Raw genomic sequence first — 126,329 nt, forward strand, 5'->3', positions numbered from 1 at the left:
CTGATCTAGCTCAGGGCCACCCATTTCCACAGTGAGGGGAAATGGAGGGGGGCTGTGTAGTGCTCAAGGACCAGGCACAGTATTTAAGACATAGTTTAGTTAAGTTAATGCTCTGTCCCTTGGATCCATAAATAAACAAATAGACACATTCTTTTTAACATCTCAGAGAAAGGAGATCAGGGTGCTTTGGTGCAAGCATCCAGGCATCTCCTGCTCTCAGTGCAACTGCTGGAGCCTTCCCGTGGCCAAGGTGGGAAATGCACAGCCCCAAAGGGCTCATCTCAGGTCCCTACTCAAGAGAACTAGATCCAAATTCACGGCTGTTTCTCCAAAAGGTGCACATCCTTACATGCTGAGCCGAATATGCATTGCTGCCCTCCTCTCTCCCTCCATCCTAGCAGCCCTTTGGCTTTCACAGCTCCTTTTGAACTTTTTTACTCCGATTTCCTTTTCTTTAAAAATCCTTTCGGGGTGGGGGGTGGGGACAGAAAGGCAGCCACAGAAAATGCACACAACGACTTGATTCTTAACGTGTGTAAGCAACGCACATCTGGTGTATGTCTGACATCTATAATTCCCATTAGTGCTGCAGAGCAACAAGAGCTCCCTGAGGGAGTGCAGTTCCTATTGCTGCTAGCAGGCACTGCCCGTGCAAATTGTTATTCCTGATTCCCGGCTGCAGGAATTGCTGCAGGGAGGCCGCCAGTCCCTGACCTTCCCTTGGAGCCGCCTCTGACCCCACACTTTCCTCCACACTTGGGCTGTGCCTCCCGCACGCAGCTGCTCCCTTGGGTCAGGACTGGAGAACCTAACGAGACTCAGCCAGCTTAGAAAATGAGAGGCTGGAAAAGCCCCAGAGTTCTGCTTCTGAGGCTGCAGCACTCGGGACTATGAGGTTCAGGAGCATTTTTGTTTCATGCCGCAAGTGGAAAAGATCTGAGCACGGGGCAGCGAGCCCTTCGCACGCTGCCTGGTCATGTTGCTGTAAATAGCCCACCAGCCCCGGCGGGCAGCGTGGCTGCTTCCAGGTGCGCGGTGGTATAAAAACCTCTGGAGCGGGCATCGGCCTGCGGGAGCCTCCCGGCGCCTTGCACCACAACAGGTAATGGCACTGCTCCACTGCCCTAACCCTAACCCTGATGTGGCTGCTTCCTGCTGACTAACAAAGGAACTCAGCTACTGCACTCCTTGCCTGCTCTGCCCACGCACACCTAACCCGTTGGTTTCCTGCATTTGGATGCATGTACCTTGTGGGCTCAAATATCATAAGGGTGTACAGTAATGCTCTAGGCATATATATGCATACACACACACGTGCATATTAGGCAGTGTATGAGAACTTTGCACGAGTGCTCAGAAACGCTGAGTGCACACCCAGTCCTAACTCACACTGCAGTGCAACTGCGCTTCCCCTTCGAACAGATGGAAGTGGCTTTTGCCTGGTAATTCTGACTACAACCAGCAATGCAGTGTGACCTTGGTGCCAAGAAAAAGGAGAAGCCTTTCAGCAGAGCTGTGCTCACTGCTGAGGACCGAGTGATACAGTACTACTGCTCAGTAACCTACTTTTTTTATTTCGGGCCATGAGGTCAGATCCAAAAGCCCTTTCCAAGCAATGAATTTCAGAAGTCGAGGCAGAAAATTTATTAGAGGGGATAAAGCTGAATAAAGCTAAAAGCTGAATAAAGCTAAAGCTGATATAGCTAAAAGGAGGCTGAGGTGAGACCTTATTGCTCTCTTCCAGTTTCTGAAAGGTGCTTACAGCGAAAGCGGGGTAGGTCTCTTCTCACTGGTGACAGGACGAGGGGAAATGGCCTTAAGTTGTGCCAGGGTAAGTTTAGGTTGGATATCAGGAAACACTTCTTTACAGAAAGGGTTGTTAAGCACTGGAATAAGCTTCCCAGGGAGGTGGTTGAGTCACCATCCCTGGATGTGTTTAAAAACTGTTTGGATGTGGTGCTCAGGGACATGATTTAGCGGAGGGTTGTTAGAGTTAGGGTAGTATGGTTAGGTTGTGGTTGGACTCGATGATCTTTAAGGTCTTTTCCAACCTGAGTGATTTTGTGATTCTGATTCTTTAGAGTGTTACCATAAGGTTTATTGCCATCTTATAATTTAGTCTTAAGCATTTTATTACCTTTTCAGATAGATGTAATTTTGTGACTTATTCCATCTTCTTAAAATTCTGAAGAAATCAAATGTGGTGTTGCAACTTATTTTGTTGGCAACAAAGTCAAAGACCATTAGTGTAGCCCCCTTTGGAAACCACAGAATTTAGGTGATAATTCCCTTCAGAACCACTTTGCTGATAAATGAGCTGCTAACCACCACAAAGAGCCAGCAGTTTCTAAGGGAACAGATTTTGCTTGCCATAGTCTTCCCAAATTAAATGTTTATAAGAGATGTATCACTTTAGCTGAAATATGGATCAGAAAACTGTCAAAACTGTATGAAAAGTCCATTCTAGTAAGACAGCAGCAACTTGACCATCCTGCACATGATGATGCAGATACTGCCCATGTGCAACAAGAGCACCCAGTAGTGACCTGTGCCCACAGCCCTCAGGTAGAGTTGGTCATTTACAGTAATAAATGAAAGCTGTTTGTACATTAATATACTTGAATCCATACTAAATGTAGTTTGTAGCAAACAAACAAACAAACAAAACCCAAAAAAACTTCAATTTATGAATCACTAATAGCTGTGGCATTAGGATGTACGAAATAATAACTTCCTATTATGCAAAAGCGACACCTACAAAAAGATATGAATGATATTACTGTGGCATCCAGAAGCCCGGCATGATGTATCTATCACTATGAATAAATGCAGAGTGCATAATCTCTTTTCCCAGACTGCCATCTGAGAACTTGGGCACCTGAGGGACTTCAGGACCAGACCAGGCCTATGAGTGTAACTGATGGTTATTTTTCAGATCTCTTGATCCTTTTAAGAAGGGCTTTAATAAAAACAGCAAAGCACCTGTATGATTATTTAAGCCAACTTCTACTCCAGAACATAGTGGAAATGGTAAGTGATGGCCTAAACAAGTGATTGAGCACCTGGCAGGAAGGCAGGGCCAAACCAGGGGAGCTCAGCTGCATGCAATGCACCTGAGTGACTGGATAGGGTGGAGCCAGGATCCACCTCTTCCCAGATCTCATTTAAGGGTTGGCAGGGGAAGAGAGGGCACTACTTGCTGGAGATCTCTGCCTGAGATCTTCCAAAGGTAAGCAGCTCTTTTCCTTCTTTACTGTATCTGTGGCTGCTGTATTTGGGCTTGTTCTCATTTGTTGTAGCCAAAGACTCTGCCATTATCATCTTATTGTAGCATTACACAGAGGATCTCAAAGAACAAAACAGAAGCAAGCATAATGATTTTTAAGCACGACAGAACATCTCTCATTTAGTTTAGAATTCAATGTGTCTGTGCTGAATGATATCAGAGAAGCTATTTATTACAAGTGCTTAACAGTGGAGCAGCAAACACACATTTACTAAGCTGCCTCAAATATGATCTGTGGTACCCACGTGGCCAATTGTAAGTCTGAACTGCCACACTAAGATTTTTTTTTTTTTTTTTCCTCCATATCTGGAGCTGGAATGAGAGCCATTGCTGAGAACAGGCAGTGCACAATTGAAAATGTGAGGTTGGATAGAAACTGCTACTGTTCTCTGAGGGGGCACAATGCCAGAAGTGCGAGAAAAACATCCCAAATGCTAGGAACTGGCTGCTGAAGCTCCAGCATTACCTTCCATCTTCAATCTCCTATGCCTCCACTGTATTTTGAGTTATACACAAAAGGTGTGCAGCCAGAACTCGTTACCTGCCACTTCTGAGGAGGAAAAATATAAAACAAAATCTGCAGAATTCCAATTACTTAGCATCCTCCCTTTTGAATTGGCAAAAAATAAAATTGCCTGCCTTAACTGTGAACAAACACTGTGCTACAGGAGACAGCACACAAGTCTTGTGCCTGTGAATAAAGGGAGTAGTAAGAAATATATCAAGCATCAGCAGAACTGCAATGGTGTCAGTGTCGTGGGTGCAAATAAACCACCTCCGCACATCAGCAGTCATTCTGCCCTTAAAAACTACCTGCAGGCACTGCGAAGCTTCTCCCTCAGAGACCAAAGGAGATGCTTAGAGGAACCTCCAGCAGTGTGAGGCCACCCAACCCAGTCATACGAGCCTAGGCAGAGTCAGAGCAGGATGGGGAGATCCCACAGCCAGCTCTCCAATCATCTTATACAAAGGAATTGCCCTCAACTTTCTCTCTCTATATATTTCTATTTCAGTTCCACAATCTTTGCACAGCAGCTGCCATTTCCCTACACAATGCAAAGAGCAACAGACTGCCAAACAGTGGAAGGAGAAGCCTGTGAAGAGCTGTGTGACTCTGAGAACTGCACTTGCAGCTCCAACTGCTCATCAACAGCAGAATCCAACTCCGGTATAATCCTTTATAATACTGTAATTGCTGTGTCCTGCTGGTATTTCATCGCTTCATTTTTCTGTCTTTGGATAGTAAATGTCAATCTGTCACTTCTCTTCTTGAGCTCTACTTTCCCCAGTTTTTTTTCCCCTCTGTTGTAATTTATTTTTGTACCAAATCTAGGAAAAGCATTCTAACTCCATAATTGACACACATATTGTAAAAAGCCTCTGGATTTTATTTAGACATCAGAGAATTATTTCTCATGCACTGCTAGAGAGCTGATTAGAACATATATTGGTTGGGCTGGCATTACTGAAGCTGTGGCATTACAAATTTTAACACAAGCTAAACCGCTTTGCTTGAACATCTATCAAGAACTGCAGGCAGGCACTGATCAAAATCCAGAGCAAAATTGTCCTTTGCAGTTCAGTGTTGCAGCATCTATGCATATCCTGCCACTAGGCTTCCAATGGCTGCACAGTCCCTAAGGGCCCTGATTTCAGTGAGTTTGGTTGGAGCAGTTAAGCTGAGCTATCCTAAACATCCATCCTACAAGCCTATATGCTATGATGAGATACATAAGCACTACACTACAGTAGGACTGACGCTTGCTCAACAGCAGCGTGTGTTTCAACATACGCTGAAAAAGTGTTTCAGAACCCTCTTTTTGTAGAAGGGTTAAAAATTCAAGAAACCCAGCTCTTTCACTGAGTGGTAGTGTAACAGGTAAAACATAAAGGTACTCTTCTTTTTGAAACATGAAGCTTAGCATTCTGTACCTGCTGGCCATCTTCTAGCAGGCATATTAAGTTCATTAAGTATATTAATATCTAAAAAGATGCGACTATTTGGTATCTGATTTCAAGAGTCAGTAGAAAAAAAAAAACAACAGCAAGGAAAAGTACTTAAATCTCAAGCATAAGATGAGCTGCAGAAGGCAACTTCTCTGTATTTTACATTTTGGTATCTGTGAAGTGCCACGTAAACACTCAATCACAGAAAGGACTTAAAAGCTTGTCCAGTTCCAGCTTCCTGCCAGGACTGCCCCCACCAGCTCAGGCTGCCCAGGGTCCCACCCAACCAGGCCTGAGTGCCTCCAAGGATGGGGCATCCATAGGTTCTACTGGTCAGCCCGTTAAAAACACTGCTTCTGCTGCTTCTGCTCCTTCAGCAGCCAGATTGCCCACATTTGGAGAGCAGATGGTCTTGAACCCCATCACGTGACAGCTTTTCTAGTGCATGTGCTCACGTACAACATTCACAAAGTCCTTCTCATCCTTTGAAAAGCTGTGCATTAATACATGTATATAAAATACCCCTTTCGTCTTCTCTCACAGATTCACCAGTAATTCTTAAAATATTGCAGAACTGGGCTCCTACAGTTTCCCACTACTTTGACAAAGAGCATTATACTTATGCAGGCCAGCACATTGTCATCCAGGAATCTATAGAGCACTTTGGAGCAGTGGTATGGCCCGGGGTAAGTACTCAATAGGGCATCCAGGGAGTTGACGTGACTGATAAATCAGAAATGACAATGGCAGACAAACCTCAAGCTAGTATTTTTTTTTTTAATTAACACCTATTTCTTTTGAGGAACTAAGCTGTGAAATACTAGAGCAGAAAGCTCTGCCTTACACTGATTTGGTAGTTTGCACCAAAAGAAATGGGGCATGTAAGTAGCATGTAGATGGTCAATTATTTCCACTTACAGAAGTAAGAAAAAAAACCAACATGCACGCACCTACCTTCCTATTCGTCATCTGGATGAAGATACTGGGGAAATAAAAAGTTAAAATTGTTTGGAAAAAATTGGAAGAACTGTTGCTTCTTCCACATTTCCAGTCACTCTTGGGAAGCAATCAATCAGCATTACAAAAAGGAGACTAAAGAAGAAAATAGTGAAAGATTAAATAAGGTATTTTAAAATAATGAAAGTGTTTCTTTTAAAGAACAGCCTGGAACTATTCCAGTGCAGTATGGAAAACCGTACTTGCAAACAGGTCTTTTCCAATATTCATTCCTCCTGCTGCAAAAAAGAACTTTTATAGACTCAAATATGGCTCTAGAGGAAGAAAGGGTGTTTCAGAATTTTTCAGATCTACTTTCATTGGAAAAGTTCACCAACAATGTCTGACCAAAAAAAAAAAAAAAGATAAAAATGAAGTGTATGGATAAATGAAACTGTATCTTAATCTGGAATGTCAGAACATCATTTCTCAAATTAACCAGGTGTCAGAATGCAGATGGTAAAACTTTCCAAGAAAAGCACGAGGTTGTGCAAATTGGGCTGGTGATTCATGAGTTGTCAGCCTGCCCAGAGCAGGTAGACAGCATTGCATTATGAGAAAGCACAGGAGTTAAAACCCTAACACTAATCTAAAGAGGACAAACAAAAGGGCAGTTAATTTCTTTGGCATCTGTTTGTGTTATTTATCAATAGAATGGTTCCCATCTGGACACTACCTATCTTGAGCTGTGAGAGGAATCACAAAAGATTTACATGTCTGCTGCAAACTCATTATCTCACGAAACCTAAAATTAATAATAAATTAGTTTAATTGGATTGCTTGACATAAAGAACAGGACACAATGTTTCTTTCCATATTATGTTTATGTTACAGCCATCAGTGTTTTCCACTGTATAAAAAAATACAGTATAAAAACATCAACTTAATTTTTGTGCAACTTAATTGATACCATATTATGAATACGTGGTAACTATTTCAGGCACTGGCTTTGTCTCAGTATCTGGAATCAAATCAAGAACGATTCAACCTCAAAGACAAGAAAGTTTTGGAAATTGGTGCTGGAACAGGCTTGGTTTCCATCGTGGCTTCCATCTTAGGTCAGTAAACTATTTCCTTTCAGATTTCTTATGAAACACAATCTAGATCTCTGACTGCCACTTGAAAGCAATGAAGCAACAGCTGAAATTAATACATTCGTCACTGCTTTTTTAAAAAAAATGAAAGCAAGTGGAACACTTTTGTTAATAAAGATTCTAGTTATTGCTGAGGGAGAAGCAGCAATATCAAAAGTAATACCAAAAGTTTATATCTTTAACTATATACCTCTGAACTAAAACAAATCTATGTATTCCTTAGGAGCTTATGTTACAGCTACTGATTTGCCTGAAGTTCTTGAAAATCTCTCGTTTAATATTTCAAGAAATACACACAACATGAATACGCACAAACCTGAAGTGAGAAAACTGGTGTGGGGAGAGGACCTCAATGAAGACTTCCCTTTATCAACTTACCATTATGATTTTATACTGGCAAGTGATGTTGTATACCATCATACTGCTCTGGATGCCCTGCTAGCAACAATGGTACACTTCTGCCAGCCAGGGACAGTATTATTATGGGCAAATAAATTCAGATTCAGTACAGACTATGAATTTTTGGAACAACTTTGCAATATATTTGATACATCCATCCTAGCGGAATTTCCAGAATCAAATGTCAAGTTGCTTAAAGCCACGGTAAGAGAGAACTGAAGAAAAAAAAAAAAACAACTACTAATTTTGATTTCATGCCTGCATCTTGCAGTTTGGAAAGTGATGTGCAATTATGGTAAGCTCTCTGTGCATTTAAGTCTGTTAAGTTGTAGCTGTAGCTGAACTCTGCAAATTTTATTACAAGAAATCTGGCAAGACAGCAATATAGCTCATTTGTCTTGGGTTCATACTTACAACCTATTCAAACAGACCAATTTCGCTCCACTGGAGGAACAATGTCAGTAAGTAGGGGAGATGTTAACAGAAAGCATTGATCTTCTAGGCTGCACTGAACTTCTGCTGTTTGGAAGGTGTTCTCTTTCAGCAAATTTCATTTACATACTTCTGGATGAACCAATATTTTTAGCTTTATTTGTTTTTATTACTTATAAAATAATCTTTTAAAGTATCAGAGTGCACATGGTGTTTTTTGATCGTCAGCTTTGCACATTTATTCTGCTGTGTTTTACATTTTTAACATTATTAAACATATATGTATAGCTTTACAATACCTGGTCAAGATTTAACTGTCTGGCACTTTATACATGTATCAGCCTGTCCTGATACTCAGGTTCACATGGATTTTTGAGTTTGCCTGAAATCACTCCAAAATGAAGATTTACAGGAGCACCTATGCATCAGCAATTCTCAGCTGCATGTATTAACAGTTTCAGAGGTTGAATTTTTCTTTAAAAAAAAAAAAGAACAAAACCACAAATGTAAACTCTTGCAAACAATATGGATAATTATGTCCCATTACTTTTGTCTAATAAATAAGATTTTAGCTACTCCTGAAGTAGCTTTAAGGCCTTCATACAGTTGAAAATGAAATTAAGATCAAACGTGTTAAAAGTCATTTTACTGTAAAAAATACAGAGCTTTTACAGGTTTGCAGTTAAAATTAACAGTTAAGAACCTAACATGCATGCAGTAAGCTATATCAGCCTAATTCCAAATCTTTTCTGTTGGCAGTTCTGGCACATCCATTGCCAGCAATGGGATGCACAATAAGGTAACTCCCTGATGGCTGGAGTCAGGTTAACAGGTATTAAGCTGTACCCAGGTGCCTTTACTGATAAATACACACAATTTAATGATCGACATTCAGTAATGAAAACATGCGTTCCTATAAAAAAAAAAAAAAAAACAAAATCTCAAACTTATCTTTTCATATCCTGCCCTTATAGAATTACTTTAGGTTTACAATTTCCAGATTTCTAGAATACACAGTAATCAGGGGGATACATAACAGGAAGCCAGTTTTCAGAGAAAGTTGCACAGTGAGTCCATCCCAGTAACTTCATTAGCTGAAGGAAGAAAGCAAATATTAAAAAGTAAATGAGACGCTCGTGGGTCATATTCTTCAATTTAAGTCCTTCTAACACACATTGCATTGACATTAACAACTCACTAAGGTTATCTGTAATCAGAAAGATAAGTCTGGAGAACTTGAATTTTTTTAGATCTGAAAGGCTAAGTGATCTACAGCCTTTCAATTAAACACACAAATATTTGATGTGATTAAATTTCATAGGAGGTACAGTAATTCCCATTATTTCTCTACCTATATTATACTAGTACTATTTGTGATTAATAACAGTAATGATAACAGAGGATAAACAGCCACATAATGATTTAAATATGCAGAAGAGTTTTGGTAAATACTCTAGAAAAAATGAAAGAAGAAACTGCATTAAAAATGGGACCAAACATCAAAAGCTTAGATAAGGTTAACATTTTGAGTTCTACAATGTAAAATATTACAAAGATTATGCCTCCTATGTTTAAACATTTACTCAGCATTAATACAGATCATCATTTTACTAAACACACTTTACCTGAATGCAGTTTTTCAGGTTGTCTTTTGTTGGCTTTTCTTCCGCAAGTTTTGTTGCAAACTTGAGACCTCTCCCATACATTTTGTTCACCAATGCATGCTTATAGGCAAAAGTCAAAACCTACAATATGAAAACAAAACAGTTTAGATATTAAAATACTTGGCTCTTACAAGGCTTAACAAATAATAGCAGATTCTCTTCAGGAAGTAGAAGTGATTTAAAGCAAAACATTTACATGAAACAGATGGCATTTTTTTTTGCAGGAAAACAGATGATTCCTTGAAGCAGTTATAAACAAGAACATCTTAGAAACTACTTATGACTTCATGAACGTATCTGACTTTAGAACATTTTATGCAATACAGACATCATTATTCAAATTCGTTAGTCATCACATTTCTAGGTTCTTTGGATTTTCATTTGCTAGAGGCAACTGCATAGTAAAAAGCAGTTTAAACAAAATCATCAAGAACCAGGCAGACGTATCTTTGATCCACAGAAACAAAGACCCCATTAAGAGCATTGGTTTGCAAGAAATAAACTTACTGCAGAAACAAATATGAACATATATACTGAATGATATATGTGTATATACATATGTATACATACAGAGGTATGCACATAGTTATAAACAGGCAATGAAGACAGGTAAGCATGAAGACAAACCTCAGGTTTTGGTCAACTCCTCAACACTGTTAAGGATAGATTATAAGAAAACTTCCTCTTGATACTACAAACTCCAAAGATAGAGTTCACAATACCTGACAATGCTGCAACTAGCATTTGTAAATGAATGTGTTTACTTCAGAGATAATGTGAAATAAATCAGGTTCTGAACACTATAACAGTGTTCAGTGTTGCAAGGTGGTTCACACTATTTCACCCATCATTAAGAACTAGTGATGAATCAGGTCACTTTCATCTATTTCCTCTGGAATGCTCACAGTAAGGTTTTGTTTTTTGTTAAAAAAAAAAAAAAAAAAAAAAAAGGAGTGACAGCACCAAAGTGGAGAACATGACATTACTATTATTTTTAGTACAGTTTTAATGCAATCTGGTATTAAGAGTTTGCAATTCATTTTCCCCTCAGTCAATACAATGATTTTCCTTTTCTCTGATTCCTCAAATGAAAATCAGTTTTCCAACAATGTATACTTAAAATACACCTTTGAGAAGCCAACAAAAAAAATGCCTCAAGGATGTTCAGAAATAAATATTTCACATTATAAAGATTTAATGTACTTTCTAATAGTAAAATATTAAGGAATCCAATATTCCTATCTTGCAAGGACTGAAGAACCTGCCTAATTTTAGCTAACTGAACACTCCTTCTGAATGTTAACTGACATGCAATATTTTGCAGTATCTGTACCTGAAACACTGAACTAGAAAAGGAAATGGCACACCTAATTATCATGGAAGTGAAGGTACAGTTTTTGAGCTCTGAATAGCCAAGTACTTCATATGCCAAGCACTCAAGCATTGCCCATTCTTCTTCTGTCTTCCAGTATTATTTGGTTATGTTGAAGTATTCACTTAAGCTGCAATAGCTTTTGAATACAATTTGTACTAGTCAAAGCACACACACATATGCAACAATGAGCATAGAGCACCATTCACATACAAATCTTTCCAAATATCGCTATTGGAAAAGTACTTTGCATGCTGCATTCTCAATCCAAACACTTCTGAACAACTGCTCAGTGGATCCATCAGCAGACTCAGTTGATTAAACTAAACTTAAAGAAGTAAAATGAAGAAAAAAAAAAATCCTTTCTGAAAGTATGATAGAACCACAAACCAAACCAAAAGAAAACAAACCAAAATTAAGTGAGAGATGCATTGGAGCTTTCAGCAAATATAACATATTAAAGGCTAACCAGAAATAATGTCACTGCTCTATTAAGAAAGCTCTTACCTGACCCTGTAAGTTTTGAATGGTTACTGAACATCAGTGATAAAGGCAGGATGAAAGCCACTTGACAGCATTTCTTTCGTAACAGGGCTTCCTAGAGTTTTTGTGGCAAGAAAACAAAGTATTTTACGAAACACCCTTACTCTGGCCAAATAAAAGTATGGGTATTTCTAAATGAGAAAAAAAAAACAAAACTCTCAAGGACAAAAAGGTTGAAACAATGCTCCAAGACCTTTTGATAAAGGATCATTTCTAAGTGCTTGAAAAACAAACAAACAAAAAAACCTAGTCAGCTGTAAACAAGTAAAAATACTAAAAGTTCGTTAGCACTTCAGAAGTTAAGAATAATGCATGAAATGCTTAAAATCAGTATAGATTAACAAGCAAAGATTTAAGAAATAATACTTCATTACTTGTGCATATATTGATCAAATCAAGCCTTATAAATTACAGTAGTGCAAGCTTTACAGTATCACAGAACTGGAAGTCATTCCTCGATGTGTGTAAACAATAAAAATGGGAATGCTATTAAGATATAACCAACAGCTGCTATCAGATTGTATACAACAGCAAATAAACAAATCTATAGTGTACAAAAACAGCTGCTAAATGTAAGAATAGGAATGAGTTCTAAATGCTTGATATTATTTCATAATTTCAATAAATACAAGGCCAGCTTTTACAAAACAAATAATATAGATGAGAAATTGACCAAAGAACTGTATCAAGGGAAACAAAAAATAATATGCACTTTTAGGATGCTTTGGGGTTGGGAAATGAACATTAGCTCATACGTTCCCAAGCTAATGGCCTGTAATAATAAGTGTACTAAAAGCCAGACCCACAGAAATAGTTGGTAATTGCCTGCCTAACTTGCTGACAGCTACAGAGAGATGCATATACTTTGGAGGATAAGGTTCTGAAATGATCACTCAAAACATCTGCATGGCTACAGTATTTTCAAATCTGAAAATGCTCCTTAAAAACCAGCACACTTAAGGTCCACCAATACTCAACAGCTACCTAATGAAAACTTTTCTGGGATCTTAATACCAATATTTAGCAGAAAGAAAAGAGACTTGTATAATTAGTTAATTATTTAACTGTTGATTAAAATGTATCTATGTTAACAAATAATTAAAATGCTACATTACACAATACCTATAGACAACACAACTCACTGTGAGAATTATAAGCATGACAGCTTCAGTATTATCAGGGAGTGAGCTTCTTCAGGCTCAAATATAGCTATGGGAATAAACTGAGGTTTCTCAGCTTATGTTGACTCTCTGCTCAATCAAATATTACAAATAAAAGCAATATTCATACAAAAATTGACTTATCTTATTTTCAGAGAGGGAAGGGAGTTCATGGAATCAAGTGCACAGCAACAACCTTTTGGCAGTGACTGAGTATGATCTGCTGGAACAGACAGCTGCATCTGACAGTAATATGAAAAACACTCCAGGCCAAAGATGCTTAAAAGGCAGGATGGAAAGGTCTGGGTATTTTATCTGTTTACTTATTTTTAAACATGACTTTTTGCTTAACCTTTGGATTAGCTGTTGGAGATAAGGGGAGTTAAATTCTATAGATGAGTCAATGTCAGCAAGAAATAGGTAAATACTACTACTCTCCTGTAGAAGTTTTGTTTAAAACTGGTCATTTTGGCCTGCCAAGTGTACCATTATGCTCAGGTAAATAAATAAATAATAAATAAATAAATAAAACAATTTGTACTTCAATACTAAAAAAATACTAAAGCACCATCACAAATGTGCCTGCATAATCAAACAAATGCTTGCTGAACAGAGCTATCTCAACTGTTGTATATTCAAATCGCTTTTCTATATAGAATACATATTTTCTTTCATGCATCATTTAAAGTAAAACTTCAGAGAGAAGTGATCTAACTAGAGCAGAGGAAGCAGGAACAACTTACTTACTATCAACCAGTCTTCCTACACACTTGCTATAACATGACAAGCATGACACTTCAGTGGAAAATAGGCAAGTAAGGGAACTTAACACCTTGTGGTAATGCACATACTTCAACAGCAGAAGAGAGGTAGTATACAAATAGCACTTGATTTACTAGAGGGTGAGCAAAAACACACAGAAGAGATGATATTCTCAATACATCTTATACACATAGAAGAAAGCATGCTCTCTCTTGGTTTTCAGAAATTCACTTAGCCTTTAAACATTGCCATCATCTGGAAGAACTTCGACTCAACTCAAGCTTTGAGGTAAAAGCACTGTTTCTATCAATGCAGTGTTTCTATCTAAAGCTGTTAGCTTACTCGAAGCACGAGAGTACTGTACCAATTATGTTAATAACATCCATTTGTTCTCACCCTACTGCTCTACCTTTTGAGCATCAATGACACAAAGTCATGTTCACGTACAGAAAGAGCTCCACATTTTCAGTTCTAACCTCATGTTAGAATAACTTAGCTTCCTCTTGAGGATTATGAGGATGTTCAACACAAGGCCTACTCCTTCTCCTACATTACTATTCCAAACTTTACCTTTCCTCTTTCTATTCCCCAAAAAAGAAATGAGTCATCCAAGACTAGGCAATATAATCAAGCCATAACACTTCATTTTGTCAGTCCCATTTGAGTCTTTCCACAGTCACAGAAATGCATTTTTTTAGTTTGTTTGTTTACTACCAATGGGAATTTTGTCAAGCCCAAGTCACCTGTACTGAAGATTACCATCAACAGAAAAGACACTTTTGCCCTTTTTTGCAACAGTACTTGTCTGTTTCTTCCAACTTGTTTTGAAGCTTTAAATACTACTATGTCCTCAATGCTATTCTCAAACTTCCCTCCAGAAATCTTGATGGAAGATGGACAATCGGACTAGGTGATCTTGGAAGTCTTTTCCAACCTTGGTGATTCTATGACTCCTAACAGGATGTGAACTACACAAACATTAAGGTTCATCTGAGATGCTCAGAACTTCAGATTTTCCCCTACCAGTCTTTAAAACAAAATTACATGCACTAGGCACACTGTTTCTAAAGTAGTAAAATAATCCAGTAGCAAAACACTAAAACATGTATGCAACTCTGAACCAGAGACTTACAGGAAAAATTATTCTACATGGATAAAGAGTTAGAAAGGAAGAAAGCTAAACGGTAATGGTGATATTTAAAACAAGAAGATATTTGTGTTTATTCAAGCAGAAGGTTGAGAAAGTTTTAAAACACAATCCCACCTACAAAACTTGCCATGATAAAAACAGATGAATATTGATCAGTCAGCTTGAACATCAGATGCAGTTTGGTAGAAGTGAGTGGAAGGAAGGAACTGCAAATTGTTAAATTCTTTTTTTTTTTTGTAGAAAAGTAACACATGTATTGCTATTCTCACAGTATACAGCAATAGACAGTAAAACATAACTACATTTTTCCTATTTATTTTCATGTCAGACTATACTATAATACAGATCTGTAGTCTAGGACATTAATAGAGCTAAATAAACATATAATGATGATCCAATTATGCTTTATGGTTTTGAATAACCACATGCAGTGGAATTGCCAAGTTATAGCCTCAACCAATGGTTGAGCACCAGGTGAGAAGGCATAGCTAACCCAAGGAGCTCAGGTGCAAGCAATGCACCTGAGTGACCAGAAGTAGTGGAGCCTGGGTCCACACTTCTTCACCCCCATTTAAGGATTAGCAGCCAAGGGACCAGCATCTTTCCAGATAGCGATCTCTCTCCTGTTGAGCTGTTATTGTTTATCAGAAGGGATGAGCCAATTTTCCTTCTTTATTGTCTGCTATCGCTCTGTAGTGCATTTGAGGGCACTGTCATTGCCTTCATTTGTCATACAATACTCAAAGAACACTCTTTTGCTGGCTGGAAGCATAGTGCTAACAGCTCAAACAGCAGGTATGAGCTGTCAAATTGCTCACTAGTTAGTTTTCCTGGAAACTATCAGGTTGGCATGACACCTGTTAGCAATAGAAATAAGAAAATACAAACCACAGCAAACATAAAACTTCTATAGAGCAATGAAGAGAAACAGTACTGTTTTATCTTTTGAGATTAACTCCCTTAGATCTGGCCTTAGTTCTTTTCTCCAAATCTGTTAGCAAGGAAAACTATTAGAGTGCATTACTGTCTCTTTTCAAAGCAAACTAAGACCTGAACTCACACTATTTTCACTCCTCGTTCCTTTCAGAGCTTCCAGAAAGAGAAAACAGAAGTAAAAATGTGAAAAACTGTCTCAATTCCAATAATCATACATACATGATGATACTGCTTGAAGTATTCTTATTTCTTTCCCTTCAAGTTTTTTTGTTTAATCTGTAGGGGTTATAACTGCTGAACAGTACCATTGGAAAGATGAGAGTATATATCCATGATGTGGTCTTTTGAAAGGTTAAACGGATAGCAAAGTTATCACTGCATAATTGCTGACCATCCAACAAGTACGCAGAATGCAGAAAGCATGAAAGAAAAGGACCACAGAAACTGTAGCAGGCTATCTAAGCTACCTGCCAAACTGTAACTGAAACAATTCAAAGACTGAGACTTCAACACCTATCTGGGTAACTCATTCTAGTGCTGGATCACTTTTACAGCAGAAAGGCTTTTCTTTTGCTTACATACTCATTCCTATGGTTTGTGTCCACTGCCTCCTGCCCTGCCTCTGGGATCACTGTGAAGAGCCTGGATGCATCTTCTTTTTACCCCCTGCCTCCATCATGCATTATTCACAATAAGAATATCTACCTGAGCCTTCTCTCTAGTGGCTGAACAGTCTCAACATTTTCTCATATGACAGATACAACAATAATTTTTGTGGTCCTTGTAATATTATTCACATTGGTCATCACTGCTATACTGACACAGGGCAACTTGTTCAGCAGCAAGTGACTAGAGATGACAAACTGCAAATGGGCCAGGTGGGGCTGAGTGAGGATAGATATGAGTACAGGACAGAAAAAGCTTAGGACAATGACATCTCTCAGGGATTTTTAGGATGACTCAGAATTTTCAAAGCGATTAGTCTAAATACCCAGAGCATTCCACAACAGTTCTGCACTAAAAGTAGTATTCCTAATCAGTTTAGATATGCTTGACTAGTAACTCCAAGAAGGAAAGCAAACAAACACATTGAATAACCACAATGGAACTCACTTCCACATGAAATACCACAACAACGTTGGCCTTTTAGTCACTTATTTAACAATACAGAAGCATCCATTTTCAGAGCAAAACCTGAACTTGCACACAGATAGGTCCCATGCTTGGATTCAAGAGAAGTTTAGATCCCTAATCTGCCCAAATCAAACCAGAGTTGCTCAATTCCAGACCCAGAGCATTTTTCTTGATACGCTTCCAGTAGGACAGTTGTGCTGACAGTTTTTCCACTGAAAACATTAACATAATGTTTATAATCGAAAGATTAAAGTAGAACAGGGTTCATTATTACTAATATTGTAGTTACAGATAAGCAGCAAGAACATTCTGTCCTACACAGTATGATTAAAGCACAATCTGCTACCATGAGATACTACAATCGATTAAGATCAGAAGAAAAATGCTTAAAAGATGTATGTGTACGAGAATATATGCACTAAAAGAAGTGAAAGCAGCCACCATCAACCTTCTTGTTCAAACCTCCAGCAAAAGCACAAGTTCTTACTGGGAAGACTATTTATTGTCAAGAAAATTAATGAATTTTATTATTTTCTTTTGTAACTACCTGAAGCGCTTTGGCAGCTTAACTGAAATAGAAATAAATGCATTACCCACTTTTGTCTTCCAAAGCCATATGTAGCGTAACACACAGCAGCTAATTAAATAATACACAGTAACTCAACCATTAAAAAGTCGAACTCAGTGAATTAGAAGCTACACAAGTATAATGACTCATGTAATTTTTTTCTTCTGGAATAGCTGTTTCAAACAGAAACAGACAAACTTAGTTCCAGTCGTAGTAAACTTACAATAACAGGAAGTTTTCTGCTAATAAATTTTTCAGTGTAAACATTTCCAAGAATTTATTTTACTTCCATAGACATTACTGACAGCAAAACACAAAACTTCTGCTGTCTGTTTTGTAGAATAGGCAACAAAATGGAGGACTAAACAGAGTAGCTGTTTGTACTTCTGCGTACAGCTACAGCAGCTCACAAGTTAACCAAAAATATTGCCTGAAGGGTACAGAGAGGAGCAATTCAATAAAGCAAGCACCTTTTTTAAGGAAATCTGGTACACTATACCCTTCCTTTTAACCCTATATTAACATACAGAGAGATGGGCTTAGCACAGATTTGCAAAATCTCTATGGAAAAAGGTCATTAAGGAAGCACAACTTATGGGGACAGCATGAAAATGCAGAAGGGAGGAACATACACGTGCACACAGAGGTGGCGCCTAATTCCAAGAGGAGCAAAAGGAAATACAATTTGCAAAAGCAAGTCTGCTCTGCACTCTTACCTTGCTGTCAAATAGATCTGTCCATTTTGTTGTTTCCCAGAAAGTCTCTGTCAAGGCTTCTGAACAACTCTCATGATCCTCATCTTTGCCTTCAGCATCACTGGAAGCAGCCCCATCTTGGGTCTGCAGATGAAGAAGCTGGTCAGCCAGTGCACTTCCTTTTCGACAAAGTGCATCCACTAAAGTAGTCTTCTGTTTTTCCATTTCACTAGAAAAAAACAGCACGAAAAATATTAATGACTTTTCATAGACACATCATTAAGAACAGAATCAGTACTGACAATCAGCAGTTAGCACACACAGATTGAAAATAAGCACAAACATCATCTTAAAAACAGGGCTATTTACTATAAGTAAAACTAACTGAGAAAAAATATATATATTTCTGAGACATACTATACATTACAAAAACTCGATTGTTCTCCTCAGTTTGAAACATCTTTGGTGTCTTACGGCAAGGGCAGCTCAGGATTTTAAAACTGGGTAAGCCAGCATCTAGAAATAAAGCTTTACAGCTCTTGGCATTATAAACAGAGTCAGATCCAGCACTAACATGAGCAGATACAATTCTGCTGACTTCAAAGGAACTGCACCCATTTAAAGCATCATTACATCTGGTGTTTAGTTTCAGATGTTAGATTCAACCACATGATCTAATGGTTCAACTTACCAAGAAATGTTTAGAATGAAATTTATTATAGCATAACTTTGTTTTTATGTCAGTAACTATAGAATTACACACACACATTCAGGAAAGCTAGACTACTTTTACAACTGAAATCTGGTATATTAACTAACATAACAAATAAGTGTTCAACCTCCCCTTCTAAGGCCCTAATCTTCAAATCTGTAGCTCTTGTATTTGTGACTGAAACCACACCACAATAATCCAGACTAGGGTATCAATTTGAACATACTGTCTTCCTAGGGATGAATACTGATAATTCAGGGAAACATATCTAAAAGTAAAAAGAAACATAGGAAAAAAAAAAATCTCAAAAATACTCAGAAGCAGAATTATGGTCAATATATCTTAAACAAATGAGATCTTTGGCAAGCAGTTACTTCTAAGACTGCTGTCAATTTTAGCTTCTAACCCAGTTACAAAAGGTTGTAAAGTATTATGAAAAGGAAGTCAGCATTCCAAACACAAGCCTCTACATCAAGGTTCTAATGCTGCTTCTGATGTGACATTAAACTTGATATAACCTTAGTATCCCATTTTTTTCAGATTCATTTACATCCTGAAAGAACCCCTACTTTATTTATCATTTCTAGGCAACAAATTGCAGACTTCAGTGTTCCTGTATTCTTGAAATATAGTAAGGAACAAAATCCTGCAAACAAGCTTGAAATCGTCTGTGCTTAAAACAATAACACAAGCCATTCAAAACAATTATAGTCATTCCAATTCTTATATGCAGAGAAAGTACAGAGATTACAAAAGTAGGATGCAAGAAAATTATTTACTGGTTAGGTACTTTTTTATAGTAGTTGCATCAGGTCTGGGATCAGTCTTCATAGCAAAATAAACTGCTAGTGCTGTTTGATCAATATGAGATATTACAGTATTTGCGGCTTCAACAATTTCATCGAGTCTTTTCATACGTTCCTAAAAGAAGAGGAAGAAATGTATTTAGTGATATGAAATCAAGCTACTTGATTGCTGATTTTATTACCACTAGGATAATTGCAAAGACATGCAGAAATAAGATTAAGTGATTCAATATGCCCTTTTCTACACCTTCTCCAACTTCTCGCATGGAAAAACCTGATGATAAGTCTGCATTATCAAGATACTCCATGTACGTAGTACATTTCACTCAGACTGTAAAAAAAAAGTGAACACACAGATGCAGATTTTACAGGAATAAAACTGATGATCTCTCAAGGAATAATGGTAGCAGTTATTCACTTCTGACTGAAACGTAAAATCAGAATCAAACAGAAAAAAAACTACTGACATACACATGAAGGTGTCCATCTTCAAGATGAACAAAAATAACCCATGCACACAGACACTTCTGTGTAATAGTTTGTAGTTCTCATTTTTTGAGGACAATGACTGATGGTAAATATAGCTGTATTATTTCAAAGGGTTACTGTCCTCACTTTGTCTGGGCAATTCTGCTATAACATTATCAGTTCATAAGAAGAGCAAAATGGGATACGCGCTCTGCTCAGATACCATCAAAATAATACTTTGTAGCCTAAAGCAATACGTTTAACTGAACAACGAACAGATGAGAAGCCAACATACTATATGAAGGCACACCTTCTTCCATTCTATTGCAGGATTAAGTAATTCATGTTCAGTTAGCTTATATCACCATCAATCTAATCTAATCAGGAATTTCTGCTTTATTGTACTGAGTACAGCTATGGTAATCAAGGCCAAACATGTATAAGGATTCAGTTGTTTAGGCTGAATAGATGCAGTGAGACAAAGTTTTAAAACATTAAATAACCTTTTCAGAATCCAGTTGATGAAGTCTCGCAACATATAGTGGAAGATGATTAGGAAAGGCTTCTTTCAACTCATTGTATACATCAGCGGTATCCAGCCTAGAAGAGAGGAGAATATGAAAATACAGATTCTGAAGTTCAAAGCAATGTTTTTCCTAGTTTCTTTTGTATAGCTGCTTCAAGGTTCTGTAGTAACGACAGCAGACATACTTGGTCATCCATTGTATTTTTAGATCTCGTAAAGCTTCAGCAAATTCTTCTTTTACATCTTTTTCTTTTTCCTGTTCTCTTTCTTTTTCTTTGCTGCCATTTTTACTCTTGGATGGTGATGGTATCAGATGATAGTGAACTGTAAGGACATCCTGGAAGTGGGAGAAGAGGCACATACTGAGAGGGATACAAGCACTAAATAAATCACAGCAAGCAACTACTCTGCACTATATGTACACTGAATAGGAACTCCAAGAACAAAAAGTATTATTCGTTTCTAAGAACTATTTTTTTTTTTTTAAGTGACATAAAGGTGCAAATAAAATAGCACACTTGGTACAAGACTAAGCTTAAAATTGAAAAGTTGACTTTTGTGTACTCAGATAATTTTATATAATATTAATTAGGAAAACAGCAGTGGCTTTTTTGTTTTTGTTTTTAAGGAGAGCAAATAGCTTGGTTAAAAGGTAAAGAAGTCAGAGATCCTATCCTACAAATCTGACAATAAACAAGCAAATGAAGATGACTGAACTCTAGAGATACTACAATAATATACACATGAATTACATCATACAATAAACAAGTTTATTTCTCCTGAATGAGCATTCCTTCCCTTAATTAGCTACTGCACTGACAGAAGCTATGTCCTAGCTTACTGCTACAGATGTCCCAGTTTCACCTGTATTTGTGTTCAAAATAGCTGGAACTTATTTACTACTATGAAAACTCTAAACGCTGGCACTGAAATACTACAGCTTGAGCTCATGCTAGTCAACAATCAGCACAAAAAAAATCAGCTACAAGATCTTCATTCTAAAAAGCTAACTAACCTAACACCATGCTCTGAAAGCCAACCCTGAGATAACTTATCTGTAAGTTTTCAAATAAGCCAATATTAGACTTCAGTCTTTCTCTCTAAGACATTACAGCTGCTGGGGGAGGTTATTTTGTTGTTTTTATTGATGCCTTAAAAAAAAAAAAAAAAACACTAGAAACTGAACACTGCACACATACAGCTATTCTCTATTTAAAACAGTTCACAAAGAAGATTACTTCAATTTAAATACTTCAAATACACTTATCCTGTGAAAATATCACATAAACTGCTGTGTTGCCTGATCAACTGCTCTGGCTATTTAGTTATTCAAACCAATTACCTTGAAACAGAATTGTGTGAATACACAAATGAAATCAGCACTGCATAATGAAATGCAATCTTGTGCACAATATATTTCAGTCATTTAAACAGAAAGTATAGAGGTGACCACAAGAAATGACTACGCATAACTTTGGAATAATGGAGTTTAACATTACACTTCTGAATCTATTCAAGAATGCTGGGGCAGAACAATTTTATTTCAAATGACAGTTAATCAGATCAGCAGCTTGCTAAGTAACCAGGATAGTTTTCAGTATGCCTAAGACAAAATGACATTAATATTCCCTCCTGACAATTATTCCTGCTATTTATTATGCAGTTAAAGGTTGAACTACAGAAGTGACATTTACAAATAAATTTTTAAAGGTTGTTTAGACCATTAGTATACATTGTAGTTTTCATAGGAACTACCCTACACCAGTATGAAGTGCATGACCTATGTACACACATCTAAACAAGACTTCAGCAATACCTAGACCAAAGCATGACAAAACAATTCACAAAGGCAAACCTCATGCAGAAGAAGATACAGAAGTCAGGAACGAGGTATGGGGGCTGGCTACAGTAATTAGAAAGGTAGAAACTAATAATGTAGTTCATTAAGGAAAACCAAACATTTTAAGATGCCTAAGAAGTTAGTCCAGTAAGAAAATCTAAATCACTAGTTTGCAGTGTTTAGTGAGACACACTCTACTAACACTTTCCTAAAAAAGAAATCTGCTTGCCTGAAGTATTCTAATATTTCAAGATTTCCTTACATAGGGTTCTCCTCTACTGTGCTTAGCTAGAAAAGTTTGAGGCCATCTATTCAAATGCTATGGGCATTCTCAAGCCTTGTCTATATCAGAAGGCTCTTCTAGTCAGATTGAAGGTTTCAAACTAAGTATAATTACATTAGCAAAATCCTAGTTATAAGAATGAACATTTTCATTTAAGAGACTAATTCAATGTTGGTCACTCTGAAAGTAATCCCTCCTATTTATTTCCATGGAAACTACATCTGATACAAAGAACGCAATAACACTATTTGATAGAAAAATTCTCAGCTACAGAACATTATTTTTCAATGTATTCATCACCATTAGTTGAGCATTTTTGCCAGCAATGAATAAGAGCCATAACAATCTGCACCAGCAGAAATAACCCACTGTTGCCACTGCTTAAAAGCAGCAGCCACCACCTCACTGTGCTCACGTTCACTGTTTGGTCTCCATAAACATCCTGCAAGTGTTGATGAATGTCAGTGGGCACATTTTTTCCATCCTGAAGGAATACAATGACACCTCTTTTCTTCACATGCACTTCAATGTCAGACATCACTTTGTCAGAATGTCCTTCTGCTACCACTGGCTGCATGGCAACAAAATGGAATGGAATAGTGGTGGAAGATTCAGCCTCTATTACTATATCACCAACCATTTTCCTCTGACTTCATGGGCCAACATAATAAAATAGGAGACATTACTTTCAGAGCAGCCCTTGTACATAGCTGAGCTATCAAAAAGGCAGTAAAGTCACTGCTCTCTCAGCCAGCTGTTTTTGGTCTGTTGAAATTCTACAATCAGTACAAGCTATGACCACTAAAAGGAAAACAGTAGGTCTAATCTCTTGGTACCTTTTTCAAGAGTTTACAGAAAAATATGCATGCTTCTCTGCAGAAATCAAATGCATTTCGAAGGGTAAATAAGATGGTTTAATAAAACATGATAGGCATAAGACATTCTGAAAGCATCTGCATTCTATTATCTCTATTCTATGAGCAAACACTAGCATTACTCAAAGCTTTGCATCCCCCTCAAGTTACCAGAACATCCAAGAATGACAATGTTATTGCCTTTACAGAAACTCTCATTGGAGATTAAAGGAGAAAAGAAGGTAGCTCTTCATGAATCACAGGTGTTGGAAGAGACTTCAAGAGATCATAAAGAGTTCAACCCCCTGCTAAAGCAGCTTCCCTACAACAGGTCACACAAGAGCTACAAACTGAATGGCAGCAAACAAGAATATTATATATTGAAAGGATTACTTCAAGGCAACATACAAATTAATGAGAAAGCTGCCCTTTGTTTATCCTCTAAAAAACTTAAGCAGTATTAAAAACTTTGGAAGTATACATGGTATGCACTTTGGTCAGTATACTCTGTACAATTTGGTAAGCCTCAGATGGTTTACTTTTAACTTGAACTATAGCTTGTATATATACAACACGTACAATGCCCTCACAAGACCTATATTAATAGTTAACAATTATTTAAGTATTTTCATTTATACTTATGTTTCAACATCTGGAACTTTATATGGAAATTCCATAAAAAATATTATTTTCACTTCAAGGTTTTCCACAGCATAACTAAAACCTCCTTGAAGAAAATCATCTTTGGTCTTATTTTCTATTTAATAAATGCCATGCACATGCACGTCTACATACATACATTTGATGTGTCTAAGGAATTTGTATCTACTTTAAGATTCAGATAATTTGTATACCATTGTTTTTATGGCAATCATTTTGTTTAACTGAAAATGAAACTCACGAGCCAGACTTATACAAATTGGGCAGGCACACACTTCATTGTATTATTGAAAGCCTCCTGGATAGACAAGGATAATGTTTAAAGCTGAAAGGAAGTAATCTGACACATTTACTCTTACGATTCACTTAAGGATTGTATTTATAATGCTTCTACTATTATTTGTTAATAACTGCATAGGAAATAATGGCAAGCGAGGGAGAAATGCACGAATTCTCTACCTCTCAGGCAGGCAAGGAGAGGGAGATGATTGTCCCCCTCTACTCTGCCCTTGTAAGGCCCTGTCTGGAGTACTGCATCCAGGCCTGGGGATCTACAGCATAAGAGGGATGCATAGTTGTTTTTGAGTGGGTCCAAAAGAGGACCACAAATGTGATCAGAGGGCTGGAACACCTCTCCTATGAATAAAGGCCAAGGAAGCTGAGCTTGTCCAGCCTGGAGAAGAGAAAGCTCCAGGAAGACCTCACTGAGGCCTGCAGAAGAGATCAGGAAAGACTCTTTATTTGGGACTGAAATGACAGGACAAGGCATCCAGTTTTACAGTTAAATAAATAAATGGAGATATAGATCAGATGTAAGGGGGAAAAAAAAAATTGTTTCCTCAGAGAGTGGTAATGAACTGGAACAAGTTGCCCAGACAAGCTGCAGATGCCCCATCCATGGAAATGTTCAAGGTCTGGCTGGATGAGGTCCTGGCCAGCCTGATCCAGTGGGAAGAGTCCCTGGCACTTGACTTAGAATCAGATGACATTAAGCTCTCCTCCAACCCAAATCGCTTTGTACACTGCTGTTTAAAATCTGCATTATGTAAAGTAACAAAATTGTTTCTTACAAACCAGATGCTAGTGCCGCTTCCATTCTATATTAAAAACAAAAGCTGGAGACAAGTTAAAAGTCAGATTATAACCGTATAACAAAAGGTAGTTTCTGAAAGAAGGAATGTATATAAAACCAAATTTTTCATTGTTATTATTTTTTCAACATGGCTGTTTAGCATGTGCTTACACACTGCAAACCAAGGATAAATCAGCTTCAGTGCCAATGCAACATGGTTCTCTCTACTTCAATGGAAATTGAGATTTCCAAGTAAAACATCACTGAATTCTGAACTTTATGCTTATCAAGAGATCAGTAGTCAGAGAGAAAGAGAAAGGGGTTTTTTTTGTTTTTGTTTTTAAGGTCTAGATATACTGAAGACAGGAAGACATTTCATAAAAACCCATGCCTAAGGGTTTTTATTTTTGTGTTCAGATAAAATTAAGTTCCATGGCACTGCTTTTGAAGCAGAAAATTAGGGATTAGGTGAATGCTTCTGGGCTACACTTCCAGTAAGATAAAGACTCTTGCTTATACTGTGGAAAGAGCCTACTGTCTTTTTGTCCAGTTACAAAAGAATTAACTGCCTTCTCTGGAAAAGGCAGGGTGCTATTTCCTGGCACAGCCTCAAGCTGCTTTCATACAAAATAAAATAAAGACTGTTTCTGCAAGAAACAGTCATCCTGTATTACTGGCAGTGTTGAGCATACAGGGGCAAGCTAACATTGCCCTTCTCCATACCTCCTCTCTACCCAACCACTCCCCCCTCCAAAAAAAAAAAAAAAAAAACCAAACAATACACAAAGCATGCAAAAAAAAAAAATCTGTAGACTAGTCACTAGTATCAAAACAAACTTATCCATACAACTAAAACAAACACTGCTAATCCTATAAATTGGACTGGACTTACCTCTGCAAAAAATAAAATAAAAATCTACATATGCCCTTTTGACTGACCAGGCTACAAAAGAAATACAGTAACAAGTTTTTGAGCAAGGGAAAAAAAATATATATCTGCATTACATGGAGACTCAGAGTGACAGAGCAGCGTAAACATATGAAACTTGCCCAGAAGGATGTCCACAGACCTGAAAAAGCTGTTCATTAATAAAGCTATTGTGTATCAATGCAGTGAAATACAGTGAATTTCATGTATCTACTGTTAGTGTGCAGATGCATCTTGTAAATAACAGGAAGTACCCAGAAAAGGAACAGCTTTCATTTTGGCTTGGGCACATGTACTGCTCAGGTATGGACACAAATCTGTTTTAAAACAAAAGGAAAAAAAAAAAAAAAATAACGTGCAACCTTGAGTTTGTTTTGTTAAATTACATGATGATTGGAGATTAACTCCATTATTACAGATCTACTTAATAAGGATTTTATATCCTATCCACTGGAAATCATGCATTCAGAAGGATTTTTAAAACACCTTTCCAAAAAGCGATCTGCATAATTTTCAGTCAAATTATGAAAATAAAATTGCAGCAAGTTAATTAAATTAAAATCTTTCTGAAGTCTAATTACACGCAGTTATAACACCAATACCAAATTAAATTAGCAGGGCTAGTTACCAGCTCGCTTAAAGAAACCAACCAAAAAATTCCAAAACAAGCAGATTACTGCCATCAGCTGTAGTATTCACAACTCTCATGCCCTATTTCTAATAAGAATCCTAACTAATTTGGATGCTGTTCCAGAAAACAGTACCTTGAAAACAAAGGAATGAAAATAGCCTTATAGCTTCAGAAGAACAAAACAAGAAATAAAGATAATCACAACCTCTCCCCACAAACAGCAACCCTACAGAAGTAACATTAAAACAGATCTTATTTAAAAAAAAAAAAAAGACAAGTCTCAATCTCTGTCTGCTGAGAGACCACCATCGAAAGTATGAGAAAGTGTAAGACTAAACCTCACTGTTAGTCACTTGCTTTGTCCCACTCCCCAAAATGCATCTTATATGTGCTACATATTCTTCTCTCTCCCCTCAATTCCACTACCTCCTACACCACTGTATGTACTCCTGCCTATAGCAACTTATATTTGAATAACTGAATAAATATATTTGAATTAAGATACTTCTCAATCAAGGTCATCCTCACTAACAAAAGCTGCTTTTTAGGATATATATATATTTTTTTTACAACTGTAACAAAGCCCTTATAAGCAGACAGTTGTTCTGGTATGCAGCCTGGTATCCAATACTATGTAAAGTGTAGGTTTGTATTCAATTCCTTATCTGCAGGCAGAACACAATGGGTAGAAACACTTGCCACAGAAAATCTTCACTACAAACACTGAAGTTGCCTGTGTATCTCACAGAAATTTACAGACCACTAATCACATGCATTTTTATGGCACTTATTGCAGAAATATTCAGATGCTCACATGCCTCTCAGTTACAATGAGATGCATTTACAGTGCCGAAGCAAATAACCCAGGACTAAAGAGGTAGATGAGGGAGACAAATTAAAATTCAACACTGGCAGACAAATTCTTTAAGTCATATGCAAAAAGACTTATATAGATATATAGATATCTTTGTCAAAAACTAACATTCAGTACCTTTTTAAATTTTCCTTGTCGCTTTGCTGCAGACTGCCCCTGGGAGTTAGAATAACATACTGTAAGAAAACATGCACACACCACACAGGATGGAGACACCTTCTCTGTACAATTATGGTTATATTTTCAACCTACTTATTTTTAAACTGTTAGAGAGTCACATCTATGACCAAACATGCTCTTAAAGCATGCTCTTTCATTTTAAAATTAATAAAACAGTACATTGTTGTATGTAGTTCTTTATTCCTGTAAGACAAGCAAGTGTTGTTAACCACTTAGCTTACATTAATGACATTACAGAAATTCATTTTCCAAAGCATAGATTTGAGGTTTTAACTGTTTAGTGGCATTGTTCCATTTCCTAGGAAACGTACAGAAGTAAGACATTTCCCTAAAATCGCACCCCACTTGCTGAACTAGAGATAACTCCCCTGATTACTCATTTTTTTGTTTGCTATTACATACTGAAATCCACTAAAGGCAATGGAAATAAGTTGATATTATTTGATATCATCATTTCTTCAGTGAAATACAAACATTTAAGCCTTAGAACATGACACACAACAGGCCTCAGCTGGAATTTCTCTGAATGTTAAGCTCTTACGTATTCTTCACCATCAAGAAATGAAATTCAACAGGCAATACCTATTACCTCCTACTTCCCAGCCCAGAAATCCTTGCATATAATCACTTAATCTAGTTATAAAATAAGAACTAGAACCAACAGTTCAAGAAAATGCAGAATTCAGGTTGAGTCAAGTATACTACACTGTTACAATGGATTTATCATGGATTTCAAGGAAGTATGCTTGCAAATTTGTAGGAACCACAAAGATATCTAAGCCTTTGTATTTTAAAGAGCTTAGCTACTTTTTTTTTCCTACCCCTCATTCATTCATTGGCAGATATTATCCAACTTGTAGTTACACATGAGATTAATACGTGCAATTTTCTTCAGAAGTTCTACCAGCAACACATTAGATTGAATGGACTACACCTGTCTACTCAACAAGATCTAAATGTATGTGTCAACCTCCACACAGAGACTTACTTTCTTTAAAAAAAGTACTGTAGTTCTAAGTTGATCAGTCAGATTTAGCGATATATAAACATGGATTACTTCTAAATACTAACCATCAATCACCAGCACTGCTCAAAGTTTATTATTCTCTTTGCCAACTATTTAAAAATACTTGAATAGCTAAAGGAATCACAAGATACACAGACGAGTGATCTGGTCACTTGTAAGCACTGCTGCACTATAGATTCATTCAAGTTAGCAAGTAGCTTTTATAGGATACTACAACACGAGCAAAAATACCACATTGCTTTTTTTTCCCACCACAACAGAGAGATCTTATGTCATTCTGTTGGAGCATACAGTCATATTAGTGGTTGACAACATCAGTCTGCAGCAGGTAAAAATATCTGCTTAAGTATTTGAGACAACAAAACGCCTTCTCTCTAAAAATAACACGCAGGTGTTAAAGAAGGACTTAGATTTTTTTTCAGCAAACTGTATGCATGCAAGGAAGAGTATAGTTGTTTACCAGAGAACCAACATGCACAAAACACATACACATAGTTTTCATTCAAAAAATGACACCATAAGGCATTTAAACAAAGTCATTTTCATAGGCTGCCACACACACACACACAAAAAAAAAAAAGCAGTTGCCTCTAGAAATAAGGATTCAGAATCCAGGAATTAGAATTCAAGATTCAGAAGACGTAATTACACTTGAAATGTTAAGAGGATAATAAAATTAAGAAGCTACTTTGACTTTATAATGAAACAACTGCTTCAAAAATGCGTTATGTCACTAGAGGTGGTGGTCCTCACAGTACTAAAACCATAACATACAGCGTGTTTCCTTAGCATGCCATTTACCCACTTCAGAAATTTCCAAAAAAGAAGCTATCATCCATTACAGATACTCACAGCTTTCTTTCCAAGTTCTGTTTTAGACAGTGTAAGAGCTCCTGCAAGATAACATCCTGGTCCTGCTCCTTTTGGTATTCTATTCAAAGAAGGAAGACTCAGCGTTAGAACTAGGTTCAGTAACGTTCTGTTTGGACTACAATAATTTGAACAGCGTGAGAAAAATATAAGAATACCAAGCATAAACAGGTAGACGCTATCAAACAAAGCATGATTTTGTTTAGGTGTAGAGGTGGTGGTTAGACGTAACTGAGAAAACAGGACTTCAGAAACTTACTTGTCATCAGGCAGAGATGTAACAAAGAATGGCTGGCTGTGTTTTGGTGGTAATGTCAAACTGTTGGATTTCTTCTTTCCTAAGAGAGCAAGACTATGGTTTTCATAAATATCTAAGCTCAAGGTACTAGACAACCTGTGTGAAACAATAAATGGAAGGTCTTTGATGCGATCCAGCTCACTGTTCTGTTCATGACGAATTTGTAACCGAATAGTGTAATCTCCTTTTTCCAGTTTCACAGAATACTGAAAGAAAGAAGCACTTGTAAATGTCAAGATTAAATACTTCACAGTATTTAACAGCTAACCACATTTTTGATCAACTGAAAATAATTAATCATTTTAAGACCACAAAATAGGCTGACATAATTCATTCCCATTCTAACACTGATTAACTGCTCAAACAGAAATCAGACTTCTTGTTAAATGTGCAATCCAAAACCTCTGGCAGGATAGCCTTAATAAGCATTCTGTTTACTACGCAACTTCGGGTGTTCAGTGGTTAAGATCACAGTACATCTTCTACTGTTCTATCAGTTTCACACTGCAGAGTTTAAGGTTGCGCTTTAAAGAACTGGCAACTCTTTGACCTGGTTGTACAAAGCTTTCTATACCTGCCATTAGGAATAGGCGGATGACATTTATTTACAAAGCAAAGAAAAAAAACAACATTAATTTTTAGTTATGAAAATGTTCTTCAATTTTTACTAACTTAAAGAGGCACCACAAAGATATTCTGAGTAGCAGTATGGTAAGTTCGCTGTAGGATGTTTCTGGTGCTTTTGCTATAATCCAAAAAGTTAGTCCTGAGGGGGGTTAATTAAGAACTACCCTTCTCCCAGGACTCTCTTTCTTCTGGATTAGAATCATGCTTCCCATTGATATAACTACCTGGATTAGAAAATTTTGAATTGCTTTGGAATTGTTCTATGATGCAGAACATCAAAAATGCAGTGTGGTGGTGCACCAGGTGCAAATCACAGACTACTCTGGTACTTTTCAAGACACGCTTCAAAAGTTACCTTTCATATGCTTCAAGAATAATCAATCCTTCCTTTGAAACTCATTTGAAAGACAGCAACAGAAAATAACTGAGTTTTAGCATTTAGCAGGCTGCTTAAAGACAAACAGCATAGATGACAGTCTTCATGAATGAAACAGCATTGAGCTGTCAGACTATAGAAAAAAACAGTATATGCTTTTCACATAAAAGTTTATGGTATCATCTTCGTAAAACAAAGAAGAAGTCACTGAAGGCAAGAGAGCTTCAGTTCATCTCTTGAGAAGCCCCATCAAAAAAAGCAAGAGATCATGAGTTAACTGCTTTTTGTAGAAATAAAACATACCAGAGCTCTTTTCTTGTAAAAGTGAATCAAACTCACGGAAACAAATCTGTCAGTTATTATTTTTTTCATTCAAATATATTACCACTAAAAGGTATGACTATACTTTTTCCTCATCTCTTCACAAGATGACATTATGCCTATGCATCAGGATCTGTTAGGAGCTAACAGCATGCACGGAAGGGGAAAAAGTCCAAGTTTCATAGTGTGCAGTAAATAGAAGATATAATAAACATAGTACTCTGTACCTGGTGTGGATAGGCATCTCCTGACCCCATTTGTCTTTTGTTTTGGTCAAAAATAATCCACAGTTGGCTATCAAATTCAGATTCATACAGTAATTCACAGAGAAGTGGGCAGCTTGGAGTTACTTCTCCACTCTTAGGCTATTAAAAGAAAGTTCAAAACATTTCAGCCACTGTTGAATAAAGCAAGTATAATTCTTACACATGTTCAAAAAAAAAAAAAAATTGACCTGAAGCCATTTGAAAACACAGCAACTCCTAAACAGAACCAGATTAGAATTTTGAAAGTTGAGAATCTAAAACACTTGTTTCTGACAGAAAGGTAAAGTTAAAACTTGTTTTTTAAAAAACAGGCTATATTTATCAATGACTTCCAAAAAACAACAAGCATAAACTCTACCTGATGGAAGTTGTAGGTCAAAATCATCTCATACAGTTGACGGTTATTTGGTAAAATATCTCTGGATCCCAAAGGTTTTATTTTTGCACTCACTGGTCTGCAGTTAAAATGAAAACAAACAAAGAAGGCACTGCTAAGAAACACATATCTGCTGCCAAAGCTTGTATTCTTTAAGCAGAAACATACTCTGAAGCACATCTGAATACAATACTAAAATTTTCTGTTGAAATGAATGATGGTTCAAGAAGAATGTTTAGCAGTGTTACGGACACTGGCAAAACAAGAACTCAGCAAGCACATCTAAGCTCAAAACTAGAAGTCATTAAAAAAAAAAAAAAGGGGAAACAAAAGAATTTATTGTTAGGAAAAAAATTAAGTTGCCTTACTTCTCATCTGTGCTTCAACCAGCACTTTTATTCACAGACTGGTTACTGGCAATAGTAACTAGAGGGCAGACTACACAGTTGAAACTGTTCGCTATAGAAATTTATGTTAGAAGAAAATTTGTAAGAGACATTGGAGTAATACCACAAAGGAAGAATTTTAATGCATAGTGTCTATGTAAAACCCAGAAGCATAAACTCTCAGAGTCCAAGACTACCACTACACGGTCCAGAAAATGGAAAATATCAGATTATTGACCATTGTCTGGCCTAAACCTTAAAAGTACTGCTTAAAGTGTATGACATCTCTTTCCCCTCCTGGAACTACCAATGTTAGTGACTGCTGCATTGATTAGTAATTTTTTCTCCACATCAGCATGTGTCAAACAGACACAACCGACAACAGAAGAAATACAACTTCCCACACAAAACAGTACCAGATTCTACAGTAAAACATTTCCAACCAAGCAAAAGAGAGAAAATAATGTTTCCAGGCGAAAATTAGATAGGATCTGAGGCAGCTGCTTCAAAGAAAAAACAAACAAAAAAAAAAAAAGGTGGCACCAAATAACTCAGTAGAATTTATTTCTTTAGATATTAAAATGCCTTTTTACCTCTGCCTCCTTTGGAAGCACTGAGAAGTTTTTGTATTTTTTTTTTCCTCCTCTCAAATTTAGATTAAGAAAAATTTATATGGAAGAAGTCATAATAATTGTCCAATTCTGTCAAAGCTAAAAGGAACTAAAAAATAACATGCTAACAAATTTAACAGGATTTCTAAATTCACGCCTCCAAACACCCTTAAAGTTTTACAAGAATACTTCTGTTACCCTAGACTTCACTGTTCATTTGTGACCATTTTAGACACATACTAGTAGTTCTCTCACTTTTGCAATACAGCTCCTCAGAAACAGTACCTGAGAGTTTGAATCCAGCTTTTCAGGTTTATGCATGGAGCAATATCCTCATACTTCAACATGGACTGAACATCAAACCGTACAATTCCTTCTGAAGCATGCTAAAGAGAGAATACATAACAATTATGCTTCTATGCATTTGTAACATCAGACTTGGACCATCTGATTTATCCCTCATAAATGTAACAGCTATAACTATCCACACTAGAAGTAATACTGTGAGTTTCAAAGCATCACAAGCTTATCTCTATTTGAAGAAGGCAGACATACTGGGACTTGAAACAACAACAAAAAACTACAACAAAAGCAAGAAAAGTTACTGATACGGCCAGAAGTCTTATATTTATTTTTCCAAGACTATCCACTATTAACAATTTATGGAATTCGTACAGAACTCTATAAGTCACACAGGGCATATGCTTTCTATGAATATGTAATTCAATAAATGCAAGCATTTTTCATTTAGAATCTTAAATCAAGTATTTTATAGTGTTTCTGCATAGGATTGTTATTTACAGAATAGTTTATGTTAACAAAAAAGAAAACACTACACACAAAATTTAGCGATGGTTAAAGTGATTTTGGAAGTCTGCTTTTTCTAGCAGTATTTCATGACAAAGCCACGACTATATCAGCTTTATTAAAATATATTTTATTAAATTTTAAAATGTTCAAGAAAGGGTAAAAATGTATTCTCTCATTTTTAACTCCTCACTTTTCAGTTCATCTGACACCACTGGTGTGGCACTTCATTAGAGGCTGCCATGCACAACACCAACGCTTCTTCCACCTGCCTTAGTGATTCAAGACCTGGTTCCTTAGCACAACACCCTTTCCTTTTTCCCCCAGGTTAATCAACTCTTAGAGCCTGAATGCATTCAACTGCAATTTGTTGTGGCTTCAGCTTTCTTAGCTGAAAAAAAAAAAAAAGAAAAAAAAAAAAGGGAGGAGTAAGGAGAAATCAGTATGGTACTGCTTCCTGCAGAACCATCTCAGCTCTTGAAAAGGAGCTGGCAAAAATCAAGCCAAGGTAGGTTGCACAGGACAGCAAAGAACACTGTAGCAAAGTACTGTAAATAAGATACTAATGTTTTCAGTAACTTCCCAGTTCTTTGGTATCACAGAGCCTCAGCAGTCATGATGCTGCCCATCCATCATGCCTTCAACTGACCTAAACAACAAATCTCAAACCAAAATCACCACATCTCAACAAAAGACTGAAGAGAATAAAGTAAATATTAATGACATTTTATTCTGAAAATGCTATTTGGAGTATTGCATTTCAGTAATTGTGGCCCTGCAAAGTTTCTTCACACAAAAACTCGCAATAGTTACAGTGTGAACCTTTCAATATGCCCTTTCTACTGGTGTCTTTTTTTTTCCTGCTCATTTTTCCCTCATTGATTCATAATGGAAGGCATAGAAAATTCAAATCTAATGGTATTTGTGCAGGATTAAGCTCCTATTTACCTATTTTTAAAGGAAAACACAAATATCTCAGGTATAACCACGTTTTTAGTCTGCTTGAGTACAGAAAAGAACAGAGAAGACTTTTTTTTTTTTTTAATCTGAGATGACAGAGAACTTCAGAATGATTCTGGATAAACAGCTTGGAAGACTTACCATGTTTAGCTGAGGAGTAGCACAAAGTACACCATGAAAAGAAACTGTGTAATTAATGCTAACGTCGCTAAGGCTTGCCCACCACCGAGCAACACAAAATTCAATTGTTTTTCCAGCCTGAATAATAAAAATGCAAAGTTAGACACAAACTCTCATCTTCTCTTTCTATTCAGCCCTACCTTTCTCACTCCAAAGCCAAAAAAAAACAAAGGGGGAATATAGCTTATTAATAACATATAATTATAGGGATTATAAGTGTATATTAAAGTATACCCTTAAAATGTCCAGTTTACTCCAATCATATTATTTTGTATGGTAGCAAATAAGACACTACACTTGATTCCCATCAAAACAAAGTGTGCCACAGGTATACACTAGAAAAAAAAAACTACAGCTTATAAGCACTACATATTCCTTTCTCACTCTTTCAAATTAAACAGACAGGGTAGTTTATAGAAGACATTAATGTGTATCAGAGAATAAGATAGTGCTCTCTACCTCAAGAAGACATGAAGCTTGGGAGGTTTTTTGTTGGTACTGTTTTTTGGCTTGCTTTTTTTTTTTTTTTAAACTAACATGACAAAACATACAATCAAACCATGTATCTTACTGCCCCCACTTGACATTTTCACACAGTGCAGGACTGAGCAGCATAGAAATCATAACCTCTAGTAGGCAGGGAAAACTTGATTAGTGAACTCATTCGCACACCTGAATATCCTGGTTCTGTTTTAGACTCTTCAACTAGAATTAACCAAAGTAAGTACAATTGTAAGCCAGTCAGTATTACTTGGCTTCAACATCGAAGAGATTTCTCAGATTATCACATTAAGCATTAAAAGCAAAATGTGCTGAACTAAATCTATTCAACAAGCTTAGTCCTTGTTTGAAAGGGAAACAAATCAGTCTATAAATAAGTACTAATAAATTGATGAAGCTATCTGAGACCTTTCCAAAGCGAGTAAAAGGTTTCATTCACTACTATAAGAAATAGGTGATTTATTTGGGTTGGGTTTTTTATTTTCTTCTTCCCCTTAAAAAAGGGAAAACAAAACACAAAAACCCAAGATCAGCAACAGCAGAAACCCAATGTTCTTTTTCTTCTATCCCCCAGCATAACTTACTAAGACGGGAAATGCTTCAGTCACCGATCCTTTTTCTGGTAAGGACAGAAATTTGTAGAATTCATGACTTCTATATGCTTTCTGTTTCACTAGCTGAACAGCATGAAGCACAAACTTGGCAGTCACATCAGAGGAACATGAACATATTGTTACTTCTAGACAAAAGAAGAAACAAAGTTTAGTTACAACAATGAAGAATTTTAGACAGGAAATGGAGATAAAACAGAAGAAAACCATTTTCACAAAACAATCACAATTTTTAAAAGATCAGGCCCATATGTGAACAATGCCTATATATCAGTTATTTATTAAGACCTCGTCAGATTAAGAAAAACTAAGCAGGTTCAGAGATCAAATAAGAAACGTTACTCAACTGTATGGTAAAAACTAATAGGACAGTACACATTATATATCTGTACAGTATAGATTACTGCTGAATTTCAAATCAAGAGTCTTATCCATAAACTTCAGTACATATGAAAGATTTTTATTTATTAATATCACGTATGTAGAAGAGGAATTCTCCCTTTAGGATTACAAGCTTCTTGCCCATCATATTCAAGTCATCATTCAAAGCCATGCCTACGAATGTTAAAAATTATACACAATTCAGACAATAATATTTTTCTATAAGTACGGGATATGCCTCCAGTAATGGGCCATCATTTCAGATTCTATTTGCTAGTTTCTAGAAGACATAATCAGTATTTCACTACAACAGAAGCCATAAGATAGCCCCTCCAAAAAAAAAAAAAAAAAAAAGAAATCACTCTTATAAGAGCCTAGAATCAAATGAACATCATACATATTCATGGATCAAATGCTTAAATTCTTACTCAGGCAGAAAAAAAGAGGAATGATTTCAGAACAACTTGGTCAAGTTTGATAGATGTGATTTGTTATTTAATTAATATGCTCATTTTTCTTACCAGCCCACGTAGCTCCCTGGGGAACATCAATGAAGTGCCTTCGGATTTGGCCAGGTTTAAAATGAACATCTGTATACGCAAGGTCATAGCTTGATGATTCATCTACTCTGTACACCAAAAAGCAAATACAAGTAGTAATGGAACAAGCTGTGAAATTTTTTTTAAAGACATTTTAAAATACAGAAATGATCTCCAAAAAGAGTATAATGAAGATACTCAGTCCTCAGCACCAGAAGTATTTTGATTTGCAGATTTGCTGCTACTTGATATGACAGAAATAGTCACAAAAATAAGCGGACTTTAACCAAAATGGATTTATGAAGGTGAAAAATGGAACCTGAATTCAATGTTAGATGTTAGACTCTGAAATTGTTACTGACACTTACAGATCTCCAGAATTAGAATGGACCCACAGTGGCCATTGAGTCTAACTCCTGGTGCCCCACAGGACCCCCTAAATTCAAACCGTATGTCTGAAAGTGTTATCCAAACACTCCTTGAACTCTGCCAGCACGAGGCCTTGACCACTACTCTGGTGAGCTTGTTCCACTGCCTGATCACCATGTGGTGAAGAAACTTTTCCAAACACCCAGACTGGTCCTCCCCTGACACAGCTTCATGCAATTCCTTTGAGTCCTGTCACTGTCACCAGAGAAAGAGGTCAGTGGCTGCCCCTCTGCTCCCTGTACAAGGAAGCTAACAATATTAACTCTGTAAATTCTCTGTACTGAAGTTGAGAAGGAATTCTATTCCAAATTCCATCTGCCAAATAACACCCACTGCCCTTAAGGACACGTGGCACATCAGCTAGAAGTGGGGAAAAAAAAAACAAACAACCTTCAGCTGATCTACATTTAAAAATAAATTGATATGTTGTTCAAGAAATCTGAAGTCATCTGCATTCTGATGGAAGAGAAAAGCTCTGCCATTATGGTCAAGAATATTCTTGTGTTTTGGCTTCCAGCACGAAGATGAAAAACAAAAGCTATTGCAGTATAAGTCTGTTGCAAGAATCTTTTCAGAGCTCTGCTCCCCTATCAGTGCTAGCTCAAGAGCTCCCAGAGAAAGAAGGTGAAATAAATATGACAACACAAGTAAACTGAGCATATGAAATGTTAAAAAAAAAAAAATCTAATTCAGTTTGAGTTTACTGACCTTGTTGGTATAACAACAGTTATTGGAACTCTGAAGAGTGGGCCTGCATTAGGCATTGCTGTATCATACCCACAAACCTGACAAAATAAAATATAGCTGCTTATGACCTTTGATCAAAATGAAATTATAGAAGACAATGTTGAACTTGAACTAGAATACTGATTCTTTAATACCTCTGTATAATGTACTCCTTCTCTCAGGCCACGAGGATCCACACGAACATTAATGTGTCGACACTGGTTCATAAGCTCTAAATGACTAGGACACTGGACCCATGGTGCATTTGAAGTTAAAGCTAAATGAAGCTGAAGAGATATCCTTTCAGTGTTTTCTGTCAACAACAAAATCAATACCAGATTATGAACTCACATTCCACTGTAACACAGAATTTGTCATCTCAATAAAACATTGTAGGAACCAATTCCTTAGAGTCCCCTGAAGTCAGATTCTCCACAAAAGGACACTGTTCTATATGACCTCTTTTAACTTGAGAAATCAGCAAAACAACAACATATAATACAATAAAGCCTATATCTAACTTCAATTTTTTTTAAGCACATAAAACAGGCAAACATAAAAGAGGCAAAGGTAACGTAGCTATCAATCCTTCAGTTGCCCATAGCATAAGCCTGGAAGCAGGTAAAAATATTTTCATATAGATGCAAAGTCTTATCTAATGCACATACATAAAGAAAAAGCTAACCTCACAGACTGAAGTTTTCCTAATCACCAGATCACATTATAGAGTAACCTAAGTGAAGGCTTATGTTTACTGAAAAAATTACTATCAGAATCCAAACATCTGACTTTGTTGGCCAACGTAACAAAATAGGAGGCATTGTTTTTCAGAGCAGCCTTTTTTCTGAATACAACGTAGTCCATTTCTTAGTGAGGTGAATATGCTGTATTTTATTAATAAAATACTAAATAATGAAATAATAAATTAAATAATAAAATACTATTTTATTAATAAAATACAGCAGAGTAAACCAGTCTATGAAGAGAAGTTGTGAAACACACTTTCATTGGCTCTAGTTACTCACAGTAGTCCATAAGCATCTACAACCTGTATCAATTCCTATATTACCTTTAGGCATATTCATACTTAACTACTCAATAGAACTCATTTGTTGAAATCTTACATTTTTTCCCAGCTTAGATAAAATCCAAACCTAGAATTTGTGGTCTCTAAATACCCACAGATTAGTTTCCCATTGAAGTTCTTCTCTATTTAGAATAGCCTACATTCTTTGTCAAGAGTTATCTGCAACAAATCCCTAGAAAATCTACAATTTCTTGAGATATTAAAGATGTTTGATGATTTTTCTATTTTTTTCCTGGGAGCCACAACTTCACTTTAAAGTTGTTTAGAGCAAAAGGAAGCCTGAAGCAACAGAAAAAAAAAAAAAAAAAAAATCAGAAAAGAAGTTCTGTAATTATAAATCTGAGATTAGAATGAAAAAGCTGTTTAGATTCTTGCCTTCATTCACCAACAGTTTTGGAGTTGCATTTATTCCTTCTGTGGTACAAGACTTGTACTGCTCCGCATTATCACAGCTTTTCTATTTAAAGTTTACACTTCATTTTTAAATCATACAAAAGAAGCTTTCCTACCTGTATTCTCAGGAAAGACAGGCTCTATGCCAACCCCATGATCAGAAGGTGCATATATCTGGGCAGGGTCTCTGAGGTAGATGCCACGATTGCTTCCAACAGTAATAGTAAAGCCTATGTTACTTGTGAATGATGAATTCTGAACGAGGTAGTCATAGGCTTTATCAACCTGTTAGAACACATTCTAAATTAACCCAATTCAACTTCAATATTCATGCACATTACCCCTTCCATGAGGCATCCAGCAAATACAGCAAACACTGAAGTTACCAACATCCTAACTATTAGAGCCATACTGATTTTGAGGCAACACTTCATGCAACAGCCATATAGAGCAACAAAATAGTAAAGGACATTTTAATAAAATAATACGACAAATTCCCTTTGCAATAAATTTATCAGAAGACAAAAAACAAAGGTTTCCACAGATGACTTGGAAGTAAAAAGCCCAGGTCTACAACCTTACTTTGGATTCCTTTCCCATATACGGAGCTAAACTAGTCACAGATTTAAACCTTTTATACAGTAGCAGAAGTTAAGCGCTTTAAAACACAAGCAAGATGGAATGCCAATGCAAGTTTAATATATATACAGATATAAAAGAAGGGCTTGCTTGTTTGTTCCCTTAAACTCTGATGACAAGTCCAACCTTTTGTTTCAAAAAGGCATCCTACTATCTCGCTTTCTGTTCTACCAACTCTGAAAATCTTACATTCCCTTGTATTTCAGCAAGCTACCTTCATCTATAAAGATTAAGACATCCCTCTCTGAAACAAGCAGATGCAGTATAGTGTCAGTCTCCCAGATCAGAATTTTAACCATATATATACATATTTATTTATTTATTTATTTTACACACTCTAACCACAGAATACTAAATCCTAAGATACAACTGGTACATTTCATTTCAGCTTTAGAAATGCTTTTATTTAATATGGTCACTACCCTGTTGCCTTCTGTATCAAACTCAGCATTACAGATGTGTTCAGAAGACATTTGCTACCAGGTTCCAGAATCTCAAGAACAAGAGTTTAGAGCTAAGCATTTAATATGAAATGTCTTTAAGCATGAGAGCAAAAATCTCAGTACCTCTTTTTGGCTAGGATGGGAGCGACCACAGGTAAGAGCATCAGTTAAGTCTTTAACAGCTCAACGTTATGCAAAGGGATACTGACATTCATACTGCCTTTATCATAAAAAAATTCACACTGGAGGTTTCCAAGTTACTTAAAAGATAACACAATGAGTGCTTAGACTTCTCAGTGCAGGCCCACCCACAGCAAAATCACCCTACTATTGCAGATATACTGTTTTGTGAAGCAAAGGTGTCCTTTGCTTTAGCGTGGGTACCTCTGCATTTTCATTGCTCAGAATGTACTGTTCCAGCTTTTGTCTGCAAAGAACAAGTTCAGCTCTCTGACAACAGTATAAAAACATTTTCTGACATTAAGACAGAATTTATGCATACAAATCCATATGTGGGTGACAAAATCCCACATCCTACTTTTATGTCCACACACCCTTTTCATCAGATAAGGAATTTGTCTAGTTAACACATATTCAGGAGAAACCAACTGCATGCTGAAGCAAAGAGAAATATTTCATTCCTCCTCTCCTCCCACTACATTCCCTTCTTTATCCTGAATCAGATCTGCTAATTAAGTAGCTTGGGAGCAAAACTGAGTGAGCTCACCCAGAAAACATTTTTAGGTAATTTTCTACTGGCAGTTATTTAAGGCTTTTTTTGTTTATTTGTTTGCTTGTTTCACTGGCAATTACCTGAATAACACCATGTCCTTGTGCAAATACTTCTATATTTTCAGCTTTCACTGCTGTATTTTCTAAGGCTCTTCTGACAGAATGAACAGTGTAATGAATATCGTTAGCTTTGAGCCCTGAAATTAAAAGTAAGGATGTCATTGGAAAAAAAGTTAACAAAGTTGGAAAGCTATAGAAAAAGACTTTATCTTTTATACTATGCACTGATATTACCTGACAGTACTAATGCAATGCCTCCACATGCATTGGGAGAAGACATGGATGTGCCATTCATGAGTTGTGTTCCTCGCAGAGTCCAGTTTGGAACAGAAGCAATAGCACCTCCTGGGGCACTGATACTTACTCCAAGGGCTCCATCAGTGCTAGCGGAAAAAACAGAATTGTTGAAAAGCAAGCTTTTATTTTCTGCACACTTTACCTCAAAGTTACCCCTATACTAAAAAAGATAGTTTTAGCTTTGGCACATTCTCAAATAGTACTTCACTAAATCATTAACCCATTAAATACAAGATAAAGCATTACATTAAGTAGCAACTTAACGTCAAATTAATCACCAGCTATGCCTGTTTTCCACAGTGAAAGTTACCAGAACTTTCATTCCTTAAATATTATACAAAGGGCTACAGTTTAGTCAGCTGACTTATCTAGCCAAATTTGAATTAGAAAACAAACAAGTGTACTAAAAACTTCACTACGTAAATAAATATTTCACTGAGCCTATTTAACCATTATTAAAGAACATATACTATATTTTAAAGCAAAATTAGTAAAAAAGAGGCTAGAAAAAAATATAGAATCTAGAGATCTGGATTTTGCACAGCCATTGCACCAGACGTCAAATTTTGAATTACAATACAGAAGTTGATACATTTAATCCTCTTCCCTTGCTGTTCTTAGCTCAACAAGTGGTTCAGAATCAGCTGGGCCCACATCACCTTCTTTTTTGCTCAAACATTTTTAAAAACTCAGTGATTACAGTTTTCAACTGTATGAGGCTAAATATAAACACTAAATATTCTTCACTCTGTAGAGATGAAAAATATATCATTACTAAGGATCAAACTGTGCTTGAACTATTTTGTGGAGAGGCAAGGTGGATTTGTATCCTACACTAATAGCTTCATCTAAGATAAGTCTCAAAATCCCAGTACTCTACATTACAGAGTCATAATGAATTTAAGACATTTTATGACAGTCCTATATAAATTAGTGTTTTTATCATACTTCCAGACAAGCATATCTGCCTGAAAGCCTCTAGTCCTTACTCAGACTTCTTTTGGCTACCACATTACTACCAAATTCTTCTGAGACGTAAAATAAGAATAAAAAATTCTCCAAGCCCCTACATTTTCTTTGAGATAGTATTCTATAATGAGTTAGAAAAACATTTTTCTGTCCTCTCACACTTCCACTAGATTCAAGCAAAACCAATAATTAAGTTGTGCCATTATAATGTCATCGAAGCCAGAAGTAACAATACCACAATATTTCTTCTAGTCTTCAGCACCAACAGAATAGTTAGCAATACCACACTACTGAATGAAACAAATGCTACTGAAAAGAGCCTTGGAAAAAGAAGTCAGAAATAGTACACATCTCCAAACTACTTTAATCAGATTTTCATTTTCTAAATAGACTTTACTGAAATGTACAGATTGTGACAGACAGTTCGGTCATCCTCCCTCTGACTAAGAATTCTACAGACGTAAGAACAGCAGACTTACTTAAGTTCTTCCTGGGAAAAGAAATACTTTCATTTTGGTATCAGTGACCAGTTTTTAGACCTGCAATTACTTAGTCAGAACTGCAAAGTAAGGAATTCTCTCCTTTAATCATAACTTACCTTGGCCCCCTGGATGACCAAGTATATTGATTTGCTGGCAGTTTTTCTCTCAAAGAATATTCAGCAACCATCATATCAGGTGACACATAGGCACCAACACCTAATAGAAAACAAGCATCTTAGAATTTGTAATAAAACAAAAAATAAACAGTTTTAAAGACACTACAAAATATTTAAAAGACGTTTTAAATGGACATTTTTTTCCATCTCAGTAAATTCAAGTATTGTTACAAACCAAGTGTAAAGAGCATGCTACACAGTTACAGTGCTGATAGTGATACTATGTAATATGTAAATCTTCCATAAAATCGATAACTTTGAAGTGTTATTTGAGTTCAACTGGAACAATTTGTATCTACTATCTGCATTTATTTCACAACACATCACTTTCAAATGCACCTACCCCTTTCTGGGGAATTTTGTCTGTGTTTACACGGACACAAACTAACTAGAGCTGTTGCAAAGGAATCTATGTGAATTGCTTCATGTTCCCATTACTCAGAGCTTCACTGCCTTAAACAGATTGAGCAGTATGGTTTTGCCTATCACCACAGTGATGAAAAGTCAGTATTTTCCTGCTGATCAGTTCAGTTGGCCCAGAGCATATAAATTACTATGCCAAAGCCTACTAAAGTTGCATTTTTGGAATGTGGTATCAAGGAAGCATCCTTGGAGTATACCTTCCAGCTGTGCTGAGCTGCATGTGGTCCCGAGGCAGCAAGTTGGACATGCCTGCAACAGCTAATGGTCTGACAGGCATGCTTAGATTATTAGATTTGAAAAGAATCACCTCCTACTCTTTAAATAGATTTCTTCAGTAAATCTCATACAAACCCACATCAAACCTACATCAGCCAACACCTAAACTAAATCTCCAACACCAGTTTTCCGCATAGTTTTTGAATGGTAAGAAGATAATCTACATTTTCGTAAGTAAGTGTACAGTAACTTCCTCCCATAAGATTAATCTCATAGGCCAGTAATCTTTGGAAACATTTTGAGTTTAGTATAGCAAACAACTTGTGATCCCAAATATAAAACAAAACTACAAAGCCTGAAAAACAAAAGATGAATACTGACTTGATGTTTTAGGGTTGAAAAAAACAAAGAACAAAAAAACACCAAAAACATTCATACCTATTACACTAGATGTAGTGCCACCAGGACATCCAACCGTAGAAAGGCAAGGGCCGTTATTTCCTGCACTCGAAACATAGATTACGTTGTGTTTCCATACTGCTTCATTAATTACTTCACAAATTCTCCTGAAGTAAGGAAAAGAAGGAGTTACTTAACCAATGTGTTTTTTTCTCTCTGCGTGGGAAAACTCCCATTCAGAGTAGGACCAGTCACAGAGAAATATTATGCAGCCAGCTTTCCACATCAGGCCATAGCCTGATGTTACTTATTTAGAAAGGGAGTAACAGCCACACAAATCAATGTCAAGTCTTAAAACAAAATAAAAAACCAGAAAACAAAAAAGCACCCAGATTACATGGCTTTTCAACTGTGAGAATACTTCACTGCTCTAAAATATTCCTAGTATCACAATTAATAGCACTTTCAATATGTTTAGGTAGTTTTTGTAGATATTTATAAAAATAAACTACAATATTTTAATGTCACTGTTTGGGTCTGGACACTTCCTTCTTACTGACAGTACCCTTACAGAAAACCAACACCTGAAATTACACTTGTGTAATGTTGAAAAACTTTATGCTATATGCAATAGCCCTTACCCAGAATTTGGCCAATGTGTTGCCTCTCCATAGCTATAGTTGACAAGATCACATTTGTATTTTATTGCTTCTATCATCTGAGAAAGCAAAAATAAAAGCCAACACAAGTAATTATGCAATGGGAAAAAGCATCTGCTTAAAATGTTTTGCTACATATTTATGGAAAGAAGAATTTTTTATTTTTCTATTTTTTTCAACCCTACAGAGGAAAATGAATGAAGTAAGCTACATTAAAGTGGCATTTTCCTAGTAGCCCAGTTAAAAAAAAAAAAAACAAGTCATTAACATTCCATCTACCAAGCTATAAATTAAGACATTAACATAATATAAAACCACCAATCTCATTAGTCTTAAATATATGCCCTTAATAAGACAAATTTCTCCTCTTCTGTGTGGTTTGGTTAAATTTCAAAAAACCACAGTAGCATTAACACAAATCTTCACGTTACTATAGCAATATATTCTATGAACTACAAATAATCATTTTCTATTTTCATTCCTTCTCTTACATACATTTTCCTCAACAACTTGCTGTACAGCAGAGGCATTGGGCCTTTGATCATGAGAAAGTAATATTTTCTTCCTCACTTTTAAGAAACAGTCAAAATATGTTCAGGCACAAAGTTAGATGTCAGTTGCTATGTATTATAGTTACATAGCTAAGCACAAAAAAAACATATATGTAAATACAGTCATAACAAGAACAAATAAATTTAAATAAGCCTACAAGTCACTTCTCTTATAGGCTAAGTTAGACAAACACTGCAACACTATCAACTGAAAAAAAAAGTCTAAGTCTTACTAACTGTTTATTCTTACAAAACAGAAGTCTTACAATAAGCTTGAAACTCTTTTCATTTTATTCATTTTAAGGCTGATGGTATTACAGGACTATAAAACCACAGCGTATGAGTTACTGAAGCACACTTCATTATTCCATAATAAATTCAAACTGCTGAGATTAACATTTATCCAGTGAAATACCTACAGCTCTTATTAAACCAGTGCCAGTTTCCATTGTACTTAGTCTTGTATCACCAATCTTGATTGCAAGAATCTGAGCTCCGGGAGCCACACCATTTCGCTCTGGCTCTTCAGGAAAGTATCCCGCTGCAATACTAGCCACGTGTGTTCCATGTGCTCCTAGGCAAAAGAAAATTCAAACCACTGCATGGTTAGTGAACTTCTTTTATATTGTTATAATACACTATAGCTCTATTACTTTTCATTTAATGAATTACATTAGCAACCTCAGAATTTAACTACTTATTTAAATAAATGACATTATAGTAAGAGATGAAAGCCAGTAATTAGGAGCAATTTGCAAAACAAAACAGCTTTTGAGGGCAGGAAGCAGGAGGCAGAAGAAGAGAAAGGAAGTATTAACTAATCTCCACCAACAGACATGATCAAAAAGGCTTAACACTTCACACTCAAAGTAACAACAATTATACCAAAAATATCCTGACTGTGGAGATCATGGATAAGGAAAAAAAAAAAATCCACACAGCCATAAAAGGAATCCCAAAGTTATCACTGATTTAGAAGCCAGAACTGTTCCTGTAGTTCTTCTGAGATAGGGTAGCTTCATGAGAAATCAAGAGCATTTAAAAAAAAATTTTTTTTAAAAATCAAATACATTCATACCACCTTAACCACTCAGGATGTTTCCAAAACAAAACATCTTCATACTGAGAACACACAAAAATGGGATCAGAGCAGTCAGCGCTACAGCTATGATGAGACCTACCATCATTAAAGAGTTGGGATAAACCAGAATACAGACACTCCTTTGTTGACAGACGTTTTAAAAAAAGATTCTTAAATTATGAAAGCACAAAGAACAGCGACAAAATTCAATAACCAACCTATATTCAAAAGCAAAACAAAAAAGCTGCTTTGAATGAAGGTTCACTGGCTAATGCCATTAAGATGCAGGAACATCTTAAAGAGTAACTAAACTTAAGTGTATTATATATACACATGCATATGGATAAAAAGTTGACTGAATTTCAGACACAAAAAATGTAAGCAAGTTCGTAATAAGACGCTATTATGGGTTTACTACACGAAATATAAATAATGATTTTTTAATGCCTTTAATCTCAACTACCAAAATTGAGAACCAATACAACTGCTGCTTCTCATGATACCAACTCAGCAACAAAACTTTTCTTAACATTACTTTCACTTACCTCCACTTGTCACAATTGAAAGAAGGTTTCCATCATCATATATATTAACAGAGTAATTCAACATTTCAGATGTTCCAAAAGATCCATATTCCTGAGCCTCTTTGTAGGTTCTCAACACTGTACAGCTAGTTAAGTCACCACTCTCACTTGTATCTATGCAGGCTCTGTTAATGACAACAAAAAGATCATTTTTCAACTGCTACACACTTCCAGTTTTTGTTCCTCCTCCTACCACAGAGGAGTACCACAAAAGACCTCAACACGTCTGGTCCTGGGTTGACGGTATCTTAGTTCATTATGTCAATACTTTAAAACTTGGCCTTTTATAATTAGATTCAGAAACTACAAAGATCTCTAAGTTAATTGATTTTCAAGTGCTACTAAATTCAAGTAATTCTTGTATTACAAAAAGAGATTATGTAAATTCAGGCAATTCCTTCAGAGAAGGAATTGTACTTTAGCTGCTCAGTACTTGTGCACAAACATCTGAAGTCTCAGCTACTGGTTTGTACGATGCACATTAATTGTCAGGAAAAGTGACACATTACATTCTGAAGCATGCCATTTCTTTTTCCTCCCCTCTTCAGTTTCCCATTACCAGTGTGTACTCAGAGCAATTTTATTCTTTGCCTCAGAGGAAAAACCTACAAGCTTAATAAAATCAGAGCGATACAAAGTGTAAGATTTCATTCTATGCCATCCTCATTTAGGATCAGAACTTTGTCATGATGCAGGATCATTTCAAAGCAAGTAATATTTTAGAACTCTATACTATACTTAATACAAACTATTGTTTTATATGTTTAAAATATTTTGTTTCACAAGTTTGGGTACTTACCTCCAGGTCTCACCATCATACCATACTAGACAATCATATACTGGACCAGGATCACTGTATTTTTTCTCAAAAGAATTTAGCAGTTCCACTTGATTTTGAAGTTCCTCCTTTATTAGCTTATTTACCTGACACAGCAATATACAGTAATACAGTTAGAGTATTACTAAAACTATTACTAAGTAGTTATGAATACAATCTTAAGCCCTGTTCCTTTCTGATGTTAAATATTCCATTACTTCATTGGAAACAAAAACTATCACAGAAGTCATAGACATCAACAGCCTTCAACAGCATTCTATCTATTCTTGGTCTGTTATGTATAACTCTGACTTCTGTAATTATAATATTTCATATGTTTGTTCTTTTCTACAGACCGTTAAATGACAAAGAAGCATCCCAAGAAATTTCTGGTATTTCAAAGAAATAGTATCTAGTTTACAAAAGAAAGGATATGTTTAAAAGATTCCAACTTTGAGCACAACAAAGATGATTGCCTCAAAAATTAAAAATAAAGCTTACTAAAAATATGGTATGAAGTATTTGGACTAATACCCTTTTCATAATCAGCAACAAGTTTAGAAAGTTAACAACATTTGGCAAATCAAGGAATGGCCCACATACTGTGTTTTTTTTGTCATTTGTTTTGTTTCTAATGAATCAGAAGACGCAGTGATAAATTATCACAAACATCCTTCACATAATCCACTCATGTAATAAAAATATTTTAATCCTCTCGATCAGTATCAAATTGTTACAAGCTCACAAAGAAGTATACTAACTTGGGAGGGAGAGCTATGAGCAGCATCAAACTCTTCCTGTTTCCTACAGGCCTCTGCTAGAGCTAGCCTGTGAAGAGGATCCCAGAGCTTCTCCTTGCGCTCTTTCTGTAACATAAAACTCGGTTCTTCAATACATGTCATTTGCAAGTTACGATTTCAGACATAATGGCTAAGAAGCTCAATAATATACTACAAATAAACAACTGCTACACTGGAAAAGTAAATAGATACCAGTAATACTAGACTTTTTGACTCAAGGAACCTGTGTAAGGAGGACCATTTGACCATCTTAACGGCTGTTTAAGAGGATGGATAGTGATAGGACAAGGGGGAACAGTCTTAAACTGACACAGGAAAAGGTTAGGTTAGATATTAGGAGGAATTTTTTCACCCAGAGGGTGGTGATGCACTGGATCAGATTGCCCAAGGAGGTTGTGGATGCCCCATTCCTGGAGGCATTCAAGGCTAGGCTGGATGTGGCTCTGGGCAGCCTGGTCTGGTGGTTGGCGACCCTGCACATAGCAGGGGGGTTGAAACTAGGTGATCATTCTGGTCCTTTTCAACCCAGGCCATTCTATGATTCTGTGATCTGCCTTGACTCTGAAAATTCACAGAAGAAATGGATTGTGTCAAAATTCAGCAAAAAAAAAAAAAAAAAATCAGCCTATGGCTAGCAGCCTACATGTGTTAGTAAAGGACATACCATAGTTTTCTAGAAAAACCTCTACATTAAAACAGTGAAATATCAACACACCAGAAGCAAAAACGTGATTTCTAACCTGAATCCTCTCCTTGAGAGCTTTAGGATATATGTCATAGCCATTTTTTATCCCAATATGATATTTGCCAGAAGGATTTACCCAGTTTGCTGGAATCTACAGAAAAATATATTCAAGAATAGGTTAATTAATAGCAAGAAACAAACAAAAAATTCAATACTGAGCAAGGAAGTTTAGCAGAACAGTCTTGAAAATATTAGAAATCAGTATGAATTCATGTGACACTGCAGATGAACACTTTTCAGTATCTTTATTTTTAAAACACACCCCCAGTAAGCAGCCTACTGGGGCTGTGTTTTTTGGTAGAGGTCTAAGGAAATAACAGTACTATCAGTGAGGACAAATGTCCTATTATGAAGAGTTAGTAGGATGATAAGGACAAGTATCTGAACGTTTAAGCTTATCTCGATGTAATTTAAGCCCTCAATACAATAAATTCTTACTCTTAATAACAACAGGAAAAGAGAGCTGGTAGCTGCCGAAGGGTCTCCCTGTAGCACAACACAAATTCTCACCTTTAAAGTTCTTCCAGAGAGACCAATGATTTCTCCATCTTTAGCTTCTACAACAGTACATGTAGTTACATCACCGCTGCCAGTTGTATCAATTATATCAATTATCTTGGGCTTCCCATCAGTTGTAATCTGAAAACATAAGCAGAGAAGAAAATTGAAGTGCAATTGAGTAGCCGTTAGCCATTTTTCATTTTGTTAATTAAAAAAAAAAAACAACAAAAAAAACAATCTAGTAACTTTGTTAAGCTTTAACAGGACGAAGAAAAATACCTTGAAATCAATTTAACTTTCAGTGAACCAAGAACACCACATCTATCTTCCTGGTTTATAAGTCTTTCCTAATTTCACAGAACTACTATTTGCAAAATCAAACGTTTATATTTCAATGACTGGCAATGCTGCTTCCGCTCTTTCCCCCTCCCCGCCCCCCCCCCACTGTTCCAGCCCCATTTTGCAGTAACGATAACACAAACCTAGAAAGATGAAAGGTGCTGAACTACATGAAGTTACAAGATTGAGTCTTAGTTAAGACTCAAATCTAACAGGAACACAAATTACCATCACCAATTATTTTTCTCTTACAGGGATTCTGTGTTATGTTTTAATAAACCTGCAGTGCTAGGAGCCATCCTCCAGTTCCCTGGTAAAAATAGGTTTAAATGGTTAAATAAAAAAAATAGTAAGTATAAGCAGGCGTCACAGAGTTAACTAGATCAATCTATGCCCATGACAGGGGGGGCAGTAGGCCTCTGCCCTCCCCCCCCCACCCCAGCCCCACAAAATGGGAAGGAAGGGAGGAAAAAAAAAAAAACAGTGGCAACAATCTATGGAGGAAAAGTTATCTTGCATTCCGGTACCATAGTTAGTAAAATAACACAATATAATACAATATAATTGAAATTGAGACTCATAAATAAGACAGGAGAGAGAGAGAGTTCCTGAGACCGAGTCAAACCTGAAAAGCTTGGAATGGCTAGGAAAGCAGCCTCCAGCACCCACTGCAAGGCAGTAAGAGACCGCCCCACCCAGAAGGGCCAGATATCGTGACTTCCGTGATGTACAGGGACAGGTACCTGGAATTGGAGCATTAACACTTCAATTCCCAGTACACTACATGATGTTTTGATGCAGAATACTGAAAATAAAACAAAACAAACAAACAAAAAAAAACCATAAAACCATGACATTCTACCCCTTATTCTACATCACTACATCATGCTTAATTTATATACATATATACAAACAAAGAAAAAATGATTAAAATGCATTACACACACGTCTATATACATATACACAGAATTACTGACTGCACTCCCCCAGCATCAAGTTTCCTTGTGGTACACATAGAACATCCCCGTTTTTCTGTATTACCCAGCAAGTGACCCAGGTCCCTGGGCAAAAACAGTTCCACAAAGAGGTTTGCCCTTTCCAGAAGCTGGAAGAACCCTAACTGCCTTTCCCAACATGTTCTTTACATGTACAACAGGGACTTTATTTCCCTCTACGGTAAATGTTCCGCCACCCATTGCTTTCAGCAGTTTTTAACAACCCATTGTATCATTCAATTTCACCAGAGGCTGGTACATGGTAGGGAATATGGTAAATCCACTCAATGCCACGATCTTTGGCCCAAGTATTTACAAGAGAATTTCTGAAATGAGTCCCATTATCTGACTCAATTCTTTCTGGAGTGCCATGTCGCCACAGAACTTGTTTCTCAAGACCTAATATGGTATTTCGGGCGGTAGCGTGGGGTACTGCATAGGTTTCAAGCCACCCAGTGGTTGCCTCCACCGTAGTAAGCATGTAACACCACTGCGAGATCGTGGCAAGGTGATATAATCAACCTTGCCATGCCTCCCCATATTTATATTTTTGCCGTCGCCCTTCCTCCCATTCTCTTAGCTTGTTTGATTATGGCACATGTGTCACAGTCATGAATGACCTGTGCAATAGCATCCATAGTTAAGTCCACCCTTCGGTCTCCAGCCCACTTACATGTTTCATCTCTCCCTCGATGGGCCCACCGAGCTAGAAATAATTCACCCTTGTTCTGCCAGTCCAAGTCTATTTGAGCCACCTCAATTTTGGCAGCGCGGTCTACCTGATGGTTATTTTGCTGTTCTTCAGTAGCTCGACTCTTGGGGACACGAGCATCTACATGGCACACCTTTAGAACCATATTCTTTATTCGGGCAGCAATATCTTTCCACAGTTCAGCAGCCCAAATAGGTTTACCCCTTCTTTGCCAGTTATTTTGCTCCCACTGCTGTAACCACCCCCATAGAGCATTTGCCACCATCCATGAGTCAGTGTAAAGATAAAGCAATGGCCACCTCTCCCGTTCAGCAACATCTAAGGCCAATTGGACAGCCTTTACCTCTGCAAATTGGCTCGATTCTCCTTTTCCTTCAGTGGCCTCTGCAACTTGTCGTGTGGGGCTCCACACAGCGGCTTTCCATCTGCGATGCTTTCCCACAATACAACACAATACATCTGTGAACAGGGCATATTTCTTTTTATTTTCTGGTAGTTCATTGTATAGTGGGGCCTCTTTAGCACGTGATACTTCTCCTGGTGATGTTCCAAACTTTTTACCTTCAGGCCAGTTCATAATTACCTCTAGGATTCCTGGACGGCTGAGATTCCCCATCCGTGCTCACTGCATAATCAGCACAGTCCACTTACTCCAAGTGGCATCAGTAGCATGATGGGTGGAGAGACCCTTTCCCTTGAACATCCAGTTCAGCACTGGCAGTCGAGGTGCCAGAAGGAGCTGTGTTTCAGTACCAATTACCTCAGAAGCAGCCCAAACCCCCTCATACGCAGCTAAGATCTCCTGTTCAGTTGGAGTGTAGCCCTCTTCCAACCCCCTGTAGGTTCAACTCCAGAATCCCAGGGGGTCAGCCTCGGGTCTTTCCAGAGGCTCTCTGCCACAAACTCCAAGTGGGACCTTTCTCTCCAGCAGTAGTGTAGAGGATGTTCTTTATACCCTGTCCCATCCGTACTGGCCCTAGGGCCACAGCACGGGCTATCTCCTGTTTAAACTGTTCAAAACTCTGCTGCTATTCAGGGCCCCATGTAAACTCATTCGTGTCACATGATAAAAGGGACTTACAATGAGGCTGCAGTTTGGAACCTGCATTCTCCAAAAGCCCACTGCGCCCAGAAAAGACTGTCTCTCTCTCTTGCTAGTGGATGGAGACATGGCAGCGATTTTGTCAATCACATCTGTTGGAATGTGACGACGGCCATCTTGCCACTATATACCTAGGAACTGAATCTCCTGAGCAAGTCCTTTCACTTTGCTCTGCTTAATAGCAAAACCAACACAGAAAAATTTGGATTATTCGCATTCCTTTCTTGAAGACTTCTTCTGCTGTATCTCCCCACACAACGATATCATCAATGTACTGCAGGTGCTCAGGAGCACTGCCCTGTTCCAATACAGTTTGGATCAACCCATGGCAAATGGTTGGGCTGTGTTTCCACCCCTGGGGCAAATGGTTCCAAGTATACTGAATGCCCCTCCATGTGAAAGCAAACTGTGGCCTACATTCTTCGGCCAAAGGAATGGAAAAGAAGGCATTAGCAATGTCAATGGTGGCATACCATTTGGCTGCTTTTGACTCCAGTTCATACTGGAGTTCTAACATGTCTGGCACAGCAGCACTCAATGGGGGTGTGACTTCATTCAGGCCACGATAATCCACCGTCAGCCTCCATTCTCCACTGGCTTTATGCACTGGCCATATGGGGCTGTTAAAAAGCGAGTGAGTTTTGCTGATCACTCCCTGACTCTCTAGTTGACAAATCAACTTGTGAATGGGGAGCAGGCAATCCCTGTTGGTGCAGTACTGCCATCTGTGCACCATTTTCGTAGCAATCGGTACCTGTTGCTCTCTTACTCATAGCAACTCCACAACAGACGGATCTTCTGACAGGTCAGGCAAAACAGACAGCTACTTAATGTTGTCTGTGTCCACAGCAGCTATCCCAAAGGCCCATCGATACCCCTTTGGATCCTTGAAATGCCCTCTTCTGAGGTAATCGATACCTAGTATACATGGAGCCCCTGGGCCAGTCACAATGGGATGTTTTTGCCAGTCCTTACCAGTGAGCCTTATCTTGGCCTCCGACACAGTCAATTCTTGAGAGCCCCCAGTCACTCCAGAAATATGGATTGATTCTGTCCCTTCATGACTCGAGGGCATCAGAGTGCACTGTGCACCAGTATCCAAGAGCACCTTATATTTCAGTGGTTCTGATGTGCCAGGCCACCGAATCTACACAGTCCAATATACTCGATTATCCCTTTACCCCCCCGGCTGAGGGCAGGGCCCCTCTATTCATTACCTGCCATAACTGGAGCAACTGCACTGGTGGTTGATCTGCTTTGTAATACTCTCACCCGTGCTCGTAGTACAGGAGTAGCTTGGTCATGCCACTTCCTCATGTCTTCTCCATGGTCACATAGGTAACGCCACAAGGCAATTCGTGATGTATTATTCCTCACTGGAGCCGGAAAGTGTTTGCTTTTAATAGCTGAGATTTTTGATGGTGCATGTGAGCAGGAAGGTTCATCATCTTTAATTAGTTGGATTCATATTAATTTGATCAGTTCCTTCATTAGACTCTTGATTATCCTGATCTTCATCGAGAGTTTCTGATACTGCTACAGGTTTGTCACGATTAATCAGTAGAGACACTTGCTCTTGCATTTCATTCAGTTGGTCTGTTATTTGTGAGATGGCAGCAATGGAAGCGTGAGTTGGAGGTAGCTGCTGTTCGTAGTTTTGGAGCGTAAGAATCAATTCAAAAACTAAGGGTCTTCTTTGTTGTTCCTGGTATCTGTCAAACACTGACATTACAGTAGCGGCATCTCTGTCTGGTGCTGTTGTGAGTTTCTGCAACATCTCAGGCATCGTCCTCACTCTCTCAAGGTAGTGGTCTTGGCGTGGGTGGTTAGGAACAAAGTTGGGGTCAAACAGCATTTCCACCACAGCCATTTCCCTCAAATACTGGATACCTCTTTCAACTGTATCCCATCTTTTCATCACAGGCTTCAAGCCGTCTTTGAAGTGATACCTTTCCTTCACGGCTATTAACACTCGTTCCCAGAGAATGGCAGCCTCATCCAAACATCGACTAATTCCTCTGTCAATAGCTGGATCTCTGGCAATGGCTCCTAGTTGGCGAGCTTCGTTACCATCTAGAAACAAGCTACTGGCCCCACCGTCCCAACAGCAAAGCAACCAGGAAACGAGAGTTTCATTCGGGCGCTGTGTAAACTCCTTTCTTGAGCCTTGGATTTCAGTTGTCTTCAGAGGCTGACGAGCAGTAATAGAGACTTCCTCTTCATCACTCTCTTCTGCATGTCTCTCAGTTTTTCCTTTTGCCTTTCATGATGATGGTGGTTCTGAGGAGGGCCCCTCACCTGGATCTTCCTCCACCTCCTCCTCCTCCTCCGCTTCTTGTTTCCATTCTAGATGCAAGAACACTCATTTCCATTTCTTGCCTTCCACAGGAGCAACTGATATTGTTACTGGTGTCTCCTGTAATTGATCAGATTTGACTTGGAGATTTTCCCCTTTGGCTTGAACCTCAGCTCAGAAACTCTCTCCCTCCAGAGTAGTATTATATAGGGCGCGGTAAGCACAAGCCAAACCCCAAATAAGTTGTACCTCCTTAGATTTATGTAAACCGCACCGTCCCTGACTCAGATACTGACTTAGTTTCTCAGGACCCCACAGGTGTTCAAGAGTAAAATCCCATGACATTGCGGGTCTCCATGCTTCTAAGATCTTTCCTAAACCTCTCCATATTCCCTGCCACTCAGCATTCTCTGGTTGTGGAGGAGACTCCTTCCCCTTATTATGAATGTGTTGGGATACATTCAGGGAAATTAATAACACGCACACCAACGTGAGTATTAATTCAAGATTCGAAAAACATTTGACAAACCGAGAAGAAAGCCTGGAGACTAGTCTGAACATCGTATTGTTTGTAAAATTAGCTATTCCATTTGGGATGTAAATATCAAAATTCAGACCATACCACATTGCATATAGGTACCATGCAGGTGTCTCCATCAGTGCCCTTATTTGGTTATCTATGAACACAATTCCACAACAAGTAATCATGGCATTGATAATTGGCCAGTAAGTTGTGAGTAACATCATTGCTTTTAATCCTTTACACAGTGCCCACACAATAAAGAGTGGGTTCATCACTGGTGTCTACTAAAAAGGGGTTAATGAATTGAAGCTAACAAGAGGAGGGGAAAAAAAGAAAAAGGCACTACCCAGACTAAGCAGTGCTCAAAGTTTACAAATATTCCAGAATACTGGCAGCATGCCTAGTCTTTCAAGGTAAAGTTTTCCGGCACAGAAACCTGAACTACCGATAATGCTCCCTAACGAAGCTCTCTAAGAGCAAAGAGAGAGATTCCTTCTAAAAGCTAAAAAGCAGCTTTGCCAGCATTCTGCATCAAAAAATCCTGACAGCAGGACACTGATTGCTATATTCCAGAATTTAATAAACACTGCTTTTTGAGAGGCTAAGTAACAGAACCCATTCCATAAATCAACACTGTTAATCCTTCCATTGAGAAGTATTAAGAAAGCTGTTCTAATAGTCCTCCAGTGGCCAGTACTGGGACCAATACTCTTCATCAATGCCATCAACAGTGGGGTGAGTGCACCCTTGGCAAGTCTGCAGATGACATCACACTGTGGGGTGCAGCTGACATTCTTGAGAGATGGGATGCCATCTAGAAGGACCTAGACAGGCTTGAGCAGTGGGCCTAGGAGAACCTCACGAGGTTCAACAAACCCAAGCAGAAGGTCTTGCACCCCGGTTATGGCAACCCCCCTATCAATACAAGCTAGGGGATGAAAGAATAGTGCACAGCCCTGTTGAAAAGGACTTGGGGATAATAGGGAACAGTAAGCTGGACATGAGCAAGCAATGCGTCCTAACAGGCCAGAAAGCCAAATGTATTGTGGTGTGATCAGTAGGTCAAGGGAGGTGATTCTGCCCATCTACTCTGTGCTGCTGAGACCTCATCTGGAGTACTGTGTCCAGATATGAAATCCTCAGTACAGGAGAGTCATGGACCTGTTAGAGCACGTTCAGAAGAGGGCAACAAAACTGACGGAAGGGATGGAACATCCGCTCTATGAGAATGGGCCGTTCAGTCTGGAGAGAAGAAGGCTCCTGGGAGACCTGAAAACAGTCTCCCAATATCTAAAGGAGGGCTATATAAGAAAGAAGGAGAAAGACCCTTTAGCAGGGTCTGTTGTGACAGGACAAGGAGAAATGGTTTCAAACAAAAGATGACAGATTTAGATTGGATATAAGGAACAAGTTTGCTTACAGTAAGGGTGGTGAGACACTGGTACAGGTTATCCAGAGAGGTGGTGAATATCCTGCCCCTGGAGACATTCAAGCTCAGGCTGGATGTCCCTGTTCACTGCAAGGGAATTAGATGAAATGACCTTTAAAGGTCCCTTCAAACTCAAATGAGTCTATGATTTTAACCTGTAATACACCTGCTGCAACATTTAAGCAGCAGTAAAAACTTCCTTGAGAAACAGAGAGCCAAAGCACTCACACAATACAATTTTCTTGTACTCATAATTAATTCTTTCAGATGCCAGTGTCCACTGAAAAGAAATCAGTAGTTACTCCAATCATAAAGCAAGTGAAAGCCAAAACTGAGACTATCCAAATCAGACACTTCAGTTGGAAGCACGTGGTAATCTAAGTTATTCACTGATCAAAGCACAAAAAACAAGAAGGAAAAAATAATCCAAGGTGACCTGTTGGAAGCAGACAAATTGCACAGCAACAGGTGGCCCAAATATCAATTTATGCTATGGTGAGCTTGCGTAGTTTTGGAAGTTGTTTCCCAGCCAGTCTAGAAAGGCTGTGTGCAACTCCTGTACTACACAGCTCTTTGCCTTTTAGCTGAATAGTAGATCTACACTCACACGTGAATTTGTATGTACAATTAGAACCAACAATTCAGAGTCCTACAGTCAGACAAAAGAAACTCAGCATTTCACTTGCAAAGGTCCAAGGTTCAATTCCTAGTGGCAGAGATCCAGTCAGAGTCCGCCATTCAGTGCAAGTAACTGATATGGCTTCTGCTGCTGCCACAAACTGTTTGGACTACTGCCCACCAGTAGTAATGCTACAGTGAAAATCAGATTTCAGCTTGTTTTTCCCTTCTCAAGTCCTGCAATTCTGAGAAAAACAAAACCAAGTGACCTTGGTTCATTTCCTTGTTTGATCAAAAGGTCCAAAACTAATTAATTTATTACAGACAGGAGGCATCTGCGTTAAAATTCAAAAGTAGAGAATTTCTATACAGTGAAAAGTATCTTATAGAACTATTAAGGTTGGAAAAGACTTTTAAGATCATCTAGTCCTACCAGTACTGCCCACTATCTCATGTCTCTTTGTACCACATCTACACATTTTGTGAACACCTCCAGGGATGGTGACTCCACCATCTCACCGGGCAGTCTGTGCCAGGGCCTCAACACTCTTTTGGAGAAGTTTTTCCTTATTACAGAATCACTGAGGTTGCAAAAGACCTCCAAGATCACACAGTCCAACCATACACCTACCATCAGTATTTCCCCACTAAACCATGTCCCTTAGTACAACACCTAAATGTTTATAATTTATTTGCAAAAAAACATAATTCTACTTTTTTTTTTCTTACAGTTGTTTGAAAGACTAGTTTACAGCAGAATTATATTATTGCTTATACATATCCATTGAAGTTTCAAAAACGTGCTTTCATGCTAACTCTGACTTTGCAAATCACAAAGTAAGTTATTTCTGAAATGCTCAATATATGTGCATAATCCTGGAAGTTGATACATACAGTAGTAGCAGAGAAGCACCGCTATCTGTGACAATGCTAATTAAAGGGCAAAGACAGGTATTGGAGTGTATTTTTGTGAGATCATAAACTTTACTTCACAGCAATGCAGAAATTACAGTGTACGGATGAACAAAGACAATACATAATATACAGACACAACACGCCATCAAATGTATGGGCCCTCTCAAAAATTCATCAGGATTTCACAAATAACAACAAGAAATAGACTGTACCAAGAGGGCTGAGAAGGGAAGAAACCAGCATGAAAGAAGCAGACACTGAACTGAGTTGGAGCACCAGGTGGAGCATAAAGCAATGGAAGGCTAGGCAAAAAGAGTTCCCCAGAAAGCACTGGCTGCAAAAGGTTCAGAAAAGAAGAGAAAATTTGTACAAGGTTAATGCTTTATCCAGAAAAGAAAGAAAAGTGGCAGAAAAAAGCTACTGGCTTAAGTTCGTTAAGCCCAGTAACTACTGTCTTTATAGCAACAAATGTTCAGGTAAGAATATAAACACGAAGGTACTTCGTTGTTATACTGCCCCCCAGCAAATGACTGCATGTCATACATTTATGGTATCAGTGTTCAAAAATCAAAGCATAAAATAACAAACAAAGTAAACCCACCCCAAAAAAATGAGACACCGGGGAGCAACGAAACACAAACTTCTTTGATTTGACTAAGATCCCCACTACACTCAAAACAGAGCAGGCTCACTTTGGCCTTTAAACAGTACTGTCACTAACTTCAACTAAAAGCTGTAACATTTATTAACCTTCCAGCATATACTGCCCTCTTCACTTTAAACAAGAGATTCAATTTGTGCCAGCTGAGAACCAATAGGAAGTCTGACAGCAAGAAAAAGCAGGAGTAAAGAAAGTAGCAGGGAGGCTGGCATCTCAAGACTGGAAATTGCCTGTCACAGTACAGCTACTCTTCCTGTGCACTATGCTGTTTATCTGCAAGACACTCTTACTCTGAAGAGGCAAGACGTAAACTGCCCACTTCACTGAAGAGTGAGGACATCCTCTTTCTGAAGCAATGTTTACAAAGCTATGCTACATTTTGTGTGTGACCCACGCATTCTTTATGATTTCCTGCACTTGAAATTTCATCTTCAATACCATGAAAACAGGGCATCTCAAGCTCATATGGATTTTAAATCCCCTTTGTCTTAGTCCCAAGCTTATCAATTTGCTTGAAATTTACAGCAAAGCAAAGCTTCCCCTACTGCCCATGCTCTTTTTGGCTCACCTCTTCTTGTTTACAGCATCTAGAAATTTAAGTTTTTTGCTTCTACATGGGAAACTTCAGAACTATGCAGTCCCCTTTATATTCCTGCCTACATAACTGCCTTTTGGCTTGGGTTGGAAGGAACCTTAAACCTCATTCAGTCCCAACCTGTGCCATGGGCCGGGCTGCCACACACCAGCTTGGGCTGCCCAGGGCCCATCCAACCTGGCTGTGTGTGCCTCCAGGGAAAGGGCACCAAAGCCTCTCTGGGCAGCTGTGCCAGCACCTCACCGCCCTCTAAGTGAAAAATTCCCTTCAAACATCTAACTCAAATCTCCCCTCTTTTAATATAAAACCATTCCCCCTTGTCCAATCACAATCAGACCACATAAAAAGCAAGTCTTCATCTTATTTATAAGTCCCTTTAGGTTCATTCCAGCTTAACTCAAGTGAAGTGACAGCTGCCCAGTGCCACCTTCCAGCCTATCTATCCTCTTCAATTAGCACTTTACTTGCTTGAACAGCGTAAGGAGTCAGCATGGAACGTTGGGCTAACAACCTGCTAAAGTGAGCTCCCTGAACTGGGTTATTCAAGGGTAAAACTTGTGCCAAGCAAAGGGTAGAAATCAGCAGTGCTTATTTAACATACAGGACGCAGTACCCCAACAAACTGTGTACAACTGCCCCTAAATCTCTTCTCAAGGCTGCTACATCTGATAGTAAACATGCTGACAGGAAACTGTAAGTGATATAAGAAGTAATACACAAGCCACACGATAAAGAACTGCTAGCAGACGAATTGAAAACCAAGAAGGAAACGCTGAGATAGGCCGACATTTAAATCACCCGCACAGATTTACAAATCGTAGATCTCTCAGGAGCAGCCATTGTGTAACAGTAGATGCAGACAAAGCCAGGCGGGCTGTAGTCCCGCAGGGAGCATCGGGACCGGTCCGGCAGCAGCCAACCCCACATGCCCCCTCAGTGCCCTCGGCCGCTCGGGTCGCTGCCCGGCCTGGTGCCCGTCCTCAGGCCGCGCAGCGGCCCGGCGCCCAGGTGCGGTGACTCAGGGCCTCTGGCCGTTACCTGCATGCCCGGAGCGCCAGGGTCCACGCCAGTATCCAACACGGCCAATAGCACCCCCCGCCCGTCGAAATCGGGGAAACGGGAGAGGAAGGCAGCGGCTCCGGTCTCCTTCTTGGGCAGGAGACCGTGGAAAGGGAAGGGCTCCTCAGCGGCGGCCGCCATGGCGGGAGGGCAGACGGGGCCGCGAGTCAACGGGCGCCAGGAATGGGGCACGGCGCATGCGCTTGCGCACTGGCCCGTGAGGGGAAGCATCCCCTGGAGGCACACGGCATGGGCGGGATCGGGCTGAAGCAGCCAATCGGAGCGCGAGGGTTGGAGCGCGCAGAGAGGCATAGCCAATCGGAAAGTCGGCCTTCCCCACGTGCCAGGGCCGCGGTCTTAAAGTGATAGGCAGAAATACTTCGGGGCCGTACGGCCGTGGAAGAGAACAGACGTGGGGTGGGCTGGGCGCGCTGCGTAAACACAGCGTAACGCTGCCGGATCGGGACCTTAATGGAGGGCTGGGGCCCCGCCGCCCCCAGACGCCTCCCAAGGGACGGGGCTGTAACGCAGTGTGGGGCTGCGCCCCGTTATGGCGGTCGTAAACAAAGTGGATGTTTACCAGCTTGTCAGAAACCATACGTATATAATAGAGAAAAGCTGTCCTGCTTGAAGAACCCTAGCAGAAATGGTCTGGTTGTTTGTGCCGCTCATTTTGTACCACTGGCTGCATCCGTGGACTTAGAAACCTACGGAGTACTGCAGGATTCTTGTGCGTATAAAATACCAAAATAAACCTGAAAAGCGCTGCTTTAAAAATGCGTATTGTGTATTTAAGAAAAGACAAGAAAAAAAAAAAAAAGAAAAGAAAAAAGAAAAAAAACGAGCCAAAGCTGTACCATATGTGGTGCTCACTGTGTGACTCAGTCTGCTCCCTTCCCTCTTTGGCTTTTTCTCATAAATCAGAATTTCACATTTTGGTATCCTGTGCTTGATTTCCTTAGAATACTGCTGGTATCTGATAAACACGTTTGGTGTCTTTTAGGGTTATATAGAAAATGGCCTGATCTTACTTCAGGAGAGAGAATTACTCTGACAATGTCATTATTCACTGATGTATTATTTAAGTAATATCCAACTCACTGCCCATGTTTTCTTCTGTGTATTGTTGCGAGTACGTCTCAATAGAAGACGCTTGTATTTCTGACAGCACCTTGAGGTTGACAGAAGCCTAATGCATCCTATTCCCAGTATATTTTGAGACAATGAACAACGTCAAATTCTCTGAATGTTTTATATCCCATTCAATACACAAGCTGTATGTTGCAGGTTGGAGACACACTTGCTGCCAGCTGAAAATCTCTGTTCTGTTGCCTGGGTCCCAGAGGCAAACAAACCATCTAATGAGCAGTTCCATTAGCTGTACCCTATAGCTCAGTGATGCACAATGCCAAACAGCAGAACAGGTTCTGCAGGAAAAATCAGGCTCTGGGGAAGGTGTGCCAAACATCTTTTAACAGATTAAAACAATAACAAAGAGAAGAAAGAAAATTTAATTTAATTTACAGTCTTTAAAACTCATAACCCTATTTTAATATAATTACTGTGTGTGATGACATAGAGTTAAGGTTAAGTCTGTGCTTCTTACTAAACCTTTGTAGATCTGAACATACAGAGATTTTTTTAAAAATTTTATATTTAATCCTAAGCTTCTCAAGTTTCTTATGTTTACTTTGGTTATACAGCTTGTTCCACTAATTATGGAATATATTTGTTTTTTAATGGTAATATCCACTCTCAGCTCTGATTCACATTACTGTGTCTAAGTTTCTGAATTCTATGTAATAAATAGAGCTTTGTTTTGTTATGAGTAATAATGTTGCTATTTCACAAAAGTAAAGGCTGCCATATTGAAAACTCAAAAGAAGAGTTTTTCACGAAGCTTCTTGAAACGGTATGGTTTGGTCATTAAAATAATGATTTAACTTCCCTTGGGATCTAAGTTTATGCAGCAGTTGATCTGAATTTGCTGTATTAAGTAGGCTCACATCTCCATATTAGGAGCCATTTCAGCTGTTTGTATGGGAATCTGGGGACTGAGCCAGAAGGAAGGAGTATGCAACAGCTGTCACATCCTGGGACCCTGATTTTCAAATTTGCCCATGATTTGCAACTTTGCCTTTGAAATAAGTGAAAACTGTAGCTTCTCATTTTCCCTAAATATTACTCTTCTATTGTGAAATATGCTCTTGCAACATCTAAACATCTACAGGTAACTAGATTTCTGTAGGCAGGTGGTGCTCCATCCAGCTTCAGTTCTGAGAGTGGCAAACTTCATGCATGTTTTCCAGCTGCAGAGTGGCTTCCAGGCCACAATGATGATATGTGTGATAGATATCTCTCAGAACATTACTGAGTATGGTGCGCCATGTGCTTCAGCCAAAATGTGCCACCAATGTCACAGCCACTGTTTATAGATTCACTGCTATGGTGGGACACTGGGATTTTGAGATTAACATTAAAGGTACCCCAAACAGTGCTGATGGTATTCTAGGTCTGATTCTGAGAATCAGCAAAGGTGCTTCAATCTCAACAGTACAGAGCCATTCTCTACCTTGCTTGTGTAGGTCTGCCAGGACAAACAACAAATCCCCTTTGATTTCACATGTAACTCTAACATTCTCCAGACAAGGATGTTGAGAGTACTCACCACCTCTTCCACCTGGAATTTAACCCAAAAGTTGGATGCTTGGATTCAAATTTCATTTCTGTCTAAGCTTGAATCTTTTTGCAAACTAGAAAACTCCAGCTGTGGCAGGAGGCTTTTCTATTTTGTGTGGAAGCATCCCAAAGTGAACAAGAAACAACATGACCTAGTATCTTACTAGTGCAGGCATTGACATGGATAGAGTACTGGGATTTTCATTCTTTCTCTAATTAATGATGAATTATTCTATGCAAAGTATCAATTGGAGTTAGTACAAGACCTCTTGCAAGCAATTACCTTGTTCTCTAATTGCAGATTTCACCCATTCATGTCTACTTCCAACCTTGCCTCAGTTACAACATGTTTGAAGGAGGAATGAGTATACTCGTTAGACTGGGGGCAAAGGCTTTGATCAAATCATATTAGGCAGTGGAAGGACTTCGGTATTCTGAGTGAATCTATTAATTACCAAGGTGTTCAGTAAATGTCTCTTCTCATTTCAACTTAATGAGGGTGGTTTAGCTTTGGTATTTAACTCTTTAAGTTACAGTGGGGATAGATGGTAAGAGGTGGACAGTAAGATGTACCTTATCCTGGTCGTTTTCCTTTTTATTGTCTTCAGTTGGCACTGGCTCTTGTTAGTCTCATGTAAGTGCAAATCAACAAAGGTCCTCCAGAAGGAGCAGTTTCCCACCTGCACTTTCAAAGAACTGATTAGTTGTGAAAAACTAAGAAGATAAAGTTCATTTGGCAAGACACTGACCTGATCAAAAAGCTGAGACTGGTATTCAGTACCTGTTCAACCTCAAACATCTAGCAGTAACCTGAAGTGCCTTCTGGTACAAAATTAAAGTTATAGTTGATGTTTTAACCATTTATTTCCTTGAGAATAGAGACAGAAACATAATGGTATGCTGACCTTCTGTCACAGAATCATAGAATCATTTGAGTTGGAAGGGACCTTTTAAACATCACCTAGTCCAACTCTCCTGTAATGAACAGGGATCAGGTTGTTCAGAACCTGATCCAGACTGACCTTGAATGTCTCCAGTGATGGTGCATCTGCCGCATTTCAGCATTCTCAGGTTATTATCAACTCTTTCAGCCTGTTCTCACAGGAGAGGTGTTCCATCCTTTGTATCATTTTTGTGACCCTACTCTGGATGCACTTCAACAGGTTTATTACACTTCTGTACTGAGGACTCCAGGTCTGGATGTAGTACTCCAAGGGAGGTTTCACCAGTGCAGAGTAGGAAGAAGGCTCAGAGGAGATGTGCATGGGTGATGAGCTCAAAGACAAATATAAGAAATAACCACCTGTTGTCATAAAGAAAACTTAACAAGCTTAACTTGTCTCAGCTCGAAGAGTGTTGAGAAAGACCTTTATTTTAGATATCCAAGTGTACCAGTGGGTTTTAGGGTTGTGTAAATAGCTTTCCTGAGATAATTTGTGGAGAGAAGCAGCATGGGTGGAGAAGGGTGTTGTCAACTCAGAAAAACCTAAGGTATAAAAAGCTGGACAACCAATAAATAAAAATTGAAGAGAGCAACAGGCTTGATCTCGTTTCAACCCCCATATTCCTCCCCCGTGGTAGGGACACCCAGTGTTGTAATGATGACCATATAGAGACCAGTAATGGGAATTATGTTTGTGTTGTGATTCAACAGTATATTGCAAAAGCTATATTGCACTTGTGATTAAAGTGCTGTGCCACTCTGCTAAATCCAAATCCTCTGTAACATCAGATATCTACAAATAAGGAAATGTGCTGTTAAACATGAAGACCTCCTCATGTGGAACATCTTGAAGAATTGTTCAGAGAATATTGGGCTTTGGCACACCTCCAGCCATAAGAGCCTTGAGGGCCACTGCCAAGCACAGCTGGCAGTTGACACTATTGGTAGCATTCCTTCCCAGGAATTATTCAAGTCATAGGAGATTGTATTCCAATCACAAAGCAATTTCTTGAAATATATGTTCCTTAAGAAAATTAGAAATGCATTTAGTGAGACAAGTAATCAGAGAGAATTATTAGTTTAACTTATGGCTGAGGTTTGCAGTGGTGTTAAACAGAATAATGAGTATCTGGCAAATGTGGCCTCCATGATCAGTTTTCTAGCTGGAAAGCATTCAAAGCCAAGGTAACACATTCTGCTTAAGAACATAAATGAAGCAGAGACAACCATGCCTTCATCAGTGTAAGTCAGATGTGACTGAGAGCTGTAGGGTTTTCTTTAACTTTGCTGTGCAGTTGAAAAAAGAAATTGTTGGATAAAAAATAAATAATTGCTATTTCTAGAGCTAAGTGCTCAGATTCATTTTTCATGTTTCTGTGAACCTTGAAACAGAACTTTTTATCAGACTTCATCTTGCATAGGATGCAGAAATTTGTCGCAGAAATATAAAAAACAATAGAACATATTTAAATAGAAATTTACGTATGTAAAAAAATCAACCAACCAACCAACCAAACGAAAAACAAACAGAAACAGCAGTGCTAACCAAAAGACAAAGAACTTTATATATTGATAGCAAAGCCCATGACTAAAGGCAGGCAGTGGTGTAAATAGCAAGGAATGGGTCTGGGACCAGACAGCCAAAGCTCTGATGTGGCCATAGCATGATGACTCTTCAGAAGAAAACTCAAACTTGTAAGATGAGGTTAACAGCAAGGTTACAGCAGAGTTGTAGTCACAAAGATAGTCACATGAGGAAAACAACCATGATTAGCAACCTTTCCTAAAGTTTATGGAGAAGGAAGTAAACAAGATTCTCAGGCAAAATTTGATACCACTGTAACTAACTCATGAAGTATATAAAATCACATCCAAAACCCACTGTCAGCAAGAAGAATCCAAGAGGTTTTGCTAGGAGTTGACAGCTGATGTCCCTTGTTCCCTGTGTCATTTATACCTGAACTTGGCAAGACCACTAGGTCACACATGTTGCTGCAAGTGAATGTGTGGGTGTAACCTCTGAGATAATTAATGTAGTGATCAAAATTAGTTTTGTTTAATGTAAGTACCCCTTTCATCCATGTGATTTCACACTAATTTTTGTTACATTAAATTTATGCAATCACAGGAATATTGTACTAACAGGGTGATTGCCAAAGCAGTTCAGCACTGCAGCAGAGCTTATTGTTTTATATGAAAGCCATTCGGGTGTTCTTATGCTTTTAATTGGTTGGATTTTGTAAGACATCACAGCTTTGTTTCATTTCAAATTTATGAAGGTAAATACTCTTGTGCAAGTTGCAATATTATAGACTTAAGTACAGCGATTCAAGCTTATTTGTGCTGGAATGTAAAGCACATCCTTATAAACTGCTTAAACATTAAAGCTTTTGAAGCTGAAAAATGTATCACGTATCTGTATGCATATAAGAGATATAGTTGCATTCCTTATGGTGAAACTCAGGAGCTTCTGTTTTAGAAATGATTCATTTGTTTAGAAGTAAATATACAAAGTATTTGAGACTGGGCTCTCTTAGTCAGAAACTCTGCAGTAAGCCAACAAAGAATATATGCAAACTTTCCTGTAGACAATGCTTCTTATCATAGATGAACTTGAACTTAAATAGATATATGATCTGAACTCTAAAGTTCTAGCTTCTTTCTCCATAAGCGACAAATCTGATCACCAACTTATCTTTCTTTTGCTCGCACAAATAGGAAATGTGGAGCAGTTATTGGGTTCCAGGAGGCTGGACTGAGGAGTTTGCATACAGTAACAGGATGTCCTGAAAGAAAAAAGTACTGCATCAAGGTAAGAGCTATAAGGAAATTCAGGGTATTTTGTGATAAATTTCTTCAAACAGGAGCAGCTCTTACCTTTTAGACACTAGTGTCCATATCTCCGAATTAAATCTTTGGTTTTTGTTTTGTCATGTGTGGTGGCAGAAATATTTTGTGGAAGTTTACTTTAATTTTGAAATGGAAGAAACTACAAACCTCACACAAACTAGTGGCAGCATGTAGAAACACTTTACATCTTGCATTCATAAAAAATATAGAGAAATCAACTGAGCATATTAGTAGCTCTCAGTGGGGATTTCACTGTCTTCAAGGGAGATAGTCATGGCCCATTATGAAGAAAAGGAAGCATAGGAGAAAACTACAGGGTCCTGTACAATGTCGTGTACTCTTTTCTGTTTTCCAATGAGTAGCAAATTAACAACATACCCTATGACTTCTATGGTATTGTTTGTTTAATCTCCAGTGATTTATACACAGATGCACACAGCTGGTACATTTTCAGTGGAGGTAAAGTTGTGTTTTTGGAATGTGGCATCAAGGAAGCATCCTTTCAGCATACGTACTGTAAATTATACAATCTATTCTCATTACAACTCCAGGACTAACCGGATGGTAAGAAACCACCTTACCGAGCTAGCTAGATTTGGCAACATCCACATTGTTTGAATCATGGAATGGGTTGGAAGGAGCTTTAAAGACCACCCAGTTCCAACCCTCTGCCAAGGGCAGGCTTGTCACCCACTAGATCAAGCTGCCCAGGGCCCCATCCAATTCAGCCTCAGAACACCTCCAGGGTGGGGCATCCTCACCTTCTCTGGGCAGCCTGTTCTAGCTCCTCATTACTTCCTGAGTAATAAAAAATTCTCTCAACAATTCTCTAATCTAAACCTACTCTTTTTTTGTTTAAAACTGGACTCTTTTTTTCTGTTTTCACAGTCTCAGATAAAGAAGTCCCTCCCCATCCTTCCTGTAAGTCTTCCTTGAAAGGCCACAATGAAGTATGCTGGACCCTTCTCCTCTCCAGGCTGCAGTGGCACTGCAACTGAAGGAATTATTGCCCGAGAAGGATTTGTCTAGGTCATGTTACGTGATCATTTGATATCCAAATTAAAAATCCATACTTCACTACAAATAGGAAGAAAACGTACCAGGATACCTCTGGAGTAAGTAAAATTGCATTTCTGACAATTTCGGATATATTATAAGACTTTGCTGGTGATGTAGAAAGCTTGCTTATGGTTTTACAAGTTATACTTAAAGACAGCTCATAAGTGTCCAACTTTTGCTTTGCCTGGGCCACATTAACTGAACAGGAATTGTCTTGGGCCACATACACAAATGTCACTTGGAAGGTAATGCCTCCTATTTATCTCTCTGAAAACAGATACAAAGAGCACAATCACACTGTTTCAAAGAGCAAAACCTCAGCTACAAAATAATCTTTTTCAACATTGTCATCACCATTAGCTATGCATTTTCACCAATAACAAACGAGAGCCTGCATGCCATCCTCATCAAAATCTGCACCAGTAGAGGTGGCCCACGGTTGCCACTGCTGAAACACACCACCTACCACATCATTGTGCTCACATCCATTGTTTGGTGTCCATAAATGTTCAGCAAATGTCAGTGAATATCAATGGGTGCCAGTATTTCCACATAGAGAAATTCAATGACACACCTTTTCTTCATATGCATTTCAATGTCACACATCATTCTGTCAGACTGTCTCTCTGCTGCCATCTGTCATGACAGCAAAAACAGGATATTGGTGAAAAGGTTTGATTTCTACTGCCATACCACCATGTTTGCCATCATGTAATAGGCCAACATAATAAAATAGGAGGCATTACTTTTGGAGCAGCCCTCATGAAATATATATTATTGTTAGTGAATACAAATAACAAAACTTATTTCTTTTAGTTTTTTTGTAAACATAAAAAAGAGGGCGACAAAACAAGTGGGATACATGACATTTTTGTGAAACTAACTAATGCATCAGTCTGGGTTGATTGAAGTGGTTGTAATTCTTAGTGAGTTCTCAAGGTGTTTGTCAGAGATTTTTGATGAAATTTTACTCTTTCTGTACTTCATCTTTGGAACAGTAGAAACGATCAGTTCTCAAATGTATTGGTTCTCAAATATATTTTAAAATTGATGATTTTTGCAGAAATCTTGACAGATCTTTATTGAAACAGAAAGCAAGACTGTTTTTTTCACTGTTCATAGGACAGTGTTCAAAATGCATACAATTATTTGCCAAAACTTGAATTGGCATTACACTGCACCCTTTCTGTGTCATGATTTCAGCTCAGGAAATGTTAACAGCACATCAATGGTTTGGCTGTTGTGAGCGATCAGTGGGTATCCATGGCTGGCCCAGGCCACTCAGTGAAGCAGAGCTGCTGCCATGATGATGTGAGACAGGAGGCAGCCTCAGGATGGACTGGGCTAGGTACATGTGGGCTCTGGTTTGACATGCCTAAGTATATCTACAGATGAGCTCAAGTCTTTAAATTAACTTTTATTTGTTGGTGTTTTTTGTTTTTTTTTTTTTTTCCTTAAGTTGCTCTCTGATTTCGTTTTTTATTACTCTTCTACTTTCTCAGAAAGGCAAAGATGCCTTTGAAATATCAATTTCAAAGAAATCTAGAAACCCGGTAGTAGAATATTGTTAGAAGAACAAGCTAGCAAGAATCTCCAGGAAGATGTCTTGACTGCTTCTAGGAAATACATTTTGGAAGAGCTGCAAAACTACTTCCAGAAGATAGTGAGAATGATGGGTTTCTCAGAGGTGTTCCATGGGTAACTTAATGCCTGAAAATTTTTTTTTTAGAACAGAGTGCCAGTGGGTCCATCTGATTCTGTATCCTGTCTCCCAGGGAAGGCAGGTGACACCTAGAGAAGACCTGGGCAAATGTAAGCATTACTTGTGAATAGCCTCCTATCCTTTCACTATTTTCAGGTCAGCTATTTCCTGAAACTGATGAGGCTTGTGTATGAGGTAAGCCTGCATAGACCTATCTTCCAAATATTTGTTTAGGCCCCACTTGAAAGTTTACAGTGGTGATGGTGGCATTTCAACTACCTACCCAAGGATTTTCTTTTTATCTGATTTAAATATGAATAACTTCAAGACTCTATGTTTCAGATTCTAAAACAAACAAACAAAAAAAAGCAAACATCTCTTGGAAAACGTATTCTGCCAAAGATACAGTGGGTGGGATGAGTTGTGTTTTGCAGAATATAAAAACCACACCCCTAAGTCATTACTTTTAACAGGAGTAATGTCACAAATTAAATGTATGTTAAAATTCTCCTCTTGAGGGCAGCAAACATTCAGAACTAAATATTCATGTTAATGGTGTAATAAAGAATATCTAGAAATTGAGACAGTTCAGTGTTAGCTTGCCTATTGGTCCCAGTGGTTGAGAGGACAGCTGTTGTGGTTTAACCTCAGTGGGCAGCTTTACTACACAGAGCTGCTTGCTCACTCCCTCCAGGTGATGGGCAAGGAAATTGGAAAGATAAAGCTGAGAGAGCTTGTGGGCTGAAATAAAGACAGGATAATAGGTAAGGCAAAAGCTGTGTGCTCAAGCAAAGCAAGACAAACAATTCACTTGGTACTTCCAATCAGCAGGCAGACGTTCAGTCTCTTCCAGGAAAGCAGGGCTCACCATGTGTAATGGTTTCTTGGGAAGACAAATACCATCACTTGGAACATCTTTCCAGTTTTCTTACTTAGTATGATGCTATATGTTACGGAATATCCCTTTGGCCATCTGATCAGCTGTCCTGGCTGCATCCCCTCCTGGATTCTTGTGCACCTCCAGCTCCTCACTGGCAGGGCAGCATGAGAAATGGGAAAGTCTTTGGTCCAGTACAGGCACTGCTCTGATACTACTGAAAACATCAGTGTGCTGTCACCACTGTTAACATCAAAAACCCAAAACGTAGCACCATACAGGTCCTCTACAAAGAAAATTAAATCTATCCTAGCCAAAACCAGTAAAACAGATCTACCCACTGCTTTACAGCTCTAGCATTAAAGGACAAAACCTGAAAGTTTAAGTGAAAAATACAGTGTCTGAAACCAAGGCTTAATGTTAAAAACCAACAGAGTAACTAAGAAGTAGAAAAGTATCCATGGCTGTAAGACAAGGTGAAAAAAATGTGGACATCCTCTAAAAATTACAGCTATCATTTTCTGTGCATTGCTTCAACTAATGTCAATACAGTGTGCTGAAGTTTAACACGAGCTTTCAAAATGTGGCTTGAATGCTAAGAATATGCATTGGCATATCTAATTTTACTGTTACACTGATCTTATTAATAGGAACTGCAACTCAGAGCTTTAATCCATGCTTTTGACCTGGAAAGTAAGCCTAACCCAGGAATGACTTGCTTCTCTGAAGATTTATTTCATGTGCTAGAAAACTAGAAAAAATAATATCCTGAAAATTGGAGAGACAGCCAGAGCTCATAGGAGCAGTGGAAAGAGTTTGATTGCTCTCTGTTCATTTTGTGTTATTTCCAGATGCCAGAGAAGCTTATTTCCAGTATTTTGTACTCAACTGTATACTACAGGACTAGTAACAAAATTTGGGTAACAAAACATAGTCCAGATCAATTATCTAAATCCTCTCTCTCAAATACTTAAGTAATATACGTGTACTTCACTCTTGGTGATAATGATCAGTTCTTCTTAAGGGAAAAAGAATTTGGATAAGTGATCCCCAAGGAGTTCCAAAAGAATGAAGTTCATGCTGCTGTGAAGGTTGCATGCTCTTCCTGGCAAAACTGTACAGGAACTTAGTTGTTAAGGAGACTTGACCCTGCAGGGTTGTTCCGTATAGTGTACCAAGTGAGCTGCATTCAGGTTGGTGAAAGAGCATGTGATGCGACACTCCATCCGTCTGCACGGCTGGACTTACTTTTTGGGATGGGAGACTCCTATTAGCAGCCACTTCAACTTGTTCTTTGCCTGTCTGTAAGACTCTGTTGTTGGATCATGTGGAGTCCTCTTCTGCTTAAGTCATCTCTTGAAAAAGTCCTTTGGATTGGTAGCCTAGCAGCCTGTCTGGTGTAGGGAAAAGTTTCCTCTTTTCCCAGACAGATCTCTATTTGGCTTGAAGAGTGACTTTTCTTGGCCTGTCAATCAGACACAGCAGGCCTCAGGATGGTGCTTCTGCTTTCAAGGGCATAAAACGCACAAAACATTTATATTTCTGCATATGTTATCATCTTACATGTCACATTTGGTGGGGTTCATAAATGTAATCACCCATTGTTCCCAAGAAAACACCAGAAGTTTTCTTGGCCCGTATGAACTTCTTTAAATCTTTCCTGAATGCTTATTCTCTCTTTTGCTATTGTAGTTTTTTTGTAGTTGTAATATAACTTTGAATTTTGAAGTATATATTTTTACAAAGAAGTATGTGCATATTTCTGATGTGTATTTCCAATCTTATCAAGGGTCATACGAATCAAATAGGAAAAAATAGGTAATACTCAATATTCAAAATCTTTCAGGTTAGCCATGCAAAATATAGATAAATGATTAACTTTCTGGCCACTAGATGTGACTGTTGCTCTATGTAAACACAGCTGAATTTATTGCTATGAATTCTAGTTCTTTGGAAACATTATGTATAGTAACTATAGCTTTTTAACGTTGCCTCTAATTTTATAAGTCAAATGTTCACTATTTACTTTAAAAATTACACCTTAGAAGTTTCAGAGCAATGAAAATACATTATTTAATCATTCTGAAGTCTAACAATTAGAACACTGTATTAGAATGAAAAAATATTTTTCTATACAAAAATAAATCGGTAGTAGAAATAAATTAGTAGATCTTTGAACTGAAGTACTGCTAGATGCTCTTTAACACTCAAAATATCTTACAGTGGTATATTAGCCTTTTCATTCACTAACTTCCTAGAATCATAGAATGGTTTGGGTTGAATGGGACCTCCAAGGTCAAATATCTCCAACCCCTCTGCTATAGGTAGGGACATCTGCCACTAGACAAGGCTGCTCAAAGCTTCATCCAGCCTAGCCTTCAACGCCTCCAGCATGGGAGCATCCACACCCTCTCTGAGCAACACGTTCCAGTGTCTCACCAAGCTCACTGTAAAGAATTTCTCCCTAATATCTAGTCTAAATCTACCCTCTTCCAGTTTAAAGCTATTTCTCCTCATCCTGTCGCTACATGCCCTTATAAAAAATCCCTCCCCACCCTTTCTGTAGATCTCTTCAAGTATTGGAAGGCTGCTATAAGTTCCCCCTGGAACCTTCTCTTTTCCGGGCTGAAAAGTTCCAAGTTTCTCAGCCTGTTCCTGTAGGGAAAGTACTCCAGCCCTCAACATTACCATTCCAACCAAATTCCAAAATTGCCATTACATTTAATCTATAATAAATTCAATAAGTATGTTGGTTTTGTTTTTGTTTTTGTTTTTGTTTTTTTTTCCCAATATAATGTAAATGGAATACCTAACATTTGTATGTTCTCTTTAGTTAAGTAGCTCTAAATGTCCCCTGGGATCAAAGCCTGGTACTTATCCTTGTTCATGAATTCATGACGAATACGAAGTAAGTAGAATCACAAGTCATTGTGAAGTGAAAAAATTAGTCCAGAATGGTACTCTAAGGCTTTTGAATCCTCAAAAATAAAGTTCTTCTCTGTGAGCAAGAAGAGACCATGAAGCATGAGCATAGCCATACATAGACAATCTGCAGGTTTTAAACTGGTTTGGATGACAGAAAAGACAAAAGTTCAGACAAGAATAAATGTATGCCTACTGTCCTCCTCCCACCATACACCACTTTGGAAAGCCAGACTCCTATCTCCTTGATGACATCCCCACTGACAGCAAAGCAGCTGTGAGGTGCCCCCTAATCTGTCTCACTCCACACTGGTCAAACCACACTGCTCTGGCCACTTCTCTAGGGCAACTGCTCCAGCCCTGAACCTGCTTCAATTTATCAATGTCTTTCCTGTATTGGAGGGGGGCAACACTGGCCACAGTACCTACATGTGGTCTAGTGAGCACTGAGATGGAGATAACCACTGCCCCTGGTGTCCTGGCTGTGCTCCTGCCGATGCAGCCCTGGATGTTGTTGGCCACTTCTGCTGCCAGGGGATGCTGGTGTATTGTGCTCATGTAATGGTTTGAAATAGGAAACACAGCACAGAAACAAGTTTTCAGCTTTTTTGAAATGGAAGAAGTTGCAAGTGAGTTCTATATGGATCTCTGCTGGGACTCATGCATGTGCCTGGAGAAGGGGTCAAAGAGGTGAGTGCGAAGATAAGAGTTTTTGGATCTTACTATGCTATTCATGAAAATGAGAATGAGGGAATATTGTGGAGAAGAATGTACATATGAAGAAAAAACCCTTCGTATGTGCATATATAATTTTTTCTTAATATATGATGCATATTAATACACATTATTATTGTGTATAACTTGATGAAAATATCAAATCAATTCCTGAGTGGGGTCAAAAAACAAATTAAATATATATATATATATATATTTATAGAAGCAGGAGAGAACAATACAAAGCATTATGCTATGGCCCCATGTTTCATCTAGTTCTTTTTTCATCTCAAAAAGGAATAATACAAAAGATGTTCAGGCAGGAGAAATAAGAATGCAGTACAAGAAAAAGTTTAGAGAAGAGCTACAGGAATTAACAAGTTCATGGATTTCTCAGTAAAATGGGACCCTGGAAGTGAAGTAGGCTAGAAAAGAGAGAAATGAGGGGGATAAGGAAGAAGTCTATAAGTGGGTGCATGCTGAAGGTGTGTAGGATTCAGTTTCCCTCTCTATCTTCCAGTATAAAGCCTGGTGTACAGTACAATTAAGCTGCAGGACCCTTTTCATGAGATTTTAGAATTACTGAAGATGTATAGATTCACAGAGACCTTACAGTTCTCGGTCAAGTGATAATTATTAAATATACTTGCAGTGGAATTGCCAGGTCACAACCTGAACCAATGGTTGAGCACTTAGCCCCTCCTCACCCTCATTTAAGGATTAACAGCTGTGGGAACAGCATTGCTCTGGGTAGAGATTGCACTCCTCTTGAGCTGTAGCTGGTCGTTGTAAGTGGAAAGCTAATTTTTCTTCTTTATTATCTTCTCTTGCTCCATAGTGCTTGTCTCAGTAGAAGGCACTGTCATCGCCTTCTTTTGCTGCACGATGCTATTAAGTACGTGCTGTTAATGTGTATTAAATGTACAAAGTCTGCAGGTCACAAATAGTTGGAGAGCTTATTATTTATATGAGTATCAAGGGCTCCCAAGGAAAAAATCATAAACATATCAAAATTGTAAAATATGAATTTATTTGGGAAGTGAGATATAATATAGTATCATAAGCAGAAATAGTTACTATTTATTAAAAAATACTATTTCTAAATAACTCCTAAAGAACTAATGCAGATTGTGTAGGTTCACTGCCTATGAATGAGTTACCCCTCATTTCATATACCAGGTGCCAGGGTTCCAGCTTCAGCTGCTGTTATGCTGGTGCTCTTATAAGACACCTAAAAATGAAACCCTGACTTTCATGGGGTTAAATAGCCTATTGGTAGGAGCAGTAGGTTGTTACATCAGAACAGCCCCATTTGGAGGAGGCAGTGGTCACTCCTTTCCACTATGCTCCAATGTCCTCTGCTGTTCAGAAATGTACGCAAAAAGAAAAGTCATTGTTATCTTTATAGTGGTAACATCAGTAATTTCTTTCGCCATTTTATGAGCTCACTTAATACTGCTTTTTCAAGAGTCACACTGAGGATCTCTCAGCCTTGTGTGCAGTGAAGTCTGCTCTGTTACCAGGTCAAGACTTTCTCCTTTTCTTCTAGCAGGAAAAATATCTATAATCTCAGCACTTCCTGTAGTATTTCTCAGTCCTTCAGACCAGGCCCATTGAAGCCCTACCAGTAATGAAGTGATTCACCACCCAGGGCAAGTTTCCATCTGTGAAAAATGTCTAAAGGCCTGAATGAATTTTTTAAGCACTGCTGGATGTTTAAAATATCCAGAGATCTTCATGTGGAGTACTGAAACCTGGGCTGTCAGTTGAAGTGTTAGGCACCAGCCAGCTGCATTACAGAGGTTGGGTACCATCACCTTCTGCTAGAACTATGCTCAGATCGCAGCCCACTGCCTCATGGCTTTAGGATGATGCACAGGCACATGGCAGCTGTCCAGCTTGCTCCATGCAGGCTTCATCAAGTGTAGTCTGCCAGCAACCTGCAGGTGCATACTGCTTGTCTTTTCTCTGAGAAAAGACGTAAAATGAATTAGTAGTTACAAGTGCACATTTCTTAACCCTGAGATGCCACATACGATTCCTTTCCATTCCATCTGCTGCCTATGTAAAATTCAGTTTCTTGGCTTTAAATATTAAAATTATTATTTTTTAAAATATGAACATTTACATTTTGAAAGTGTTGGCAGTACTCATCACTCACAAGAGCCTAGATATCTTCACATACAAATCAGTAACAGTTGTCCTGATGTTAACAGTACTCAGAGACCTGCTCATCACCTTCACCTTATCTCATAGTTTATTTAAAATAAAACTGTGTCTAATGAATTCAAGGGAAGTTTCTTTTCTTGTTTGATCAACCCTATTATCCCTTCTTCCTTAATTTTACTCAAAGTTACAGAGAGTCAAGAGGACAAAAAAAAAAAAAAAAAAAAAAAAGGCTGGAAAATAGCAACGAGATGCACACTAAAATAGATTTGTAGGTACTCATCTGGGTACATAAAGTTAGTTGTTTTATGTTCATAAACAGCATGGTTTTGAGTGTATTTAGCAAGTCAGAATTCTCGTGGATCATGAAACCTTTGTGCTCACAGTATGGTGCAGTTACATATGCAGGAGTTGCTATCAACCACAATTTCCATAATAGGCTCTAAGTGAGCAAAGAATCCATCCCATGAGAAACTCCATGGCTCTCTTAAGAATAAGGGTAACTTATAGGGCTTACCTGTGTCTCCATGACTCCAAGGAATGACAGAAATCAACTGTTTTTCAGAACTTGCAGATCACCAGGCTTCCAGTCAAAATCAGCTAGGCTGGAAGGATTTCAAAGGAAACAAGTTCATGAAAGAGTGAAGTTTCCAAACATTTATGGCTAAGCAGACTGCTGTAAGAAAGTACTTCTTCCCTGGCCTCAAGTTCTGCTTCTTCAAAATTACCTAGCCTAGTTTAGCAGAACGACTGTGGAGCACTAATTCTGGCATTATACACACTTATAAGTCTTCTGGATTCTTTCCTTCAGTGAGCTGTGTCCCACTGTTGAGCTTTATTTGCATAAATCGGTAGAGTGATGGAAAGTTAAAAAAAAATCCACCAAAAGTTTCATGGAGTTCTCACCCCTCCCAGTCTTGCATGCTTAGATAGATGAGAGATTAGATCCAACTGAAAAGTTTGGCATGTCTAAGCAGGGGCAGAGAGGTTCCCTCTGGGTTTGGAATTCATGAGATGCTCTGTGCATCGCATCAGAGTCAACACGAAAATGATCATACATAAAGAACCCCAGCTTATTCGATCATTGTAGGAAAAGCAACTGGAATAGTACCAGCTAGGAACTAGTAGCTACAAATGTGCTGTAGAGATTCATGTTAAAGAATGTGTAAGTAACAGAGAATTATACCTCTGAGCCATCCCAGTGACTGCTGATTGAGCCCATCTAGTGTGGCCAACTTCTCATGTTGCTGCACATGTCTAGGTAAATTTGAAATTAATCTTTGAAGTCCTTTTCTCCCCGCACAACTCTCCTCTCATCTAAGCCAGCCTAGCACCACTGCCTGCTCAGTGCTGCTGGATCCATTAGCTCTTCTCTAATTCATCTGAATCACAGTTAATAATACCTTGGTACTTACACAGCACTTGTATGTTTAATACACTTTACAAATATTCTCTAATTAACTTTGAAGTGTTTCCTGGCAGCATCATAGAAGGTAGAGATGAGAAATGCTTAGAGATAGAAAAATGCTCTACTCATCACAGTTTCCAAAATACTCAAAGACAGGAGCATTAGCTGCTTTGCCCAGAGATTTTTGGAAAAAAAGATTACCAATATCTGTTAACACTCTACCTTCTTTCACTCTCTACCCCCATCTTCCAAAATTCTCCTCAGGATTTCACAAAATGTCAGCTAATTAGAGATCGGTATATATCTAGACCAGCCTCTGTAATTCCTCTTCCTCCTTCTGGCTGATGGAGTGTCATCTCTGCCGTAATTTGACTGATAGTATTTTGTCTGATTATACAGTGTTAAAGAAAACGACTGGGGGAAAGAGGACGGTGAGCAAAGCGGATGAGATATCTTTAGAAAAGCTGCTTAAAGAAGCCATGGGAACGACTCATTAAGTGAAATTATACATTGCTGATGATAACCAGAACAATCCTAAATCTCTGATGCACTTTGCCTTGAGTAATCTCAATAAATTTAGTATCTCCTTGCATTTAGTTTTTTAAATGAATGCACTGAGTTGGTAGTTAAAATTGTTTGGATTGAAGTTAGCTAAAATCCTTTTTAAAGCTAAGCTAGAAGTCACTCATCTCTTTACATTCACAACTTAGTTTTCACAGGATGGAGTGGATGTTTTTAAAATCCTCCACTGCCCTGTGAAGTCTTTCTCCCTTTTCTGTCTGCCTTACTCCCTTCTCAACCATGTATGCTCCTACTGAGATTTTGGAAACAAATTCAGCTTGCTTATCCAGCACAAAGTTAGTCATATTACTGAATTATATGTTTTTTTTTTTTTTTTTTAAATATATATTTATTTCATCATCATTATTATTATTAATAATAATAATATGGGAAGGGAGCAGAACAGAGAAGTGAACTCTCTCCTTTCTGGTGATGATAAGTTAGCTAGAGCTAAATGAACTATCTAGCTAGATAGTTTAGCTAGAGCTACTTCCTGTGAAACTACAGCTAAGGGATGAACTCTCGAAGCCAAGTGGAGTATGATGATTGCTGAGATGTTCAGTGGGATAATATGGTAGGTGCTGATCAGAAACTCCTGACCCCTCTCATCAACAGGAAAAAGACAATTTTTGTTGCATAGGTGGCATTTCCTGTGGTTCCCTCCAAAACTTGTCTGTGATTGAGTCTCATGCTATTGTTCATTAAAAAATTGTTTAAAATTGCCAAATGAAGTATAACCCTGAGTTCATACTAAATGACAACATGAACTCTGTTGCTTAAGCACGATCTCATGTCCTTTTGGTTGTGAGTATGTCTAGTGTCTAAATTTGACCCAGTACATGACCAAGATTCTAGACATGAGGTTTTGAGGAAGTTTGGGGCAAGATAAAGGAGCAGGCCTTAGCATTATTCCTATGCTCCTGGACATCAGTAAAACAGTTGTAGTCTATATCAGCAAACTGTCACTCCAGGTATGTGACATAAGGAAAGCCAAATCTTACACTTGGAACAGCTTTAAATGATTAAGCACTTACATACTATTAATGGGTCCATCTAGAAGATGTTATTATTATGGGCAAGGACAGATGAATAACAAGTGGTTCTCCAGGGGTCGGTGCTGGGGCCTGTCCTGTTAAGTATCTTTATCGATGACCTGGATGAGAGCACTCGTGAACACTCAGTAAGTTTGTAGATGACACCAAGGTGGGAGGAAATGTCAATCTGCCTGGAGGTAGGAAGGCTTACAGAGTGATCTGGACAGGCTGCATAGCTGGGCTGAGGCCAATGGGATGAAATTCAACAAGAATGAGTGCTGGGTCGTGCACTTTGGCCATAACAACCTCAGGCAATGTTGCAGGACTGGGGCAGAGTGCCTGGAAGACTGTGTTGAAGAAACAGACCTGGGGGTGTTGGTCAGCACTTGGCTGAACATAAGCCAGCAGTGTGCCCAGGGGCCAAAAAGAACAATATCATTCTGGCTTGTATCAGAAATGCCGTTACCAGCAGGACTAGGGAAGTGATCATTCGTCTGCACTCAGCAATGGTGGTGCTGCACCTTGAGTACTTTGTTCAGTCTTGGGCCCCTCACTACAAGAAAGACATCAAGGCTCTGGAGTGTGTTCAGAAAAGGGCAACAAAGCTGGTGAGGGGTCTGGAGCACAAGTCTTTTAGGAATGGCTTAGGGAACTGGGATCATTTAGTCTGGAAAAGAGGAGGCTCGGAGGAGACCTTATTTCTATCTACAATGACCTGAAAGGTGGGGTGGGGGTCAGCCTCTTCCCTCACACAATTATTGATAGGACTAGAGGAAATAGCCTCAAGTTGTGCCAGAGGAGATTCAGGTTGAATATTAGGAAAAATTTCCTCTCCAAAAGAGTAGTTAGGCACTGTAAAGGGCTGCCAAGGGAGGTGGTGGAGTCACCGTCTCTGTAAGTGTTCAAGAGATGTTTACATGTTGTTCTGAGAGACATGGTTTAGTGGGAAATATTAGTGATAGGTGGATGATGGGACTAGATCACCTTGGAGGTCTTTTCCAACCTTGGTGATTCTATGATTCTGAATCAAATATATTAGCTATAGTTTTCAAAGTTTTCTAAAAACGAATGTTTTTCCTACCTGAGCTTAGCTGGACAGCTCATTGCCACTCACACTCTAATTAAGGGCTGATAGAGCACATAGCACAACAGCCTAGGTAGCTAGCATCATGATTTAGTGGCTCACAAGACATTCTGAAATCTATTTTATTTTAAGAATATCTTAGAGTAATGCTACCGAATGCTTTAGATTTTATTGGCATTTCTCTCAAGACTTGAGAAAGCTTGCTCTCTTCAAAATAGACCAAACATGAGCTTTGAACTCATACCCAGTCTCTGCTCTTCAGCATGTATAGACTGTTAATCCTGAACTACAGGGAACATAGCATATGTAGCATCTCCGAACCGCATTTAAGAGAATTCATACGTTATACAGTGTGCTTCTGCTGAAGCCAGTAGCAACATAAATGACTGAATGAATAAATTCTCTTTACATCAGTGGAGACCAAATTATCTCACAAATTAACAACAAATACCTTGCTAAATTAAATCTTGTTTTCTTCAAATAGCCACAAGGAGTTAGAACACAGAGCAGCAAGCTAATTGCATAGAAACAAAGACATCTTAGGCAAATGCGAGTTATAACAAGCAGAGTATTGTTTAACATCCTGATACTCAGATAGGAATTTATGAATACTATTCAGACTTTATATAAGCATTTTTTTTCTCTGTAAAGGAAATTAAAGGCAAGATTCAGGCCAAAACAATGCTTCAAGTCAAAATTATTGTATTATTAAAATTTAAAATAGGATTTTATAATGAAAGATGATTGTATCTTTCTCTGTAAGTACCAGCTTCCTTTCAGTAAGATACAACCTACTTCTCCCAATGCTACAGTGCCTGTAGCTTTTTTCTCTCTTCCCTTATGTATACACATATACATGCATATGTGTATAAATGAATTCCTGATCATAGAGAGAAACAGTCTCACACACCACTTCCACACATCCTCTTGGGCTTTTTTAACTAATGGAGCACTCTAGCATCTGTAGGCTGTGATGAAATATTCAACACCTTAGAGAGGTTATGCAAGCCTTTTTTATATGTAATTAAACTACAGTGGTTTAGCTGGATTAAAAAATTCATAAACACTTCAGTACTTTCGGTTAAGTCTTCTGCTGGTACAATGGAGGCACTCCAAGTAAATCTTCTGTACAAAGTTTTTTGTGATTCTGGGGAGAGTGTTCTTCCTTTCCTGCAGAATAAGTAATGTGAGGAGACTGACATGAAAATTGTAAGTCTTTTGTAGTACTTTTCCTTAGTATGGAGGCAACAGGTTCTGAAACACGTTGTCTGTAAGCAATAATACAACTGATTTGCTATATCCTTTCTCCCCTCCTTTGTTTTTCCCTAGTATGCTTGAGCCCTTGATATTTCTTCACAAGAAGCAGCAGTACTTTATTTCCTACATACATGCTGACTGGCTCCCAGGTTGTTACAGATCTGAACACATTACAGCTGAATTCAACTAGCCCTTTTCTTGGTGGAAACATTAAAGTCCCATTCTTGAACCACCAATTTCCATATGATTTATCACACAATTGTCTTTCATAGACTTCTTTTATTTTTTCAGATTTTGAGGAAACTGGCCAGTGAGTTCAATGGTTGCTGGTGGGCAGGACAGATACCTAGATGTATGGGCAGGTAGGCAGAGCAATCACATAAATTCCTTTTTACCCTCAGAAAGCCAACACAGAAAAGAGAAGGGATACAAAACATCATGTTTCAGGTGAATCTACAGCTATTAACTGAGATGGCATGGCATCTTGTTGTGGATGGGCCATTCTGTGCTGTACAGATGCTTTCTTTGTTCCATCTGTTGCTACAAATAGGATATGGGCTAACTGATTTTATGGAATGATAGGGAAGGGAAGGGAAGGGAAGGGAAGGGAAGGGAAGGGAAGGGAAGGGAAGGGAAGGGAAGGGAAGGGAAGGGAAGGGAAGGGAAGGGAAGGGAAGGGAAGGGAAGGGAAGGGAAGGGAAGGGAAGGGAAGGGAAGGGAAGGGAAGGGAAGGGAAGGGAAGGGAAGGGAAGGGAAGGGAGCACAGGCGACATTGTTCTGGTCAATTGTCCTGTAGGTACTTACTGTTTGCTAGGGGATGGCTGCTCCTGTGGATTGATAGAACACTGAGAAATCATGCCTTTCCTTTCACACGAGAATTCAGCTGGGACCGCAGCTGGTGATTTCCCTGGAGACTATAATATTTAGTATTTAATATAATATTTAAGACATCAACCAGCCTGTCAGATTTGATTGGTATGTCCAAAAATTATTAGACACTGAACAAATGGAGACAAGAGAACACATGTGGATAGGCAAAACAAAAATATCTCTCCTCTTGAATATATACCTAATCAAAGTTTAATTAAAATTTCTAGTGAAAGTCACCTGGATGAGTTTCCTAATTTATACTCCCATGATTTAATCATATCACCATCTGACTGAGAAATCTAAGCGTTATTCTAAGAGTACATAAGCCCCACCATTTCTTTTTACCTAGGAATCAGAAGTCCTCGTGTGCTGGATTTCCAAACTCTGAATGCTATGATAATACTAAGTATACCATGAACTTTATTTCCCCCCTAGTGTTAATGTGTACTATTACAAAGCTATGTGAATGAAAACACTCTGTTTTTATAAACAGTGTTATTCAGTGACCACAGGCAAAAAATCCATAATTCAGAATGAACTTCTGAGTTCAGTTACTAGAAGCTGCTTCACTCTCATCTTTTTCCATTTGTTTCTCACTCTTCAGATACCTTTTAAAATAACTTACTGGTCATTTGAACTCTTGCATAGCATACTTACAAGAAAAGAACTCTGCTCTCCAAGGTGTTGATATGAGAACTTCTTGCAGCACTTTGATAGAAAGGCATGGCCAGGGAGGCAGCATGGTCATCAACTGAGATGGGAGCTGCTGCATGCTTTTCTGTGACAGAGAGCTGCCTGAGCTTTTTCTGCAGCCAAGAGGTGTAGGAAGAACTACACAGGCCTCAAGATTATATTAATACTATACGAGCTTCTTTAGATCTAAGTACCAGATCCAGTGTAGCAGACGTGGCCTGATCCAGGTCCCTGACTCCCCAGTATGTCTTCCACAAGATTCCCATTACAGACATGTGTTTTCTTTAGATCTTCCATTTACAAATAAGCTGGTATGTAGAAATGTGCATGAATCATTTAAAAATATCACCAGAGAATAACACTGAAAGGTAATGTAGCACACTACAGCAACTGGAAGTAAATCCCATTGCAATGAAAACCGCTGTAATGTAGAACTGCAATTACAAGCAAACAAAAGGAAACAAGAAGATTCCTGAATCTTCTGGCTGTATCTCAGAGCCTAATTAGTATAGCTGTGTAGTACATTAATGTAATGTGAAGTACATTAATGAACCTCTGAGTCATCTGTACTCCTCTGTGACTGATACCATGACTCACTATTATCAACTACAGGGGTCAGGTGGTTTGGTGATAAAGATGTTAAATTGCCAACTATCTCCATGTTCTGCCATGAACTTGCATGGGCAGACTGTCATTTCTACACCTCAGTTCTTCATTGGCACCATAACATTTATTTCTCACAGAATGGATCATTCATTGCAATGAGCCTTGAGCCCAGCATAGTCTTCCTGGAAGTCCTGAAGAGCTCAAGAAAAAAAAGACAGTGTTCATGAAGAGGAGTCATAAGACACAGAATGATCTCACAGAATCACAGAATCACAGAATTGTAGGGGTTGGAAGGGACCTCTAGAGATCATCGAGACCAACCCCCCTGCCAAAGCAGGTTCCCTACACCAGGTCGCACAGGTAGGCGTCCAGGCGAGACTTGAATATCTCCAGAGAAGGAGACTCCACAACCTCCCTGGGCAGCCTGTTCCAGTGCTCCGTCACCCTCACCGTGAAGAAGTTCTTATGCACATTCGTGCGAAACTTCCTATGCTGCAGCTTATGTCCGTTTCCCCTTGTCCTGTCTCCACGTACCACTGAAAAGAGAATGGCCTCACCACTATGGCCGCCACACCTCAGATATTTATAGACCTGGATCAGGTCCCCTCTCAGTCTTCTTTTCTCAAGGCTAAACAGACCCAGTTCACTTAGCCTTTCTTCATAGGGGAGATGCTCCAGGCCCTTCACCATCTTTGTGGCCCTCCGCTGGACTCCTTCCAAGAGATCCCTGTCTTTTTTGTACTGGGGAGCCCAGAACTGGACACAGTACTCCAGATGAGGCCTTACCAGGGCAGAGTAGAGGGGGAGGATCACCTCCCTCGACCTGCTGGACACGCTCTTCTTAATGCACACCAGAATGCCATTGGCCTTTTTGGCCACGAGGGCACACTGCTGGCTCATGGCCAACCTGTCATCCACCAGGACGCCCAGGTCCCTCTCTGCAGAGCTCCTCTCCAGCAGCTCATCCCCCAGCCTGTATTGGTGCATGCAATTATTCCTCCCTAGGTGTAAGACCCTACACTTGCTTTTGTTGAACCTCATCCGGTTTCTTACTGCCCAGCTCTCCAGCCTGTCCAGGTCTCGCTGAATGGCAGCACAGCCTTCAGGCGTGTCAGCCAATCCTCCCAACTTCGTATCATCAGCAAACTTGCTGAGGGTGGCCACTGTCCCCTCATCAAGGTCACTGATGAAGATGTTGAACAAGACCGGACCCAGCACAGACCCCTGGGGGACACCACTGGTTACAGGTCTCCAGCCAGACTCTGCACCACCAATAACGACCCTCTGCACTCTGCCAGTCAACCAGTTCTCAACCCACCTCACTGTCCACTCGTCTATTCCACACTTCCTCAGCTTTGTTATAAGGATGTCGTGGGAGACAGTATCAAAGGCCTTTCTAAAATCAAGGTAGACTACATCTACCGCTCTTCCCCCATCCACCCAGCATGTGACAGCATCATAGAAGGCCACCAGGTTGGTCAAGCACGACCTCCCCTTGGTGAACCCATGCTGACTACTCCTGATAACCTCCTTTTCTCCCAGTTGTCTGGAGATGGTATCCAGCACAAGCTGTTCCATCATCTTTCCAGGGACAGAGGTGAGGCTGACAGGCCTGTAATAACCTGGATCTTCCTTCTTGCCCTTTTTGAAGACCGGAGTGACATTGGCTATCCTCCAGTCTTCAGGGACCTCCCCTGTTATCCAAGACCTCTCAAAAATGATAGAGAGTGGTTCAGCAATGACCTCCGCCAGCTCCCTCAGCACACGTGGATGCACCCCATCAGGTCCCATGGACTTGTGGACCTTAGTACTGCCTAAGCGCTCACGCACGTCCTCTTTCCTGACTAAAGGGAAGTCTCCCATTCCCCAGACCCTCTCACTAACCTCCACGGTGTGGGATTCCTGCGGGAGAGCCTTTCCACTGAAAACGGAAGTAAAGAAGGCATTCAGTATCTCTGCCTTCTCAGCATCCCCCGTTACCAGAACCCCCCCTCACTTAGTAAGGGGTCCACATTCTCTCTAGTTTTCCTTTTGCTGTTAACATACTTGAAGAAGCCTTTTTTATTATCCTTTATCACTTTAGCCAGATTCAATTCCAGGCGGGCTTTAGCCTTCCTCATTGCATTCCTGCCGGCCCTGACTACATTCCTATATTCTTCCCAAGTGGTCAGATCCTTTTTCCAAATTTCATGGACCTTCTTCTTTCTTTTGAGCTTGCGCATGAGCTCCTTGCTCATCCACACAGGTCTCCTGCCACCTTTTCCCGATTTCTTGCTCACAGGGACGCACCGATCCTGAGCTTGGAAGAAGAGCTGTTTAAATACTGACCAGCTCTCAGAGGCCCCCTTACCTTCTAACACCCGAGCCCACGGGATAGCTCCAAGTGGTCCCGGAAGAGATCGAAGTTGGCTCTCCTAAAGTCCAGGGTAGCAATCCTACTTATTGCTTTGCTTCTTCCACTCAAGATCTTGAACTCCACCATCTCATGATCACTACAACCCAAACTGCCCCCAACCTTTACTTCCTTAACAAGTCCATCCCTGTTGGTGAGAATAAGGTCCAGTAACACCCCTCCCCGCGTCGGTTCCTCCACCACCTGCACAGAAATTTGTCTTCAACACGCTGCGAGAACCGTCTGGATGGTGCGTGCCTGGCCATGTTGGTCATCCAGCAAATATCTGGATAATTGAAGTCCTCCATAAGCACCAGTGCCTGGGAACGTGACGCTACATCCAGTTGCTTATGGAAGGCCTCATCAGCCTCCTCATCCTGATCAGGGGGCCTGTAGTACACACCCACAACAGTGTCACCCTTACCAGCCTGCCCCTTGATTCTCACCCATAAGCTCTCCACTGCTACATCACTCTCCCCCAAGTGAAGTTCAATACATTCTAGCTGCTCTCTCACATAAAGAGCAACTCCACCACCCCGCCTAGCCAGCCGATCTTTCCTAAAAAGCACATAGCCCTCCATGACAACATTCCAGTCATGCGAGCTGTCCTACCACGTCTCCGTGATTGCAATGAGATCATGACCTCGCGACCGCACACAGAACTCCAGCTTTTCCTGTTTATTTCCCATGCTACGCGCATTAGTATACAGGCACTTAAGAGAAGCAGCATCCCCCCACCCCTCTCCAAGCCTTTGAACTCCACTGTCTCCACCCATCAAGTTCTGTTTGGAGCCTCGAACTGCCCCCTCAGTCCCAGCGGTCCTCATTTTGGCATCTAACTTTCCAAAAATTTCCTAGTGAAGAAATTTTGGAAGTGACCAAGTTGTAGCAGATGGGAAAAGAAGAATTCAGGGAAATAGAGATTGAGGGCTCATGGGGGAAAGATGGACAGAAGGAAAAGGGAAGAAACAATGAGAAGAGCTAAGTTTAAAGGAACAAAGAACAGGCTCAGGTGATGCATGAAAGGAAAATGGAGTTACTATCATATTACATGGAGGGAAACTAATGAAAAAAGTGGATGCAGAAATCTTGGTAAGGAAACATGATGAAGGAATGGAGGAAATATCTATCTAAGATTGTTATGTAAAACAGAAACCCTCTCACAAGTTATTCTGTAAAACCGATATCCATGGGGGCCATCATACTCTCAGTGATCCTGATGACAAAGATACATTTTTGCTACCTTTTTCTTGCAGAGGCACATCAATAATGCATATCTTAATTACATTCAACTACAGAACTTATGTATTAGAATGGTGCTGCTGCTTTGGTGATGAATAGGGAGGTCTGCCAATTTGTCATCTGGTGGGAAAAGCTTAGCTTGCCTGTACAAAGTTACAAGGGCTAGTCTATAAGAGAAGAGTCGAAAATATGTACTAAAAAAAATGAATAGTAGTAGGTCCCTGAAGTGAATACTGTACTGTATTCTAATCTTCTCATTATAGCTCAGCTATATTGTTAGTTGTGACGGAAATATAAGCAGTCCAGAAAGGAACAACAAAGAGACTTATACCACACAGAACACTGTAAAGTCAAAGAGTGGTTGACCTGAAAATTAGAAAAACTAAGAAAATATATCATTTAAGGAAAAAAAAAAAAAGTTTTTTTAGATAAAATCATTTAGAGACTTTGAACAAATTTACCTGATAAATCCAGAATACTAAGAAAAACTGAATCTGTCTTTATAGCATTTGTTTTTAGGTATCATCAAGAATTCTGACCATACACCACTTACTGTACTCTACTGCTAACATACTTTTCATGATACAGGGATGGCAAGATTGTCTCCCTGAAAAGCTGTCAGTCAAAATCCTGTGCAGTCTACTGTATCACAAAATCCAAATATAACAAACTTTTCTGTCGGTTTCAGGTTTTGACTACAGCTGAATCTCCTATCAGTTTAGATAGCACAAAATTTCCTTGTTTTTAAACAAAATTTGGGTAGAAATGTTGGGTTTTCACTTCTTTTAATTGTAAAATACAAGGTTGAAGCTTCTTCAACTGTAAGTACTGCAAATGGAGAGGAGTAACTGATTGCATGTTGACTTCAGAAACAACCTTGCATGACAGGAATCAAAATTGCTTAGTGTCATTTTCTTGCTTGACTCTAGACAAAGACACATCCTTTGGAGAGAGTATGGAGCATCTTTTCAGAGGAACTGATCTGTAAGTATGGAAAAAAATTCAGATACCTTAGCATTGCATCAAAATTCAAAATAACTTCAATGCTACCAGATTTAACTTCAGGGAAGAAAGACTTTAAAGGTGAAATACCAAGTGTTTAGGCTGTATATAAGTAAGTATATACATGTATGTATGTGTTAGTATATGTATAAGTATATATGTGTAAGTATATAAGTATTACTTATACTATAAGTGTATGGGCTATATACGTGATCTCTTGCAAGAGAATTCCCAAGAGCAACCTCAGCACATGAAAACATGTGCAGCCTGTTTTGGCCTTGAGGATATTTCATGGGGAGGAAGGGTGTTTGCTTTCGTACATTTGTGTATCTGGTCTCTGGGACTCCCTCAGGCACTCTGAACAACTTCACATCATGATGTTTACAAAGTCCACAGGCTGTCCCCACACCCCTGTGCATGGACAGTCGCCATTTGATATTATAAGACTCCCTCCTCCTAACCTCTAAATCTTGGCAGTCCCCAATGCATCCAGATCTCTGCCAGAGGGCAGAGACTCCTCTAATACAACAGACCAGCTTCCACATATGTCTTAACCCCTGCATACTCAAAGTCCTTAGGAGAGAGTCATACTGACAGTCTCTTAGGTACTTCATGTGGGGTCAGAGGAATCCCATGGCAGATTGACACAACAAAACAGGGCACCTACTTATTGACTACCAAAGGTTTTCCCTCTACCCTTCTAGGATGTCTTCAAAGACCCCTTACTCACAGTTAAGTGAAACCTTTACAGGAATTAGTCATGTTGGAGCTATCTCTGAGAGCCTATGCCAAATTCCTTTTCCTCTTAGGCACACACTGAGTAGTTGTCCCTAGGAGATTTTTGTGTGCAGAGAGGAGTTTGGAGAGGGGACTACCTTTGACTGTTGAGTTTCAGACATTTTGTTGGGGCACAGCTGCCGGGCTCCTAACACATACTATATTCTCACCTTTATTTACATTGTCTCGGAAAGATATTCTAAGCATCACCCAAAGTCAGTATGGAAATACTGCTGAAAACAGAGCCAAATTTATTAGCTGTGCAATTTCTACCACTAAAATGTCCCACATGAGCAGAAGAAGCAGAAGAAACAATATGAGACACTATAAACTGTAGGCTCTATTTCATGGGTCAAAACCTTTGACACAAGGTTTTGCTGAGGATGCAATAAATCCAGTGGAAGTTTCTATCTGAAGCTATCCTTGTAAAGGAAACTTCCAGCGCTGAGGAGATCTTAAGATAGCTGTTTTATGTCAGTCCTGTTAGTCTCTTTGCCAGAGATCTGACTGTCTAGCACTTAGGTTTACTCTAAATCAGTCCTCAGGTAGTCTGAAAATCATGACTGTTTTCTATTCATTCCCAGGCTGTAAGGACCACTGATAAGACTCAAGTGAGGCATTGTTTTCTCTATCAAAATGTGGTAATTCTTATTTCACTTCCATTCTAATCTTTCCACACTCATCCATGTCTGCTTTTGTTTTTGTTTTTGTTTTTTAATTCCTCAGTCTCTGCTTTCTACAAGCCTGAGCTCAGAGCCTTTCAAGCATTTATCTTCATGTGAGATTGCACCAGATTGATGTGAGGTGTTATCTCTGAATAATTTTTCACTTTAAGTAATCCATCATATGAAGTCAGACAATAAAAACTTTACGAGTCTTTTTTTTTTTTTTTTTTTTTTGTGGGATGACGACAGTTCTGTTGTGGGCATGGAACAAGCCACAAGGATCATACAAGAAAGACTTCTTGTCCTTTCTTGACATCTATAACCTTGAAGAAAAACACGGGATTGACCATTTGTTCCATACTGAGCTAATAATACCTATCTATGAAGAAAGAGTGATGATTGCTATGAAGACACAGATAAAGTATTTTATTGCTTTTTGTGTCAATATTATACTAGATTCTGTGAGGTGAGAATTTTTAGTCAGAGAGACTGGAAGCAGATGCGTGCAAGTGCAAAGAATTTCTGGGGGAAAATTCCTGATGATCTTACACTATTTCATGTGGAGTGGAAGTCCACTAGAACTGAAACATTCTAGAATTAATAGGTCTCTTCTGTCCTGTGAGACTCTCCCATGGGAACTTGATGTACAATTAGGACAACAAGAGCAGTTCATGGACAGGTATGTTACTAATTCACTTTTCAAGTGGGCAAGACAAAAAGTATATTTTGTAAAAATTGTTTCATTCTCTGCAGCTCTTATGGTGCAGAAGCTCTCAGTAATATTTTCTCTGTCATTCAAATTTAAGACAAATATCTTAACTAAAATATTATCTCAATGTAACTTAAACATAAAACCAAGGAAGATTAATAACCATCTCCTGACATTAGTTGTTTGATTTTAAAAATAAATCTTAGTTGTAGAAATTAAAGCTATAACAAAAAATACAATCTCAAATAGGACTCTCTGCACATGAGAACATCTTGTACAACTGCCTTGTTAACAATAGCCTTCAAATTTAAAAAGGATAAATTTTTCTGCTCTCAATAGCAATCCAACATGAAGACGTTGCTTCTATCTACTGGGCAATGACTCAGAGCATCATTGTTGTCTTGGAAGGCTGAAAGCAGAGTTATAGTTTAGGATAGGTTAAGAGTTATAGGGAGAAATGTTCCTTAATGGCTCACAGGAAAATTGTGGAGTAGGGAGGAAAGTTTGGAAAAAAACAAAGTGGATGATTTGCTCAATGGAGGCTTGCTCTTTGTATCCTTCTGTAGTCAACTTACAGAGAAAAATAGTCCTGCCATGCCAGCTGAGAGAAGGAACCTGCCATCACATATTCTGATTGCCCTCACCTCTGGCACTTTAAGCTATGTGAAATCCTCAAAATACAGATAAAACGGAAAGAGAGAAAAAAAGTAGAAAAATGGACAGAGAATAACAGAAGCAGAGTGTGAGGGTAGATGGGCACTCATATGAGAAGTACAACAGTTATGCAACAACTTAGCATGGGTTCTCTCAACAGAAAAGACCAGACTTAATCCTTTATATAGAGAATTTCGCTGATTATACAAAACTGTGAAGAATGGCTGACACACGAGAAGGCTGTGCTGCTATTCAGCGAGGCTTGGACAGGTAGTGATGAAGTTTAACAAAAGCAAGTGTAGAGTCCTACACCTGGGGAGGAATAACCAAATGCATCAGTACAGGTTAGGGACTGACCTGCTAGAGAGGAGCTCTGCAGAGAAAACCAGGGTGTCCTGGTGGACAACAGGTTGAGCATGAGTCAGCAGTGCACCCATGTGGCCAAGAAAGCCAATGGCATCCCGGGAAGTATTAAAAAGAAGGTGGCCTGCAGGTCAAGGGAGATTCTCCTTCCCTTCTACTCTGTTCTGGTGAGGCTGCATCTAGAATACTGTGTCCAGCTCTGGGCTCCCCAGTTTGAAAAAGGGAACTACTGGAAAGACTCCAGTGAAAAGACACACAGATGATGAAGGGCCTGAAGCATCTCCCATATGAGGAAAGGCTGAGAGACCTAGAGCTGTTCAGCTTGGAGAAGACTGAGAGGGTATCTTATCAATGCTTATAAATATATAATGGGCAGGAATTAAGTGGGTGAGGCCAAGCTCTTTTCAGGGATACCCAATGACAGAACATGGAGCAATAGGCACAATCTGGAATGTAGGAAGTTCCATATGAATGTAAAGAAAAACTTCTTTACTTTCAAGGTGACAAAGCACTGGAGCAAGCTGCCCAGAGGGGTGGTGGAGTCTCCTTCTCTGGAGATATTCAGAATCAAATTGGATGCTATCCTTTGCATCCTACTCTAGGAAACATGTTTTAGCACTGGGTTGGACTAGATGATCTCTAGATGTCTTTCCAACCCCTATGATTGTGCGATTGTGTGATTCTGTGATATTGCAAGGAATAGAGAACAAACTGAAGATCTTGAAAATCAGGTCCCTTGTAATTTAGAGCAGAAATGAATTAATGTTACAAGCTGAACAAATGTAGGAAAGAAATGTTCCATAAGAGCAGCTGGAAGAAGAGTAGGATTCTGTAACTTCGTAAAAAGTAAAAAAAAAAAGATTTTGCCACTGTAGATGTAAAGGAGAAGTTGAGTTTAGAAGGATGTATTAGAAAAGTAAAGCCTCCCAAGAGAAGTTTCAGAAGGGTCAGAGAACTATACAGCTGGAAATTTGAATTACTGAAAGTACATCTGAAATGTCAATGACAATAACATAAAAGAAGGATAGGAGGAAAGAAGATTCAATTCTAGTAGTCTAAAGCTGAGTAAGTACGGGCCTTAAGAGTGATTCCATCTCTGCTTCCAGAGTGTCACAGGACATACAGTATGCCTAATTTAGCCTTTTAACTTGCACTTAAAATTTAGGCTGATAATACCTCTTTCTGAAGGTGCTCAAAAGGACAATCTTCACTCCATCAGCTATACAGGAGAGTCATTCAATTTACAAGGACTGATGAACTAGGAACAGAAAATTGAGGTACAAGTCTGTTTTCTAAGTTAGTTAGCCTGGATCCCATCCAGGGGGGAAAAAAAAAAAAAAAGATATTTAGGCAGAGGTTTAAGAAACTAGAAGTGTATTTACACAAGTTATCATAGTATTTACAGAGAATATGAAGCAAAAGAGGTTACCCAGAAAGTTGAATTCCAGAAAAATAGGAAAAATAAAAATATATGCCAGCAATATGTTGACTGAGGAATGGAAAGACTGAAGAGCAGGAGACAGGACATTGAAAGGAGCAGTGAGTCAGAGAGAACCTGATGGAAAGAGACAGAGACAAGTGCAGAGGAGATGATATTGTACCCCTGTGACTGAGAAGGATGATGATTCCTTCAGAATCAAGTCAAAATTTGACTATAGCAGAGTTTAGGAGAGAATCACAGAATCACAGAATCACATGAAGTGTAGGGGTTGGAATCTCAAATTTTTGTAATGCTCCAGCTATGGCAGTGAATCAAGAAACAGCTTTAACTTGGTATTTCAATTGTGTTAAAGAAAGTTTCAGGTAATATAAACTTAAATCTGGTTCTAAATTGCTCTTGCCTACTTTTTGGTCATTTGCATTTGCCTTGATCGTTACTACTTCCAATGAAACTCAGATGTATATTGGTATCTGGAAATATTTCAGTTTCAGTAGTGTTTGGCCTCAAATTTAATGTTTATTAAAGAAAGCAATATATAGTATTTTATTTGTTTATTTATTTATTTTTAAACCAATTTCAGCTGTGGCATAGTGAAATTAAGTGAGATGTTTTATGTATATGTATATATATTTAAATACTATGAATATAAATGAAAGCTGATAATATACACCTGAAAGTAAAATTTGACTGCAAATCAATAGATAATGTTATCCTTCTAAAAGCATTAAAGAGAACAGTGCTGGGAAAGATTGTAGAGCACATCATCCTGTAAGTTATGCTAACACACATGGAAGACAGAGAGGTGATACAAGAGAACGAGCATGGCTTCACCAAAGGCAAATCTTGTTTGATCTAGTGGCCTTCTGTGACAGTATAACTGCATCAATGGACAAGGGAAAGGACAAGGGAAGAACCACTGATGCAATCTATCTGGACTTCATTAAGGCCTGTGACACAGTACCCCACATATCCTTCTCTCCAAATAGGAAAGATATGGATTTGATGGGCAAACTGTTCTATGGACAAATAACTGGCTGCAGGATCAAGTCCACAGAGTGGTGGTCAATGGTTCCATGTCTGGATGGAGATCACTGGTGAGTGGTGTCCTGCAGTGATCAGTGCTGGCACCAATATTCTTTAATACCTTCATCAATTACACTGACAGTGCACCCTCAGCAAGTTTGCAGATGACACTAAGCTATGCGGACAGGCTCTTTAGCAGGGTCTGTTGTGATAGGACAGGGGGAAATGGTTTCAAACTTAAAGAGGGTATATTTAGGTTGGATATAAGGGAAAAGTCTTTTTTTTACAGTGAGGGTGGTAAGGCACTGGAACAGGTTGCTCAGAGACGTGGTAAAAGTCCTGTTCCTGGAGACATCCAAGGCCATGGACCAGGCTATGAACAACCTTATGTACTCATGGATGTCCCTGTTCATTGCAGAGGATGATTCATGATTCTATGATTCTGTGAACTTCTGTAAAAATTGCTGCCCAGACAAATCAAAATCATAAAACACAGTGACATAATAAAAAACACTCTGTTGGATTTGTAATGCACCAGAGGTGATTACTGTGAATGTACAGTTTGGTTAAAATATGTTTAGAAACTCAGTGGAACATGTTTTCAAGGCACAGTCATTCACTATTCACCACTGTTATGATGAGCTGCAAATTAGCAGTGCATAATTACCTCCTGGTCTGATGTAAAAATGGGATATTTTATTTTAAATAGCAGTTCTCACATTGCCTTCTCACCAGGAGAGTATTTCAGGCACGACTGCTTACTTACCATGGTGTTCTATAATATGATCCATATTAAAATTCAAAGTGAAAGAAAGGAGATTTTTTCACATATCTCAGCTATAGAGAATGTGTCTTGCTATTGATTATCTGAGTCTAAAATCTTGACCTCCACTGAGATGCCAGCATAAAAAATTACACATACTATCTTTGAAATTGTGTTTTACTAGTGGAAACCTTTTAGTTTCCAACTTGAAGAAAATATATGAGATGAACATGTCTTGAAAATTCTCCTGCCTATTCTACTTTTGCTTGCATTAACATCACTTGGAAATATCTATGTGATACATCAATTTTTAATCAAAAATATTTTAGCAAAATATATTTGTTTGGGAAGCTACTACAAAATGAATTACACTGTTCTTTCATTGTACAGCATAAAAGAGAATGCTTAATAACACCATGCAGCACAAATTGTGCTTACATAGTGATTTTCACAGAGTGTCTTAAGGAAAATTACATGCAAAGAATGCAAAACCACAAATTTACTTCATTTTATGAAAGCTGAAGAGAATAAATAAAATTTATGTATAGATTTATATAAGAAATTGAATTAATGATGAAAACCGCTGTGGGCAGTATGCTCCAGTTGTGGGAAATACTAACACAGTACACTGACACAGTCTATAACTTCCAACAAATGTTAGCATACCATTAAGACAACTGAGAAAAAGAATAGCAGAATTATTACCATAGTGATATTTTGCCACATACGTGAACAAAAGGCTGTGGGTTGCTCTAGGTTAAAATAGAATAAAAGATTAAAAGCAATATAGTTCTTTTCATAACAGGCCTGCAGCCTGAAAAATGTAAGGATGAGAGACAAGATACTAAACCATAGAAATCTGTGTTGATTAACATTTGTTTTAGGGATACTCCTAAGAAACTATAAATTGACTAAGAATTGTAATCCAGAAATGAGTAAAGCATAAGTTGGTGCTTATATATCACATGATTATGCAAAGCTCAATTTTAATCTCAGCAAGCCTTTGAGACAATGATTCACCACAGAGATCTGTATGATACTCTATGGTTTTCTCACTAATTTATATAGAGCCATCATATACATGTAATGTTATCACTAACTGGTAACTGAGCAGCCCACCACCAGTAGTGCACCCATAAAATTTGTAACACTCAGTAGTCAGTAATTCAATCATATTAAATTATGGCCTGGATTGAAAAAGATCTTGAAGATCATCTAATCAAACTATTCCATTGCTCTCCAAATCCCAAGAGTTGCTATTAGAAAAACAAAACAAAACAACAAAAAAAAAAGTGAATAAATGAAACCAAACCAAACCATAACAAAACCCATTTCCATCCACAAAAATGTAGAACCAGAATGAAGGAAAAGAGAATGAAACTTCTTTTCCTTTGATCCTGAGTTGAGACTGGAAGGCTAAAGCACTGGGTGTTATGTGGTGCTGTATCATTCATGTGATGGACAATGCTTTTGCTTCCTTATTGTCTAACAGGCAACACTAAGTTGTTAAGTTAAGGTAGGACAGGATCATATGGAAACCGGACAATTCTTTTTACCAATCCTTAGCTTGGAAATAATTGATATTTCTTTGGAAGGGTGGCTTGCAACAAAATAATAGAATAATAGTGCTTAACGGAGAAATAATTGAAGTTCTACTAATTCCCCCATTCCTTCATGAAATTAGAAAGAAGACCTGCACGTTTCACTATTGACTTATTATATTACTTCGTCAGTTTAAGTACAGCTATATATACAAACAGTAGTATTAACCAAATTGCTGGCAACTAACAGCCAGTTAACCAATGTATTAAATTATTAGAAAACTGGTTACAAATAGCAGAACAAGCAGAATTTTTTAAGCATAGCACTGCTAATTAGCACTTCGGGAGAAGTCAGAGTCTAAGATGACTGCTTCTTGTACATCTTTCCTGATTTACTTGTGGAGACATAAAGCACAGCAGTGACTCTTCAGAAATGTCTTTCATTCTCTGATTGGAGAGTGAGGATTTAATTTTTAGAGATAAACACTGGGAGAGAAAAGTCTAGATATTTGGGGAAATTTCCTCAGATGTGAAAATAAATAATGGGAAAAATATCATTTTTTTAAAAAATTCATTTTGTCTGATATTTGGTTGGTTCACCTGCAATTGGGGATTAAAAAAAAAAACTAAATAGTTTTCTGTTGCATGAAATTTCTTCCAGCCTTCCTCTTTTTCATCACACGCTTAACAAATGTTGTGCTAGTAAGATTTATAAGTTCATTAACATTCAGTTTAATTGTGACTTCATTAAAAATAGCAAGAAAATCTGGAGAAGCGTGGCCAACAGTACCTTAATATAAGTTTGCAGTCACAGTATCAAAATATAGAAGTCCTATGAGCTTAAAGAATTAAATGTAATCAATAGTTCTAAGGCTCAAACTGAAACCTGACTCGATATCATCTACATTCTTTTCTAGATCAGGTCTTTCGTCCTTGGTTAAAAAAAAAAACAACACCCACTCTTAAACAACTGATGGCAGGTCTTAATTAACTCACAGTGGTGTTTTTTACAGTCCTCATTATTTTGTAAAAAGCTTTAAAAATCTAGAAGTTTAACATTAGATTAATAATAACAGCCCTTATTACAATAATTATTAACAGTTTACAGTTGTAATCAAGTTGCTGAAGGCCCTGCTCATTGCAATGAAACCGGAAAAAGCTCAGTTCATTGCATAATTAGCTATCTGCTCTTCAGAACACGAGATAAATATAGTAGAAGATGTCAGTTACTAAATATGGAAGACTTGATGAAACAGCTCATCTCTAACATCAATTCTTCCAAACAAGTGCTACCAAATTCTGTAGAATTTTAGCTTTATCTACATATCAATTCAGAAATAAACAGACTTGAGCCTGTGTGGTTCAGATGAAAACCCTCTGAAGACTAAGCAAGAATGATCAGTAAAATGCTGTCTTACTTTAGGGTGTGAGCACACAGTTGCCAGTGTTTTTGCTGCTGCTTCCAGCTTTCCCAAGCATTGGCTGGATGAAGTCCTTGGCATTTTTATCTGTTTATTTTGGAAAAGAATGAATTCGTAACTCTGGGTTCCCTGTGAACGTGGTATTGCTGGGATCTCTTAGGACACTCGAGCAACTGATATAACTTGGGTCAGTCACCCACCATAAGTTTGGGATAGATCTGAAGAAGAGTTTTGGTGACAGCCAGGAACTATTTACAGCAGTATAAGATACAAAATAGGATGAGAAGAGAAAGACATGCAATGATTTCCGGCTGCAAAATAAATAGCTCAGTGTTTAAGGTGGGAGAAAATCAAAGGTGGGAGAAGCAGAAAGAGAACGCTCCATCTGGCTTGAAGAAATTGGAAGAGATGACAGAAAAGAAGGACTTTTTTTCATTTACCAGATTGTTACTTCTTAAGAATGCAAGTGAAGGGTTTCTCCAGCAGAAGCAGAAGCCAATGGCTTCAAAAGAATCCATGTATAGCATGTTGAGATGGTGAGATGTGATACTCCTTCAGAGCAGTGAAGTTTTTAATTTTGATCAGTCTTCTAGAAAAAGATAAAAATGAGAGATTCTTGACTGAATTAGAGGGAAATCACAAATTCAAATTTTAATTCCTAATGACTGTTTTAAATTAAAAGTTGACCACATACAGTTGATCACAGATCCTTCTTCCTTCTTAATGGTTTTGGCACAGGATGACAGTACAGCTTTCAGCCTCAGTACATAGAGTTGAGAGATGCGACTGAACAATTACACTTCTATTTCTTTGATTGCTTAGGTTTGATTTTTGCCTATTTTGAATTTGGCCTCAGGATACTATCTTCACTATTCTTGGAATGACAATAAAAATTTAAATACTAACTACATAAGAAAGTGAAGAAAATTTTGTGAGTTGCTTGTGCTTCTCTCTCATTCATCTAATAGTGAGGTAATAGTGAAAAGCTCAAATTATGTGGGATTTATTTCATGCAACTTCAGACGCTTAAAACCTTCTGTGCAGAAGTTATCACTCAAGAAGTAGTTTAGGGTATCAAATTGCAATCCCTCCTGGATTTACCTTAGAAAATGAGTGTCCAACCTTTTAGCTTGTCATACTCACCAAAACCTGCACCAGTGAAGGTGATCCACTGAGCTGTTGGAGCAGGTCTAGAGGAGGGCCATGAAGATGATCAGAGGGCTGGAGCACCTCTCCTATGAAGAAAGGCTGATGGAGTTGGGCTTGTTCAGCCTGGAGAAGAGAAGGCTCTGGGCCACTTTGTGGCCTCCCAGTACCTGAAGGGAGCTTATTAACAAGAGAGAGATCAATTTTTAACACAGGTAGATAGTGAAAGGACAAGGGGGAATGGTTTAAAACTAAAAGAGGGAAGATTTATATTAGATATTATAATGAAATTATTTCACTTAGAGGGTGATGAGGTGCTGGAACATGTTGCTCAGAGAATTTGTGGGTGTCTTGTATCTGGAATTGTTCAAGACCAGACTGGATGGAATCCTGAGCAATCTGATTTAACGGGTGGCCATCGTGCCCATAGCAAGGAGTTTAGAACTAAGTGATCTTTGAGATCCCTTCCAACTCAAACCACACTGTAATTCAGTGATTCTATGATTCTATGCTCCTAGACCATCACTAAAAAGAACTGCTTCTTGATGTAAAACTTATCTGCAAATACAGCAAACCTGTGAAGAAGGGATACAATTCACTTCAGTAATGGTGATGTAATGGACAATTATCAGGCTCAAATAAGGGAAACTATTAGGAAGGGTGCAGTGCTCATACTAATCATGTTTTAAGATTTTTATATAGTGCTATCTCCAGTAGGAGATGAGTATAAAAAGTTTATAAAAAGTTGTAGGCACAGCTGACAGTCCCTCCTACAGCTCAATTTGCCTGACACATTCCATTAGAAGACTGTTTTCAGCTATTCAAAATGTTGCCATAGATTAACCAAAGTTCTGGGCTACATTTTTCCTAGGCTGAGAATTTATAATTTCTTTCAAGATTTCAGGTAAAAATGAAAACATTTCTGCTTTTTTTTTTTTTTTTTTTTTTTTTGTGAAGAGCGCTAAATGCTCCGATGCTTTAAAGAAGAACCTTGAAGTTTACAGGTAGGGTCCAGATGCCATAAAGAGCTGCACAAATTTGAACAATGTGGAAAATGACCATATATGCTCAGATTGAAATAGAGACAATACAGTTTGATCCAGTAGAGTAAGGGAGATGATTGTTCCCTTGGAGTCCCCAGTACAAGAAAGAGGTGGAGCTGTTAAAGTGGATCCAGAAGAGGGGCATAAAGAGGGCTGGAGCACCTCTGTTAAGAAGACAGGCTGAGGAAGCTAGGCTTGTTCAAGCTGATAAACAAGATGGAGACTGACATTTCACACAGTTGGACAGTGATGAAACCACTGGCACTGTTGCCACTGCTGAAGTGCACCGCCCACCACCTCACTGTAATCACATCCACTATTTGGTCTCCATAAACATTCAGCAAGAACCAGTGAATGTCAGCTGATTCAATGTTTTCCATGTAGAGAAATTCAATGACACACCTTTGCTTCATATGCAATTCCATGTCAGACATCACTTTGTCAGAATGCCCCTCTGCTGCCATCTCTTGCTGCTAACAAACCTGAATATTGGTGGGAAGGCTCAACCTCTACTGCTATAACACCAACATCCACGTCTGATTTCATGGGTCAACATAATAAAATATTATTTTCTTTCTTTTGGAGCAGCCCTCATATATAATATAGTTAATTTATATGAGTAACAAAACATTTTAAATTTTAATATTCTTTATAAAACCATAAAAAATGCAAGCAACAAAACTGTAAAACTAGTGGGATAGTTGACCTTTATTTTGTGAAACTAATACCTGCATCTTGTTCACTGGTGATGGATTCAGTTCTTAGTGCATTCTCAAGCATTCATCAGAGATTTTTGATGAAATTTTGTTTTTTCTGTGCTTCATACTTGAAAACAGTTGTTCTCAATTGACTAAGAGTGATGACATGAATAAAGCATGATTGTAAATCAAGGGGTATTTCTATCAGCTAAGGTAGGGCTTATAAAAGTCCGGTAGAGAAACATGATAACATTTTTGAATTGAATATCTGATTACAACTCTATACATTCCGTTTGAAAATTTGCAGATAATGCATTTATGTTGACTGAAAATTGACTTGCAAATATTAAAAAAAAAAAAAGATAATTTTTTTTTTGCAATCTTGAAACCTGTTGTAAAATTCCTTTATCACAATAGGAAGCACTGCTGAACATTTTTTTACTGTTCACAGGACTGTGTAAAGCCAGTGTATCAAAAAGCATAACATTCTTTGGCATAACTTGAGCTGGCATTGCACTGTGCCCTGTGGATACAGGAATACAGCCCAGATAGGGTGAATAGCACATTGATGTTTGGTTGGTGTACCACATAGGTCATGGTCCTTCTCCACTCTCACCAACAGTTCCTAGCTGCCCTAGCTGTTTTCTCAATAAAATGATCAAGAGACTGATATTTTTACAGAAACATGAATTAGGAAAAAAAAGAAGTCGAGGAAGCCATCTATTATGTTTTCTATAGGCTTTGTCTTTTCACTGTGAGACATTTTGCAGAAGCTATAGCATTTAGTTGTTGCGAATTCTGCACAGGGTGGATCATTCTCATACTAAAACCAGACTCTGCCATTCCACAGGAAATTCTTCTGGCACCTGTGTACTCTTGAGCAATGAACTGCACCTCAGAGTGACTGAACTCTGACTGTCTGATAACCTCTGCATAATGTAAAAAAAAGAGACAAGTAGGAATTTTATGAAGCTACTTAAAAGCTTATCTCCTGCAGAAGGCTTCATTGTCCGTCAGTCAGTAGAAGCCAATCTAAATCCACCACTGATACTATTCTCACAGAAAAGTTGCATTAACACATTGGAAGCAAGGAGAAAGTCATGTCAAAGTCCAGCATGTGCTAGCAAAAAGAAATCCAAACAACAGAAGGAGCTGATGGCAGTTGCATTATTACTTGAAAATTTTCCATTTATTCTTCTAAAATTCAATGATCTACAACTAGAAAACCAGGGCAATCTCTCATACTCCCTTTTGTTTTGACTTCGCTTTCGTTACCTGTAGAATAGCCAGTGATTGCAGCAGTCTGGGAGATGGTGCTTAAATTTTGAATCAGATTCCTGTAGGTTCACAGGAAGGCAAAGGAAATCCTCGACATTCCCCAAAATCTGACAGTCTGAAAAAATATTGGCCTACATTTCTCTGAGAAAACTCCCTACAAAGTCCCCCCCCAAGCAATCGCTTGGAGGACAGACAAACAGTTGATCCATTTGTGTTTGTTTCTTCAGCATCCAAATGCCAGATGAGATAGCTTCTTATATATGGGATACAGGGACTGTCTTTAAGACAATACTAATCCCTGCTGCTGTAATTGAAACCTAAAAAAGATTGAGAAGTGTTCTCTAGAAGTTTAGAATGAGTGAATGTGTCTGAAACACCCATCAACTGTTTCACTGGACTCGAGTATAATAAAGAATCATAGAATCACAGAATCATAGAATGGTTTGGATTGGAAGGGACCTTTAAAATCATCTAGTTCCAACCCCCTGCTATAGGCAAGGATACCTTCCTAGACCAAGTTGCTCACAGCCCTATCCAGCCTGGCCTTGAATGCTTCCAGGGAGGGGGCATTCACAGCCTCGCTGGACAACATGTTCCAGTGTCTCACCATCCTCATAGCAAATAATTTCTTCCTAATATCTAGTCTAAATCTACTTTCTTCCAATTTAAAAAGAAAGAAGATATTAAAGAAATATAGGTCATGCATTGTTATAAACAATAAATAAGTATAAATAGGTAAGTACATCAAAATTAGTTATATACTTACAGATACAAAAATGAAAATATTTTAATAGTAACAATGCAGTAATATTACTTATATCTGTCATTTCAAAAGAGAAGTTATTTTTTCTTTTTCTCATGCCCAATTTATACTGAAGTAGCAACCATCTTTATGCTCTGTACAATACATAGCACAACAGAATTCTGCTCTGCATGGACAGCAAAATTAGCCATTAAAATGATTTTGCATCCATAATAGCATAGAGAACCAAAATAAAGAACAGTAATTTATTCTACTGCATTTATAATTTCCTCCTGTTTTACATCACTACTGGAAATGGAAAAGGGGGGGAGTGAAATAGGAGTTCTGATTCTGAAAAAAAACAGCTCTGCTTCTCTTCATTCAAAAGCTTAATGAGAAAGAGAAAGGGAGCAGCCTCAATTGAGTAAGACAGTTTTCATCACATGCTGCTTCACCAAACAGGGTTTTGACATAGTCATATTTTGTGTTCCCCAAAATAGCACTTCACCATGCTTCAATTTCTGAACTTGTTTTTTTTTTAACTCCTTTGAATTTAATTAGGCTATTCATCAGCTTGGTAAATGCAAAGAACCTTTTAAAAGGCAGCAGTGTTTGATTTTTTAAGTGATATAATCACTCCATCTAACTGTAAAAAGATATTTCCCAGTGAGGTGTTTCAAAGGGCATTAATATTCACTTTACAAAATAATAATAGTAAAAAAAAATCCTCTGTCCTCATTTTAATATTTAAACCGGAAGCCACCATAATATCACTGAGAGTGACTCCCTAGGTACGCTGTCCTTCGTGGGCATTTTCAAAGCCCTGAAAGCCCCATTTTTGAGTGGTCCTTTAAATAAATCAGAAACATCCAATTCCTGTTTAAAGTAGCAGTATAAACCATGGCTGCTGTTGCTTGCACTTTCTCTTTTCACTCCTCTTATTCTTTTTGTTTTCCTGATGAGCTGACAGTCCTGCATGCCCAAAGCTAGATCTTATACCTTGTTCCTCACATCCCATTGTAACTGTAAGTTTTGCCCTTCGCACAAGCACTCTTGCTCTTTCCCCTTTGCTTCTCTCTTAACAGAGATATAAAGCAACAGCTCAATTATCAGAAGCACTGCCTGTGTTAGAAGGCTGAATGACCTCAAAGAGCGTGATGACCACCACAGATTTGGCTGCTGAGACCTCTGACAAAGGCAATGAACACTTTTGCGCTGTGTGAAGCACTGGAGATCTGATCATTTCTGGAGTGGGGGCTGCTGCTTGCCCTCATGTGAGATGCTCCTCTGCAGCCAGCAAGTGCTTCCATGGAATGAAAAAGAAGAAAGCAGGATAGCTTTGGCCTCTCATCTCTTTACAGCATATGTTTCAAAACACTTCCTCATCTCTTTTCTGCACCAAACTAAGTGGTTTCCTTGACTATTTATCACTTAACCTGTCTATCCTCCTCACTTATCTATCAGCTTAGTGTATCGGGTTTACATGGCAGGGTTTTGACAGTGGGGCTGGCCTCTGTGAGCAAAGCCCAGCACTGCCCCGGGTCAGAGCAAAGCCAGCTCCAGCTGCTCCAAAGGGACACACTGCTGCCAGAGCTGAGTGTGCACGGAGAGTGGACTGAAGGAAGTGAAAAATTGCTGCACAACAGCAGCTGGGAGAGAGGAGTGAAAAATATGAGAGAACAGCCCTGCAGCCATCCAGGTCAGTGCGGAAGGAGGGCAGGAGATGCTCCAGACACAGAGCAGCAGCTCCCCGCAGCTCAGGAGAGGCCCACAGAGGAGCAGACTGTCCCCTGCAGCCCATGGTTATCGCGTGGAGCAGATCTCCCCATGCAGCCATAGAGGAGCCCATGGGGCAGCAATAGATCGGGCCGGACAGAAGACACAGCCCATGGATACCCTGCGGGAGCAGTCCGGGCCGGAGCAGCCCTCGGTGGGGCAGGAGGGCCAGGAGGTGATGGCTTGGCCTCCTGTGGGGACCCGTGCAGAGCAGTGCATTTCTGGAGAGTGGCCCTATTGTACAGAGCTGTGTTGGAGCAGTGGTTGGAGAGTTGCAGCTTGTGGAAAGTCCATGGGAGAGTAATCATGGAGGAACACCAGAGACTGATCACAGCAGCCCATTCTCTATTCCCCTGCATTGCTCGAGGGGCTAGGGAGGTAGAATGGGGTGGATGGAGGAGAGATGTTTGTGGTTTGCTTTTAGTTTCTCACTGCTCTAGTCCATTATCAATAGGCAATAAATAACGTTCATCTCCTTTGTATTAGGACTGTTTTGTTCATGATGACAATTGGAGAATGACCTCCCTGCTCTTATTTCAACTCATGATCCTGATTTCATTGTGTTTTCTCCCTTTGTGTGGAGGAGAGGGAGTCAGAGAGTGGTATAGAATCATAGAATGGCCTGGGTTGAAAAGGACCTCAAAGATCATCTAGTTTCAACCCCCCTGTTATGTGCAGTCTCCAACCACCAGACTGGGCTGCCCAGAATCACATCCAGCCTGGCCTTGAATGCCTCCAAGGATGGGGCACCCACAGCCTCCTTCTGCAACCTGTTTCAGCGTGTCACCACCCTATGTGTGAAAAACTTCCTCCTAATATCTAACCAAAATCTCCTGTCCCCGCCCCCCATCAGTATGAAACCACCACACCATCTTCCATCTTATCTCCAGCAACACACACACGTGTACTTGACCTTATTCCAGCTAGAGCGGAATAAGCTCCTGAACTCACTATGCCCTGGAGAGAGTGCAGCATGATGGTGCACACCCATGTACTGCCATGCCTTTAGAAAAAAAGCATTAATTCCGTCCCGCCTTTGGAGATTAAAAATCACAAAAAGCATGTGAGAGCGTAATCACTATTCCTGTCACCTTACCGTTGGTTATGAAGCATGTTAAATTGACCACAGGAAAAGTATTTCAATTATCCCATTAATGGCATGGAGAAATCCAGTCATGAGTTACACCAGTAAATGTTAGGGAAGACAAACTGTCATATTGTGTGCCCACAATGCTCTTCTACTGGTACAATGCTTTGTAATCCCCAAGGGCCTGATGCCACACTGCATGCATAGGGAAAGAGCCTACAGCAGTGTCTGGGAGAAGCAGAGCACAGAGCAAATCTCCCTCTCCCATGCCAGAAAAGGGGAAAGTGTCACTGCAGCCATCACAGTGTTTTGCGAGAGCATCCCTGTGCTTACTGCCAATGGCTTCACAGATACTGGTTTTACAAGAAGCAGCAGGCTTCAAGCAGAGAAAATGTTGGTTGCAGGAGAAAACAGCATGCAAATAGGCACGTAATTGTAGCATTTCCTGAGCTTTGCTCTTGTCTGTCTGTCATGCGTTTGTGGGAAGTCTGCACTTGTGTTTTAGGACAGCTCCCTTCAATGGAGAGCACCAAAGAGCAAGTGAACCCTCTGCACTCTCCTCCATTTTATCTAGCAGATTTAAATAATTCATGTAATAGCTATGAAAAATACCAGGAAGCAAAAGCGTTTTAAAATTTGCTTCCATTTGTGTACTTCAGGCTTCAGTGAAACAGCTTTAAAAATATAGGCCCATTCAAGCTGAAACTGCTTGATTTTCTCGAAGCTCGCACACAAAATGCTTCCACAGTCACTCTGCTCTGAGTGATCCTTCTTCTTCCCAAGTTTCTTGTCACAAATAGAAAACCTGTCTGCCTCCAAGCTTTATCACCTTGAGCAAACGAGTGCTACTTGCAGGATTGGGAACACCGTACATGCCATCAAAATATTACAATGCATCTCAAGTTTGGAGACAACACCATAGAAATATGCACGAGAATGCCAGAGGTGATGAAGGGCTCATGAATAGAACATGAGATGGAGGTGGCCTGGTTTACTTATTTATTTATTTCCTGGGAAAGTTGATCGCTTTTCTTTTTTTTTTTCAATGAATAAGCTGTTTTCATTTATTACAGTTCAGTCTCCCTGCCATGCATCCACTGCCCCTCATGGCTACAAGATGTCTGAGTGCTTAAAATGGGTTCTGGTTACAAAATTAATTCCTGCTTTTATTCAGATTACAGGAAGTTCTAGCTGCAGCTTTTGTAAATGACTGACGCAGGCATCTTGATTAGTTTCTGAAATCATTAGATTCTATTCTTATATCGTAAAAATCACTTTTAGGGTTTAAATTTATTTTTCTCACCTGCTATTTCCACACTTAAAATAAACTAATCATTAATAAGCCCAGTATGCTACCAACTCAAAAGATAAAAGGGAGAACTGGATGCAAGTCTGCCCAATTTAACATTTTAACTGTGTGTTTCTTTCAGAGGCATAACAAAACCAGCCTTCTGAATTAAGGGTTGAACTTCCCGATATCAACAATTAAGATGTGTTGGTGACTTTGATGGCTTACAGAGAAAGAGAGAGATCTTGACTCTCACAGATGAATGCCCTTGATCCTGAGTGATGAGGAACAGAAAGAGATTCTTATCGTCTAAGAAGCATTATAATGAAACATTTCTGCTTGCAATTTTAGCTAGGCAATTATCCATATTTAAAAGATTTTTAAAAGGATCAAGTTGACAAGGTCTGGATTTCCTAATGCTTTTGTACATACTTTCAGTTTGTTGCCTTTAGACACTGGAGAATTAAAAGAAGGTACTCCTTCAGCTTACTACATTTTGCAGAAAAGCACTTCATGTCAAAGACTCATCTGTAACATCCTACATTGTGCTTCTTGACATCCACTTACACCAGCCTTGTTGTATTCCATCCCATGACCAGGGATAATGAGGAGTGTGGCTGGTATGCCAGGGACTGACGTGTTGCAACATGGCATTATCTGCCTTGGGAAATGTGACATGAAGGCATTGTCTGAAAAAAGAAAAAAATGTAATTAAGAAAAAGGTTTCTTAGCTCTTAACAGCAGAGCATGAATGCTACCAACACCACTGCTCTTTTCTGGAAGTAAGTGGAATAACTACTGTCAAATTGAAGTGTTTTTATTCTTATTTCTTTGGTTGGGGGAAGCATTATGGAGAATATACCTTTCAAGCAAAATTGAATGAACTGAAGCAATTGAATCAAGGCTATATAATGCTCTTGAAAATATAGTTTTGTGCTTGCATAATGTATTATTATATTTCCACATCACCTGTACCCCATTAAAAGGAACTATTCCTTGAAAATAAGTATTCAGATCATTCACATCCTCACAAGCCAAGTCATGGGGAAAAAAATTCAAAGGGTTTGCTGGATGATCAGGAGTGAATTTCTTCTTGTATTACCTGCACATGAAATCATTTGCTGCTGAAGTCATGATCGTTTTCAATAGAAAAAATGGTTATGCAGCCCACTGCTACTTATACAAATTAGAATGCATCACTAATCGTATGTTCTTATAACTGATTTTAGTACTGTTATTATCTGTGGTGCAGCAGCACATGTAAGTAGCCCTAGTATGGATCTGGGACCCATTGCACTGGGACCCCTGTAGCAAGTTGTTACGCGCAACATCTGTTATACATAAGCACAAAAGACAGTGGTTTGTGCTTAGAAGAGCTTGCACTGTAATGACATAAGAAATCAATGAAACACACTGGGAACAACTGGAGAATAACCTACAGAGAATAAGTACATTCACTTATGTAACAGAACAAGAGTGCTCATTGCTTTCATTTCCAAAGGACCAAACTACCTATGCGTAAGGCTTCAAGGTTCATTGTGTGAGAGGACATGAGAGCTACGCTTGCTCTCAGTATCTTCAAAAATAATCTTCTGGCACAGATGCCATGCCTTCTGTGAGGGATCAGTGTGGCAAAACTCTAAGAAGAAGCTGGTGTAGAGGATGAGGAATACAGGGCAAAAAATTAAATAAAGTATCCAAAGCAAGAAAATATCTGTAGGATCAGGGTCCTAAATTTCTTATCCTCTACAGAGTCCTTTAAACTGAGTTCAATGAAATTTAAAATCAATCCTTTCCCATTTACTTATGGGATAAAACTGTAGAGATTATGAGGTTAGTCAGGCAAGCGAGGTGAATACTTTTGGCTTCACTGGCCCATCAGGGCAAAGATCTGGAAATTCCATTTTTGTGATATTTGACAGAGTATAAATAGTAATAAGTGCCCCTGCACTTTGTCATGCTCTGAAGCCTCAGTATTGGCAGCTAGGTCAGTGTGAGAAGGCCTTGCCGTAAATGAGATTTGGGCTGTGAGTGTCTGCAGGCTTCTCCAGTACTTTTCTCAAATATATGAAGCACACAGATGGCTCTGCAGGGTATCTTAGGCCCTTCAAGATGTCTGTCTGGCCCACTTCTGTTCAGTGACAGAAACAGCTGCTTGAAATAGCAGAAATAAGAAAGTTTTACTCTGCTCCAACGCATGGATCATCAGTGCATTGGTAAAATGCAGGTTCCTCATCTTGTCTCTGCAATCCATCACACCATTAAGTTTTAAATGCATATTTTTTCTTTAAGAAGGCAGCAAAATACAGCAGGCAAGTGCTGAATAGCGATGACAGCACAACTGAAAGAACTCTATGCCTAAGAAGAACTGCAGTTCTAATTTTGGCCTATCTTTGTCCTGCATGTGTTGGACATCCTGCAATTGTCAAAGCAGCCCAAAGACAAATTCCAGTAACGTGGATTTGCTTTTTCAGTGGTTACAAAATGACGGTCACCTGGCTTTGGGTAAAATTACTGAAGATGACAACATAAATATACTGCAATCATATGCTACAAAAAAAGTCACTAATGTACTAAAAATTATTTCTGAAGTTGCCACACCTTCCTATCTGCCATCATATACAAAAGACACCTACTGTCCAATACTGTAGTTGTTGAATAAAGTGGCATCACTGCAAAATGTAGTTAATTATGTTAACAGCAGTCACAAAACACCTTCTAGACTCCTGAAATATTTGCATATGTTATCTTTGCAGTTCTGAGGGTCATATAAAGAAATTTAACCAATGATGCTGAATTCATACTGAATCTCTTCCTCTCGGAAGGGTTTTTTTACAGGAAGATTTGAATGCTTTCATGCTATAGTCATATCACTGTAATTATACTGTCAGAGGAAATCAAACAATAACATTCAAATTCACATCTGGGCTGGGGACTGGAGTCTGTATTTAAGTGCTAAGCAAAAATTCAGTTCAGGCTTGGCTTCGCTAATTCAGAAATCCTCGGAGCTGACCCTACAAGAATGTGGCTGTGCTTGGATCAGAGTGTGCTGATGCACTTCCTAGCTCAGGGGTCCCTGCCTACTCCCTGATGCCATCCCTCGTGCCTATATGAGCTCTTTGTGTCCATCCTAGTGACACTCTGACTCCTTGTTCTGCACAAATCCTGTAACGCAATGCCTCGAGCTTTCTGTCATTTAGATAAATGCTCAAGTGGAGTGGACATTTAATTACCTCACTAGAAGTTTCATTCATTAATTGTGGGTGTTGGTCTATTGTTAGAAATGCCACATTGGTTCTGGTAGTTCCAGATATATATGTCTTTTTACATAAGCCTGTAGAGGTGAATGGTAAGTCCTGAACGCTGTTTCATTACAATGTACTGCTTTTATCCTGAGGAGCCAGGGAGAACAAAGAGCCACATCTATCTTCCAGCTTGGCACGTGCACATATATTTCATGCTACACCCTGAAGCTGCATGAAAAGTTTCAGAGGACAAGCTGGAATGGATTGAAGGAGACTGACTGAAACTCCTCTCTGCAGAAAGTCACAGAATACAGTTAAGATATTTTTTAAACTAGTTTTACCATTTCCATTCTTATCCTAGTGGTTCACTTTTTAACTGACAAAGTGATTTATTAGCTGTCTTTAAAATGTTCCATCTCACTGAACAAATGATAAATATCAAAACCTAAAGCCTGACCCGACATCAATATCAAGCAGCTCAAACGTTTATGAACTTAGTTTATTTTTCAAAGAATAAACAAAAGGCAAGTGAATGAATACTGAATATAAGAATGCTATAGAAAAGATTTATTAGTCACAGTGACTAGAAGATCCAACTCACTATGTTAATTCCACTAGAGACAGAATGTAATCATACTTGAATTGTGAATCAGTTACTTTTTTCCCCTCCTTCCCTGGAGAAAGAGGCTCTGTGAAGCAGAAAATATAGTTTTATTTAGTAAAAAAACCCCAAAACTCTAAATTGTGTCTTTCTGGTTTGCCTTGTCCTCTCCATCATCCATCTTCTGAAGGTGGTCAATTCTGTTAAACTCATGGAAGAGCATGATCTGAGCTTCCTGTGAGTAACAACAGAGATGATCTTATTCCCAAATATGCACACACACAATGAAAAGGTAAAACTGTCAAAGCAGTCAGAAGTAATTCATTCATTAGAAAAATGTGATTTCCTGTTGTTCATGAATGCTGTTAGTTTCACATCCGTGTGGTTTCATTTAAGCCATTTATAACTTGTTCATTGTGTTTAGTTTAAGCTCGTCTTATTGTCAATTTTTTTTTTCCAAACAGTTTTTCAAACAGTTTAAATACAGAGTATATAATAAATACTATAAAAATATTCACAATTTTGGTGCAACTTGCTTTACATCCTGCTGATGCTTGTTGAACTGGCTGTCAGAGAAGTTAAGAATGGAAGGGCTCAAGCACAACCCTGATGCTGAAGTACCCGATAATTCTCTGCGCCTAACCAGTGTTTGTCATCTCAAACCCAGCATCCTGCAAAAGAAATCCCCGTAATCACATGAGAGCTTTTATGACAGAACCATTACCTCATTTGATCAACATGAGTTGTCACTCACTCCTCAGAAAAGGGTGAAAGGCCAGACAGACCTAAAACCTCCCCAGATGGACTCAAATTTTCTGAAGCTTGTTGATTCTTAAAACACTCTTCTGGACTGGCAGCAAAGGAACAAATGGCTCACGAATTTCACCTTTCAAGACTGTAAATAGAAATTTCTCCAGGGAAATGCATTACCTAAGAGATGATCAGTCATCATGGGCCAAATCAGAATACCTTAGGATCATAGAATCATAGCTACTCTGCATATATCCTGATATCTATATGGCACAGCAATGTGTATCAGAAGCTCAGATTTCAAAAAGAATCTAGAAAGCTGCTTCAAACAAAAAATTTTGAATAGAACATAAAGTGATGGATTGAGAGCCTGCTCTGAAAGGAAGAGAAAGAAGCTGGAGGAGTCAGGGCAGATTCCTCCACAGGCATGCACATTTTTTCAGAAGAAAGAAGACTTGGGGAAGACCATAAAGAAGGCAGGTTTAAACTGAAGGAATTACTAACTTTCTGTGTATACAGATTGAGTTCAATGTATTTTAAAGGAGCTGTTGCACTGAAATACTCCTTTAAGGCAATTAAACATGAAAAGTGATCCTACATGACCTTGCAATTTCCAAAAAAGTGAAAAATGTAATATTTGCAGCTCAAGAAAGACTGGAAATACTTATTTTCAGTCACTTTTATAAAAGTTCCTGTCAAAACCTGCAGAGTGCCAGAGAATCCCCTGCATAAAAGTGGGGAAAGGACAAAAAGGAAGAGAATGGCATCTTCCTGCAAGACTAGAATAGAGCGCAGACAAAAATGTGGAATTTCTGACCTATCTTTTCCTGTGCAGAATATCAGATCAGTAAGCTTCAAGTGCTGCTTGTCTCCCTGGCACTAGCTGAAGACCAAAGATAGCACATCGACCTTCTCCAGAGTCTGCTGGGAGAGAGGTAACCTTCAGGGTCGGGCTCGTCAGATTTGCTGATATCACAGCAGTTTGTCTCCATGGCTAAAACAAAGTCTGTTGTGATATCTCTTTTCCCAACTCATCCAAATGACCATGGAGAAAAACAGACTTAGATTCTCTGAAGCAGAAAGGCACAAAACTGGTGTGTATGGAAAAATGTGGGGCTCAATAATGCAACAAGCACTCGTAAGAATAAATTTATTTAATGATATGGCCCTAATCTCCCCCAGTCTTTAGCTTTTTAGAAAATAATGAGAAACTAAATTTGTGTGAGTGGCTATAACATCAGGAAGTTCACAGAAAGCTCTGTAGCAAATCAAAAAGAATGAAGAATAATTTTCTGAATGGACTGGAAAATGTCAGAGGGAAAACCTTTGTTTTAAGGCAGCAGCTCAGAAAGCTCAGAATATCAAAGTCAGAGGACTGTATTCCAGTGCAATCTCAAGTGTCTTGTAAGTCCAGCTTAGGCACAACCAATTCTGAATGCTGTTTAGTCCCTCAGCATCCGTAGCTGGATGCCTTTTCCACACTGCACATTACTTGGGTTTTACTCTGTTCCCTGGATTTCTGCCTGTACCTCTTCAAGGAAAGCCAGAATACATTTAAAATACCTTATCTCCAAAAGTAGGCAGTAGCAACAACCTGCTTTTATTTGTTTTAGAGATCAAATTCAAACAAAATGCTTTGTTCCTATTCTGAGAGCTTCATGGTAGAGAGGTAGGGATCCATCCTTCGGGACTAAAAACATTAGCAGAAATAAAAAATCCTGCGGAGCTTAAGGCTTCAAGGAAGACACTTAAGTGTGGAAAAGTCTGTTCGGGAACCTAACTTCCATAGGGAGATGGTGGAAAGTGTGTGTTTAACTAGCATTTCTATCTTATGAAACCTTTCTCTTCAGTGAATACTCAGTTCTCCAACTTGGAAGCATAAATGCACAGTTTTCATGATCTACTTTGGCCAAATTATTGTACAGCACTACGAAATGGCTGTAAACTATTTATGTGTCTGTTTTACTTATGGTGTAATACAATTTCTAAACTTCGAAATAATTATTTCTCCTACTGTTCCTGCTGTTTCAAAGAGACATGTTCTTCATACCTGATAGAGATGTCCATTAGGTCATGACAAATTAGGTTAAGTATGATCTGAAATAAATATCGTAAATGGTTCTCTTTGACAATATATATTTTTTCTTCTCTCTATTGATGTCCAATAATTTTCTGTGTTTTCACCGAAGATAAATCAATTTTATATTGATTGATCAGAATAGCATTGCTTTGCTTACATTTCAAAGTCTTTTGCTCTTTTCTATTCCGATATAATGTGATGCATTCAGTATACATTCATAAATTCTTCTAAGAAATATTTCTAGGAACAAAAGTCTTTTTCTTTTAATGGCTTTCAAACCATTGTGAAACAATATTTTTTGGGCGTACCAGAAGTTTTTTGACTCTTGCATCTAAATTTCAATTTGTCTTCTTAATCAGTGAATTAAACACATTCTTGTGGGACTGTACAGCTAAGAGAAGAGAAGGCTGGGAGTAGGGATCTTATCAGTGCTTACAAATGTCTAGTGCCTAGGAGTCATGTGGGTGGGGCCAGGCTATTTTTGATTTTGCTCAGCAACAGGACAAGGGTCAAAAGGCACAAAATGGAACGCAGAAAGTTCCATGAGGCCAGTGTGGATGGGACTTGAAGCAACCTGATCTAGAGGGAGGCATCCCTGCCTACAGCAGGGGTGTTGGAACTAGATGATCTTGAAGATCCCTTCCAACCCAAACCATTCTATGATTCTATGATTCTGTTTGTTACTGTGATGGTAACAGAGCACTGGAACAGGTTGTCCAGAGAGTTTGTGGAGCTTTCTTCCCTGGAGATATTAAAAACCCAGCTGAACACTTACTTGTGTAACCTACTATAGGGAATCTTCTATAGCAGGGAGGGTGGACTCGATGATCTGCAGAGGTCCCTTCTAACATCTATGATTCTGTGATTCTGTGATTCTGTGATTCTGTATGTAGGTGCATCTGTATAGCTTTAAAATGAGTTTTTAGAACTACTCTTGAACAAGTGTTTGCTACAAAATGTGGCACATATTCAACTTCATTACCCTTTTGGATTTGATCCTCACTGAGGTCAGAATACTTCTTTTATGTTTTTCTCCTTGCCCTTTCTACTTTCATAAAAAAATAAAATGTACTCTCCTTTTTCTTCTTTTATTTTTCTTTCTTTTTTTCCCCCAGAAACATTTTTCCAGAATTCAGAAACCAGAATTTTTTTTCTTTTTTTTTTTCCACTGAACAACCATCTTTTGCATCTTCCTGTCAGCTTTCAATGTTTTACACCTCCTCAGAGGTATCAGCATCACCCTTGATCAAGGAGTAAAGAGGGAATATCAAAATGGAAGAAGAATACAACATTACTTTTTCACTTACGAGCAACTCATCAGTGTAAGAACTCTACTTTTGCAATAGCTGTGCTACTGTTTTACAGTAATATGCTGTACTACTCTGATATGCTGGGCTACCATAGCTGTTCTGTTATCATCAATTCAAGAGGAAGTGACATAAAATCAAATACCTAAAAATAGCTCTTCAAAATGAGAATCTGTCCCTATTCAGCTTATGAAGAGGAGGCTGAGATAAAATCTTTCATAGCTACTCATACATATGGAGGAAAAAAGATCTTAAATGTGTAGTTCCGGCTTCTAGGGAAGAAAGCAACAATGCAAGTGTTTTCTAATTTGGTCTTATATAACATAAGATAACCAGTGAAGAGAAGTCAGACAAAATCACCTTGACATAAGATGCAGTTTTTGAGCAGGGAGGATGATAAATTAGTACTGATTTTGGAGGGAGGTGCAGTCACTATAATTGGAAGGTGACGTTAGTTGCCTTCCTAAAGATAGGATTTTATCCACCTTCTGAGAGCTCGAAGGTTGCATAGGCAGGTGCATAAGTAAGCCTAGGTGGCTGTGCTCCTTCTTGCTTCAGATCTTGTGACTTCAAACAACGTTCTTCTCTTTACTTTCAACCATACATCCCTAGGGAAAGGAAGGATCAATAATCTTTCCTGAACAGTTCTACAGAGCCAGCAGGTCTGCAGTAAATGACTGTAATCTATTCCCAAGTTTCTCATCTCCTTCAAGGTTGCCACCAACTGCTTATTTAAATAATAAGAGTAAACTTTTTTTTTTTTTTTTTTTTTTTTTTTTTTTTTTTAATCTTAGTCAAAAGTTTGAGACTTTAAATGGATCTGGGTGGTGGACAACAGATAGACTGTTACTCTGAGGTCCACCAGTTGAGTCGTGTCAGTTGGCTGAAGACTGACAATTATTCAAAGTTCAATTGTATACTAAATCTGGGATGATTAACAAAATAGTTCTGGGATGAAAAATAACTCTATTCTGGAAGGACTCATGATGATTTTTTTTGCAGTTTAATAAAAGAGGAATAGATCATTTCTGTTGTAGTAGATTTCCTTCACTGCTGACTGACACCTCACCCTTCTATGTTCTCTTTGTGTTACAAAAGGGTTTAGCTGCCTGAGGATTTAAGTCTAATTAAAGTCATTGTGTTCAGTACAGGAATGTGTGGGTGACACTTACATGCCTTCAATACATGAGAAGTCAGTCTAAGTAATTTAAAAGTCAGCTTTGGCCTCTGATGATGACATACTCCACAAAAAGATGAAATCACCACTTAATGATCTTTCTCATGAATATAGTATCAAATCCATCTGTCAGGTGTCATTTTTTATCCCAAAGATGTTGGCTTACTGAGAGTCTTTTGGACCCTTCTTAGCTCCAGCCTGACCCAGTCTCGCTGCTGGGATGTGTGTGCTCTCCTTGTGAGGATGGGCAGCTCACCTCTGCCTGCCCTGTTTCCTCTCTTTGTCCCTACAGGGCAGTCTATGGATCTCTCAGCCAGTAGCAGGGAGATGGTGCACCAAGCCATATGCAACCTCTGCAACGAGTGGAAGGCAACACATAGAACATGACCGATATCATCCTCTAGAGCTGGAAGCTGGTGCCTCTACCCATGGGATGAAGGGTAAGGCTCCAGCAGAAGGGTGCCACATCTTATTGGGCAAAAGCAAGAGGAGCCCAGCAGCTAATGGAGCCCGAGCTCATAGCTCCAAGATAAGTTGCTCCCAGAAATACATTCATGAAGCAAAGATAAAAATAGAAGGTGAAAGCAGATAGTGGGACAATCTCACACAAGGAAGAGAAATGACAGCCTTTAACACATCTGTACCAGAAAATAATCTGTAATGGGATCTGCTTTACTACTCCTCCCCAGACCTCAGATTCTCCTCTCTCAGTACCTGCTGTACCTGAATGATCCACACCTTCTCCTTGGAGCATTCCTTCTTACCACTTTTTCTACTACTTGGTTTTGGTGACACCTTCAAAATCTGGTTCCAAGCTCTTATTAAAATCATCTTGGAATAGACTTTGTCAGCAGTTGGAAAAAGATATTTTGAGATAAAAAGGTCCATCTACAATCACATCAGAATCTCAAAACTTCACTCTTTCCCAGACTCCCATGAGCTAGGCAAGGTATAAACACAGAATGAAATATTGCCACGTCACAGAGACTTACAATTCTTTGAGAATGAGTTTTAAAAAAGACCCAAAGTCTGGTGGAGTGTGTTTTACATTCACTTTCTGCTTTACAGACAGACCAAAGTAAATGTGAGGAATGGTCAATCAAATTGGTCCCCTGCTTCTTTGAAAATCTGCTAATCATTTCCTTGTATCCTGAAGAACCAAACATGTACTGTCAAACATGTAATATCACGTGATATGACATTACGTTGTTGTACAGTGGGAGTTTTAAGTTACAAGGTTAATTTTATAATACATCCAATGGAAGAGGAGTCTGTGCAAGCAGAATCCATTAAAATGCCAGAATCAGCTGAAATTTTAGATATTTGGACCTGGCAGGGAAAGAAAGTACCTACATTTCCTTTAAAGTTAATGGAGAGACGTAAGTGAAGATACTGAAAGAGAGATGCAGCTTCACTAAAGCTTATCTTTCTTCATTAACTGCATAAAGACTTTATGAAGTACTAGATGATTTCATTTATTCAGAACCCATTCCATGTAGTCTGCTTTGAAGATACAGACCTAATAAAGCATGACCAGCTCTTTTTAAAAAACAAAATGATAACCATGGTGTCCCAATTTCCCATCATGTAGATATTAACATAGTGATGAGAATGCTTGCTACAGATTAGAACTGCCTTGGTTGTGGGTCCTCATAAGCATGGGGAAGCTTGTCTCCATCTTTTCCAGGAAAATCTCCTGGCAAACTTGTGCTGGTGTAATAAGGGAGAAAATTTCTGAGGTGGAGAGGCTTGACCATCAGATGAAAAAAGGACAAGGAGATTCTTACATTAGAACTGTAATCAAGGTCTTGCTTGGCTTTTTTTTTTTTTTTTTTTTAATGTGAATTCTGTCATTTTGATATACTTTCCCTCTTTTTTTTTTTTTTTCCCCTGCAAATAATTCAAATTCTATCGAGACTGCTTCCTTTCTAAGTTGCAAGAGATAGCTGAAAAGCTGCAATTCTCCACTCAGCCATGTCAAAAAGCTGTCAATATATATGAATTGGTTATGACACTAGGGTGGAGGAGAGTGTAATACATGTCATATATTGAAAGCTTTAATGTAACTCCTGAGAGTCCCTCAGGGAACTGCTGAACTCCACTTTGTAATGATTTGCTATCTTCAAGTTTATCAGTTGGTTTTCTCCTGGTCTTGCCAACTGTTTGGAATGTAAGCAGTTATCTACCATATTGGTCTAAAGCTTTTATAAGAACATTTACCACAATAACTCCAGAAATAAGATAATGAAGCAATGACCCAGAACAAAAACCTATTTTTATAAGAAAGAAGCATACAACTATTATTTTAAGACTTTAGAAGGCTCATGTTTTCCTTCTCCTCTTGTATTTATTAATGAATAAATAACCAAATAAATAAGTAGTTCATAAAAGCCTCTCGGTGTGAGTTTGTTGGGTTTGTGCAAACAGGCTCCATAGGAACTTATGGACATGCACATAGATGGAGGAGTTACTGTAAACTGCCAGTGGCTGTGTGTGAGTGTGCAACCATGGCATTTGATGGGTAATTACCTGCAACTAATTATAACAGTTTCTCTCCATTAACCCTAACAACTTTGGTAATAAAATGCATTCTACCAAATATTGACGGTAGTCTCTCCTGATCTGACAGTCAATTTGACAAGGCTAAGTTTTCACACTTTTCAACATATTATTTCTGTATAAACCATCTTTTCCTTTTTCAAAACCATAACATTTTGTTCTCAATCTTTTATTTGTTGGAATTTCTTTACTGGTAGTTTGTGATGTTAGTCCTTAATTATTCTTATCTCTTTTATTATTATTATTATTTTTACCTCTCTGGTAATACTGTATGTAGATGTGGGTAAGAGAATGCTCTTATTTTGATTACCAGGGAAAAACAATAAAATATGAATTAAAATTCAACAAAGAATATATCTGAAGAAGAACCAGCACTTTTCAGTTAGTTTGGTTAAGAAATAAATGCGGTACCACCTTGAACACACCATGGTAAGAACAAGTCAATACAGCTGTGTAACTACTGCATGTTAGGCATAGAATAGGGTAGCAAATGGGCTGTAAAAGCAACAGTCTTCATTTCTCCAGGTTTACAGGCACTTTCTGCCTAGAAATAAGCTCAGGTTAGTCTATTAGGAAGCAAGTAAATAGTAAGATCACCTTAGAGGCTTTTTATAAAATTGAGGCTTACTTCAGCAATTTGAAGTATAAATCCACATTGCTCAGTGCTGATCTTGTCTTCTTCTATTTATGGTTAGAGTTTGTCTGTATATGGGAATTTAACTACAAGATAAAATAGCCTTTTATATAAATATCTTATGAGTCAGTCCCAACTGTAACTCCAAAGTGGTGAAGTCGTTAAGTAAATGCTGTTAAGAGAAATGTAAAATGAGCTATGACTTCTTCACAAGAAAATGCTTTCATAGCACTTAATATAAGGAAAAAAATGCTTTAAAAAGGCAGCATTGGACCCTGTGTCATGCTCTACAAATTACTATTTGAAAACTAATAGGGTTAAAATAAGATAGAGATATGAATCAGCATGTCTGATATAGTTACCATGATGGGTTTACACCAGCCACACTGGGGCATGTTTTGATACTTCTATATATCAAATCTTCCAGTCTTTTTGTAAGAAGAGAAATGGATCTTTTATGAATATGAAAAATTATGTACCCTGTGCATAATGTGTTTCTGTTCCATAGATAAATCTTTCTATTATTAGTTCATCAAACTCAGACCATCACTCTATTATTAAAATTCAATAAATTTTTATATAGTTTAGATCAGTTGGATTAATGTTTACAATGGTGATAACTTTGATTTTTAGTTCTCACCATTAATAAAAAAATTGTAATTGGAAATCACGCCATATTTCAAAGTTTCATTTTTAATCTGTGGTATTTCCTGGAAATATAATCTATGTATTATTTAATTTTGTCACAGAATAGTTAATTTCTGTGTAGCTTCCTCCAAATTGGATTGCCTGGGGAGCAAGCCAATTTTATCAGCAATTAAAAAGGTCATACTTTTATCTTTTAAAATAGACTGAGTAACGTTTTTATGGGCCATATGTTAAAATACAGCCATGTTCGGATAAGTGATCATCATGTACAACTGGTTTCATGGGATTCTAATTTTTATTGTTCCTCAATGGTTTTATTTCACATCTGTCACTTTATAACCATGCTGTGATTGCCAGCAGCACAAATGTAAGTGCTGGAGGATAGGCTAAGCACCATCAGCAACAAATTTTCTTTCAATTTCATTGACTTCTGTAGATGTTTCTGGGTGTTTAATTATCTTGTAAACTATCAGTAGCCCAAAATGCAGAGCACACCTTATTTCCTATGTGGTTATATCTGCACCACCCGCTAACAATAGCACAAAGCATGTAAGCAGTCATATTTAATTAGATGGCGCTATGCTACTCTGAATTAACATGGTAGCTGATGAAGGTCCTGGTGTTGTCAATCTGGAAGTAGTCGAAGTTCATGCAAACTGCAGTGCAGTCAATCAGTCAGCTATCTTTGATGCAGGTTACATCTGGAAGCACGTACTTCTATCACACACGTGGCACAGGACAGGATTCTGCACAGTACTGCCTATATTCTCTGGAATTCCACATTTGGAAAATATGACAGTTCCCAGAACTGTTCAACTGAAGGGAAATGATTTCCAATGAATTTCTTTGCATGTGAAATGAGTATCCCTTTGGTTGGTGTCATGCTCTAGTCTAAGAGATGAGAAATGAGAATTCAATACTCATGTTTCTTCTGGGACGAAAGCCTAGCCCTTGCAAATATAGCTCCTTAAATTTGAAGCATCTGGACTGTGAAGGAAGTTGCAGAGCTCAGCTAGATGACGGTAGGAAAATGGTATTTACTAAGAGTAGTTTATCTGTAAATGCTCTCAAAGTGTTCAGAAAATGTGTAAGTCCACACACACAGCAGCTGGTGAGCTGTACTGTCTTTCTGATTTGAATCTCTGCAGATGCTAGAGGAAGGACTATTCATCTAAGAAGCTGCATCTTGTCTCAGAAGCATTGTGAAAGTCTGAGAAAGAAGCAGGAGCAGAAGGTCTGATGTCAATGTGGAGAAGTCATTTCTCTAACGGATGTAAGGAGTTTTCTTTTTCTACCTATCCAAAATATTTATAGGGAACAGATAATAACTGCTGAGCTGCCATGGAAAATGAGCAAAATAAACCACTTACTTCATTTGAGAAGAGGCTTTTTAATGTTTATTTAGGGCAGCTCTGATTAAAACAAACAAACAAACAAAACCCAAGAAAACAATATAATAAAAACACTGAATTCTTCAGCTAGGTGTGAGTGCCTTGGGCCTTTAGGGACTTAATAACATCAATGGGAATAGAGGAGGAGGATCCTAAGTACACATCCAGAAATGACCTTAGATGTAAAGATGAAGGTAAATGAGGCATATCTCTGAACAGGATCCAAATAATTAGCATGTTGAGCAGAAAGTTGCCTAAAGTCGAACAACTGAGTGCAGGGTTGTGAGATGAGTGTCAAATAGAAATACCATATACTTAAATACACTGAAACACAGAAACATAGAATGGTATGGTTGGAAGACACCTTAATGGCTATGGGCAGAGACAGCTTCCACTAGATCATGTTGCCCATGGCCCCGTCCAGTCTGGCTTTGAATGCTTCCAGGGATTGTGCATCCACCTGTATTCTGGGCAGCCTGTGCCAGAGCTTCGTTACCTTCATAATAAAGAATTTATTCACAGTATCTAATCTAAGTCTACCCTCTTTCAGTTTTAATGCATTACCCTTTGTTCTCACTGCACTCCCTTATAAAGAGTCCCTCCCCATCTTTTCTTTAGGCCTCGTTAAGTACTGAAAGGCTGCAATCATGTCTCCCTGGAGCTTCTCTTCTCCAGGCTGAGCAAAACTGTACAAAATACTAGTCTTCTCTCTGCCTCACGGGCTTCAAACCCTCTTCATAAGGTATCTAAGCACCCTAATTTCATGCAGCAACTAAGATAGGACAGTTAAGAATTGCCGCATCATATTTAATAGTTTTTCCCAGTTTACTTCATTCTGCTTGAAGCTAAGGACAAGGAGAAGCAAAGAGCAGAAATAGGCAGATGCATATGGGTACCTAAAGCAGAGTCATGCTGTGCATTAAGTATCCCTGAGATCTCATTCATACTTCCAGACATCCGAAGGGGAACTTCCACATGTGTATAGGGGGAAGTAATGGTCTCACATAGCAGCAGAGAATGGAGAAGTAATAAAAAAATTAAATTAGATGAAATTAGTTTAAATAATAAGAATATAGAGGAGATGATCTCAGAGGCGGTGCCCTTTTGGGAAAGTAACTTTATTAGATTTTGATTTAATTTATTAAAGCTAGCTTGACAGTGTCCTTTTTTAATAATGTGTGGAACATTATCTTCTATTCCTATTGATGGACAATGACAAAAAACAGTGCATCCAGGTCTGAGTGTGATGTGGTGGTGTGAGGGAGGAACTTCAAGTTCTGTTCTGGTTTTCATCTTCTTTCTGTATTTCAGCCCTAGTTGGCAGCTAATGCCTGCTGAATGGGCTTACTGCAGAAAAGCCCAAAAGTCTTCCAGTTTTACAGTACCTTGTAGCAGCTAACTGTGAAATAACCTCAATAACACAACAAAGACTTAGATTTGGTGCCTAAATGGTCACAAAAGTTATTAAGAAATCACTTTTTGCTACCTGTTTTAGTTGGAAGTTTACAGATGCTTCTTGTTGTCTAATGTCTTTTAGCTTTCTGTTTCTTTCAGTTGAAATTGAGACATAAGAGAGTATTTTTCTGTGTTCAGACCAGAGATAAACTAAACATTCAAGTTATCAGACCATATTTCTTGTTCTTGCTTCATGTTGTTTGGGAAATACGTTTTAACAAGGAAGAGGCAGTAGACCCATATTCCAAAACCTGTACATTCAAAAGCAGGTACTCAGAGACAGCAACACATCTGTGCCAGCTCCAGGCACTCCTTGCTGGCATGGCATGCTGCAGCAGGGGTTTGTATGCTTTTTCTCCTCAGTTCTATCAGTTCTAACGTTATTTTCCTGTATAAGCAGAGTTTTCTGCATTGCTCTTGAGATCCCATGAGAGTCTGGATGATTTGAAAAGAGGAAAGCACAGACCAGAATCGAAAACTATTGAATGAGCCCGTGCTGTCTACTTACTTTTCTCTAGGTAAGTCCAAAACATTAGACAGACAAACCTCAGACATCTAGATATCTACACAAGTCTCTTACTTCCTATGGGCACATTCTAAACAAATGCGTCCCTACTATTACTGCAGAAGGCTGAAGACAAAAAAATGTTCCCTTCCCTCCCTTCCTTCAGGCAGCCTTAGGATAGAATTCATAATATATTCAAAATATACCAGACCCTATGCTATTTCTTGAGGAATGTAACTGTTTTCTTCTTAGCCTTGTTTTCCTTGTTTCTTCCTTGCCAGCTGCCATTCAAGTTGGACATTCATTAGAACTCTACTGAAACTTAATACATATTGGAAGCAGGATTAATATAGTCACTAATCTGTTCGCTCTTTAATGACTTCTGCAAACCTTGACTTCACATCATTTTGTGTAAAATTGAGCCTTAGCTGAAGAACTGTTAGCAGAATTTCTGCGTCTCATGTAACATCTGAACATAAAATAATTTTAATGAGATTGATTCTTGATCTTGCTTCTCTAGGTGTGACTTAGGATGGGTAAATGGAGTTAAAATAAATAGCTTTAACTTTCTGGGTTGTTTTTTTTAATGCTTTGTTACTTCCTCTCTTTACTGAAAGCAAACTAATCACTGCCCTTCAGAATTCTTATTTACTTATTTATTTTAAAAATACCATGAGAATGGCTCAAATGTGTCTGAACAGGATGACTAGGCTGTTATTCTAATCTATACATTGCTCTTATTTGTATTTCTAACGATGGTTAACAACTCCAGTAATCTGACAATTACTCCAGATCATTAAGGGTGCAAATGGGAAACAAACCTGGGCTTTGTTTTCCAAAGGCTCTCTTACTGCAATACACCACTCTGTATTTTGTTCTACACTTCCATAACACCAGCCACAGAGTAGTCATTTACTTACTGTAATATAAATGAAAGATCTAAGATGTGCAGTAGATTTATTGTCAGTCTCTCTTGTAATTTATTATTTACAACATGCTCTCATTCATCTGTAGCATAAAAGTAGATCACTATTCATTTTAATTTATTAAATACAAAATTGTTACTTGTAAGGCCCATACTCCAAGTACAAAGTAAAGCTTTTAACCAAAATATGCACACTGATCTCTGCACTCTAGGCAGTTCACGTGGCTAGTCCTAATTCAACATGCTCATCTAGCTGTAGAGCTGGAGTGTTACCCAGATCAGACCTGAAATTACCCTTTGGGTGGAGAACAAGTATGAGAAAATTGTGAACAGCTTATAGTGAATATTTTTCATTTTGGGAATGAACAAGAAAAAAAAAATAGAAAAAAAAACAAACAATTTAGAGAGGTATTCTACAGTTGGTTCAGCACAATCATCACCTAGACACTGACATGAAGCAAAAACCCAAAGAAAGAAGTTATATGTAAAATTTAGCAACTTTAATCCCAAGGCAAGAATTCAATTGTTTTTTCTTTGCTGCCTTCACTGGAGTTACTAATATTTTATTGGTATAACAACAAACATCCACTTCGGATCTTTGTTTTTCTGAAAGTATTTCCAAAAAAGGACTTGAGGCATAATTCTTATTAGTAGATGTCTTGCTACTTCATTCTTGTTGTGTACAAGATACTAGAGTGAGTGAAACTGTAAATTTCTTCCAGATTAAAACCTTCCACCATGACAAGTAATAGGGCTTTAGTGTAATGAGGGCAGCAAACACCTTTGGAAAAGCCACGCTTACCATTGCTCTGTAGCCATGTACTCTACACATGAGCAAAGAAACATATTGATAAATCAGAGGTTTTGACTTATTCAATAATTTTCAACTCTTTTTATAAATGACAACATAAGGAAAAGGCGAAAAAGGACATGACTTATGTGTGGTACAAATATCTAGATTCAGAAATGACAGTATTGATAAAAGATCTGGCAATACCAGAAATGTCAAGAGGG

General features: G+C 38.6%; 2 protein-coding genes and 1 long non-coding RNA gene across 7 annotated transcripts; 2 read left to right on the forward strand and 1 right to left on the reverse strand.

Moving 5' to 3' along the window:
* The first annotated feature begins 757 nt into the window (after nucleotides 1-757).
* On the forward strand, nucleotides 758-7,959 carry METTL21C (methyltransferase 21C, AARS1 lysine). 2 transcript variants are annotated; one of them, XM_003203231.5, is made up of 5 exons: nucleotides 758-1,102; nucleotides 4,300-4,454; nucleotides 5,777-5,919; nucleotides 7,170-7,287; nucleotides 7,547-7,959. In XM_003203231.5, exons 2-5 carry the CDS (start codon nucleotides 4,340-4,342, stop codon nucleotides 7,939-7,941), a joined length of 771 nt encoding a protein of 256 aa, XP_003203279.3. In that variant the 5' UTR covers nucleotides 758-1,102; nucleotides 4,300-4,339; the 3' UTR covers nucleotides 7,942-7,959. The 2 variants fall into 2 exon arrangements, with proteins under 2 accessions (XP_003203279.3, XP_019465770.2); XM_019610225.2 differs by lacking the exon at nucleotides 758-1,102 and adding an exon at nucleotides 3,127-3,229.
* TPP2 (tripeptidyl peptidase 2) lies at nucleotides 7,035-61,780 on the reverse strand. Of its 3 annotated transcripts, none has more exons than XR_014880841.1 (30): nucleotides 61,542-61,780; nucleotides 50,328-50,456; nucleotides 49,813-49,908; nucleotides 49,034-49,138; nucleotides 48,255-48,379; nucleotides 47,417-47,580; nucleotides 46,210-46,364; nucleotides 45,222-45,298; nucleotides 44,620-44,747; nucleotides 43,483-43,582; nucleotides 41,853-42,001; nucleotides 41,640-41,755; nucleotides 39,861-40,029; nucleotides 38,420-38,577; nucleotides 38,247-38,323; nucleotides 37,092-37,198; nucleotides 36,163-36,317; nucleotides 35,039-35,155; nucleotides 33,416-33,516; nucleotides 32,116-32,212; nucleotides 31,719-31,856; nucleotides 30,129-30,373; nucleotides 29,852-29,930; nucleotides 27,910-27,948; nucleotides 20,836-20,987; nucleotides 20,628-20,724; nucleotides 19,630-19,771; nucleotides 18,160-18,367; nucleotides 9,780-9,899; nucleotides 7,035-9,248 (listed from the first exon to the last, which is right to left on the reverse strand). XR_014880841.1 is itself a non-coding variant. In XM_085215537.1 (30 exons), the coding sequence occupies exons 1-30, from the start codon at nucleotides 61,701-61,703 to the stop codon at nucleotides 9,159-9,161; spliced, it is 3,786 nt and encodes a 1,261-aa protein (XP_085071663.1). In that variant the 5' UTR covers nucleotides 61,704-61,779; the 3' UTR covers nucleotides 7,035-9,158. The 3 variants fall into 3 exon arrangements, 2 of the variants coding, with proteins under 2 accessions (XP_085071663.1, XP_085071664.1); XM_085215537.1 differs by having other exon boundaries at nucleotides 19,641-19,771; nucleotides 61,542-61,779; XM_085215538.1 differs by lacking the exon at nucleotides 27,910-27,948 and having other exon boundaries at nucleotides 19,641-19,771; nucleotides 61,542-61,779.
* A 126-nt stretch (nucleotides 61,781-61,906) lies between these two features.
* Nucleotides 61,907-112,397, forward strand: LOC146545646 (uncharacterized). 2 transcript variants are annotated; one of them, XR_014880845.1, is made up of 6 exons: nucleotides 61,907-62,292; nucleotides 67,903-67,996; nucleotides 68,923-69,149; nucleotides 70,823-70,905; nucleotides 89,551-95,326; nucleotides 104,973-112,397. It is a non-coding gene; the product is annotated as an uncharacterized LOC146545646 (long non-coding RNA). The 2 variants fall into 2 exon arrangements; XR_014880844.1 differs by having other exon boundaries at nucleotides 89,551-89,605.
* Nucleotides 112,398-126,329: the final 13,932 nt, after the last annotated feature.

The sequence above is a fragment of the Meleagris gallopavo genome, chromosome 1 (assembly GCF_905368555.1).
Source record: "Meleagris gallopavo chromosome 1, MGAL_WU_HG_1.1, whole genome shotgun sequence".
In the NCBI taxonomy this organism is placed as follows: Eukaryota; Metazoa; Chordata; class Aves; order Galliformes; family Phasianidae; genus Meleagris; species Meleagris gallopavo.

What these genes read in the sequence shown, in the direction of transcription:
- TPP2 (XM_085215537.1), bottom strand. Translation starts at nt 61,703, where the DNA reads ATGGCGGCCGCCGCTGAGGAGCCCTTCCCTTTCCACGGTCTCCTGCCC. An exon ending in TGGTCATCCAGGGGGCCAAG is followed by an intron (nt 42,002 to 43,482) that starts GTAAGTTATGAT and finishes TTTTTCCGCTAG; the next exon opens with CACTGATGGAGCCCTTGGAG. An exon ending in CTACTCCTCAGCTAAACATG is followed by an intron (nt 33,517 to 35,038) that starts GTAAGTCTTCCA and finishes TTCTCTCTTTAG; the next exon opens with CATGCTTCAGAAGGAATTGT.
- METTL21C (XM_003203231.5), top strand. Translation starts at nt 4,340, where the DNA reads ATGCAAAGAGCAACAGACTGCCAAACAGTGGAAGGAGAAGCCTGTGAA. An exon ending in AACAGCAGAATCCAACTCCG is followed by an intron (nt 4,455 to 5,776) that starts GTATAATCCTTT and finishes CTTCTCTCACAG; the next exon opens with ATTCACCAGTAATTCTTAAA. An exon ending in CATCGTGGCTTCCATCTTAG is followed by an intron (nt 7,288 to 7,546) that starts GTCAGTAAACTA and finishes TGTATTCCTTAG; the next exon opens with GAGCTTATGTTACAGCTACT.